Source organism: Saimiri boliviensis, chromosome 14 (genome assembly GCF_048565385.1).
Source record: "Saimiri boliviensis isolate mSaiBol1 chromosome 14, mSaiBol1.pri, whole genome shotgun sequence".
NCBI classification, from domain to species: Eukaryota; Metazoa; Chordata; class Mammalia; order Primates; family Cebidae; genus Saimiri; species Saimiri boliviensis.
This window is the reverse complement of record NC_133462.1, coordinates 20,778,873-20,883,388: the sequence shown is the minus strand read 5'-3', so window position 1 is coordinate 20,883,388 and position 104,516 is coordinate 20,778,873. Positions and strand designations below refer to the sequence as shown.

At 52.9% G+C, this 104,516-nt stretch overlaps 4 protein-coding genes and 2 long non-coding RNA genes across 14 annotated transcripts; 4 read left to right on the top strand and 2 right to left on the bottom strand.

Annotated features, from left to right (window-relative positions):
• Positions 1-974: 974 nt before the first annotated feature.
• On the bottom strand, positions 975-12,960 carry LOC141581288 (uncharacterized). The gene is made up of 2 exons (XR_012513874.1): positions 12,273-12,960; positions 975-1,802 (listed from the first exon to the last, which is right to left on the bottom strand). It is a non-coding gene; the product is annotated as an uncharacterized LOC141581288 (long non-coding RNA).
• On the top strand, positions 12,851-54,399 carry GRAMD1A (GRAM domain containing 1A). 5 transcript variants are annotated; one of them, XM_074386559.1, is made up of 20 exons: positions 12,851-12,975; positions 22,067-22,364; positions 36,247-36,457; positions 36,554-36,574; positions 37,020-37,104; positions 37,225-37,328; positions 37,417-37,512; positions 38,899-38,979; positions 40,596-40,708; positions 40,881-41,031; positions 41,544-41,751; positions 43,062-43,205; positions 46,324-46,442; positions 46,525-46,667; positions 49,183-49,286; positions 49,372-49,545; positions 49,632-49,719; positions 50,936-51,043; positions 51,133-51,249; positions 53,980-54,069. In XM_074386559.1, exons 2-20 carry the CDS (start codon positions 22,096-22,098, stop codon positions 53,981-53,983), a joined length of 2,340 nt encoding a protein of 779 aa, XP_074242660.1. In that variant the 5' UTR covers positions 12,851-12,975; positions 22,067-22,095; the 3' UTR covers positions 53,984-54,069. The 5 variants fall into 5 exon arrangements, with proteins under 5 accessions (XP_074242660.1, XP_074242658.1, XP_074242659.1 ...); XM_074386557.1 differs by having other exon boundaries at positions 12,855-12,975; positions 51,129-51,249; positions 53,980-54,399; XM_074386558.1 differs by having other exon boundaries at positions 12,857-12,975; positions 41,544-41,742; positions 51,129-51,249; positions 53,980-54,399.
• LOC141581287 (uncharacterized) lies at positions 22,066-25,675 on the bottom strand. Its single transcript, XR_012513873.1, has 3 exons — positions 25,428-25,675; positions 24,188-24,319; positions 22,066-22,371 (listed from the first exon to the last, which is right to left on the bottom strand). It is a non-coding gene; the product is annotated as an uncharacterized LOC141581287 (long non-coding RNA).
• A 4,011-nt stretch (positions 54,400-58,410) lies between the features above and the next one.
• On the top strand, positions 58,411-68,893 carry SCN1B (sodium voltage-gated channel beta subunit 1). Of its 2 annotated transcripts, none has more exons than XM_039466168.2 (6): positions 58,411-58,833; positions 60,471-60,637; positions 61,434-61,674; positions 67,635-67,776; positions 68,078-68,149; positions 68,239-68,893. In XM_039466168.2, the coding sequence occupies exons 1-5, from the start codon at positions 58,794-58,796 to the stop codon at positions 68,142-68,144; spliced, it is 657 nt and encodes a 218-aa protein (XP_039322102.1). In that variant the 5' UTR covers positions 58,411-58,793; the 3' UTR covers positions 68,145-68,149; positions 68,239-68,893. The 2 variants fall into 2 exon arrangements, with proteins under 2 accessions (XP_039322102.1, XP_039322103.1); XM_039466169.2 differs by lacking the exon at positions 58,411-58,833 and adding an exon at positions 59,186-59,269.
• Positions 68,894-69,910: 1,017 nt separating this feature from the next.
• On the top strand, positions 69,911-91,765 carry HPN (hepsin). 4 transcript variants are annotated; one of them, XM_010347897.3, is made up of 13 exons: positions 69,919-70,329; positions 70,904-70,973; positions 78,312-78,413; positions 78,497-78,538; positions 88,031-88,160; positions 88,232-88,354; positions 88,485-88,525; positions 88,702-88,867; positions 88,981-89,171; positions 90,444-90,539; positions 90,728-90,870; positions 91,060-91,224; positions 91,441-91,765. In XM_010347897.3, the coding sequence occupies exons 2-13, from the start codon at positions 70,958-70,960 to the stop codon at positions 91,477-91,479; spliced, it is 1,254 nt and encodes a 417-aa protein (XP_010346199.1). In that variant the 5' UTR covers positions 69,919-70,329; positions 70,904-70,957; the 3' UTR covers positions 91,480-91,765. The 4 variants fall into 4 exon arrangements, with proteins under 4 accessions (XP_010346196.2, XP_010346198.1, XP_010346199.1 ...); XM_010347895.3 differs by having other exon boundaries at positions 70,759-70,973; XM_010347894.3 differs by lacking the exon at positions 91,441-91,765 and having other exon boundaries at positions 69,911-70,329; positions 70,759-70,973; positions 91,060-91,425.
• Positions 91,766-99,230: 7,465 nt separating this feature from the next.
• LOC141581150 (zonadhesin-like) lies at positions 99,231-104,219 on the top strand. The gene is made up of 2 exons (XM_074385689.1): positions 99,231-99,759; positions 103,346-104,219. The coding sequence occupies exons 1-2, from the start codon at positions 99,231-99,233 to the stop codon at positions 103,444-103,446; spliced, it is 630 nt and encodes a 209-aa protein (XP_074241790.1). The 3' UTR covers positions 103,447-104,219.
• Positions 104,220-104,516: the final 297 nt, after the last annotated feature.

Genomic DNA, 104,516 nt, shown 5'->3' with positions numbered 1-104,516 from the left:
CCTGCCTCAGCCTCCTGAGTAGCTGGGATTACAGGCACGCACCACCATGCCCAGCTATTTTTTTTTTGTATTTTTTAGTAGAGACGGGGTTTCACCATGTTGATCAAGATGGTCTCGATCTCTTGACCTTGTGATCCACCCGCCTCGGCCTCCCAAAGTGCTGGGATTACAGGCTTGAGCCACCGCGCCCGGCCGAGATGGGACTTTTAAGAGGAGATTTGATCATTAAGAGAGACTGATGCTATTCTCTTGAGATGGGGTTAATTCCAGAGGCAGTGAGTTCTCACTCTTTTGGGACTGGCTTGGTTATTGCAAGAGCAGGCTGCTATAAAGTGAGGCTTCCTTACGTTTTCTCCCTTGACACATACCTGTTTCTCTTCTGCTTCTCCATCATGTTAGGATGCAGCACTAGCCCCTCACCAGAAGCCAACCAGTTGCCACCCCCTCGACATTGGACTTCCCAGCATCCAGAACCATGAGCCGAATAAATTTCTGTTCACTACAAATTACCCAGTCTGTAGTATTTCATTACAGTAACAAAAAATGGACTAAAGCAATCACTGTCCATTTAGATTTACCCACACAGTTATTATTTTCATTGCCTGTTATCTTGCAGTTCCTATTTTCCCTCTGGTATTGCTTTTCTTTCTTCCGATCTAACTTTTTTTTTTTTTGAGATGGAGTTTTGCTCTTGTTACCCAGGCTGGAGTGTAACGGCACGGTCTCAGCTCACTGCAACCTCCGCCTCCTGGGTTCAAGCAATTCTCCTGCCTCAGCCTCCTGAGTAGCTGGGATTACAGGCACGCACCACCATGCCAAGCTAATTTTTTGTATTTTCAGTAGAGATGGGGTTTCACCATGTTGACAAGGATGGTCTTGATCTCTTGACCTCGTGATCCACCCGCCTCGGCCTCCCAAACTCCCAAAGTGCTGGGATTACAGGGGTGAGCCACTGCGCCCGGCCCTGGTATTGCTTTTCTTTCTTCTGATCTTTTTTTTTTTTTTTTTTGAGATGGAGTTTTGCTCTTGTTACCCAGGCTGGAGTGTAATGGCATGGTCTCAGTTCACTGCAACCTCCACCTACTGGGTTCAGGCAATTCTCCTGCCTCAGCCTCCTGAGTAGCTGGGATTACAGGCACACGCCACCATGCCCAGCTAATTTTTTGTATTTTTAGTAGAGACGGGGTTTCACCATGTTGACCAGGATGGTCTCGATCTCTTGACCTCGTGATCCACCTGCCTCAGCCTCCCAAGGTGCTGGGATTACAGGCGTGAGCCACCGCGACCAGCCTCTTCTGATCTAACTTTTTTTTTTTTTTTTTTTTTTTGAGACAGAGTTTCACTCTTGTTACCCAGGCTGGAGTGCAATGGCATGATCTCGGCTCACCACAACCTCCGCCTCCTGGGTTCAGGCAATTCTCCTGCCTCAGCCTCCTGAGTAGCTGTGATTACAGGCACGCGCCACCATGCCCAGCTAATGTTCTGTATTTTTAGTAGAGACGGGGTTTCACCATGTTGATCAGGATGGTCTCGATCTCTTGACCTCGTGATCCACCCGCCTCGGCCTCCCAAAGTGCTGGGATTACAGGCGTGAGCCACTGCACCCAGCCTCTTCTGATTTAACTTTTTAAGAATTTCCTTTAGGGGGATATGTTTGTAACAATATTTCAGTTTTTCTCTGAAGGTGTACTTAGTTCATCTTCATCCTTGAAAGACTGTTGGGACTGCAGCTGTGGATTTGTGTTCATTTTCTCCCAGCACATCAAAGGTATTCTTCCATCATCTTCTTGTTCCCGTGTTTGCTATCGAGAAATCAGTGAAAGTCTAATATTGTTTTCATATGTGTCATCCATTCTTTATTTCCCATCACTTGCTTTTTTTTTTTTTTTTTTTTTTTGAGATGGAGTTTCGCTCTGTTGCTCAGGCTGGAGCGCAGTGGCATGATCTCGGTTGACTGCAACCTCCGCTTCCCAGGTTCAAGCAATTCTCCTGTCTCAGCCTCCTGAATAGCTGGGACTACAGGTGAGCACCACCACACCTGCCTAGTTTTTGTATTTTTTTTTTTTTTTGAGACGGAGTTTTCGTTCTTGTTACCCAGCCTGGAGTGCAATGGCGTGATCTCGGCTCACCGCAACCTCTGCCTCCTGGGTTCAAGCAATTCTCCTGCCTCAGCCTCCTGAGTAGCTGGGATTACAGGCACGTGCCACCATGCCCAGCTAATTTCTTGTATTTTTTGTAGAGACGGGGTTTCACCATGTTGACCGGGATGGTCTCGATCTCTCGACCTCGTGATCCACCCACCTCGGCCTCCCAAAGTGCTGGGATTACAGGCTTGAGCCACCGCGCCCAGCCTTAGTTTTTGTATTTTTAGTAGAGACGGGGTTTCACCGTATTGGTCAGGCTGGTCTTGAACTCCTAACCTGATGACTCGCCCTCCTCAGCCTCCCAAAGTGCTGGGATTACAGGCATGAGCCACTGTGCCCAGCCCTATTTCCAGCCACTTTTAAGATTATCTCATTGTCTTTGGTATTCTGTGGTTTTTCGACATGCTTTTTAAATCATTCTTTTAAAAAGTGAATTGAGGCCAGGCACAGTGGCTCATGCCTGTAATCCCAGCACTTTGGGAGGCTGAGGCAGGCAGATCACAAGGTCAAGAGATCGAGACCATCCCGGCCTACATGGTGAAACCCCATCTATACTGAAAATACAAAAATTAGCTGGGTGTGGTGGTGTGCACCTGTAGTCCCAGCTACTCAGGAGGCTGAGGCTGGAGAATTGCTTGAACCTGGGAAGCAGAAGTTGCAGTGAGCCGAGATCGCACCACTGTACTCCAGCCTGGTGCCTGGTGACAGAGCAAGACTCTATCTAAAAAAAAAAAAAAAAAAAAAAGTGAATTGAATTAATGTTTAATTTTATTTATTTTGTTCTTTTTTAAATCTATTTTATTCTATTTATTTATCTTTGGATTCGTTGGGCTTCCTAGCCTACCAGCATTTTTCAGTGGCATATTCTTCATCAGATTTTTTTTTTTTGAGACAGAGTCTTGCTCTGTCACCCTGGCTGGAGTGCAGTGACCTTGGCTCACTGCAACCTCTACCTCCTGGATTCAAGAGCTTATTGTGCCTCAGCATCATGAGTAGCTTGGATTACAGGCATGCACCACCAAACCTGGCTAATTTTTGTATTTTTAGTAGAGATGGGGTTACACCATGTTGGCCAGGCTGGTCTCGAACTCCTGGTCTGCCTGCCTTGGCCTCCCAAAGTGCTGGGATTACAGGTGTGAGCCACTTTGCCTGGCCTCTGAATTTTTTAAAATGTTGCTTTTATCCTTTTTTCTTTTGATAAATTTGTTCAATTTCTTTGTATATCCTTTCCTCTATCTTTTTAGCGAAACTTTCAAACAGAAAAGTCAAAAGAATTATACACAAATATCTGTATACATACTACCTATGCCTTTAACATTTTACTGTATTCGCTCTATATGACTTTTTTTTTTCTTTTTTTGAGACGGAGTTTCGCTCTTGTTACCCAGGCTGGAGTGCAATGGCGCAATCTCGGCTCACTACAACCTCTGCCTCCTGGGTTCAGGCAATTCTCCTGCCTCAGCCTCCTGAGTAGCTGGGATTACAGGAGCACGCCACCATGCCCAGCTAATTTTTTGTATTTTTAGTAGAGACGGGGTTTCACTATGTTGACCAGGATGGTCTCGATCTCTTGACCTCGTGATCCACCCACCTCGGCCTCCCAAAGTGCTGGGATTACAGGCGTGAGCCACCGCGCCCGGCTTCTATATGACTTTTTTATGTGTCTAAAGTAAGTTGCAGACATCAGCGGTTCCTACCCCTAAATCTACCAGTTACACATTTCTCTTTTAGCTACCTTTGACCTGCAAATGTGAGAACTCTTCCTGTCCCAATGAGGAAGGAGACCCAGGCATCTGGGATTCCCTCCCCCTCTGTCATCCACTGTGCAGCTCAATAGAAGAGAGAGCAGGCCAGCTGGCACCTCCTGAATCTCCTTCCCGAAAATAACACACTGGGTCTTGGGAAAACTCTCTGGAAGACACTATTTTTACTTAAAACAAGATCAAACCAGAAACCTTTTCACATGTGAGTCCTAAAACTGTAAACCAGAACCCTTTCATATGTGATTCCTGAAGCTGTAAACAGAGACCTTTTCACATGTGAGTCCTGAAACTGTAAACCGGAACCCTTTCATATGTGATTCCTAAAGCTATAAACCTAAGATTCTTCCACATGTAACATCTAAAGTGTAAGCCTATATAAAGGCAGAACCTTCCTTTGTTAAATGAGCTGGGCTTTTGACAAATTACCACCTGGTCTCCCGGTCGAATAAACTCTTCCCTCCTTTATTTGGTGTTCAAGAGATCCATTTCCTGCGGCTCCTCCTGCTACATTTTTGGTGCGTTGGCCGGGAAGTGAGTCTCAGATAGCAGACGGCAGGAAAAAGTTTCTCTCTCTCTCTCTTTTTTTTTTTTTAAAGACGGGGTTTCACCAGGTTGGTCAGGCTGGTCTTCAACTCCTGACCTCTGGTGATCCACCCGCCTTGGCCTCCAAAGTGCTTGGATTACAGGCATGAGCCACCATGCCCAGCCATGAAAAAGTCTCTTAGGTGGTTTGCCTAGCCCTGTGGAGCATCCCTGCAGGGGGACTCCTGCTCTGGGGTGACGAATCCTGAGAGCGCTCCCGGGCAAGTATTTGCCCAGTGGAAAAGCCTCGCCAGAGTGGAGCAGGGAGGCCCTGCAGTGCAGATCCACCCAGTGGCTGAACACCGAGGAGGAACGAGTATTTGGGGAAGTCCGGACCACTGAATTGCATAAGATTGAACCCGGGAAAGTAGCCCACCCTATTTGGGGTGGAAGCGTGGCCTGATCACCCATGGTGCCAGATCAGCCCTTTTGAAGGTAGCTCTCTCTGTAACTAACCTTGGAAGCTTTTTGCTTATGGTTTTGAATTGGAAGGAGAGAGATTGGATGTGTGTCGGTAGATGTGTCCGACTGGACGCATCTGTTGTGAAAGGTATCGGGCCCATTAGGAAGGGCCTCATGCATCGAGCAGTTTATAAGAATTAGAGACAGCCACATAAGGCTGAGTGAAGAAGCCTCTGGGCATTGTGAAAGGATTGAAGTGAATGTAAATCAGAGTGCTCCGTGCTGCGCTGTGTCTTGCTAGGCAGGAACCAGAACTGCCGTGAGTGAACTAACACTCTCCTAACTGTGGGAATTCTCTGAAGTGTTAATATGGGTCACTCCCATAGCCATTCCACCCCTTTAGAAACCAAGCTGAAAAATTTCAAGAAGGGATTTAGTGGGAATTATAAAGTAACTATGACACCAGAGAAATTAAGGGTTTTATGTAGGTAAGATTGGCCAGCATTTAGGGTAGGTTGGCCCCCAGAGGGGACCCTAGGCAGGTCCCTTGTCTTCAAAGTAAGGCATGAGGTTATATACGGTGAGCTAGAACACCTCGATCAATTTCCACACATAGACTAGTGGTTGCAGTTAGTGTTAAACCCTCCGAAGTGGCTAAGAGAGCAGGCAGCGACTGTTTCAGTAGCCAAGGGATGAACTGCTAGAAACCATCATCCGCCTCGCCACCGAGAGAAGTGGACTCCCAAGGTTTTGGTTGACCGAGAGGCAGAAGAGTTTGTTCCAATAATGCCTCCTCCTCCTCCTCCTCAAGGACTCCCTGCCCCTGGGCCAGAAGCCTCCGAATACCCACTAGAGCTGCACACGCCTAAATCCTCCAGAGCAGATAAAAGAGAGTGTGGAAAAACTCCGCCCATTGCTGCCCCCTTCCTGGAGGGAACTCCCCCTCTGGCAGCACGTCTGCGACCCAAGGCGGGGGTGCAGATGCCTTTAAGAGAGCAGAGGTACCCGGGAATGGACAAGGACAGCCGCATGGTAGAAAGTCATGTTTTCACGTACCTGCCGTTCACCTCGGCTGATCTCATCAATTGGAAAAATAACCCGTCTTATACCAAGAAACCTCAAGCTCTCGTTGATCTACTGCAAACTATTATTCAGACTCAGAACCCCATTTGGGCTGACTGCCATCAGCTACTTATGCATCTTTTTAACACGGACGAAAGGTGGCGAATACTCCAAGCCACTTCCAATTGGCTGGAGGAGCATGTTCCTGCAGATTACCAGAACCCCCAAGAGTATGTCAGGGTCCAGTTACTGGGAACTGACCCCCAGTGGGATCCAAATACCTCAGAGGGCATGCAAAGGCTAATCCGGTACAGAGAAACCTTGCTGGAAGGATTGAGAAAAGGGGCCCAGAGAGTTACAAACATTAATAAAGTCTCTGAGGTTCTTCAAGGAAAAGAGGAAAGCCCTACCCAATTTTATGAAAGACTGTGTGAAGCTTACCGTATGTACACTCTTTTTAGTCCTGAGAGCCCGGAAAATCAGCGTATGATAAATATGGCATTAGTCAATCAGTGTGCAGAAGACATTAGATGAAAATTGCAGGCCGGGCGCGGTGGCTCAAGCCTGTAATCCCAGCACTTTGGGAGGCTGAGGCGGGTGGATCACGAGGTCGAGAGATCGAGACCATCCTGGTCGACATGGTGAAACCCCGTCTCTATTAAAAATACAAAAAATTAGCTGGGCATGGTGGCTCGTGCCTGTAATCCCAGCTACTCAGGAGGCTGAGGCAGGAGAATTGCCTGAACCCAGGAGGCGGAGGTTGCGGTGAGCCGAGATCGCGCCATTGCACTCCAGCCTGGGTAACAAGAGCAAAACTCCATCTCAAAAAAAAAAAAAGAAAGAAAGAAAATTGCAGAAACAGGCAGGATTTGTAGGCATGAATGCTTCACAGTTATTGGAAATAGCTAACTAGGTGTTTGTAAACCGAGAGGCGGTAAGCCAGAGGGAAAATGGTAGGGAAGAGGAACTTCAGGCTCGGTGAAATGGCGTCTTGATAGCTGCCACTATTAAAGGAGCGCCCCCAAGAGGGCAGGAAAAGGGAGGTTCCTGGAAAGCCCCACAGTCTGCCTGCCGGCGCCTGCAATGAAATCAGTGTGCATTTTGTTGAGAAATAGGACACTGGAAGAAAAAATGTCCACAGTTAACTGAGGAACAGGACGATCCTAAGCACGAGGATCCAAATAAGCATGAGGGGCTCTGTTCAATCTAATGGAACAGTCACTGGACTAAAAGAGAGAGGGGCTGGGCTCATATGCCCCCAAAGAGCCCATGGTCCGGACGACAGCCCTGTAACCCCCAATCGAAAAAAACAAAGCCAGTGTTGTTAAATCTGTTAAGGTATTAAGAGAACAGACTTTCTTGTACTTAATAAATTTCCCTGCCCCCCTTCTCTGGCAAAACCTGTTGTGCAAATCAAGGGCCACTATCCCATTCAAAAAAAAAAAAAACAAAAAAAAACAAAAAAAAACTCCCTGAACTCCCTGCAGCTAAAACTGCCTCTGTCAGGGGTTATCCAGGCTCTCATAGTCCCTTGGGAAGGAGGGTGGAGACTTCCTAGCCAAAAGCAGAAGACAGGCATTATGGCCCAGGCCCGTTCAGGGCTTGAGTGGCTTTGCACCCAACTCATACGCGCAGCTGGGATTATTGCCAGCAGAGGATAGTTGGTTCACTTAATTGGACTTAAAGAATACTTCCTTAGCATTGGACTGGCCTTGGAGGGTCAAAAACTATTTCCATTTCAATGGGAGAAACCCAGAAGCAGGTGTAACCACTCAATACACCTTGACCCAGCTTCCCAGGGGCTCAGAAACTCTCTCATCATCGCTGGGGAGGCATCAGCCTGTGACTGCCCCCTAGAAGTTTCTTGCTTGTCTGCTGCCCTCATATGCTGATAACCTTCTATTGGGACACCCCACGGCAGTTGGGTGCGCAAACAAATGCCTTACTTCAGCACCTGGAGGACTGTGGGTATAAAGTGTCTAAAAGGAAAGCCCGGATTTGCCAAAAAGCAAACGCAGTATCTGAGGCTCACCATCCAGAAGGGGGAACACAGCCTAGAAGCAGAGAAAAAGCAGGCCGCTTGCAAAGTAACAGAACCTGAGAGTAAAAGCTGGCGAGAGAGCTCCTGCGAGTGGTGGGTTTTGGAAACTGTGGATTTCCAAACTGCGCAGTACTGGCCGAACCCTTACACAAAGTGACAAAATGGGGAGGGAAGAAGACAAGACATCCTTTGAATGGGGCAGAAGCTAAAAGTGAAACTTCGGTCAGCCCTGGCTTTGGGGCTAGCTGATTTAACACAGCCTTTTCAGGCTGTCGGGGAAAAAAAAAAAAGGCAATTAAAGATTCTAGCCTCAACTCTGGGAATAATTTAAATATCAAAGCAGCCCACACAGCGGTGACTCCAATGAATACCAAGAGACCTCGTTGGTAAGCCTGCCAAATACAGGGCCTGCTACGTGCAAGCCGTACATGAGACCACTCATTTAGGTCAAGAGTCACTTGAAAAGATGCTGGGTGGTACTTTTACACTCACACTTTTCAGCCTTGACTAAAACTGTGGCACAGCGACGCATGCATTACATGATGGCCACACAATGTGAGGCGGGGTCCCAACTATTCTCCCTGGCATTCAAGCTTATGGAGCAGCTCCGTTTAAAGATCTCCAGGTAGACTTTACTGAAATGCCCAAGTGTGGGGGACATAAGTATTTGTTGGTCCTGGTGTGCACATACTCTGGGTGGGGAGAGGCCTCCAAAGGCCCATAAAGTGACCGGTGTGCTGCTTTGAGATCTTATCCCTAGGTTTGGACTGCCACTGCACATCGGATCAGACAAATGACCAGCATTTGTGGCGAATTTAGTCCAGAAAACAGCAACGGCCATGGGTATCACCTGGAAACTGCACGCTGCCTGCTGACCTCAGAGTTCCGGAAAAGTGGAAAGAATGAAACAGACCATCAAAAACAGCTTAGGGAAAGTGTGTCAGGAAACAAGATTAAAGTGGGTGCAGGCACTTCCCTTGGTGTTATTCAAATTTAGAGGCACCCCCTTTAGGAAAAACAGGATATTCCCCTATGAAGTCTTACACCATAGGCCCCCTCCCCTGCCCTGGGCTTGCCTAGAAACTCCTCGGGAGTGGGGGGAGATTGAGTTAGGATGCTAGTTACCAGCCCTAGGGAGAATCGCTTAGGATACTTCTACCTGAGTAAATAACAAATGTCCTGTAAGCCTTTTTCTCTCCAGTTCACCTTTTCTCACTAGGTAATCACATGTGGATAAAAGACAGAGTACAGTCCCTCTAAAGCCACACTGGAAAGGACCTCAGACCTGATCCTGACCAATCCCACAGCTGTGAAGGTAGAGGGAATCCCAGCCCGAATCCACCACAGCCGTGTCAAAACCAGCAACAGCTGGGACTTAGACCAAGGCCAGGACTGCAGAATCACCTTAAAAAGGACAACAAGCCACCAGGCGCGGTGGCTCAACCCTGTAATTCCAGCACTTTGGGAGGCTGAGGTGGATGGATCACGAGGTCAAAAGATCGAGACCATCCTGGTCAACATGGTGAAACCCCGTTTCTACTAAAAAATTTTTAAAAAATTAGCTGGGCGGCCGGGCGCGGTGGCTCAAGCCTGTAATCCCATCACTTTGGGAGGCCGAGGCGGGTGGATCATGAGGTCGAGAGATCGAGACCATCCTGGTCAACATGGCGAAACCCCGTCTCTACTAAAAATACAAAAAATTAGCTGGGCATGGTGGCGCGTGCCTGTAATCCCAGCTACTCAGGAGGCTGAGGCAGGAGAATTGCCTGATCCCAGGAGGCGGAGGTTGCGGTGAGCTGAGATCGTGCCATTGCACTCCAGCCTGGGTAACAAGAGCGAAACTCCGTCTCAAAAAAAAAAGGCCAGGGGCGGTGGCTCAAGCCTCTAATCCCAGCACTTTGGGAGGCCGAGGCGGGTGGATCATGAGGTCAAGAGATCGAGACCATCCTGGTCAACATGGTGAAACCCCGTCTCTACTAAAAATACAAAACATTAGCTGGGCATGGTGGCACGTGCCTGTAATCCCAGCTACTCAGGAGGCTGAGGCAGGAGAATTGCCTGAACCCAGGAGGCGGAGGTTGCGGTGAGCCGAGATTGCGCCATTGCACTCCAGCCTGGGTAACAAGAGCGAAACTCCGTCTCAAAACAAACAAACAAAAAAAACGGACAACAAGCCTTGCTCCAGCCACATCCTGGAAGCTGGCTGGCCCATGTATGGCTGAAGCATGAGGAGATTCATCGTGGGACTTGTTCTTAATATTTGGACTTGTACAGTAGGAACATTAATTTTAAAGAATGCCCTCAGTATATACAGCAGGTAGGGCGTAAAAGGTACTGCCATTCTTTTGTCCTGCAGTTCTTATAAATGTACAGGGACACAGTAAGGGAACCTGTTTATATAATGGTACTCAATATAAGGTGTGTAATCCATGAGGTGGACAGGTAGCTGTGTCATAGGCATCATTAAGCCCTCTTTCTTCCTATTATCTGTTAAGACAGGTGGGCTGTTAATGTATTCAGTCTACTCCGTGCGAGAGAAAAGAAACCTAAAAATAGAAGATTGGACAAATAATAAGTGGCCACTGGAGAGAATTATTGAGCATTATGGGCCGGCCACATGGGCGGAGGATAGCTCATGGGAACACCAGACCCCTATTTACATGCTCAACTGGATCATCTGGCTGCAAGCTGTTTTAGAAATAGTCACTAATGAAACAGGCAAAGCTCTGTCCCTCTTGGCCCGACAAGAAACTCAAATGAGAAACTTGATTGATCAGAACTGGCTGGCCCTACCTAGATTATTTGCTAGCAGCTGAAGAAGTCTGTGGAAAATTCAATCTAACCAACTGCTCTCTGCACATAGATGACCAGGGGCAAGCAGTGGAGGATATTGTGCGAGACATGACCAAACTGGCACACGTACCTGTACGGGTGTGGCACGGATTTAACGCTGAGTTCTTATTCGGAGGTTGGTTCCCATCCATTGGGAGGATTCAAAACCCTCATTGTAAGTGTTATCATAATAATAGGTGTTTGTTTACTGCTCCCTTGTCTACTCTCCCTGTTCCTTCAGATAATTAAGGGCTTCATCACTACTGTAGTTAGCCAAAAAATGACATCACAAGTATATTATATGAAACATCAGTTTCTTTTTTTTTTTTTTTTTTTTTTTTTGAGATGGAGTTTCGCTCTTGTTACCCAGGCTGGAGTGCAATGGCGTGATCTCGGCTCACCGCAACCGGCGCCTCCTGGGTTCAGGCAATTCTCCTGCCTCAGCCTCCTGAGTAGCTGGGATTACAGGCACCCACCACCATGCCCAGCTATTTTTTTTTTTTTTTTTTTTTTTTTTTGAGACGGAGTTTCGCTCTTGTTACCCAGGCTGGAGTGCAATGGCGCGATCTCGGCTCACCGCAACCTCCGTCTCCTGGGTTCAAGCAATTCTCCTGCCTCAGCCTCCTGAGTAGCTGGGATTACAGGCACGCGCCACCATGCCCAGCTAATTTTTTGTATTTTTAGTAGAGACGGGGTTTCACCATGTTGACCAGGATGGTCTCGATCTCTTGACCTCGTGATCCACCCACCTCGGCCTCCCAAAGTGCTGGGATTACAGGCTTGAGCCACCACGCCCGGCTTATTTTTTTTGTATTTTTAGTAGAGACGGGGTTTCACCATGTTGACCAGGATGGTCTCGATCTCTTGACCTTGTGATCCACCCGCCTCGGCCTCCCAAAGTGCTGGGATTACAGGCTTGAGCCACTGCGCCCGGCCGAAACATCAGTTTCTTGGGAAAATCTGGAAAGTGAGAATCAAAGTGAGACCTCTCACTGATATTATAAAATGCTGAGGGTCTCAAAGGGAGGATGAGGAAGGAGACCCAGGCATCTGGGATTCCCTCCTCCTCTGTCATCCACTGTGCAGCTCAATAAAAGAGAGAGCAGGCCAGCTGGCGCTTCCTGAATCTCCTTCCTGAAAATAACATGCTTGGTCTTGGGGAAACTCTCTGGAAGACACTATTTTTACTTAAAACAAGATCAAACCAGAAACCTTTTCACATGTGAGTCCAAAAACTGTAAACCAGAACCCTTTCATATGTGATTCCTGAAACTGTAAACAGAGACCTTTTCACATGTGAGTCCTGAAACTGTAAACCGGAACCCTTTCATATGTGATTCCTAAAGCTATAAACCTAAGATTCTTCCACGTGTAACTTGTAAAGTATAAGCCTATATAAAGGCAGAACCTTCCTTTGTTAAATGAGCTGGTCTTTCGACAACTTACCGTCTGGTCTCCGGGCTGAATAAGCTCTTCCCTCCTTTATTCGGTGTTCGAGAGAACCCATTTCCCGTGGCCGCTCCTGCTACACCAAGTCATTGAAGACATTTGTGTGGAGCAGGGGGAGGCTTTTGTTTCTGCCTAGCAGGAAGCATCCCTGGTTTCCAGGAACGTTGGTAATTGAGAGGAATATGTGTACGTGCGAATTGCTTAAACTTCCTTTGCCCCAGCTAGCCGAGAACAGCGCAGGAAAGCCACTTAACAGTGCAGCAGCTCAGTCCCGCCTCCTCCCTGGCAGGCAGACAGCTTCCTGTGTGTTGATGCCTCCTCCAGCACGGCCTCCCTGGCCTCAGACATCAAGGCAGCCAGTTCCAAGAAGGCTCCAGTGGCCAGCCTGTATCTCTCACTCTGTAACCCAAACAGGTGACTCCTGGTTTTCCCATCCCAATGAGTCTCTTGTGCCTTGCAGGCTTATTCTAAGAGCAGAACCACGGGCACTCCTTCTTGGCTTCCTCCTGGACTCCCTTGACTTTTCCTGTGTTGGTAGCTCTTCCTCCTTTGACCTTTCAGATACCGCCTAGTTATGCCGGAAGTGCAGAGTGTATTTATGTTTCTGAATCCTCCTTGCCGGTCTGGTGTAATTCCTGAAAGAAAACATACTGCGGTAATTTTACTTGTGATGCTTTTTGCTCCTAGCAAGATCAACCAGGTATTTATTTATTTTTATATTTTATTATTATTATTTTTTGTCTTTTTGTTTTTTTTCCTTTTTGTGGAGAACGGGGTCTCGCTATATTGCCCAGGCAGGTCTTGAACTTCTGGGCTTAAGCTATCCTCTTGCCTCTGCCTCCCTAAGAGCTGAGATTACAGGTGTCAGCCACAGCGCCCGGCTATTTTTATATTTTAGAAAATTATAATATAATTTTAATGTAGTAGGGAGCATGGGGAATATGGAGAAGGGCAGGAAGAGACTTTTGGGGCTGATGTTGGGTAGCTTGATTGCGGTGGTGATTTCATGGATGTATACATAAGTCAATATCAAAGATCAAAATTGTGTAATTTAAATTTGTGCAGTGTATCATACATCAGTTTATACTTCAATAGCCTGTTAAAATAGTTTTAGCAATGATGATATATTGCAACTTGTCATTAAAATTTTATTTTCGCCGGGCGCGGTGGCTCAAGCCTGTAATCCCAGCACTTTGGGAGGCCGAGGCGGGTGGATCACAAGGTCAAGAGATCGAGACCATCCTGGTCAACATGGTGAAACCCCGTCTCTACTAAAAATACAAAAAAAATTAGCTGGGCATGGTGGCGTGTGCCTGTAATCCCAGCTACTCAGGAGGCTGAGGCAGGAGAATTGCCTGAACCCAGGAGGCGGAGGTTGCGGTGAGCCGAGATTGCGCCATTGCACTCCAGCCTGGGTTACAAGAGTGAAACTCCGTCTCAAAAAAAAAAAAAAAAAAAATTTTATTTTCAACTGATTGAGTTTTCTGTACATGAAATTGTACATGTCATTGAGCTTAAAATAAATAACATTAATGACAAGTTAAATTTTATAACATACATGCAGCAAAGTACATAAATCTTAAATGCATAGTATAATTAATATTTTATATAAATGCCATCACCACTCAGATTAAAATATGGAATACTGGCTGGGAGCAAATGGCTCATACCTGTAATCCCAGCATTTTGGGAGGCCAAAGCAGGAGGATCACTTGTGGCCAGGTGTTTGAGACGAGCCTAGGCAACATAGCGAGACCCCCATCTCTACAAAAAATGAAAAGTAAAAATATTAGCCAGTTGTGGTGGCACATACTGTAGTCCCAGCAGCAATTTGATCCAAGATACCAGAAAGACAAAGCGGAAGTTCATGAGCAGCAGAGGCCCCAGCATGACTCAGGTGGCTGGGAGGGACCTGCATGGTTTGCGACATGGACATCTGATTAGCACATAGGAGCACATCAGTTTTACAGAAATGGGGTTCCCTCTAGGCGTAGGGTGCACGTCTGTAATCCTGGCACTTTGGGAGGCTGAGGCGGGTGGATCACTTGAGGTCAGGAGTTCCAGACTAGCCTGGCCAGCATGGTGAAACCTCGTCTCTAACAAAAATACAAAAATCAGCCAGGTGTGGTGGCGCACTCCTATAATCCCAGCTACCTGGGGAGCTGAGACAGGAGAATCGCTTGAACCTCGAGGCAGAAGCTGCAGTGAGCTGAGACTGCTCCACTGCAACAGGTGTGAGCCATAGCACAGAGCCTAGCAACTACCATTCTATTCTGTTTCTATGTATTAGACTTTTTTCAGCCCAAAGGGAGAACCCCCAGGCTGTCAACAAAGCATTGAGGGTAGGACATCAAAGGTTAGGGACTTTCCAGAGTGGAAACTGTGGGAAGGGATTGGGTCAAAACCAGTCATACTTGGGGAAGAAACATTAGTTATTATAGAGAATGTGGGTGAGATTTGATAAGATGTCAAAATGTACCAGACCCAAGTGGGCATGTTTAAGGGCAAACCTGAAGTCGTAGTTCATCAGAAACAGACAGATACCGCCAACAAATCTTCATGTATCTGGGGAGCGCAAAGATCACATTATTCTTTATTGTTTGTCAGAGATACACAAGCTCACACTCTGTTGAGCATCTGCAAAGTAGTGGGAGATGTTAAGGTCTGCACACACCTTATCTGTGCATCAGCTTTTCCCATTGGAAAAATGCTGTAGAAACAGCACAAGATCTGGACCATCCAACTCATCAACCCACACCAGCTGGTACTCCCAGTGGGTGGTCCCCTGATCCTGTTATTTCTCTGAATTTGAGAAAGGCAGAGGCAATAGAATAGGAGGGAGACGGTTTCAATCCACAGGGTTCTTTGGATAAGAAAACATGGAGTTGTTCTTAGGTAGCCCTGGTCTGCTTGAGATTCCATTTCTGGCCAGGCGTGGGGTGCATGTCTATAATCCTGGCACTTTCGGAGGCTGAGGTGGGTGGATCACTTGAGGTCAGGAGTTCCAGACTAGCCTGGCCAGCATGGTGAAACCTCGTCTCTAACAAAAATATAAAAATCAGGCAGGTGTGGTGGCGCACTCCTATAATCCCAGCTACTTGGGGAGCTGAGACAGGAGAATCGCTTGAACCTCGAGGCAGAAGCTGCAGTGAGCTGAGACTGCTCCACTGCAACAGGTGTGAGCCATAGCACAGAGCCTAGCAACCACCATTCTATTCTCTGTTTCTATGTATTAGACTTTTTTCAGGTTCCACATATAAGTGAGATCACGCAGTATTTGTCCTTCTGTGTCTGGCTTAGTTCACTCAGCATAACGTCCTCCAGATTCATCCAAGTGGCAGCGTCTCCTCCTTTTTGAAGCTGCACAGTATTCTGTTGTATTGTATATCAAGTGTCTTTACCCATTCATCGCTGGTGGACACTTAAGCTGTTTCCATGTCTTGGCTATGGTGCATAATGACACAATGAACCTAGTCCAAAATGGGAAGTCCTCAAATATCCACCAATGTTAAATAATTAAATAAATAATGGTATTTAGTCACAATTTATTTCATAGGTAGAATGCTACACAACAGTAAAAATGAACAAAGTTTAGCCATACACAATAAGGTGGATGATTCACAACCATAATGGTAAATCAGAGAAGCTGGGTTGGGCACGGTGGCTCACACCAGTAATCTTTGGGAGACTGAGGTGGGAGGATTGCTTGAGCCCAGGAGTTCAAGGCTAGCCTAGGCAACATAGCAAGGCCAGTCTTCACAACAAAATACAAAAATTACGCAGGTGTAGTGGTGCACACCAGATACTTGACAGGCTGAGGTCGGAGGATTGCTTGAGTCCAGGAGTTCAAGGATGCAGTGAGCTGTGATTGTGCCACTGCACTCCAGTCTGAGCAACAGGGCAAAACCCTGTTTCAAAAAAAAAAAAAAAAAGAGCCTAAACAAAAGAATTCTAAGTGTACTTGTATGATGTTCAGAAACCAGCAAAACTAAAGTGTTTGGGAATATGCTCTCAAATAGTAAAACTCTACAGAAAAGCAAAAGGGCCGGGCGCAGTGGCTCACTCCGGTAATATCAGCACTTTGGGAGGCCGAGGTGGGTGGATCCCTTGAGGCCATGAGTTTGAGACCAGCCTGGTCAACATGGTGTCTACTAAAAATACAACAATTATCCAGGCGTAGTGGCGGGCACCTGTAATCCCAGCTATTTGTAAGGCTGAGGCAAGAGAATGGCTTGAACCTGGAAGGTGGAGGTTGCAGTGAGCCAAGATCATGCCACTGCACTCCAGCCTGGGCAACAGAGCGAGACTCCATAAAAACAAAACAAAAAACCACCTAAATGTTTAATGTTTACACAACAGTGTGAATGTACTATGTACTACTGAACTGCACTATTTAAGTACTACTGAACTTAACCATTTAAGAAAGGTTAAGACGGTAAATTTTGTTATATGCATATTTTACCACAGTTTTTTTGTGTATGTTTTGGTTTCGTTTTGTTTTTTGAGACAGTATCTCATTCTGTCACCCAGGCTGGGGTGCAGTGGTGGGAACACAGCTCACTGCAGCCTTAAGCTCCTGGCCTCAAGCAATCCTCCCACCTCAGCCTCCCAAGTAGCTGGGATCACAGGCATTCGCCACCATGGCCTGCTAATTTTTTAGCATTCTGTAGAGATGAGGTTTCTCCATGTTGCCCAGACTGTTCTTGAACTCCTGGCCTCAAGTGATCCTCCTACCTTGGCCTCCCAAAGTGCTGAGATTACAGGTGTGACCCACCACACCTGGCTATAAGCAATGCCTTACAAAGTTAGGGCTAGACAACAGATCCACAGAACCAACCTGGGCACTCAGAGACAGACCCACACACATGAGGAAGGGGTGGTTGGACTATCAGTGGGCCCCTGACTTACCCAGGAGCATTCATGACCGCTCTGTTCATCATAGCACAGAACCGGAAACAACCCAGTGTCCATGGGCAGGAAAAATGGATAAATGAACTGTGATGTGTTTCCACAGTGGAATATCCTGCACCAGTGATATGGTGAGGCTTTGTGACCCCACCCAAATCTCCTCTTGAATTGTAATCTCTAGGTGCTTAGGGAGAGGCCTGGTGGGAAATGATTAGATTATGGGGGCTGTTCTCATGACAGTGAGTGAATTTTCACGAGACCTGATGGTTTTATAAATGATAGGTAACATGCACTCCCTCTCACCTGCCACCATGTTAAGACATGCCTCCTTCCACTTCCCCTTCCGCCATGACTGTAAGTTTCCTGAGGTCTCCCCAGCCATGGGGAACTGTGAGTTGATTAAATCTCTTTTTTTTTTTTTGAGACGGAGTTTCGCTCGTTACCCAGGCTGGAGTGCAATGGCGTGATCTCGGCTCACCGCAACCTCCGCCTCCTGGGTTCAGGCAATTCTCCTGCCTCAGCCTCCTGAGTAGCTGGGATTACAGGCACACGCCACCATGCCCAGCTGATTTTTTGTATTTTTAGTAGAGTCGGGGTTTCACCATGTCGACCAGGATGGTCTCGAACTCTCGACCTCGTGATCCACCCACCTCGGCCTCCCAAAGTGCTGGGATTACAGGCTTGAGCCACCGCGCCCGGCTTTTTTTTTTTTTTTTTTTTTTGAGACGGAGTTTCACTCTTGTTACCCAGGCTGGAGTGCAATGGCGCGATTTCGGCTCACTGCAACCTCCGCCTCCTGGGTTCACGTGATGCTCCTGCCTCAGCCTCCTGAGTAGCTGGGATTACAGGCACGCACCACCATGCCCAGCTAATTTTTTGTATTTTTAGTAGAGACGAGGTTTCACCATGTTGACCAGGATGATCTCGATCTCTTGACCTCGTGATCCACCCGCCTCAGCCTCCCAAAGTGCTGGGATTACAGGCGTGAGCCACCACGCCCGGCTATTAAATCTCTTAACCTCTTTTTTTGTTTAATAAATTACCCAGTTTCAGGTATGTCTTTATAGCAATGTGCAAACAGACTAATATGAACAGCAAAAATTGATGAATTTTTTTTGAAAAAATTTTCAAATTGGTCTGTTTTCACTAATGTAGTTAGTGAAGTGTAGTTAACCTGCAGCCATATGGATGAATCTCAGGAATAACATGAGTGAGAAAAGCAAGTCATGGAAGATGACATGTGGTAGGATTTTATTTTTAAAAGCTCAAAAGCAAGGAAAGCTAAAAATTATATTGTTTAGAGATGCATACCAGTGTGATAATAACTATTAAAGATGTAAGAGAACGGGCCGGGCATGGTGGCTCATGCCTGTAATCTCAGTATTTTGGGAGGCTGAGGCAGGAGGATCACTTGAGCCCAGGAGTTTAAGATGAGCCTGGGCAATATGGCAAAACCCCATCTCTACAAATAATAATAATAACAATAATAATAATAATAATAATAATAATAATAAAGTAGCCAGGTGTGGTGGTGCATGCCTGTAATCCCAGCGCTTTGGGAGGCTGAGGCAGGAGAATCGTTTGAGCCCAGGAGTTCAAGAGCAGCCTCGGCAACATGGCAAAACCCCACCTCTACAAAATGTTTAAAAAATTAGCCAAGTGTGGTGGTGTGTGCCTGTAATCCCAGCACTTTGGGAAGCTGAAGCAGGAGAATCACTTGCACCTAGGAGTTGGAGACCAGCCTGGGCAAAACAGGAGTCCTGATCTCTACCAAAAATTTAAAAATTTTGCCAAGTGTGGCGGCACACACCTGTAGTCCCACCTACTCAGGAGGTTGAGGCAGGAGGACTGCTTGAGTCCAGGAGTTGGAGGCTGCAATGAGCTATGATTGCAGCCTGGGAGATAGAGTGAGACCCTGTCTCTAATAAATAAATAAATAAATAAAAAATAAAAACGTAAGGGAATGTTAACTGTCAAACAAAGGGCAAGGGAGACTTCTGGAAGGGAGACAAAAGTGGGATAGGTAGGGGCCCAAGATAGTCACAGGGGTACTCCCTGATAATGTGCTGGTTCTCAGACTGAGTTGGTGAATGGAGTTAGGGGGCTGTTTTATTGTTATACACCCCACATCTTATAATATTTTATTGTCATACATTATAACCCACATCTATGATACAGACATCCTTTGCTATGTGTCAATTCTCATATAATAAAACTGGAAAATGGCTAGGCATGGTAGCTCATGTCTGTAATCCCAGCACTTTGGGAGGCCGAGGTTGGTGAATCACTTGAGGTCAGGAGTTTGAGACCAGCCTGGCCAACATGGTGAAACCCCATCTCTACTAAAAAAATACAAAAATTAGTCGAGTGTGGTGGCACGCACCTGTAATCCCAGCTACTTGGGAGGCTGAGGCCAGAGAATCACTTGAACCTGGGTGGCAGAGGTTGCAGTGAGCTGAGATTGCACCATTGCACTCCAGCCTGGGCAACAAAGCAAGACTCCATTTCAAAGGAAAAAAAAAAAAACTGGAAAAATAAGAGAAAAGTGCCCAGACCTCAGCCGTGGGTAATGCCAGCTTTTTTTTTTTTTTTTTTTAAAGACAAGAGTTTCGCTCTTGTTACCCAGGCTGGAGTGCAATGGCGCGATCTCTGCTCACCGCAACCTCCACCTCCTGGGTTCAGGTAATTCTCCTGCCTCAGCCTCCTGAGTAGCTGGGATTACAGGCATGCCCAGCTAATTTTTTGTATTTTTGGTAGAGACGGGGTTTCACCATGTTGACCAGGATGGTCTCGATCTCTTGACCTCGTGATCCACCCGCCTCGGCCTCCCAAAGTGCTGGGATTACAGGCGTGAGCCACCGCGCCCGGCCCGGGTAATGCCAGCTTTTACGGACCAGGGCGAGGAGCGGGAGTCATGCAGGGGGCGAGATGGAGCTGCATGAGGTGGGAGGAGAGGAACCTGTGGCCCAGAAGCCAAGGGAGCCGTCCAGGAAGAAGCAGCATCTCCCAGGGTCAGGGGTTCTAAGGGCAATTGGGGAAGGTGAGGACTGGAATTGGGATTTGCCCATGTGGGGGTGATTTCTGAACTTGGAGGAGCAACGCTTGCAGTGGCTGAGGACTCCAGACCTGCAGAGTCTGTCCCAAGACAGATGTGACCTGGGCGGTGGGACTAGAAAGGGGGCCTCTCTGTCTAGGGACTCGAGCTGCAATGCAGTTGGAGGTGCTACACTGTGGCTGGCCACGGGCCAACGTGATTGATGGACCACAAGAGGCCTTGGGTGGGTAGCCTTTCCTCCCTGTGCGGCCAAGAAGGGAAGGATGAGGGGGGCTCCTTCTGCCTCCTCCTTGGCATGAGCACCCCACCTCCATCCCCACTCTGTCCTTTCTCCCAGGACAGCTGGCCGGAGAGTAACACGACTCCAGCCGGACATGGTCATGGCTATTCCAGCCTGCAAGGTCATGACCCTCTGGCCCAGCTGGGACTCCTAGGGGAAAGGAAGGGCCTGGCTTACCGTCCTTCCCTGCAAGTCTGAACCCTCTGTGGACAGAAGGAGGAGGACCCTATAAGGTAGGGGCATTGGGTGCCTGAGAAGATCCAGGCCTGGCCAGTAGGGGTCAAGATCTTTCCCAAGCCAGGGGAGACCCTCTCTGGTCCCCAAAAGTCCTCCTTCCCTATTCCTTGAGCTGGGTGCCAAGAAGCCCCTGTCATGAGGACAGGGAGACTCTGGTCTGGCCCCCCCAAGACCCAGGCAGCCTCTAGCATCACAGCTGCAGCGCAGAAACTGGCCTGGCTTCCTCCCAGGCCCAGGAGGGCCTAGCCGGCCACCTCCCTTTGTTTGTCTTGGGAGGGGCAGATGCTAAGCAAACAGGGAAGGGGAATCCCGATTCTGCCTCTCTGTCTGTCCGGCCAGCTATTACCCAGGCCCAGGCCTCTGGTGCCCACTGAGTCCTGGCTCCTTCCTGACCCTGTGTGTGGAAGGGACATGGGGCAGGAGTGGGGACCAAGAACGCCCAGAGTTCTCCGAAAAAATAGGCCAGGACCCCCACAGATGAGATAGGAGCTATGTGGTTCAGTAAATCTCAGTTCCAGCCACAGGCAAATGGGATTAACCGGGCACTTACTGTGTTGGGACCCTGGCCTACGGCCTTGCATGTCAGAGCCCTCCAGATACTGCCCAGCCACCGTACCGGGTCCTATCGGGATCTCCAGTTTCCAAAAGAGGAAACAGGCTTGGGGTCATAAGGGAAGGAGGTTAGCAGAGGTGGTACTCCCACCCAGAACTCTCCGGACTCCCAGATCATGCGTTTTGTTGTTGTTCTTTGCTGAGACAAGGTCTCACTCTGTTGCCCAGGTCAGAGTATAATGGCAATCACAGCTCACTGTAGCTTCCAGTTCCTGGGCTCATGCGATCCTACAGTTTCAGCCTCCTGAGTAGCTGGGACTATAGGCGTGTGCCATTATGCCCAGCTAATTTTTGGCTTTTTATAGAGACAGGGTCTCATCCATTGCCCAGGCTGGCGTGCAGTGGAACCATCATAGCTCACTGTAGCTTCAAATTCTGAGATTCTCATGTGATCCTACTGCCTCAGTCTCCTGAGTAGCCGGGACTATAGAGATGTGCCACCATGTCTAGCTAATTTTAAACTTTTTGTAGAGATGGGGTCTTGCTATGCTGCCCAGACTGGTCTCAAACTTTTGGCTTCAAGTGATCCTTCTGCCTCAGCCTCTCAGAGGACTGGGATTACAGTTCTCTGAGCCACTGCACCTGGCCCCCACCTATACTCTTAATCATAGCTCATTTCTCTTAGTGGAGCCACGGGGGAAGGTGGTAAGGGGCTTAAGCAGAAGCTCTACCCCTCACCTCTCTTTTTTTCTCCCCCAGAGACCACGCCGCTGTTCCAGACCCTCCCCATGGATGAGGTCCTGCACCTGACCCCTTGGGAGACCATGGTGGCACAAGGTAGTCCCCAGGGCTCACCTGACCTCCCAGCTGGGCAGTGGAAGCAGCAGCCACAGGGTGACAGGGGCCAGGGCCTGGCCTCTGAGTCCTGGAAGCTCCTGGAGGTGCCCATCATTCACATAACGCCATCCAGTGATGGGGAGTCCCCCACCTGCAGCCCGATCCCCCGACGCCGGCCGCAGCTGAGGACTCCAGATCCGCAGAGTCTGTTCCAGGACAGGTCAGACCTGGACAGTGGGAGGGGAAAGAGAGTCTCTCTGTCTAGGGAGGGTTTTTGTTTTCTCTGTCAAGGGTGGGTTCCTTGCGGCTGCTGGTCGGAGCACAACCTTAGCCCCACAGAGGCCTGACTCAAAGCCACGAAACAGATGCACAAACAAAAGGCAATTGAGGGTGTACATTGAGTGAGCTCAGCTGAGCTCTGCCTAGTAAGAGCAAAGGGGAAGTTGGGCACAGTGGCTCACGCCTATAATCGCAGCACTTTGGGAGGCTGAAGCAGGTGGATCACCTGAGGTCACCAGTTTGAGACCAGCCTGGTCAACATGGTGAAACCCCATCTCAGTTAAAAATACAGAATTAGCAGGCCGGGCGCGGTGGCTCAAGCCTGTAATCCCAGCACTTTGGGAGGCCGAGGCGGGTGAATCACAAGGTCACAAGATCGAGACCATCCTGGTCAACATGGTGAAACCCCGTCTCTACTAAAAATACAAAAAATTAGCTGGGCATAGTGGCGCGTGCCTGTAATCCCAGCTACTCAGGAGGCTGAGGCAGGAGAATTGCCTGAACCCAGGAGGCAGAGGTTGCGGTGAGCCGAGATCGCGCCATTGCACTCCAGCCTGGGTAATGAGCGAAACTCCGTCTCAAAAAAAAAAAAACAAAAAACAGAATTAGCTGGCGATGGTGGCAGGCACCTGTAATCTCAGCTACTTAGTAGGCTAGGGCAGGAGGTTAGCTTGAACCCGGGAGACAGAGGTTGCAGTGAGCTGAGATTGCGCCATTGCACTCCAGCTTGGGAGACAGAGCAAGACTCTGTCTCAAAAAGAAAAAAAAAAAAAACAAAAGACCAGGTACGGTGGCTCACATTTGTAATCCCAGCACTTTGTGAGGCCGAGGCCAGTGAATCACATGAGGTCACGAGTTTGAGACCAGCCTGGCCAAGATGGTGAAACCCTGTCTCTACTAAAAATATAAAAATTAGCCTGGCATGGTGGTGCATGCCTGTAATCCCAGCTACTCAGGAGGCTGAGATGGGAGAATCACTTGAACCCGAGAGGCAGAGGTTGCAGTGAGCCAAGATCACGCCACTGCACTCCAGGCTGGGTGACAGAGCGAGACTCCATATCAAAAAAAAAAAGAGCAGAGGGGTGGAGGGGGACCTACCCAGTGTTTTTCAAACTGTGGGTCAAGATCCATTTAAGGGCCATAAAACTAATATAGTGAATTGCAATCAGCACTTTTTTTTTTTCTTTCTGAGACAGCATCTCTCTCTCTGTCACCCAGGCTGAAGTGCAGTGACATGATCTCGGCTCACTGCAACCTCCATTGCTCCCCCTTCCACCCAGTGGCTGGGACCACAGATGCGCACCACCACGCCTGTCTATGTTTTTTTGTATTTTTGGTAGAGATGAAGTCTGATCCTGTTGCCCAGGCTGGTCTTGAACTCCTGAGCTCAGGTGATGCACCCTCCTCAGCCTCCCAAAGTGCTGGGATTGTGAGCCGTAGTGCCCAGTTACAATCAGCACTTCTTTATCCAAATAAAAATAAAATGAATTGCAAATAACACCATGGGTGAGGCCTAATGAGGGTTAAGTGTGGTTTCTTGCAATTTCCGTGGCATTATGTATATTTTTAAGTGCTTGCTGGAAGCCCATGTGAAAGGTATTTCCTGCTGTAGATTACAGGCAAAAGAAAAAAAAAAAGAAGAAGAAACAAAGACAAAAAGAAAGTTTAAACAAAACTGCAAAGAAACACTACCTCTGGTACAAGGAGACAGGAAATGGGAGGTTCGGGGCCACCACAGGGGAAAGAGGAAAGAACTCTACTGACCTTGAATAGAAGAAGTAGCCACTGTTGTTTCTTCCAACAAGGGACACTCGATAAGAGTTAAAGTTTATGAAGCGGAGCTTTGTGCATGGATGTGGAGAAATTGCAGAAACAATCATGATGGGGGACAGCAAGCTGCAAATGAAACAGAGGGAGGCTAATTGTGTATCTCTTTTAAAAGATACTGGATAATAGGCGATATTGTTGGTAGGTGCCTCCTGATGTAGCAAAAGGATAGAAAAGTGCACAGGGGTCAGGTACACTGGCTCATGCCTGTAATCCCAGCACGTTGGGAGGCCAAGGCAGGTGGATCACCTGAAGTCAGGAGTTCGAGACCAGCCTGGCCAACATAGCGAAATCCCATCTCTATTAAAAATACAAAAATTAGCGGGACATGGTGTCGCATGCCTGTAATCCCAGCTACTTCGGAAGCTGGGGCAGGAGAATTACTTGAACCTAGGAGGCAGAGGCTGCAGTGAGCCAAGATTGAGCCATTGCACTCCAGCCTAGGCAACAGAATGAGACTCCATCTCAAAAAAAGAAAAAAGTAAGATACAGGAGAACACGCACATGGTGACCACAGCCATAAAAGTTGTAAAAGAGCAAAATTAATGTTTATTGTATGTGAAGATGTTTAGGTAGCTGTTCCTGCAGAGGGAATAGCTGGTGCAACGTCGGGGTAGGAGGCAGGAAGGTGCCTGGTGAGTTAGAACAGCGGGAAGGCTGGATGGAGGGTGTGAGCCAGGAGGAGACGAGCTGAAGTCAGGGAGCTGACAGGGGCCTTGGGTGCCAAGGTGAGGACTTTGCTTTTACCTGGAGTGAGGTGCAGCCAGGGCAGGGCTCTGAGCCAGGAGGGTCGTTACCTGACTCAGGTGGGCCCAGGCTCTCTCTGGCTGCAGGTGAGAACAGACTGTGGGGTTAGAGATGGGAGTGGGGAGATCAGGCAGGAGACTGCTGAAATGTCCAGGCAGGAGAGGATGGAGGCTGGGCCAGGGTGTAGGCAGTGGAGGAAGAAGAGTTTAGAATCTGGAGCGATTTGATTTTATACGTGGAGCCCACAGGGTTTGTGACAGATTGGATGTGGGTGTGAAGGAAAGGAGAGGGTCAAGAAAGTTCTGAAGTTCTGGGTCTGCCATTCACCAAAATGGAGAAGTCAGTTGGGGTTCTTTTGCAGGAGGAAGGAAAGGGTTGATGTCAGGGGATGGGAAGGGAGATTTTTTCAAAAGAGGCAGGGACAGCCTACCCTGGAGAGGGCTGGGGAGCCCTGGCCCCGGAGCTGTGAGGTGGGACTCCCATTTCTGTGTGGTTGGGCCGGGAGTCCAGGACACCATCTGAGTCTGACCTCTGGCAGAGTGGGGGATGCAGGTTACCGAGTCAGGGCAGGATAGAATCCAACTCTGCCGCCTACTTGCCGGCTGACCCCAGCAAGTCACTTCCCATCTTAGAGGCCGGGCTTCTCCTTCCGTAAAAGGACTGATTTTGCCCGTTCCTGCGCTGTCCCCGGGGGGAAAGCCCTTACCACCGAGTCAGTGGGACCCCCAGCACTGGGGTGATGAGCCCAAGGTCTCCGCACAGATAACAGCCAGGGAGGCTGGATTCTGACTTCGTACTTGGCCTGGTTAACCGGGACTGGGAAGCCCCTAGAAATGGAGGCACGGGACCTCTTGGGACCAGGAACTCGGGCTCAGAAACTGGGAGGGGAAAGGAGGAGGCGGCCAACCGGCCCCACCACTTCCCGCCAGCTTCGGGTCCCCTCCCCCATACACACACCTAGGTGTCCCAGAATCTCCAGTCCTCCCCACCAGGCTCTCAGGTTCCTCCCTGGGGGGTTCAGGAGCTCCCGGCCTGGGGCATAGTAGTTGCTGGGGACCCTTTTCGGGGTACGAGGGGAGGGGGCTCCCCAGCCTGCAGCTGCCTCCACGGTGTTTGGTTTTAATAAAGTCTCTATGTCTCCTGCTCTGTCTCTCTGCCCCTCTCTTGCCCCTTCTCTGTCCAGCCCCTCTCTCCCCCGCCTCTCCCTCCTTTTAGGCCTCGGCAGCCCCTCCCCGCCTTCTCTCCCGGGCGGGGGGCGGCGCCGTGACGCGGCGGGGCGGGGGCAGGAAGGGGGTGTCGCTGACGCCGCGGCGGCCTCCGGCGGCTCCGGCCTTTTGTGCGGGCGGCTGGGTCTGGTGGGGGCGGCGGCCGCGGAAGGCCAGGCTGGTGCCTTGCGGGGACGCCCCGCGCAGCCCTGCCCTGCCCTGCCCTGCCCTGCCCTGCGCCCGGGGCGCGCCCGCCGCGCCGCATCCATGTTCGAGTAAGGACCGGGCGGCCGGTGCTCGGGAACCAGGGGCGCTGGGGAGGCCGCCGGAGGGAGAGGGCGCCGCGGGCTCGGGAGGTGGGGGAGCGCGGCGGCTGCGGAAGTTGGGGGCCTCTGCACGTGGCCCGGGCCGGGGCGATCGGGGTGGGGGCGGGGCAGGAGGGTCCCCGGGCAAGGGGTGCAGCTCGGGGGTGGGGCGCGGGCGCGGGTCAGGGCCCCAGGTCTGGGTCGCCACTGCCGACCCGCAACGCGCTGGGTTTCGTGGTTTGGCTAGGAGCCCCCGGGCTCATCTGGCAGGGAAGGGCTCCAGGCCTGACACCCCCTTGGCCGGGAGGTGAGGGGTGAGTGAGAGGCCGAACCAGGGCTCGGGCCTGGGATGGAGGGAGGCTCGGGACCAGCCCAGGCCCGCAGGCCGCGGAGCCCTGGGCGCGTCGGGAGTAGCCCCCTCCCGGCTGGACCCCCTCCCACCGTCCGTGGCTGTCTCGGGTCTCGCGGCTGCCGGGGTGGGGGCTTCCTGCATCTCCCCAGACCGCCTGCTTGCCTAATGGGGGACGGGGGCTCCTGTGTTCTCAGAATTGACTTCTTACTCCCCTTCCGGTCCAGGTGGGCGCATGTGAATTGTCTTGCAAGTGTGTGTATGTGTGTCTGGGGCTGCTAGCCTGCAGCAGCTTTGGGCCTCTGACGGGGTTCCCTAACTTACCATTAATTCCGACCGTTGCTCTGTGTGTTACTGTAAGTTACCTGTGTGTTTCTAGGCTCCAAGTCTGTGGCTGTGAGCTGCTGGTTGTGTGGTGTCGTGTGTCTCATTCCATCTGTGGCTCTCTGTGCAAATATAAATTACCCCTGTGTTTCTGAGTGTGACGTTGGAAGTGTGTGTACACGTGTCTGGAGCTATTGTGTGTAGCAACCTCCTTGGGCTGTGTGTGTTTTACCCACTAATTTCATCTGTGGCTCCAAACATCGCCTGTAAGTTACCAGTGTGCATCTCATTGTGACTTAGTGGTGTGTGTACAAGTGTGCCTGGGACTCTATGGGTTCTGCCATGACCCTCTGTGCCTACATATGCCTGTAATTCAGCTCTGAAACGCTTTTTTTTGAGACAAGAGTCTGGCTCTGTCACCCAAGCTGGAGTGCAGTGGTACTGTCTCAACTCACTGCAACCTCTGCCTCCCAGGTTCAAGACATTCTCCCGCCTCAGCCTCCTGAATAGCTGGATTACAGGCACCCATCACCACGCCCGGCTAATTTTTTGTACTTTTAGTAGAGAAAGGGTTTCACCATGTTGTCCAGGCTGATCTTGAACTCCTGACCTCAGATGATCCACCCACCTCAGCCTTCCAAAGTGCTGGGATTACAGGTGTGAGCCACCGTGCCCGGCTTGAAACTCTCATTTAACTCTGTGTCACTGTAAGTTACCTGTGTGTGTCCATTTGTGACATTGTTGTGTGTCTAGGGCTCTATGGGTGTGGCTGTAACTTACATCCGATTCCATCTTTGTGTGAACATTCCTTTGTGTATCCGTTTGTGACAGTGTTGAGTGGTGCCCAGGCTTCTCTTTGTACAGCTCAGTCCTCTGTGGTTTTGTGTGTGTGCGAACAGTGTGAGACCCCTTGTGGCTCTCTGTGGGCCTGGGACCCTCCCTCCGAAGACTCTAGGAGTACCTAGCTTACTCTGGAGGCAAAAATGGTGACTGACGTTGTCCATCTGTTACAGTTAGTAAAGCATGTGCCACACATTATTCCGCTGCCTGGCCAGTGTGCCCTGGAGATCCACGCCCCCCTCGACTGCATTATTCCTAAGTCCTGCTTGGCTGTGTGAGCATCGGGGCTCCCCCCAGCCACAGCTACTGATACCTTCCACCCCTTGCCACTTTATTTTTTATTTATGTTTTTTTTTTTTTTTTTTTTTTTTTAAGAAGCAGTCTTGCTCTGTTGCCCAGGCTGGAGTGCAGTGGTGTGATTTCAGCTCACTGCAACCTCCACCTCCCGTGTTCAAGCAATTCTCCTGCCTCAGCCTCCTAAGTGGCTGGGATTACAGTGTGCGCCACCACACCTGGCTAATTTTTGTATTTTTAGTAGAGATGGCATTTCACCATGTTGGTTAGACTGGTCTTGAACTCCCGACCTCAAGTGATGTGCCCGCCTCGGCCTCCCAGAGTGCTGGGATTACAGGTGTCAGCCACTGCGCCCAGCCCCTTGTTAGGAAGTAGCCTTTGCTCTGCCTTCCCCACCAGATGGTGAGCCCTGTGCGAGCACAGGGACACTGAGTCGGGATGTGTTGGCCGATCATGGGACCTGGTTTACCTGGGACTGTGTATATGTCATCTGGGGTTCTTTGGGACCAGTCTTTCACAGTATGGTTCTCTCTGTGACTGTGAATGTTACTTGTCTTTGGCTGTTTGCTGAGATTTCCTCGTGGCTATGTGTGTGAATATAATTTATCCAGGACTGCCCTGTGTCTGCGTGCACGAATGCGTCTGGCTAACTTTTCTGGGAAATTGCCATGTGACTGTAGCAGACTAGCAATCTGCAGGGGTGTGTGTGTGTGTGTGTGTGTGATTACTCTGTGGCTCTCTGACTGTAGCATTCCTGTGATGCTGTTGCTCTGTGCGTGTGCGTACATATGACAGAGAGGAAAGAGACTCCTTGCAATCGTGGGGAAATGCAGTTTGTCCCTGACCCCTACTGTGTGACTCTCATTGAGTTTCCCTTTTCTGCACACCTGTGGATGCATCTGCCCTTTTCTGCCCAGAGGCAGCTCAGGGCCGTGGGGACCTGGGAAGTTGAAGGTCAGGTGTCTGCAGTAGCAAAACTGCGTCACTTCTGAGTCTCCCCACCCCATAACAGTCCTCCGTGCTCCTCCCTTCACTCTGCCTTCAGCTAGCCTGGTTGGGCAGCCCCAGGGCCCACCCTTGAGCACTTCCTCTTTGCCCAGCCCAGGAACAAAAACTGGGGTGTGGTCCTTGCCCTGTCTGCTGTCTTGAGCCTCTCTCCTCAGGCTTCCTGCCGCCAGGTCCTGCCCCTAGACGTGTGGGTGCTGGGAAAGTAGGGCAGGTCTGTGTTTCAGGCTAGAGGGCTGAGAAGAGCAGGCTTGGGAGGATGTGGTCCCTGTTGCTTACCAGACTCCTGCCTGAGGCCCCCAGGCCTGTGCAGCTCTGCTGCTCCTCAGCCCCACTGGCCACCTCCCTCTTGCTCAGACCTGCCAGACTCAGTCCTGTCCCTGAACTTGACGTTCTGCACCTGGAACCATCTTCTTCAAGCCTTTGCCACATCTGTTCTTTGTCCTCAGGGCTCAAATCGGGGCCGTGTTCAGGGAGGCTTTTGCTTACTCTTTTTTTTTTTTTTTTTTTTTTTTTTTGAGACGGAGTTTCACTCTTGTTACCCAGGCTGGAGTGCAATGGCGCGATCTCGGCTCACTGCAACCTCCGCCTCCTGGGTTCAAGCAATTCTCCTGCCTCAGCCTCCTGAGTAGCTGGGATTACAGGCACGTGCCACCATGCCCAGCTAATTTTTTGTATTTTTAGTAGAGACGGGGTTTCACCATGTTGACCAGGATGGTCTCGATCTCTCGACCTCATGATCTACCCGCCTCAGCCTCCCAAAGTGCTGGGATTACAGGCTTGAGCCACCGCGCCCAGCCCCTTTGCTGACTCTTACTAAAGAAGTTGGCTGGGCACAGTGGCTTATGCCTGTGATCCCAGCACTTTGGGAGGCCGAAGTGGGAGGATCGTTTGAGTTCAGGAGTTTGAGACCAGCCTGGGCAACATAGCAAGACCCCATTTCTACCAAAAAAAAAAAAAAATTAAAAATCAGCTAGGCATGGTGGTGCGAGACTGTAGTCCCAGTTACCTGGGAAGCTAAGGTTGGGGGATCACTTGAGCCCCAGAGTTCGAGCCTGGAGTGACCTGGAGGCTGAGGCTTGAGAATTGCTTGAGCCCAGGGGTTCGGAGCTGCAGTTAGCCATGATTTCACCACTGTACTGCAGCCTGGGCGACAGCCTGAGTGTAACCCTGGCTCTAAAAAGATGTTTAAAAGAAGGAAACCATCTCTGCCCCCCTGGTTGTCCCATCTTTATCTGCGTGGTCCTCAAACGTGAACGTGTATCAGAATCTCTGGCCCCACCCCGGTTCTGACTCAGGTTGGGAGTGGGTCCTGGCATCTGCCTTTCAGACGCCTTCCAAGTCCTGCCTGCTGTTCTCTGGGTCCCACACTGAGCAGCACTGCTTTATGGCATTCACCAGTGTCTGAGGTCGCCATCCCTGCTAACTTGTTTTCTTACTGACGGTCTGTGTTTCCCTGTTACAGCGTCAGGTCCCTGCAGGCAGAGGCTTGTATCGGCTTTGCTCACTTCCTTTTGGCAGGTGCACAGTATTTAGAGGTGAAAGGCTGGAGTTGGAGGTCAGTCATGGAGGCTCCTAACACCAGGTGTAGGTGCTTGCGAGGTCCCCTTCAGGGCCAGCAGAGTGTCGTGGACAGCGGTACACTGGGCTGTACACTCCATTTTAGTCCGCCCATCCCTGTGGGAGGGAAAGCAGTACCGTCAAACCAGGTACCCTCCAGGTCCTGGGCTTTGCGGATCTCACCTCACCTACTCCTTCGTGCAACCCTAAGAGGTGGACACTGTTATTCCCATCATACCCAAGAGGAAACTGAGGCACAGGAGGGTTCAGACACTGGGTCAGGGTCACACGAAAAGGAAGCGGCAGCACTTGCCTGGAAGCTCCTTGGATTGTGGGGCCCACACCCCAGGCTGCTGCCTCCGAGACCTGCTGGTCCAAGGAGCCATGCACCTGCTGGAACCCAAGTTCCATGAGGGGTGGGGGAGAAGGGCCGATCACCCACATCCCCAGTGGCAAGTGCTCATGGAACGCCTCCTGTGTGCCAGGCCCCACTCTGGGTGATAGGGACACCCATCCTGGGGATGGGGGAGAAGGATAAAAACTAGGGGGGAATACTTAAGGTCCCAGGAAGCAGCAGGGAGATGTGCTTCGAAGAAAGAGAATGGGGAGGGGGATCGGGAGGGTGGGGTAGGGGTGTTAAATAGGGAGGTGGCCAAGGTGTCCACTGAGCAGAGACCCAACGGAAGTGGGGGAGCCCTGTGGTTGTGGATGTCTTGGAGAAAGGGCATCTTGAGCAGAGGTACCGGCCAAGGCCGGAGCTGGGAGAGGGATTGCAGGGCTGATGAGGGCAGAGAGGGACCAGCCAGGAGGGTCCTGGCGGGCTCAGGTGATCCCAGGCTCCCTCCAGCTGCAGGTGGGGGCAGGGACAGGAACAGGGAGACCAGAGAGATGGGTGCTGAAATGGCCCAGGGGAAAGGCGGTGGCCTAGGGCACGGGTTATTTAATTATTTTATTCATTTGTTTTATTCCACAAATTTATTTTACAAGTGAATTTACGTGAATGCCTACCCTGCATCCTGCCCTGCACTGTGCTGGGGACAGAGCAGTGACCAAGGGGACCCCCAGGCTTGCCATCAGGGAGTCTGAAGACCCGTGAGGGACTTGGACTTGTCATCAGATGGCGACAGACCAGAGTAGTCTGGGGTGGGCTACCTAGGGAACTGTGGGGTCACGCGTGGGCCGAAGTCCTGAAGGACACACGAGGATTTGCTAGGCAAAGATCTGTGGTCTGGACAGAGGGAATGGTATATGTTAAGGCTTGGAAGTAAGAGAGACAATTTTGAGTTGCCTCAAGTGGTGGAGGGAATACCACCTGTACCCTAGAATAGATCAAGTTCCCCAAGTGGGAATTCTGCCTTGAAATAAACAGGCCCGTGGCCAGGCACAGTGGCTCATGCCTGTAATCTCCTAGCACTTTGGGAGGCTGAGGTAGGTAGATTGCCTGAGCTCAGGAGTTTGAGACTAGCCTGAGCAACATGGTGAAACCCCATCTCTACTAAAATACGAAAAATTAGCCGGGCATGGTGGTGTGCACCTGTAATCCCAGCAACTCGGGAGGCTGAGGCAGGAGAATCGCTTGAACCTGGGAGGTGGAGGTTGCAGTGAACTGAGATCATGCCACTGCACTCCAGTCTGAGTGACAGCATGAGACTTTGTCTCCAGAAAAGAAAGAAAAACGAAATAAACCAGGCCTGTATCCTATGGCAAGTGGGTCACCGCTTTGAGCCAGTTTCCTCCTCTGTGAAGCAGGGATGGTTAATCATATCAAAGGCACCAGCTTGAGAAATAATACAGTTAATCACATGGAGCCTGATACGGAGTCAACAAAGAATGTCCTTTTCAAGTTCCCGACGCCATCTCCACAGTCCTTATTAGAGTTGGTGTTTGCACAGTCAACTTGGGAGTGTCCTGTTTGCTCAGTGCCTGCCTCCCCACCAGAAAGCTCATTTGCCAAGGCCACGGGCCGTGTCCGGTGGGCTCTGCTCATGCCAGCTCCAGCCAGTGGGCAGATTCTTCATTTAGTTCCTGGTGTTTAGTGAGCATTCGCTATGTGCCATGTACAGTTTTGGGCTCTAGGGATCCGGTGGTAACCAAGACCTCCTGAAAGTCACAGTCTGGGCAAACAGACAAGCAGGGCACTTCGGATAGTCTGGGGTGTGGCGATGGAGGTGCCTGCCTCAGGCTGGGTGATAGGGAAGGAGAGCATTTGAGCTGAAGGGGACAGAGCCGGGGATGCTGGGGCTGTGGAAGGACATTCAGGTGGAGGGACTCTAAGTGTAGAGGCCTTAGCCTGGGAATAAGGTTGGACAGCTTAGGGACAAAATGAGGCTGGGATGGCCGGAGTAGAGGGAGGACAGGGAGAAGGAGGACATGAGGTCAGAGAGGTGCCAGGGCCAAATCACCACACCAAGGTGAGGTCTTTCCTTTTACCTGGAGTGAGGTGCAACCAGGGCAGGGCTCGGACCTGACTCAGGTGGTCACAGACCCCTCTGATTGTAGGACACCAGGGAGGAGGCTGCTGGGATGTCCAGGCTGGAGGTGATGAAGGTAATCGAGGCTGAAGCAGGGAGAAATTGGTATAATAAAAATAATGGAAATAGGCTGGGTGCAGTGACTCACTCCTGTAATCCCAGCACTTTGGGAGGCTGAGGCAGGCAGATCACGAGGTCAGGAGTTCAAGACCAGCCTGGCCAACATGGTGAAACCCCATCTCTACTAAAAATATAAGAATTAGCTGGGCATGGTGGTGCGTGCCTGTAATCCCAGCTACTTGGGAGACTGAGGCAGGAGAATCGCTTGAACTGGGACCTGGGAGGCGGAGGTTGCAGTGAGCTGAGATCACGCCACTGCACTCCAGCCTGGGTACAAAATAAACAAACAAATAAATAAATGAAGTAGGGCCGGGAGCAGTGGCTCACACCTGTAATCCCAGTGCTTTGGTAGCGTCTGAGGTGGGAGGATCACTTGAGGCCAGGAATTTGAGAACAGCCTGGGCAATGTAGCTAGACCACATCTCTACAAAAAATATTTTAAAATAAAAAAAAAGTGATGCAATGGTGTCCGCCTGTAGTCCTAGCTACCCAGGAGGCTGAAGCAGGAGGATCACTTGAGCCCAGGAACTCAAGGCTGCAGTGAGCCGTGATTGTACCACTTCACTCCAGCCTGGGTGACAGAGCGAGACCCTGTCTCTAAAAATAAAAATAAACAATGGAGCCGGGCGTGGTGGCTCATGCCTGTAATCCCAGCACTTTGGGAGGCTGAGGCGGGTGGATCACGAGGTCAAGAGATCGAGACCATCCTGGTCAACATGGTGAGACCCCGTCTCTACTAAAAACACAAAAAATTAGCTGGGCATGGTGGCTCACGCCTGTAGTCCCAGCTACTGGGGAGGCTGAGGCAGGAGAATTGCTTGAACCCAGGAAGCGGAGCTTGTGGTGGGCCGAGATCACGCCATTGCACTCCAGCCTGGGTAACAAGAGCGAAACTCTGTCTCAAAATAAATAAATAAATAAATAAATAAATAAATAAACAAACAAACAATGGAAATAGATTTTGAAATGAGAGATGAGGAAAATAAAGAAATTAAGAAAGATGCTCAGGGTTTTAGCTCCAACAACTGAGTGGAAAGTCGCTGTTCAATAAATATTTGTTGTTTGAAATACTAAGTTAATTTTTAAAATAGCAGGTGTAGGCCAGGTGCGGTGACTCACGCCTGTAGTCAGTCCCATCACTTCGGGAGGCCAAGGTGAGCAGATCACTTGAGGTCAGGAGTTTGAGACCAGCCTGGCCAACATGGTAAAACACCATCTAAAGTTAGCTGGGCGTGGTGGTTCAAGCCTGTAGTCCCAGCTACTCTGGAGGCTGAGGCAGGAGAATCACTTGAACCTGGGAGGTGAAGGTTACAGTGAGCTGAGATCACACCACTACACTCCAGCCTGGGCGTCAGAGCAAGACTCCATCTCAAAAAAATAAAAACTTAAATAAAAAGTAGCAGATGGGCCAGGCGCGGTGGCTCAAGCCTGTAATCCCAGCACTTTGGGAGGCCGAGGCGGGTGGATCACGAGGTCAAGAGATCGAGACCATCCTGGTCAACATGGTGAAACCCCGTCTCTACTAAAAATACAAAAAAAATTAGCTGGGCATGGTGGCGCGTGCCTGTAATCCCAGCTACTCAGGAGGCTGAGGCAGGAGAATTGCCTGAACCCAGGAGGCGGAGGTTGCAGTGAGCCGAGATCGCGCCATTGCACTCCAGCCTGGGTAATAAGAGTGAAATTCTGTCTCAAAAAAAAAAAAAAAAAGTAGCAGATGTCATTGAGAGCTGTTAGAATTACTTTACATAGGCTGGGCATGGTGGCTCATGCTTGTAATCCCAGCACTTTGGGAGGCTGAGGCTGGAGGATCGCTTGAGGCCAGGATTTTGAGACCAGCTTGGGCAACTTGGGGAGACCTCACCTCAAAAAAAAATTAAAGTAGGCCTGGCACAGTGGCTCGTGCCTGTAATCCCAGCACTTGGAAAGCCGAGGTGGGCAGATCTCGAGGTCAAGAGTTCGAGACCAGCCTGGCCAACATGGTGAAACCCCAGCTACTAAAAATACAAAAGTTAGCCTAGCATGGTGGCAGGAGCCTGTAGTCCTAGCTACTCAGGAGGGTGAGGCAGGAGAATCAGTTGAACCCAGGAGGTGGAGGTTGCAGTAAGCCGAGATCACGCCACTTCACTCTGGTTTGGGTGACAGAGCAAGACTCCGTTGCAAAAAAACAAGAAAGGTAAAATACGCTGGGCGCGGTGGCTCAAGCCTGTAATCCCAGCACTTTGGGAGGCCGAGGCGGGTGGATCACGAGGTCAAGAGATTGAGACCATCCTGGTCAACATGGTGAAACCCCGTCTCTACTAAAAATACAAAAATTAGCTGGGCATAGTGGCGCGTGCCTGTAATCCCAGCTACTCAGGAGGCTGAGGCAGGAGAATTGCTTGAACCCAGGAGGCGGAGGTTGCGGTGAGCCGAGATCACGCCATTCCACTCCAGCCTGGGTAACAAGAGTGAAACTCCGTCTCAATAAATAAATAAATAAATAAATAAATAAAATAATAATAATAAAGGAAGTGCTTTACATGTCCTGATTTGTGTAAGCCCCAAACAACCAGATGAGGCCATGTATTTATCGTCCCTGGATGACTGATGAAGTAACTGTAGCACGGAGATGTTAAGGAGCGTGTTCTGAGTCTCACTGCTGGGAAGAGGAACAGGATGACTGGGTGGATGCGTGTGTATTCGAGGATCAGCGGGCTGATGAGTGGGCCTCTGAAAATAGGCCTGTCCTGGAACCCCAGCCTGTTTCTCCCAGTAACGCTCCTCTTCCTGCCCCCAGCACCACACCCCACTCTGGCCGGAGCACGCCAAGCAGCTCCCCATCGCTCCGCAAGCGGCTGCAGCTCCTGCCCCCAAGCCGGCCCCCACCTGAGCCAGAACCAGGCACCATGGTGGAGAAGGGGTCAGACAGCTCCTCAGAGAAGGGTGGGGTGCCCGGGACTCCCAGCACCCAGAGCCTAGGCAGCCGGAACTTCATCCGCAACAGCAAGGTTGGTGCAAGCCCAGGTTGGGTGGGGAGAGGGCTGGGCAGGGGGACTGTCGGGTGATCTGGGGGTTCGTCCTGACTTCTCTTCTTTCCCTTGCAGAAGATGCAGAGCTGGTACAGTGTAAGTTTCTGGGCAAAGGGCTTGCTGGCGGGCTGGGAGGACGGGGTGCGGGGCCGGGAGCCCCAGGCTGCAGCAGTCAAGGAGTGTGTGCTGAGACTGAGTGGGTGCAGAGCTAGGGTCACATTCTGTGCCATTAATTATGTGCTGTGTGACCTTGGATGAGTTACTTAACCTCTCTGGGCCTCTCCCTGTCCTTGAGAAACAGCCCCACCTTACAAGTCTGAAGGGAACGTGGAATGAGTCAGTGATGCTGGCGGGTGCTTGGTACAGGGCCTGGCTTGCATAGGAAATCTGTAATTGGCAGCTGCCATTGTGGTTACTCGTGTGTTGCGTGCACTGGAACCCATCAGGGACTTAAGAGACTGAGGGGGTTCTGGGAGCTTTGTGGGGCAGAATTGGGAGTGTGAACCCCCGTTCAGATTCTCACCTCCCAAACTTCTCCCAGATGCTGAGCCCCACTTACAAGCAACGTAACGAGGACTTTCGGAAACTGTTTAGCAAACTCCCCGAAGCAGAACGCCTCATCGTGGGTGAGTCCTGTACCCCTGGTCACAGCTCCTAGCCCGGCCCTACGACTCTCCACCGGCCCTCGGGCGCTGGCACAGCCCCGTGACTCGGGTGTCTTCCTGTCTGTCCCCGGCTACTCTCAGATTACTCCTGCGCCCTGCAGCGTGAGATCCTGCTGCAGGGCCGCCTCTACCTCTCCGAGAACTGGATCTGCTTCTACAGCAACATCTTCCGCTGGGAGACCACGGTGAGCCCACGGCTGCGCAGGGTGCGGGGGCGGAGGCCACCGAGGCCAAGCCCCACCCTGCTCCTACTGACCCTCCTGCTGTCCTCAGATCTCCATCCAGCTGAAGGAAGTGACGTGTCTGAAGAAGGAAAAGACGGCTAAGCTGATCCCCAACGCCATCCAGATCTGCACGGAGAGCGAGAAGGTGACAGAGGAGCCAGTGATGGGACCACACAGTCCCTCATCTCAGCAGGCCACCTCCCCCAACCATGCAGAGCCCGTTTGTTCTGCACCCTGAGTTCCCTCCGAGCTGTCCCCTCTCTCTCTTCTCCTGGCTAGGCTCCCATCACCCCTGACCTGATCCCTGCACCAGCCTCTCTTCTCTTTCCCCGAAACCCATCACCTCACACAGTTGCTCAGGAACAGCAGAAATAGTAAACCTCTTCCATGTATGTGGTGCCTCAGCCGCCCCTCCCCTCCTAAGTGTCCCCTGATGCTGTGTCCTGTCCCTGTCATTGCGGCCTTGTGTCCGTTGGTTGCAAGATGGCTTTCTCACCTGCAGTGCAACAAGGAGGGGCAGGCATGGGGATGCTTCCCTGCAGACTTCCCTTTGTGTTGTGTTGGTTGAAAGTGGATCTGGCCAGGTGCAGTGGCTCATGCCTGTAATCCCAGCAGTTTGGGGAGGCTGAGGTGGGATTCCTTGAGCCCAGGAGGTTGAGGCCAGCCTAGACAACATAGTGAGACTCCGTCTCAACAACAACGACAACAAAATTGCCGGGCGGGGTGGCTCACACCTGTAATCCCAGCACTTTGGGAGGCCGAGGTGGGCAGATCACGAGGTCAGGACATAGAGACTAGCCCTGGCTAAAACGGTGAAACCCCATCTCTAATAAAAATACAAAAATTAGCCGGGTGTGGTGGCACATGCCTGTAGTCCCAGTTACTCAGGAGGCTGAGGCAGGAGAATCGCTTGAACCTGGGAGGTGGAGGTTGCAGTGAGCCGAGATCACTCCACTGCATTCCAGCCTGGGTGACAGAGTGAAACTCCATCTTAAAATAAATAAATAAATAAAAATAAATAACCAGGGGTGGTGGCACGCACCTGTAGTCCCAGCTACTCACTCAGGCTGAGATGGAAGATGGCTTGAGCCCAGAAGGTTGAGGCTGCAGTGCACTGTGATCACGTCACTGCATTCCAGCCTGGGTGACAAAGCCAGACCCTGTCTCAGAAAAAAAAGAAAAAAAAAAAAAAATCAACTGACTATTCTTAGTGGCAAAGGAGGCTGGGCAAGTTCCCTGGGCTTCCGCATCATAGCCCAGCCCCTCTGGGCTGACCCTGTCTGGAGATGCGTCAGTCTCCTCCCTGGACTAGGAGCTCTGAGTACAGGTCCAGGTGCTGTCTCTTCATCCCTGTGATTCTGGCATTGTCCAGCACAGGGCTGGGCGCAGGACAGGTGTTTTGTGGGATAATGCAGGGGTGAATTAATGGATTCCCGGGGACAAAGATGTGGCGTCAGTGCAGATGAGGGTGGTGCCTCCCACCACTGTCCTGGCCTCTCCCGCACCTGCTCACACCTCTCTTCCCTCACAGCATTTCTTCACTTCCTTCGGGGCCCGTGATCGATGCTTCCTCCTCATCTTCCGCCTCTGGCAGAATGCACTGCTTGAAAAGGTGGGCCTGGGTGAGGCCTGGGTGGGGACGGGGGGCTGCCAGGGGGACCGTGGAGCCAGGGGCTCCAGAACTTGCGGAGCTAAAGGCAGCCTTGGCTCTTCTCCATGGGCACCAGGCCCAGTGCACCTGCAGCTCCTCCCTGGGCCCCACCTGACCCTGAAGCTGAGTTTCTGGCAAAGGGACATGGATTTGTGTAAACCGTCGTAATCCTTCCCTGGGGCTGAGACTGATTTTCACCCTGAACAAAATCCAGGTTCTGCTGGCAGTGGGGGAGCATGGATAGATTGTGTGTGGTTGTCACAGGGATATGGGCTATGGCCGGCCCCACACACCTTAGAAAGCCTCGGCCCTGTCCTCAGTCTGAGCGGCACTCACAGGCTGCCTTCTCAGATGCTCCGATCTTCCTGGGGCTGGCAGGAGCACTCAGGGTCCCATTCCGCAGCCTGAGAGAGGAACAGCGCACTCAGGCCCTAAGGAGGACAGAACAGAGCCCTGGGGTTCCAGCCCCATCCCCTGGGGCAAGTGATTGAACCCCATCTGCCAAATTGGGGCCACCCCCACTTCAAAGTACCCAGAATTGGGCCCAGAATAAAGAGTCATGTCAGCTCTCATGAGCAGAGTGATTCGCTCCCTGGCCACGGACCCCCGCTCCCGGCTATAGAACAAGCTCCCTTAGGGTCACATCTCAGCACTGCCACGTCCTGGCTGGATCTTGGCATGTCACCTTGCACTTCTCAGCACCATTGTTTTGAAGACACAGTGAGTTAGCATATCTGTAAAGTGGTTAGGAGAATGCACCTGGCGGACAAGGCAGCAAATGTCTGCTGCTGTGATCACTCACTGTTGTCTGGCATCACAGCCACTCTGGCCAAGGGTGGCTGAAAGCCTAAGAGGACACCTGGGAAAAGATTTGGGTGTGGGGGTCCAGGATGGCTTAGGGGTGGGAGCCTCAGCCCTGGAGTCTGGCAGGGCTTGACCAAGTCACTTGAACCTTGAATGCATGACTTTCCCTACATGACTTCCCTTCCCTGGGCCTCCGTATTCTCTGTAAAAATGGGAACATTCATGGCTGGGCACAGTGGCTCAGGCCTGTAATCCTAGCACTTTGGGAGGCCGAGGTGGGTGGATCATGGTGTCCACAAGGTCAGGAGTTCGAGACTAGCATGGCCAACATGGCGAAACCCTGACTCTACTAAAAATGTAAAAATTAGCTAGGTGTGGTGACATGCACCTGTAATCCCAGGGACTTGGGAAGCTGAGGTAGGAGAATCGCTTGAACCCCAGAGGCAGAGGTTGCAGTGAGCTGAGGTCACACTGTACTCCAGCCTTGGTGACAGAGCCAAACTTCATCTAAAAAAAAAGTTATTAAAAAAAAGTGGGAACATTCTCTGGCCAGACTATTGTGGGAGGCAGGAGGCATAGTGCTGGCTGCAGGGCCTGGAGGGGCTGTAGCAGGGGGTTTTCCACATGTTGGGGCCAGGTCTGGTGCGGGAGCTCGTGGCTGCCTCCTTGTGGAAGCCAGGGGAACTGCAGAGGCCAAGGGCTGGTGAGGAATCTGGCGGGCCGGGCTCTGGCTGGGGTGAGATGGAGGCCAACCCCAGATCCCACTTACCCAGACGCTGAGTCCCCGAGAACTCTGGCACCTGGTGCATCAGTGCTACGGCTCAGAGCTGGGCCTCACCAGTGAGGATGAGGACTACGTCTGCCCCTTGCAGCTAAACGGTCTAGGGTGAGTTGGAGGTCAGGAGAGGTTGCAGGGTTCTGGGGAGAACAGGACGGGCCGTGTGCAGAATGCCTGGAGTGCTGGGGGGCCTGAGGTGGTTGTACGAAGTCTGTGGGATCCAGGAGGGTGTGCAGGGTCTCAAGGACACAGCAGTCCCGCTTCCTTCCCTTCCCCACAGGACCCCCAAGGAAGTGGGAGATGTGATCGCCCTGAGCGACATTACCTCCTCAGGGGCAGCTGACCGCAGCCAGGAGGCGAGCCCGGTGGGTTCACGCCGTGGCCGTGTCACCCCCAACCTTTCCCGAGCCAGCAGCGACGCAGACCACGGGGTGAGCAGTGGGGTGGAAAGGGGCGGGATACTGATAGGAAGAGACAGAGGAGGGCTGGGGGTGCAGGGGGAGGACAGCCTGACAGATTTGGAGGGGAATGGACAGAAGGGGCAGGGAAGGGGTGGATGGAGGAACAGGACACGGGTGGGAAGACGGGCATGGGACAGATAGGGAAAGAGAGACAGGGAAGAGAGGGGACAGACAGAAAGGGTGAGAGACAGAAGGAGAGGGACATGGGTGGATGGATGAAGCAGGAGACAGACAGACGGACAGGACAGGCAAGAAAACTTACGGCCCAGCCATCCGAGACAGCCTGGCAGGGGCTGAGAGGGGCCCCATGTGGGTGGCCCCAGGCTGATCACAGCTCCGCCGCGAGCCTTCGGTGCATACACCACCCAAGGTGGATACGTACGGTGCGTACACCACCCTGGAGTCCTTGTGGCCAGTGTGGACCTGGCGGCCCTGGGGCGGGGATGGAGGTGGCCCAGGCTACGTCAGGCCTTTCTCTGCAGGCAGAGGAGGACAAGGAGGAGCAGGTAGACAGCCAGCCAGACGCCTCCTCCAGCCAGACAGTGACCCCCGTGGCTGAACCCCCGAGCACAGAGCCAACCCCACCTAACGGGCCTGCCACCCTGGGTCCCTTGGATCTGCTGCCCAGCGAGGAGCTGTTGACGGACACGAGTAACTCGTCTTCATCCACTGGAGAGGAAGGTGAGGCAGGTGGGCACGATTCGTTTGCCTCCGGTACTTGCAAGCCTCGCTCAGGCTTAAGTAAGAGGGGATGGATTAGCTCACGGCTCTGAGAGTCCAGGTGCAGGCGGGATGGTGTTCAGGCGCTGTTTCTAGAAATCTGTCTTTAGCTCTACTTTGAAGGCAGCATGGCAAGGTGAACTCAAGCATAGACTGAAGGCAGCTTGCTGGGGTTCAGATCCTGGCCACACTGCTTCCGTACTATGTCACGTGGGCAGATTGTGTAACTTCTCTGAGCTTTGCTTTCCTTCTCTGAAAATGGGGCTAACAATGATAATACCCACTTCATAGGGTTTTGTTAAGAGAATGACGTGAGGCTGGGCACGGTGGCTCACTCCTGTAGTCCCAGCACTTTGGGAGGCCGAGGTGGGAGGATTGCTAGGTGTGGTGGTGCACAGCTGTAGTCCCAGCTATTTGGCAGACCAAGGCAAGAGGATCCCGTGAGGCCAAGAGTTTGAGACAAGCCTGGGCAACATAGTGAGACCCCTGTCTTTACAAAAGATTAAAAAAAAAATTAGCCAGGCATGGTGTCATGCACCCTGTGTAGTTTCAGCTTCTAGGGAGGCTGAGGCAGCAGGAATGCTTGAGCTCAGGAGCTAGAGGCTGCAGTGAGCTATGATTGCACCACTGCACTCCAGCCTGGGCAACAGAGCAAGATCCTGTCTCTAAAATGAACAAAGGGAGAGAGAATGAAGTGATTTCATGACTTTTAGCATTTCCATTATCATTATTTATTTTCTCTCTCCACTGATTCTCATATAGTCTCTACTCTTGTCTCTGACAGGGCAGAGATGACTGCCCCAGACCAGCCCAATGAGAGAGAGCAACCTATTTTTTCCATTGGCTACAGCTGACACCCTAGGGTTGGCTCTGATTGCTCCGCCTTGAGAGCGTGCCTGCACCTGAACCAATCACTGTGGTTGAGCAGCTGGGCCTGGGTTGCACACTCACCCCTGAACCAACCGCTGTGCTCCTAGGCTGATGCTCCCAGGAGCACGTGCTCACCCCATAACGAACCCCTGTGGTTTCAGGCAGAGGGCCTAGGTGTGTTCTCCACCCAGAACCCAGCACGGTGGCTCTGACGGGCTGGGCCTGGGGCAGATGCCCACCCTCAGCCCATCCCTGAGTCAGGAGGGCTCTGTGTCAGTGTCCCGCTCTGACCCAGGAGGTTGGGTCTGCCCGTACACCCTGCAAGGCCTGGAAGTGGAGAGGCGTGGCCTGCGGTAGGAGGGAGGGAGGAGTAGGGACGGTCATCACCCTGAACCCTCCTCTGTCTGCAGCGGACCTGGCCGCCCTGCTTCCCGACCTCTCCGGCCGCCTCCTCATCAACTCCGTCTTCCATGTGGGCGCTGAGCGGCTCCAGCAGATGCTCTTCTCAGACTCGCCCTTCCTCCAGGGCTTCCTGCAGCAGTGCAAGTTCACAGGTCAGCGGAGGTGCATGAAGGAGAGGCCGAGGTGACGCAGGTGCAGGGGAGGGGTGAGGAAGGGTAGCCCAGGACACGGGAAGGCACTGCTAGCCGGTGGGCCCGGGTGGGTGGTGAAAAGCAACGTCTGTGAGACCAGAAGCAGTTCTGCCTCTTACTAGCTGGGTAGGCTTGGGTGGGATTCTGAGACTCCCTGTGCCTCAGTTTCTCCTTTTGCATATTGGGGTATGGTAATAGTACCTGGCTTATTGGTTCTCATGAGAACTAAATGAGTTTATACTAGAAAAGTGCCTAGAGCAATACCATATGGAAAGCATTTAATAAATACAAATTAAGAGGCTGAGGCAGGGTTTATGCCCATAATCCCATCACTTTGGGAAGCTGAGGTGGGCGGATCACTTGAGGCTGGGAGGGCGAGACCGGCCTGGGCAACATGGTGAAATCTCGTCTCTACTGAAAATACAAAAATTAGCTGGGTGTGGTGGCGCATGCCTACAGTCCCAGCTACTTGGGAGGCAGGAGCAGGAGAATTGCTTGAACCTTGGAGGTGGAGGTTCCAGTGAGCTGAGATTTCAACACTGCACTCCAGGCCAGGTGACAGAGCGAAACTCTGTCTCAAAAAAAGGGGTGGGGGCAGCTGGGCAGGGTGGCTTATGCCTGTAATCCCAGCACTTTGGGAGGCCAAGGTGGTGGATCACCTGAGGTCAGGAGTTCGAGACCAGCCTGGCCAACATGGTGAAACCCCATCTCTACTAAAAATACAAAAAAATTAGCTGGGTGTGGTGGTGAGCACCTGTCATCCCAGCTACTGGAGAGGCTGAGGCAGGAGAATCGCTTGAACTCGGGAGATGAAGGTTGCAGTGAGCCAAGATTGTGCCATTGCTCTCCAGCCTGGGCAACAAGAGCAAGACTCTGTCTCAGAAAAAAAAAAAAAAAGGAAAAAAAGGATGGGGGGTGCTGAGGCAGTAAGATCATGTCAGCCCAGAAGTTTGAGACCAGCCTGGGCAACATAGTGAGACCCAGTCTTTACAAAAATAAAAAAAGTAGTTGAGCATGTAACCTGTAATCCCTGCTACTCTGGAGGCTGAGGTGGGAGAATTGCTTGAACCTGGGAGGCGGTGGTTACAGTAAGCCGAGATCATGGATTGCACTCCAGCCTGGGCGACAGAGCCAGACTCCATCTCAAAAACAAACAAACAAACAAAATAAAATTTAAAAAGCTCCTGAGGCCTCCCCAGAAGGCAGATGCTGACATCATGCTTCCTGTACAGCTTGTGGAACCGTGAACCCATTAAACCTCTTTATAATTTACCGAGCCTCAGGTATTTATAGTATTGTAAGAACAGCCTAATGCAGAGCTCCTCAGCCTCACACGCCACCCCGTTTAGGACATAAGCATAGTTTTGGGGTCCTTGTAGCCCCCCCAACACAAGGCACAGTCTTCATGATTCTGCAGGGGATACATGTCTCATCAATATAGAAAAAGAAATAAAGAGAAACTCGCATCTCATGCACTCCGGCCCCGCCTGAATCTCTTTTGTAGCCTCCCAAGTTCCTTGGCTGGCCCTGTGCCAACCTTTCAGCCTCACTCAGCTCTGTGGCTGCCCCTTTCCATATCTGGCTGCCCTGTCCCAGCCTCAGGGGACTCCCAGTGTCGGCCTCCCAGGCTCCTCCGCCCCCACCCCCTTCCTTCCTTCCTTAGTTCCTCCTTCAGGTCTTGGTTTTGATTTCGAATCCTCCTGGCAGCCTTCCCTGCCCCTCCTCAGATGGCAGATACCCCCAGACACTCAGCCTCTGCCCTTAACTCACAGCACGCTGGTAGTGTGTGGTCTTCATTTAGATATTCCTGTTGTTCCCAAGAGATTCTGGGTCTCAGGACAGGAGTTCATCTATCCTGGTCTCCCACTGGCCTCCAAGCCCTGCAGAGGCCTGACAGGGTAGCCATTAAGTGTGTGATCATTAGCATGTATTTTTTTTTACTCGGGGTCTCGCTGTTGCCCCGGCTGGAGTGCATTGGTGCAATCTTGGGTCACTGTAGCCTCTGCCTCCCGGGTTCAAGCGATTCTCCTGCCTCAGCCTGAAGTGGCTGGGATAGGCACCCGCCACCATGCCAGGGTAATATTTGTATTTTTAGTAGAGACGGGGTTTCACCAGGTTGGCCGGCCTGGTCTCGATCTCTTGCCTTTCGTGATCCGCGCCCCGTTGGCCTCCAGAAGTGCTGGGATTAGAGGTGTCAGCCACCATGCCTGGCTGCCTCAGGGAGCTTTTGATCATAATGGAAGGCAAAGGGGGAGCATGTGAGAGAGCGTGGAGGGGAGGTGCCACACACGTAAATGATCAGATCTCAGAAGAACTCACCATCATGAAGACAGCACCAAACCATGAGGAATCCGCCCCCATGATCTAAACACCTCCCACCAGGCTCCACCTCCAGCACTGGGGATTACAATTCAACATGAGATTTGGGCAGGGACAAATCACCAAACTATAACAAACTCAGACTCTGTCCTCGGGGTACTGGGGAGTTGTGGTGTGTTCTAGGAAGAGAAGGGATAGACTCAGGCTTGGCTTTAACAAGATGCCCCTGGACCAGATGAGGAGACTGAGGTCAGACACTCAAGGGAAGACTGGGCAGGCAAAAATGGGCTGAACGAGGAGTGAAGCTTGGGAGTTTTGGTGAACATAGTGGAGGTAACAAACTAGGGGTCTGACTACGGGGTGTCCAGGCAAGGCCTAGCACTCCAGTGGGAGCCTGGAGCGCCCCTGAGTGGGGACCTGGGAGATGCAGCAGGTTTGGAGAGATGTTAAGGCCATGTGGGGCTCTGTGGGTTCCAGGGGTCCGGGGACCTTCCAGGGGAAAGTGTTGAGAAGATTGCAGGTCCAATATTCAGGGCAGAAGCCAGGACAGGTGCAGAGGGGGAAACAGCGGCTGCAGCAGTGGGTGACATGGTCCTACCCCAACAACTAACGTTTTAGGCTGCTGGAAGAAAGGTGGAGACACAGAGGAAGGGTGGGGATTGGGCCAAGTCCCCAGAGAGCTATCCCAGAAGTCTGAGTCTCCTGTGGCCTGTGGGCAGAGGACTGGGGTGTGGTCTCATGCTGCTCCTCCCTCCGCCAGACGTGACCCTGAGCCCCTGGAGTGGGGACAGCAAGTGCCACCAGCGCCGGGTGCTGACGTACACCATCCCCATCAGCAACCCGCTGGGCCCCAAGAGCGCCTCCGTGGTGGAGACACAGGTGGGCCAGGTGGGGCGGCCGGGTGGGTGGGGCAGCTGGATGGGGTGGGGTGGCCCTGACTCCCCTGGCCCTGTCCCTGCAGACGCTCTTCCGGCGTGGCCCCCAGGCTGGCGGGTGTGTGGTGGACTCTGAGGTGCTGACGCAGGGCATCCCCTACCAGGACTACTTCTACACTGCCCACCGCTACTGCATCCTGGGTCTGGCCCGGAACAAGGCGAGGCTCCGGTGAGTGGTGGCTGGCCCCTGCATCCCATGCCTTGGTGGCCCCAGGGCTCCTATCCACTCCTCAAGTCAGCAGCAGAGCGTTGGTTCCCACCCTGGTGGAGGAACAGAAGCGTAGGGTTCCTGAGGCCCTTGTGCTCTGAATAGTGGAGGGTGGGAGAAGAGTGGCCCTGGGATGGCTCCTCCCATCTCAGAGAGAGTTTGAGTCTCAAGATCCTGAGGACACAGCAGCAAAGCCAGGCAATGTCACCTCTCTCAGGGAGCTCATACTCAAGTGAGGAATTGGACAATAGAGAAATAGGAAAATCTGGCCGGGTGCGGTGGCTGACGCCTATAATCCCAGCACTTTGGAAGGGTGAGGTGGGCGGATCACTTGAGGTCGGGAGTTCGAGACCAGCCTGGCCAACACAGCAAAAACCCATTTTTATTAAAAATAGAAAAGTTAACCAAATGTGTTGGTGAGCATCTGTAGACCCAATTACTCAGGAGGCTGAGGCAGGAGAATTCCTTGAACCTGGGAGGTGGAGGCTACAGTAAGCTGAGATCGCACCACTGCACTCCAGCCTGGGCGACAGATAAGACTTCATCTCAAAAAGGGCCGGGCGCGGTGGCTCAAGCCTGTAATCCCAGCACTTTGGGAGGCCGAGGCGGGTGGATCACAAGGTCAAGAGATCGAGACCATCTTGGTCAACAAGGTGAAACCCCGTCTCTACTAAAAATACAAAAAATTAGCTGGGCATGGTGGCTCGTGCCTGTAATCCCAGCTACTCAGGAGGCTGAGGCAGGAGAATTGCCTGAACCCAGGAGGTGGAGGTTGCGGTGAGCCGAGATCGCGCCATTGCACTCCAGCCTGGGTAACAAGAGCAAAACTCCGTCTCAAAAAAAAAAAAAAAAAAGAGAGAGAGAGAGAGATAATTAGGAAAATCTGCTACAGAACATCCACTGGCAATTAGGGCTACGGAGAAAAACGAAGAAAACATGGCAGGTTATAGAAGCAGGGACGTGGAAGCTTTTATACCTGATACGCTGATCAGGGAGGGGCCCGCTGGGAAAGAAATTTTTCACCAAGAATCTGAAGGAGCTGAGAGCAACTCATTTGGGACAGCAGGTGCAAAGGCCCTGATGCAGCGGTGTGGGCAGTGGCTGGGTGGAGTAAGATGAGGTGAGTAGGAGGTGAGATTCAAGTGGCCAACCAGGACCTGACGCAGTGGCTCACACCTGTAATCCCAGCGCTTTGGGAGGCTGAGGCAGGAGGATCGCTTGGGCCCAGGAGTTCGAGAGCAGTCTGGGTAACATAGTGAGGCCCTGTTTCTACAAAAAAAAAAATTTTTTTTTTAATTAGCCAGGGCTGGGTGCTGTGGCTTACACCTGTAATCCCAGCACTTTGGGAGGCCAAGGCAGGTGGATCACTGGAGGTCAGGAGTTCGAGACCAGCCTGGCCAATCAACATGGTGAAACCCTGTCTCTACTAAAAGTACAAACATTAGCCGGGCATGGTGGCGTACATCTGTAATCGCCCACTACTTGGGAGGCTGAGGCATGAGAATCACTTGAACCTGGGAGGCAGAGGTTGCAGTGAGCTGAGATTGTGCCACTGCACTCCAGCCTGGGTGACAGAGTGAGACTTTGTCTCAAAACAAAATAAAACAAAAAAATTAACCAGACATGGTGGAGGTTGCAGTGAGCCACGATCATGCCATTGCACTTCAGCCTGGGTGACAAAGCAAGACCCTGTTTCAAAAAAAAAAAAAAAGAACCAGATGTGCCTCACGGTGAAGACTTTACCTGGAGCTACAACTAGGGCTGGGCTCTGAGCCAGGAGGGTGCTGACCTGACTCAGGTGGTCCCAGGCTCCCTCTGATCTGGTGGACAGGGACAGGAGCAGGAGGCCAGGGAGGAGGCTGCTGGGACATCCAGGTTGGAGGGGACAGAGGCTGTTGGACCAGGCTGGGACAGTGGAGGGGGAAGAGTTTAGATTCTGGAGAGATTTTGTAGGTTTAGCTGACAGGATTTGAGAGATTGGATGTGGGGGTAAGGGCAAGAAGAGAGCTCAAGGAATACCCCGAGGCGTTTGGCCTGAGTCACTATAACCAACGATGGAGTTGCTGGTGACCGGGATGGAGGCGGCAGGGAGGAATGGGTCCGGGGAAAGATCAGGTCAGTTTAGGACTGAGCTGTCTCTGCTGAGCTGAGCCCATGTGGAGTTGGGGTGCAGCAGCCAAATGGAAGAGGTTCAGGGGCGAGGTCTGGCTAAGAGGTGGTCTGTGAGTGGACAGGGCTTGGGCTGCTGGGAGTATTGCCCAGGTAGTGGGCATGGGTGGAGTTGGCTGGCATTTGGGCTGAGTGGGGTGGTGTATGGGAGATCCAGGGAAGCCATGGGGGGTAGGGAACCCATCTGTTTTGTCTGAGTGACAAGAGGCCCTCTGAATTACGAGAAAGAAAGAATCTATCTTGGGGGACGAGGCAGCCAGGGCTGGAGTCAGACCCAGACCTCCTTGCCCTGATCTCCCAACTTCAGAGTGTCTTCTGAGATCCGCTACCGAAAGCAGCCGTGGAGCCTGGTGAAGTCGCTCATTGAGAAGAACTCGTGGAGCGGCATTGAAGAGTATTTCCACCATCTGGGTAGGGGCAGAAGGCCGGTCGGGGCGCAGGCTGGGGGTTGGCTTGGCCAGGTGTGGACATCCAGAAATCCCTTTCTTTTACACAGAGCGAGAGCTTGCCAAGGCTGAGAAGTTGTCACTGGAGGAAGGCGGGAAGGATGCCCGGGGCTTGCTATCGGGTCTGCGGCGGCGGAAGCGGCCCCTGAGCTGGCGGGCTCACGGGGACGGGCCGCAGCACCCAGACCCCGACCCCTGCGCCCGGGCCGGCATGCACACCTCGGGTGCGTTCCACTGGGGCCCGGTCCAGATGGGCGGAGGAACCGGGGTCCTGGACCGGGCCGTCTGACTCCAAGCCGCTCTCCTGCAGGCTCCCTCAGCTCCCGCTTCTCCGAGCCGTCTGTAGACCAGGGCCCCGGAGCAGGCATCCCCAGTGCCCTGGTCCTCATCAGCATTGTGTGAGTAAGAGACAGGAGCAGTGGCCACACAGGCCTGAATCTGCCTCCTGGCTGTGTGACCCGGTGCAAGTGCTTGGGCTCTCTGGGCTCCCTTAGCTTAAGTGGGTGCGCGTGTTTGGTTACAGCAAGGATTAGACGAGGCGATGTTTGGGATGTGTTGGTTTGCCATGGAGAAGCCTTCCCTGCTAGAAGAGCAGAGCCCCGGTGGGGGTGGGGGGAGATCAGAGAGCGCTGACCTTATCCAAGGGTCAAGGGGAGCTTTGTGGAGGAGCAGGCACACAGCGATTCTGGAATTAGGTACACAGGGAGAGGCGTGCATGACAAGTGAGGTTGTTGATGCACGTTACTCACATCTTCTGTGCCCACCCCTAAGCTGGGCAATGCTGAGGACACAGCAGTGACCTTGAGGGGAAGATAGACCTGACACCAGACCAGAGTGATCGGGCCGGGATGGGGGAGGCATGGGCACAGGGGTCTGAGCCAGGAGTGGGGAAGCCCTGGGAGGCCACTGGCGGCTTCCTCCCAGGCCACAGGGGGCAGTCAGGATGGGCATCCTGGGAGAGTGGAGACCGCCTAGGCTGAGAAGGGCATTGGCAGGGAGAACCCACACGCCCGCCAGCCCAGAGGCCTGCAGGAGGGGGCGGGCAGGACACTGGGAGGATACAGAAGCAGGATCCCAGGGTTGAGCAGACCCTGGGAGGTGAGGGTCAGGTCGGCCATGTGCTCAGCCTCTGAGCCTCAGCTCTCAGCGCTCATCCAGTGAGAGGATGTGGTGTGCTTGGCCCAGAGCTGCCCAGAGCGAGGAGGGCTGGGGGTGGCGGGGGCAGGCCGGGTGGCACTCATCTTTCTGTCTCCCCTCACTGCTGCTGCTGCTGCAGGATCTGTGTGAGGTAGGGTCCTGAGTCCTCCCCCTGCCCTCCCCTACCTGTACCCTACCCCTGCTGCAGCCTCTTCTCCCCACTCTGTGCCCCCAGCTCCCCCAGGGAGGTAGCCTGGTGTAGGGGTCAAGGACGTGGGCATCAGACAGGCCTGGATTTGAACCCTGGCTTTTCTGCTATGGGCTGTGCATCCCTAGGCGCGTCTTTCATCCTCTCTGAGCCTTATCCTCCTGTGCAATGAGGGATAGAGGTGTCCCTACAAGGTGTAGTTGTATTGGGGGTGGCAGTTTCAGAGCATCCAGACCCTAGGACTCCTGACCTCTGACCCCTGTCACCAGCCTTATCATCCTCATTGCCCTCAACGTCCTGCTCTTCTACCGCCTCTGGTCCCTGGAGAGGACGGCCCACACCTTTGAGTCCTGGCATAGCCTGGCCCTGGCCAAGGGGTGAGTGGGTAGCCTGGGGAAATGGGGGGGGGCTTGGGCACATCAGGGGAGGCCAAGGCCCCGCTCAGGCCTGGCATCCCCACAGCAAGATCCCCCAGACGGCCACAGAGTGGGCGGAGATCCTGGCGCTGCAGAAGCAGTTCCACAGCGTGGAGGTGCACAAGTGGAGGCAGATCCTGCGGGCCTCCGTGGAGCTCCTGGACGAGGTGGGAGGCGCCGCTCGGGCAGGGCCTGGGGCTGCGGGGCTGCTGGGTCCTGTGCTGAAATCCCACCATGCGGCAGGCACGTCCCTCTCCAGGTCTCAGTGTCCTCCACTGTAAAATGAGGAGGCCACTGAGAGTCCCCACCCCACAGCACTGCAGGGGAAAGCAGGGAAGCATGGATGGAAGAAAGCACTGACTGGCTCACGTCCTAGACAGAAGTCCAGAGGCGTCTCACGTTAGGCACGGCCGGTTTCGGTCACTCGATAACAGTAAGAGTCGGTCTCTCGCACCAACTATGCCCTGCGCCCATCTCCAGGGTTGGCATCATTGGGGGACACGCTTTTCCCCAAGGGGACCACGGAGCTCACTCTCATTGGCTGCTGGGCTCCCGGGTCCACCCCTGACCCATCTCAGCAGCCAGGGCAGGTCAGGCATGCTCCCTCTACCCACTTCCCCCTTCTGGGGTAACTAAGGGGTCACATGGTCTGAAGGTGAGAGACTCTCCAAAGGCCCTGAGGTCTCATCTCCAAAACGGGGTGGGCCCAGACACCCAGTGTAGTTCAGGGGCAGTGTCTACTCAGGCAATCAGGTTCCACTTCTGATGTGTGATCTCATGCAAGTGACTTCGCCATGGTGGCTGTGGCTTCCTTTGTGCATGGGATGATGCTGATGCTGCCTCAAAGACTGTTGTGAGGATGAGACAGGCTGACATTGGGAGTGGTGCCAGGCCCGCAGGAAACACTGATGTGTACTGGCTGTCCTGAGTGTGAGCCTAGCGCCAGAGACAAAGCAGATGCCCAATAAATGTGATGTCATCACACGGCCATGCCCTCAGGCCCCAGTAGACTGAGGCTGCAGTTGTGGTAGGTCGGAGCAAGTGTTGGGTACTGGGGAAGGTGTCTAAGGGGGAAAGCAGACGGGAAACAAGAGTCTGGAATTGGCTCTATTTCCAAGGCCATCAGAGCTGAAGTTGTGGGTGATGGTGAAAATCTCGTCTGGTCAGACCCTTCCATATGAGGAGGCTCATTCTTAGGGGTATCATTGCCCCTGAAATCAAGTTCCCAGGGAGAGGCTTGCACTGGAAAGTGCTGGGCAGCACGGGATGGGGCGGGGATGAAGGCTTAGCCCAACACTCATGGAGAAGGGTGGGCACGGCCCCCCCATCCTGTGTTATTTTCTTTTTTTCTTTTTTTTTTTTTTTTTGAGACGGAGTTTCTGTCCCCAGGCTGGAGTGCAGTGGTGTGATCTCGGCTCACTGCAACCCCTGCCCCCTGGGTTCACATGATTCTCCTGCCTTAGCCTCCCCAGTAGCTGGGATTACAGGTGCCCACCACCACATCTGGCTAATTTTTTTGTATTTTTTTTAGTAGAGACGGGGTTTCACTATGTTGGCCAGACTGGTCTTGAACTACTGACCTCATGATCCACTCTCCTTGGCCTCCCGAAGTGTTGGATTACAGGCATAAGCCACCATGTCAGACCCTTTTATTTTATTCTTTTGAGACAGGATCTCACTCTGTTGCCCAGGCTGGTGTGCAGTGGCATGGTCATGGTTCAGTGCAGCCTCGAACTCCTGGCTCAAGCAATCCTCCTGTGTCAGCCTCCTAAGTAGCTGGGACTGTAGGCATGCACCGCCACGCCTGGACTATTTTTACTTTTTTTTTTTATAGAGACTGGAGCCTTACCATGTTGGCCAGGCTGATCTCAAACTCCTGGCCTCAGACAAAGTGCTAGGATTGCAGGTGTGAGCCATTGCGCCTGGCCCTGAGTTAAATTCTTATCATTTTCCTCTCTCAAATTGCCAAGGGTGCAGAGTGGGCATCACAGATTGGTGCTCACAGATGGTGCAGATTGAGCACTTACCTGCGGCTGGGCTATTCTAAGCGTTAAGCATGACTGCCTTATCCCCACTGCCAGCCTTTGAGGAAGACTCTCTTGCTAGCCCAGTCTTTTTGAGACAGACTCTTGATCTGTTGCCCAGGCTGATGTGCACTGGCCTAATCTTGGCTCACTGCAACCTCTGCCTCCCAGGTTCAAGCGATTCTTGTGCCTCAGCCTCCCGAGTAGCTGGGATTACAGGTACCCGCCACTACACCGGGCTAATTTTTGTATTTTTAGTAAAGACAGGATTTCACCATGTTGGCCAGGCTGGTCTCAATCTCCTGACCTCAAGTGATCCACCTCAGCCTCCCAAAGTGCTGAGATTATAGGCGTGAGCCACCACGCCCAGCTGTTAATCCAGGTTTTATACGTAGGCAGGCAGTATGAGGCATCCAGAGGTGCGAGGAGCTCAGGAACTTGCCTGAGGTCACAGGAGGGTAGTGACAGCTAACACGTGCTGAGTACTTAGTGTGCACCGGGTTCTCGGTGCTCTTCAGGACCCTGAAACAATCCTATGGAGCAGATGTGATACAGACCCGTATTTCAGATGAAGGGATTTGGCTCAGGGTGGTTACAGGACTTGCCTGAGGTTACCCGAGGTAAGAAGCAGAGCCAGGATTTGAACCCAGGCCATCGGGGTCCCAGGCGCACACAAAGCCCCTTCCTCTGCTGCCTCTGAGAAGTTAAAGTGGGTGCAGCGTGGCTGCGCTCTTCTCACAGAGGGACCCTGGGGTGGGGCGGTAGGGCCTCTGGACCGTCTTCAGTTTCTCAACGGCAGGATGGGAGTGGGTGACATCACCCCCAACTACCCTCCAGCGTTCACCCCCAACCCTGCTCACCTCCTCCCCACAGATGAAGTTCTCGCTGGAAAAGCTTCACCAAGGCATCACAGTCTCAGACCCTCCGTTGGATGCCCAGCCCCGGCCCGATGACAGCTTCTCCTGAGGATCCAGGTCACGCAGCTCTTCCCCCACGTGGACAGATGGACACACAGAGCCTTGGCGGCCACTGCTGGCACGGTGTGAGCGCCAGGCATCTCCCGCCCACCCCTCCTGACGGCCTGACAGGGGCCACGCAGACGTGGGGGCCATGGAACTGAGATGCACTTTATCCCAGGGAGCTGGCCTGGCCTCGGGCAGGGCCCCCACTAACTTATTTTGCCCGGCTGAGATTGTGGGGGGCGCCTCCTAGGGTGCACGATTCCCTCAGCTCTGGGTTTAATGTATTATATTTATTTGGGGCCAACAGTTCCCCAATAAAGGGTCAGAAGTGGCTGTGGCTGTGCCTGTGGGGCCCTGGGGGTGGGTGGGAGCCTCCTGTGGCACTCAGATCCTGCCGTGGTGGGGAGGGGACCTCTGTCTGTTTCCTGGGGCCATAGTCACTGAAACGATCTGGAATTCCCCCAGCATCTTACACAAGCTTTACATCATGTGAGGTCAGCGCAGGAACTCAGAGGACAGTCTGGTGGCCAGAGTTCAAATCCCGCTTCCGAGCAGTCGTGTCACTGCAGCGGGTCAACCCTCCGGAGCTTCAGTGTTCTTTCCTGTACAATGGGTGGAATTACAGCACCCGTCTCAGGGTTGTTAGAAGGGAGTGGTTCTCAGTCTTGAGCTGCATTCGAATCTGCTGGAGGGCTTGGTGCAAAACAGACTGTGGGGCTCCTCCCTCCAAATTTCTGGTTCAGTATGCCTGGGGCAGGGCTGGGATTCTGCCTTTATAACAAGTTTCCAGGAGACGCTTATGGTGCCATCTCAGACCACACTTTGTTTTTGGTTTATTTTTGAGATGGAGTTTCGCTCTTGTTGCCCAGGTTGGAGTGCAGTGGTGCGATCTCGGCTCACTGCAACCTTCATATCCTGGGTTCAAGCAATTCTCCTACCTCAGCCTCCCCAGTAGCTGGGATTACAGGCATGTTCCACCACATCTAGCTAATTTTGTATTTTTAGTAGAGATGGGGTTTCTCCATGTTGGTCGGGCTGGTCTTGAACTCCTGATCTCAGGTGGTCCACCTACCTCAGCCTCCCAAAGTACTGGGATTACAGGTGTAAGCCAATGTCCCTGGCCCTGTTTGTGTTAAGTTAGGGTTTCTCTTTCACCCAGGCTGCAGTGCAGTGGCACAAACATAGCTCACAGCAGCCTCAACCTCCTGTGCTCAAGCCATCCTCTCACCTCAGCCTTCTGAGTAGCTGGGACTACAGGTGTAAGCCACCATGCCTGGCTAATTTTTAATTTCTTTTTAGGGATGGGATCTTCACTATGTTGCCCAGGCAGGTCTCGAACTCTTGGCCTCAAGCGATCCTCCCACCTCAGCTTCCCACAGTGTTGGTATTACAGGCATGAGCCACCGCACCCAGCCCCAGACCACACTTTGAGAACCGCTATTATAAATTCGAGGAGTTCATAAATGTGGCTACTTAGAACAGGGCCTGGCACAGATGGAATGGAGTAAGTTTTCAATAAATGTTATGCTTATTGCATAAAAATAGAGGGAAAAAGTAACTCGTGTAGTGAGTACCAAGTAATGTACGTCCTAGCTCTTTGCCAAGATCTGATGTTCATTTTATTCTCACAGTGACTCCACGAGGTAGAGACAAAAGATGTACATGCTGAGGCTACCCAACAGGGAGGCGGACTCCAGGCCTGGCCCCCGGAGTCTCCACATTTAGATTCAAGGTCCTAACCCCCCCAGGACCCCACCACAGCCCATTCAGGCTGAGATGGGTTGGATCCCTGTTTTACAGATGAGGAAATGAATGAGCTTGGAGGCAAAGTCCCTGGTCCAGGTAGAACCCAGGTCCACCTCGCTCAAACCTTGTCCTGGTTCCAGAGTGTGTGTGGGGTAAAGAGACACCTTTGACATGTCACACCACTAGCTATAAGAATCATCCTAACTGACGGCTTGGGGCAGGGGACTGGAGGGGGATTGGAGAGTGGAGGAGTGGCATAGGAGGTAGAGCCAGCAACTCCCACTCTCTAGCTGTGTGATCATGGCAAGGTACCCACGCCGAGCCTCAGTTTTCTATATCTGTAACATGGGTATAATAATAATGTCACCTATAGGAAAAATTAAATGAGCTAATGTTAGTAAAGTGCTTCGAATGCTTAGAAGCACCAAGCCCATACATAGTAGGTGCTCGCTGAAGAGCTGAATGTCAGTTTGTAAGGCTGCGAGGTGCTTCCTGTCCAATACTGAGGCCTGTCCTCACTGTGCCTTCGCCTACCATCCCCCACCAGAGGAAGGGCCCGGAACAGCAAGAGGATTATTTTCTGCCGGGGAATTTCACAACTCAGGAGGTGCTGGCATAAAGGTCTAGACCACAGAGGTGTCTGGTGTCCCTGGCTCCCTGCCCCTCTGCCATGGTCCTGCCTCACACCCTGGCTCGTCTTGCCTGGCAGGGCTGGGCCAGGGGGACTCTGGGACTGTACCCCACCCAGAATTGGGGGCTAGGACCTGGGTAGTGACCCTTCAGCCAAGAGTCTCACTCCCAGCCTGGTCCTGACAGCCCAGAACTCCCACCTCCATTCTCTCCATTTGGCAGAACCCACTGGTAGGACAGGCCACTCTCCCCTGCTGGAGCAGGATTCCAGATCCATCCTAGCCCAGCTACATGACTCTGGGCAAGGGAGTGGCCCTCTCCCAGGCTCAGTTTTTTCATCTGTAAAATGGGGATAATAGAACTTGCTGAAGGTTTGAGGCAGTACAAGTGGATTCAGTGAATCCCAAGGGCTTAGTAAACATTGGCATTCATTCGTTCATTTGACAAATACGGATTGAATACCAGCAATGTGCCAGGAACAGTTCAAGGTGCAAGAGACATGGTGGTGTACAGGACAGTGTCCTTACCTTGAGGAATCTCTCTCTCTCTCTCTTTTTTTTTTTTTTTTTTTTGAGACAGAACCTCCACCTCCCGGGTTCAAGCTATTCTCCTTCCTCAGCCTCCTGAGTTTGGGATTACAGGTGCACGACACCACTCCCAGCTAATTCTTTTGTATTTTTAGTAGAGATCGGGTTTCACCAAGTTGGCTAGACTGGTCTGGAACTCCTGACCTCAGGTGATCCACGTGCCTCTGTGTCCCAAAGTGCTGGGATTACAGTCATGAGCCACTACACCTGGCCCACCCCCCTTGTATTCTTAGGCTGGAGGGACAGGGGATAAACTAATGCCATAAAGGAAAAACATGGCCAAGCGTGGTGGCTCACACCTGTAATCCTAGCACTTTGGAAGGCCGAGGCAGGAGGATCACTTGAGGCCAGGTGTTGAGGCCAACATGGTGAAACCCCGCCTCTACTAAAAAATAAAAATAAAAATTAGCCAGGTGTGGTGGTGCATGCCTGTACTCCCAGCTACTAGGGAGACTGAGGTGGGAGAATCGCTTTAACCCGGGAGGCGGAGGTTGCAGTGAGCCAAGATCCTGCCACTGCACTCCAGCCTGGGTGACAGAGTGAGACTCCCATCTCAAAAAAATAAACAGGAAGAACATAATGTCAGGTAGTGAGGGTGCTGTGAAAAACACTCAACAAGAGTAAAGGAGGTCAAATTAGGAGCTTGGGAGGCAGTTTACCCTGAAGGGACACGGAAAACCTGACGAAGGTGACATTGGATCCATGGAGGCAGAGGGAAAGTGGCGGGCCGAGGGGAGAGAAGCGGCCAAGGCCCGAGGCAGTAATGAGTCTTCTGTGTTGGGAACAGCAGGAGGGCCTGGACAGGCAGAGTGGAGTGGGAGGAGAGACGGGTAGGTGATATCAGGGACATAAAAGGGTGCAGGGGATCATGAAGGGATCCTCCTCCTGAAATGGCACTTCCAGATCCCCCCCGCTGCTTCTCTCCAGGGTGCCCTGCCTGCTTGGGTGAGGTCTGGATTGTATCTGCAGTCCTAGCCGGACAGTCCCCCACCCTCCTCTAATGCCTACTTGGAGTCCCTGCGCAGTGACTCCCGGGCCTGGATATCAGGAGAGGAGAGATCACTTGGTTTCCTCCCTTCAACTCCTGAGGATGACCTCCATCATTTGAAGTCGGAAACCCGGCCCCCAAACTGCGCTCCAAGTCCTCCTGTGACTCAGGGGGTGACCTTTCCCAGACTCCCTGGGAAGGTGGGGGTGGTCCCCAGAGCCCAGCGGGGTCGGAGACACCCGGACCACCTGTCCCGTTCCCAGAAGTCGCGGTCGCTACGCCACCCGGAGAGGCCGGTGCAGCGGGCGCCTCCCGGGCCGCTGCGGCAAAGGCTGGGCGGCCGCGCCCTCCCCCCGCGGTGATTCATCCCGCCCCCTCCCTCTCCTCCCTCCTCCCTCCCTAGGCCGCGGCCGCTGCCGCTGCAGTGCGCAGGAGACCGCGGTCCGCGCCCGAGCGCGCCGGAGCCGGAGCGGGACCGGGGTCGGTGCACCTGGCGGATGCGCCCGGCTGCGCGCGCCAGCGCAGCAGCCCGAGCAGCGACCGCCGCCCGCGCGGCGGGGATGCCCGGACGCCGGGCCCCGGGGCTGGGCCCCCGGCGGTAACCGGAGCGGGGGGGCCGCGCCCCCCCTCCTCCCCCTTCGCCGGTCCCAGAGCCGCAGCTGCTGCGCCCGCGCGCTCCCGGGGACATTCTAACCGCCGCTGGGTCCCACCGCCTCTCGCCCCGCTATTAATACCGGCGGCCCGGGAGGGGGGCACAGCGCGCGCCGCGCAGCCATGGGAAGGCTGCTGGCCTTCGTGGTCGGCGCGGCACTGGGTGAGTGCGCGGGGGGCGCCTGCGGCCGGGGGCACCGCGGGGGAGGTGGCGGGAGGCGGGAGTGACGCTCGGGACACCGGGCGGTCGCTGCAGGGCCGCCCCGGCCCATCCCCGGGCCCCGCCAAGTCCGATTCAGAAGTTGTGCGCGCGGGAGCGGGGCTTGGGGAGGGCGGTGGAGGTGCGGGTGGGCTCCAGCGGGCGGGGGCCGAGCTGGCACAGCCTCTCGGCTGCAGGCGCTCAGCCGGGGGCGAGGAAACGCGGAGTCAGCTGCTCCCGGAGCCCCGCAGGCTGCAATGTGACACCCACAGCCGCGGGAGGGGGGTGGGGGGAAGGCGGCGCCCGGAGACTGGGACGGGAGAGACGGAGGGACAGGGAGAGATGGAGACGGGAGGGAGGGGGCGCGAGACAGAGGAGGACTCGGAGTGCACCTGAGGAGGTCCGCTGGGAGGCTGGGGACATGGGGGTCAAGGGGAACACGGAGACTGAAAGAGGGGTATTGGAGAAAGAGAGAGAGTTGAGACTGAGCGGATGGAGAACGGGAAACTTGAGAGAGGCAGAAGGAGATGGAGAGAAGGAGGGAGATGGAGGTGCCCTGAACAGCGAGAGAGAATCTGGCATGGAGTTTGCAAAGGGAGAGACGTGGAAAGGTGGAAAGAGACCAGGAGAGGTCTCTTTCTGAGCCCAGAGAGTGGACACAAAGTGGAGGGACCTTCAGAGAGACCCCTGAGAGGGACAAAGATGGGAGGGACTGAGACAGAGGCCCTCGGGGAGTCTGAAAGGGCAGAGGAGGGGGGTGGATGAGAATTCCTGAGAATCGGGAGACAAGGACAGCATGGGGCTGGAGCAGAAGAGACAGCGTTAGCCACAGAGTGCTGGGAGGCAGGAAGGAGGCGCCAGGGAAGAGTGTGAAGGGGAAATTCAAACACTGGAATTCAGTGGGGGCACAAAGGCCCTGGTGCAGGAGAGAGATCAGGAAAGAGCTTTGAAGAGTGGATGGGGTTGGGGGTGGGAAGAGCTCTAGAAGCGGGGAGCCTGGGGAAGAGGGGTGACAGAGGCAGGAGAGGCTGGGGAGGGGATGGCTTACACAGGGGCTTGTGGGGCTGGGGAGTGGAGCTGAGAGTGGGTCAGCGGGGTTCCAGTGCCCACCTCCCCACACTCCCCCAGACCTTTTCTCCCAACCCATTTCTCCTGGGGCTAGCTGGCTTTGAATTTAGTGGTGGAAATGACTGCCACCTTGAACTTCTAACTTAGCTGGAATTTTACCACCTAGATGCTTGGGTACCTCCAGCAAGGGACCTTCTGAGGGAGGGGCACTCGGGGAGCAAAAAGTCTGAGTTACTAGCAATGTTGACAGTCTCACTTATGGGGTCTCTCAAGGGCCAGGCCCTACCTAATGTATGAAAATGGGCCCAGCCACTGCTAGAAGCAAAGAGGACCATTTCTTTCAACAAGAGAGGGAAACTGAGACTCAGAGATGAATGACTGGCTGAGGTCACGTGGTGAGTAACAGGGCTCAGCCTGGCATCCAGTCCTGTCTGCTTGTCATCACTGAGGGGAGAAGAGATAGTTTCTGAGGGGTCTGGCATTGTTTAGGGAAATGGGTGCCTCTACCTGACCTGAGCCTGCTGTCCTCACAGTGTCCTCAGCCTGGGGGGGCTGCGTGGAGGTGGACTCAGAGACCGAGGCCGTGTACGGGATGACCTTCAAAATTCTGTGCATCTCCTGCAAGCGCCGCAGCGAGACCACCGCTGAAACCTTCACCGAGTGGACTTTCCGCCAGAAGGGCACTGAGGAGTTTGTCAAGGTGTGTGGGGGACGGGCGTGGGCATGGGAGGGCAGGGGTCCATGGGTGGGAGGTGGTGGGGCTGGATATCGGGGAGGGGGCTTGCTTGTTTGTTTTAATAATATGTTGTGGTTGATGACCTGGATCCAGATTCTGGCTCTACCAGTGGCCAGCTGGTGACCTTGGCCAAGCCAGTGAGCCTCTCTGAAAGTCAGTTTCCTCCTCTCTAAAGACGGGGTGGCGGTGGTCTCTAGCCGATAGGTTTGTATGGGAATTGAATGCATTAACGCACCTGGCCCATGGTTGGCACGAAACAAATGCCAATGGACTTATTTGGCACCAGCAAATAGTAATAGTCATTACAGAGGAAGGCAGAACTTTTTTTTTTAACCTCCTTTAAATTACATGTATATTTTGCATTTTGGAGGGAAGAAACCGTAAACTTAGGATGTGCTAGAGAGTTGGGGTCTGAAGCCGCTGGGATCAGGCTGCCTGTCCCTGCTGGAGGAGTGTGTCCGGTGGCTGAGAGAGAACTACGAAGAATGATGGCCCAGAGGCCAGATGGGGCTTGGGAGGATGACTGAGGAATGTGCGTGCGCCTGTGCCTCTCAGGGCTAGAGGCAAAATCAGGGTCTGGCTGGCTCCCGGCGTGATTCTCGCCCCCTGCCCCTGTGTCCTCCCTGCCTGAGGTCAAGGCATCTGAGCCCATGTGTGTGCCATCTGTGTCTATGGGTGTCAGGGCAGGAGACAGAGTCAGGGTCAGGTGAGGGAAGAGAGGCCCAGGCAGTGACACCTCCCACTCCCTGGCTGCCCCCAGATCCTGCGCTATGAGAACGAGGTGTTGCAGCTGGAGGAGGACGAGCGCTTTGAGGGCCGCGTGGTGTGGAACGGCAGCCGGGGCACCAAGGACCTCCAGGACCTGTCCATCTTCATCACCAATGTCACCTACAACCATTCGGGCGACTACGAGTGCCACGTCTACCGCCTGCTCTTCTTTGAGAATTACGAGCACAACACCAGCGTCGTCAAGAAGATCCACATTGAGGTAGTGGACAAAGGTGAGTCCTTTGTCCTGCCTGTCCCTTCACTGTCACCCACCGGCAAGCCAGATGGAGGGACAGATGGCAGGTAGTGGACAGGACAGGCTGGCTCTGTGCCTGACCAGCCAACCACCCACAGCAGTGGGCTGGAGGGGGAGGGGAGAAGCCCCTGCCGCCCGCTGCAGCTCTGGCCTCTGTTTCCCTCCAGCCCACGGAGAGGTCAAAGCACACCTCTCCCCACAGACGCTCCGGGTGCAGAACACAGCTCTGTCACCTGTGCCAGAGTGATCTCTGGCAGGTGCCTTTTGTCTCTGAGCCAAAGGGTTGTCCCAGGCCCCCCCAGGATAATAATCCCATGTGCTTCTTGGGGTGTGGTTTGAGTCATTCTTCCATCATGGGGGTCATGAGGATTGAGCAGCTGCAGTCACATGATCGGCTTCCAGCAGAGCCTGGCACATGGTGACGAGGGTGGCAGTTCTTACAGTTTGAGTAGCTCAGCCCTGCTGCCCTCTGTCATGATGAGGCAAGAAGGCAAGAAAGCGTGCCACCTTGAGCAGAGCCGCCCACCCACCTCTGCTCTCCTGCCACTGGGGAGTCGCACTAGCCTGCAGAGTTTCACTCAGCGTCTCTGGAGCAGGCCCGGGGGCCCTTTATAAAGCTCTCAGGTGAGGCGGTGCAGGGCCACAGGTGTGGGGCCCACGCTCTGAGCAGCAAGGGTCTACACAACATTTTTGAACATCTCATCATTTTGCCTCGGCCACCCTGAACCCCTTCTTTGAGGGAGGTCCGCCCCTTCTCTGAACCATCTCCTGCTCGGCATCAGTTACGATTGTCCAGGGCCCTGTGGCCTCTGGCTGAGAGTCGGGGAGAAAGCCTTGGCTTTGAACCAGCTACAAGCTGTGGCAGAAAGGTCTCTTGGGGTCACAGCACACGAATCCTCACGGGCAACACGCACTGTCCATCCTTTTCATGACACAGGTGCAGGCCTCAGTGCCTTACACGGAGTCCCTTAGTGAATCCTCCCCTGATCCTGTAGGGTAGGGGCTCTTCCTATCTCCATTTTACAGATGAGAAAACTGAGGCTCAGGGAGGGAAAGTTCTGTGGCCAAGATCACATGATCGGGAGCTGGACATGAACCCAGGGAAGCTTGGGTGACTGCGTCTCTGTTCGTGGCCATGATTCACTGTATGGTTATCAGCCAGAGCCTGTGGGTCTCTTTTTATAATTAGCATTTTAATGTTTATTGTCAAAGTGGTGTAGCAGAACGCAATTCAGCAGGCATGTCTGAGCCACTCTGGCGTTCATCACGATGCTGGGCGGGGGAGTGGGGGTCAGCTGCGGACATGGATGATGGCACCCCGCTCGCAGAGTTGCTGTGACAAAGACGCCCCCGGTACTGGGGCTTAACAAAACCTGTGTTATTGCTCTTGCTGATCTGCAGAGGTGAGACAGAGAGAGGGTGGGAGGCTTCAGGGCGCTGTTCAGCCACCCGGGTTCGTTCCATCTTGTTGCTTGGCACTCGGCCAGGGTGCTGTGTCCTCTGGACACTGTGACCCAGTAGTGCCTCTCTATTTTTTATTTTAACTTTTATTTTTTGAGATGGAGTCTGGCTCTTGTTGCCCAGGCTGGAGTGCAATGGTGTGATCTTGGCTCACACCATTGTGTGAGCCAAGTTGCAGTGTGATCACTTGCAACCTCTGCCTCCTGGGTTCAGGTGATTCTCCTGCCTCAGCCTCCCGAGTAGCTGGGATTACAGATGCCAGCCACCACGCCCAGCTAATTTTCGTATTTTTAGTAGAGACAGGGTTTCAGCACACTGGCCAGGCTGGTCTTGAACTCCTGTTCTCAGGTGATGATCCACCTCCCTCGGCCTGTCAAAGTGCTGGGATTACAGGTGTGAGCCACCGTGCCTGACCTGAGCCTCTCTTTTTTAGGATTGTCCACTGTATCACGCCACCTCCCAGAGCCCGTGTTTTCACCAGCGTTTACCATCGTATGCAGTTACTTATGTTGGGCCCTGCAGAGTTTGCGTTTTCTGCACTAGTCACCCAATTCTAGTGTTTTTTTTATCTGCCATATGGTAGTACTGCCTTTTAAACATTACCTGCTATAGTATATTATTTTATATTACCCACTATAGTATATTTTATAATATACTATTGTAATATCATCAAACATACAACAGGTTTTTTGTTTTTTGTTAAAGAGAGACAGAATCTCACTCTGTTACCCAGGCTGAAATACTGTGGCATGATCATAGTCCATGGTAGCTTCCAACTCCCGAAATCCAGCGATCCTCCTGTTTGAGCCTCCCAAGTAGCTGGGATTACAGGTGTGAGCCACCATGCCCGGCTAATTATTTTTTTTCTTTTGTAGAGACTGGATCTTGCTATGTTGCCCAGGATGGTCTCGAACTCCTGGCCTCAAACAGTCTTCCCACCTTCGCTGTCCTAAGTGCTGGGATTACAGGCGTGAGCCTCCGCACATGGTCTACAGTACTTTTATCGTAATCCATCATACTAGAGTATTTTTAACATTCCCCACCATGGTGGGTATTTTTATTACCCAACATTCTATGCTATATTATTTTAAAAATTAATCCTATTGCAGCATTTGAAAATATTCCATCTATACTATACTATATTCTTCATTACCCTGATACTACAGTATTTTTTTTTTTTTTTTGAGACAGAGTCTCACTCAGTCACCCAGGCTAGAGTGCAATGGCGGTCCTCTGCTTGTTACAACCTCTGCCTCCTGGGTTCAAGTGATTCTCCTGCCTCAGCCTCCTGAGTAGTTGGGATTATAGGTGCGTGCACCACAGCTGGCTAATTTTTGTATTTTTAGTAGATACATGGTTTCACTATGATGACCAGGCTGATCTTGAACTCCTGACCTCATAATCCACCTGCCTCGGCCTCCCAAAGTGCTGGGATTACCGGCATGAGCCACCATGCCTGGCCCGATACTATAGTATTTTTAACGTGACTCACTGCGCTACAGTATTTTTTATTACCTACAATATATATTATTGTATTTGTCAGCACTGCCTGCCATTCCTTATTTATTTATTTTGAGATGGAGTCTTGCTCTGTTGCCCAGGCAGGCTGGAGTGCAGTGGTACAATCTCGACTCACTGCACCTCCCAGATTCAAGTGATTCTCCTGTCTCAGCTTCCCAGGTAGCTGGGATTACAGGTGCATGCCACCGTGCCCAGCTAGTTTTTGTATTTTTAGTAGAGACAGGGTTTTACCACATTGGCCGGGCTGGTCTTGAACTCCTGACCTCAGGTTATCTACCTGCCTTGGCCTCCCAAAGTGCTGGGATTACAGGCATGAGCTACCACGCCCAGCCTATTATTATTATTTTGAGTCAGGGTCTCACTCTGTCACCCAGGCTGGAGTGCAGTGGCATGATCTTGACTCACTATAGCCTCCGCCTCCCGGGTTCAAGTGGTACTTCTGTCTCAGCCTCCAAAGTAGCTGGGATTACAGGCATGTACCACCATGCCCAGCTAATTCTTTTGTACTTTTAGTAGAGACGGGGTTTCGCGATGTAGACCAGGTCTCGAAATCCTGGCCTCCAGTGGTCCACCCACCTCAGCCTCCCCAAGTGCTGGGATGACACATATGAGCCACCACACCAAACTTTTTATTATTTTCATCTGCAGTCTTGCTGCAATTTCAGTATTGGCAATCAACCTATATTGCCTCCTGGTAATGACCCCTGAGGAATTTGCCATTTCATTTCCATAGGAGGAGGGGACGGGCTTTGATGGTGAGAACCTCACTGACCTGGGAGAGGTGGCAAAGCTACTGGGAAGCTGCTGGGGGTGGCTCACCTATGGTAGGAGCTGGCAGACAGGGACCCACGGGGACAGTAATCCTATTTTGGACACACACAACCTGAGTGGAAAATGCCTTGAGGCACAGCAGCGTCTGAGGCGGGTGAGAAATCCGGCCTGCAGAGTCGTGGCTGGCCTTCAGATCTGCAGGCTGCCTGTGGCATGCCGTGTTACCTAAATCTGTTTGGGCACTGAGTTCCAGGAGCAGGGGCAAGAATTCCAATAACGGGGCTTTATCCAGTGTGTATCCAGCTCAGAGTGGTTTCTGAGGCCAGCTGCTGTGGGCAGCCAGGATGCATTTGTCCTTGAGGTTTTCCGGGGCATCAAGGCGATGTTTGGATAAAGAATTTAGCACAGCAGGCGCCTACTACATGAGACACACTAACAATGTCTGTGGAGGCCGGGCACAGTGTTATCCTGTTATCCCAGCACTTTGGGAGGCCAAGATGGGAAGACTGCTTGAGACCAGGAGTTCAAGACCAGCCTGGGCAACACAGCGAGACCTCATCTCCACCAAAAAAAAAAAAAAAAGAAAAAAGAAAAAAGTAGAAAATTCACTGGGCCTGGTGGTGCATACTTGTGGTCCCAGCTAGTCAGGAGGCTGAGGCAGGAGGATTGCTTGAGCTCGGGAGTTTCCGGCTGCAGTGAGCTATGATTGCACCACTGCACTCCAGCCTGAGCAATAGAGCAAGACCCTGTCTCTTGAAAAAAATAAAGAAGTCTGTTGAAAATAATGAAGGAAGGAAGGAAGGAATGAGAAGGGAACCCTGTCCTGGCTCCTTCTGTAGGGAAGCTGGGGCAGGGCAGGCGGGGGGAGCATCCAGTCCCACTCCCTCCCTCACTCTGGCCCAGAAAGCACTGGTGCCATCTGTATAGGGAGGAGCCACAGAAAGTGCCCCACTCACAGCAGAGGGAGGCCATGTGAGGACAGCAGGGAAAATGGGATCTCAGCCATCCGGGAGCGGGCCAGAGAAGTGGGATGGACACTTAGGAAATCCAGCCGAGGACGACGCAGTGGCTTCTGACTCTGGTCCCCTGGCTGAGCGCGTTCCCTTTACAGTTTAAATTTAGGCTCAAGGAGAAGTTGGCAATTGGCAGGGCCATGCGGTAGAGAGGATGTAGGGTTTCCAGAAAATTGCCAACACTTGGGCAGTGCTGGCTGTGTGCTCATCCAAGCATGTTACGGACTTTAACTCATTTCCTCTCCCAGCAACTCCCTGAGAGGGTCTGAGTATTCCCATCTCCATTTTACAGAGGCTCAGAGAGGTGCCATCATTTGCCTGAGGCCACGCAGCTAGTAAGAAGCAGAGTCAGGATTTGAACCCTGGCAGTCTTGTCCCAGAGCCCAGGCTTTTGACCATTAGCTATACTGCCCCAGTTATAACAACAATAATAATATTAATAAAAATGAACCTTTATTGAGTGCTATTTATAGATCAAGCTCTCTTCTAAGGATTTTTTTTTTTTTTTTGAGACGGAGTTTCGCTCTTGTTACCCAGGCTGGAGTGCAATGGCGCGATCTCGGCTCACTGCAACCTCCACCTCCTCGGTTCAGGCAATTCTCCTGCCGCCTCAGCCTCCTAAGTAGCTGGGATTACAGGCATGTGCCACCATGCCCAGCTATTTTTTTTGTATTTTTAGTAGAGACGGGGTTTCACCATGTTGACCAGGATAGTCTCGATCTCTTGACCTTGTGATCCACCCGCCTCGGCCTCCCAAAGTGCTAGGATTACAGGCTTGCGCCACCGCGCCCAGCCTTCTTCTAAGGATTTTTAAAGCATATTTCATTCTCACAGCACTCTGATGAAGGAGGCATTTTAAGTATCAACATTTTACAGTTGAAGAAACAGAGGCCCAGAGACATTGAGCCACTTGTCTAAGATCACACAGCTGACTAGTGGCAGAGCCAGCCTTTGAACCTCAGCCTTTTGGTTGCAGAGCTTCGGCTTTTAGGCCGTGAATGATGCAGATGTGCCCTCGAGTTACACAGGGAGGCAGGTCGAGGGTGACCCCCACCAGGCCTACCCAAGGCTGGGTATTCATAATCACAGTGCACACACCAGGCCCAGGGAGGCCGAGCTACTTGCCCAAGCTCACACAGCAAGCTTACCCCACACCCGGGCTGTCCTGCAGCCAACAGAGACATGGCGTCCATCGTGTCTGAGATCATGATGTATGTGCTCATCGTCGTGCTGACCATATGGCTCGTGGCAGAGATGGTTTACTGCTACAAGAAGATCGCTGCCGCCACGGAGACTGCTGCACAAGAGAACGCGTGAGTGGGGTGACTGGGAGGCAGGAGGGCACCCAGGGCACCGTCACACCTACAGGCTGAGGGGTGGGGAGCGACCCAGGGGGCCATCTCTCAGTACTCGAGGAGGGGAGTGCTTTCTGTCAAACATGGGATAGGGGGTGTTGGGCCCAGCCCCTTCCTCAAACTCAAGAGCCCACCATAGCCCCCTCCACTCTCGAAGGAGCCCTGTGTACCCGGGGCAGAGACCGCTACCCTCCCTGTCCCCTGGGGGTTGGGTCAGTCTGATGATGGGGTCACTGTACACCTGGCCTTTCCCCCACAGCTCGGAATACCTGGCCATCACCTCCGAAAGCAAAGAGAACTGCACGGGTGTCCAGGTGGCCGAATAGCCCTGGTAAGGCAGATGAGTGGGCAGGGGACCCGGGATTGGGAGGGGCGGAAGTCCCCCAGGTCCCTAATTCCCGGTCTCTTGCACCCCTTCAGGCCCTGGGCCCTCCTCAAGGAAGAGCCAGCCCTAATGGGGACTCTCTAGACACCGCCTGCCCCCATTTGGGGTGGGGTGGCCGCTTCTGGGCCCCGGAAAGCCTCAGAGTCCTGCCGACAGAGCCGCCGGGGAGGGAGCGGGCAGGGGGCTTGGCTCGCACCCCCACCTTCGCCTCCTCCAGCTCCTGCCCCCCGGCCGCGCACCGCCATGCATGATGGGTAAAGCAATACTGCCGCTGCCCCCACCCTGCTTCTGCTGCCTGTTTGGGGAGGGGGGCGGTGAGGTGGGGGCAGCGGCCCCGCACCCCTCCTCCTTGCTAATTTGCACACATTGGCCGCTTCAGACACGCACTTCTGGGGCCAGCCCCTCCCCGCCTCCTCCCTGCCCGGGGGCAGGGGTCGCGAGGGTGGGCTGGAGCCGTTTGGGGCAACGGGTTCTGGGGCCCACTCCGACTCTCCCTCCCCAGCATCATTTCCCCTCCCGCTTCCTCCGGCTGGACCTGGGGTCCCTGTCCCCGTGATGCACTCCTGCCCCGGCCCAACCTCGCTCTCTCTCACCAGCCTTGAACTGTGGCCACCTAGAAAGGGGCCCATTCAGCCTCGTCTCTCTTTACAGAAGTAGTTTTGTTCATGAAATAAAGACTCTTGGACTTGATGCAGAGTTTTGATTATGAGCCCCGTCCGGCACCTTCCCACGTTCCCATCCCCAAATCCTAGGGCCGGCTTCCTAGGGCCCCTGCCTGTGGGCCACAGGTGAAGCCACTTTAGTGCCTGGTCTGTGTCGGGCTCGGGTTAGGGGAGCCATTCTCTCAGCGGGGACCAAGAGTGGTGAGGGAGAGTGGGATGGAGCCAGGAAGGGAGGGGGTGCCGTGGAGGGAAGAGAGGGGAGGCTCAAGCTGGCGCGCAGGGCTTTCACGGGGTGTGCGGTGTGCCCAGCAGTGTGGGTCTCGAGACGTGGGCGCCGGGGAGGAGAGGGAAGGACAGCGGGGTACGGATGGAGAGGCAGAGGAAGCCAGGCCAAGGCAGCGTGTCCCAGTGAGGGCCCCGGCTGAGTGGAGGAGATGGAAGCGGTGAGGGTGGGTTTGGCTGGGCACAGCGGGCACCTGTGGGTGAGCGGGTGGGGCCGGTGGTGCAGGCGGCCTATCTGGGGCAAGCCGCCGAGGCCGACTGTGTCCGGCGTGTGGCGGAGGGGGCAGGTGTCTGACGGTGACCCTGTGCGTCTGGTGTTTGCCTGGCCCTGGGTCTGACGTGGACCGTGCCTGGCTGCTGGCGGGACAGTGTGTTATCTGCCCGCGGACGCTTCCGGCCACTCGGCCTGGGCCTCTGCCCTCAGCGCTGTGTTTTCCGGGCCAAGCCCCCCCATCCCCCTATCTAGTGCTAGGACTTTCTGGCTCCAGAGGTCACCGCGGCCGGGCGGAGGCTGCCAAAGCAAACCAGCCCCGTGACTTGTAGGAAGGCCGCGGGGGAGGGGCCGGGGGAGGATGAGCAGGGCAGGCGGGAGGGGCCGGGGCTGGGGTCGGGGCCCGGGAATTGGGCAGGGGATCGGGCAGGGGTGTAGGAAGTGGCGGGCTCAGCCCGGACCCTGGGCTGGAGGGCGCAGGCAGGGCGCGGGGAGGGGTCGCCGGGCGGGCGTGGAGTGGGCTTAGGGCAACTGGGGCCCTCCGTGGGATTTCCTAGGGTCAGACCCCCGCCCTTGAGCCCGGTAGGCGCCCCCAGCCTGCACTTTCTCCCTAACCCCCCAGCCTCCAGCCAGGGGACTGTTCCCACGTCTCCGCAGGCAGCCACACCTGGGTCCCTCTGGAGCCCCGTCGCTGAGCCCGCCTGGTCCAGCCCCTGTAAGCCCGGCCCCATCAGCCAGGTGGCCTCCAGCGCTGCCAATCGAATGGTCCGGCCCCTCCCCGCCCCTTCGCCCGCCCCTCGCCCAGCCCCCTCCCCCTCAGGTGAGGCAGCCTGGCCTAGCAGGTCCCACGCCACCGCCTCTGCCTCCGGGCCGCCCGCTGTTGCGGGGCCACCATGCTCCTGCCCAGGCCTGGAGACTGACCCGACCCCCGCAGCACCTCGAGGCTCCGCCCCCACCTGCCGGACCCCAGGGTAAGGACCAGGGCCCCCAGACTCACAGTTCCAGCCCTGAGGACAAGGGGTTCCCTCGCTCCCCTACCCAGCCTAACCTCCTAATAGAGGGGTTTCCCGGGACCTGAAGAGGGGCTCTGTGACATCCCCCCCAGCACCTAGGTGTCCTGGCCTGCTCTTCCTTGAGACTCAGAAGTTGGACCTCCGTCCTTTCCTCCCTAGACCCAGGAGTTCCAGCCCTCAGGCCCCTCCTCCCTCATACTAATGAGTCCTGGTCCCCAAATTCCTCCGTTCCCAGGACTCCTGATTTCAGGTCCTCAGCCATCTCCTCCCTCAAATCCAGATCCTCAGTCCCCTGCTCCACCAGGCTTAGGCATGGGGGTCCCCAGCCCTGCAAATCCAGGTGTCCCCCGGCTGCTGGTCAGACACTGACCCCATCCTTGAACCCAGCCCAACCTGCATCCGTGATCACGGCGTGCTCTGGCCAAGGCCCAGTCCCTACAGCCTGCCTGGATGGACGCCTGGGACTGGGGGCGCCAGGACTGGGCTGGGCTGGGCTCCCCCAGGCCCTGCTTCCCCGTCCATCTCCTCACAGGTCCCACCCTGGCCCAGGAGGTCAGCCAGGGAATCGTTAACAAGAGGCTGTGACATGGCGCAGAAGGAGGGTGAGTCCTCTTCCCTGAGCCCCAGCTTTGGCTCTGCCTGGCGCCCCGCCTTCTGTGCTCTCTTCTCTACCCTCCACCCCTTCGGAGCCCCCTCTCTCTGGCCACCCCTCCCAGATGCATCCCCACCCCTCTTAGTCCTCCTCCACCTGATTAACTATTAACCACATTTTCTGTGCAGCTGTGCCACCACCAGCCTCCCTGCTACCCTATATGACCTTCCTGGCACCCTGCCTCAGTTTCCCCTCATCCCCCATTGATTTCTCAGCTAACCCTGGACTTGTCCTCTCCTGGGGCTGAGGCGGGGAGGCTGTAGCTGTCATGGTTAAGGACGCAGGTTTGGAGTCAGACACAAGCTTGCATTGGAATTTGCTCCTGCCACCTTTTTCTGCTGTGTGATCTTGTGCAAGCGACACTATCTCAGGGCTTTGGTCTCCCCCTGGGTCAAGTATGGATCTCAGTCCTCCCTCTGTGAGGTTGCTGAGTGCATGAGACACACCAGGCACTGGCTTGGGGCTCCGCACGTGGGACGCATGCCATCAACTAGGGCTGTGGTGACAGAGGCTGGCAGGCTCTGAGTCCCAGAGACCCGGGACCCCCACTGGTTCCAGACATTCCTCCACCTCCTGGCTCTGTGGGCAAAAGAGCAGAGGAAGGACTTTGGACTCGACCTGGATGGATGGAGAGGGGAGAGACGGCAGAGAAACCACCATAGGGATGACAGCGAGAGGCTGCCTGATGGGGTTGCTGGCCCATGGGGAGCTCCGGGCAGCCCTCGGCTAGCCCGGCTTTCTTTCTACCTCACGAGGGACCCAGCTGGAGGGGCGCGTGGAGGGGCGGCCTGCTCTTTCTGTCTTCCCCTAGCTGGGGCTGACTCCTTCTCTTCTTGCTGCAACCAGGCTGGCTGGCTCAGTCCCAGGCAGTAGCACTTTCTAGCTGTGTGGCCCTGGGTAGGCGGTGTGTCCTCGATGGGCCTCCATTCCCTCACCTGTGAAATGGAAAGGGTGACGGTTGCATGCTTGACAGTGTGGGGTGAGGCCTGAAATGCCAGGATGGGCAGCAGGCACTGAGTGTCTTGGCTGGAATAATTAGTTTGGATCTCTGGCCTCTTCAGGTCCTGGCACAGCTGGCAATTGAAACCCCAAACCATTCAGCTGTGGTCCAGAGGGAACCCAGGCTCCTAGTTATCCAGAAGGCATTGCATCCTAGCCGAGCAGGAATATGACAGAGTCCAGCTCCAGGTGGACGACCTCTTTCCTGGAGCTGCCGGAAGGACAGCACCAGGGCTTGGGCCTATGGGTGAATGAACTAGGGAAGAAAAGCAGAGGCTGGGCGCAGTGGCTCACACCTGTAATCCCAGCACTTTGGGAGGCCAAGGAGGGTGGATCACAAGGTCAGGAGTTCAAGACCAGCCTGACCAATATGGTGAAACTCTGTCTCTACTAAAAACACAAAAATTAGCTGGGCGTGGTGGTGTGCACCTGTAGTCGCAGCTACTTGGGAGCCTGAGGCAGGAGAATCGCTTGAACCTGGGAGACAGGTTGCAGTGAGCCGAGATTGCACCACTGCACTCCAGCCTGGGCAACAGAGCGAGACACCATCTCAGAAAGAGAAAGAAAGAAGAACAGAAAATACCTGGATGGACAGAGATGGCCTGGGTTCAAAGAGAAACAGACACAAAGTGGGCTCTGGGTGTCTTCCTAGCAGCTCCGGGCTGGTCTCGAGGGCTGGGGGCATGGGGGTCGAACCTGGACACAGATGCTGAAAGGTTCTGATGCTGCACTTACTTGCTGGGTGACCAGGGGTTGGTGGCTGCCAGACTTTGGGCCTCTCTTTCTCATCTGTAAACTGGGGGTGGCGGCAATGGCGCCTTCCTGGTGAACGGCTGCAAAGATTTAAGGATGCTGTGCAGAACTGGACGGGGTTAGGGCAGGGCGGTGCATCTGTGTGTTTCTGAGAGCCACTGTGGGTGCAGCGGCTGCTGGTGGTGGTGGTACTGTTGTTGCTGCTGGCTTCTGGGAAGCTAGGGAACTTGGAATTGGAGGAGGTGATATCAGAGTTGCCATTCAAGGATGCCAGGCAGAGGGAAGAGCAAGGCTCTTGCTCTTCCCTGGGAAGCTGGGAGGTGACACAGTGCTGGCATGCACATAGCCAGTTGTATTTCTGGAAGTGCAGTTGGAAGTGGGGCTGGGTGGGAGATGAGGTGTGCAAGCTGGACCAGGCTGCCATGAGGCTGTTTTGGGGACGGGTGGGCCAATTCCTCACAGTGCTGGGTCTCTCCACAAGGTGGCGCCAGTGGTTAGCCCCTGCTTCTCCTGTCTAACTTGTATTTTACAAGTTCTACTATTTGAGTTGCTTTTTGGACGCTCTCTTGGTGCCTGATAATGACCCACATGGTTGTCTGGGAATTGGGGGAAATATCTGTTCAACTCCCAAATCTCTGAAAGCCATGCTTATATCCTAGTGGGGCTGGAAATGCCAGGCTGAGGGTCTTAGGCTGTCCTGGGGGTACTAGGGAGTCACAGAGGATACTATAGGTAAAGAAGGGGGTAGGTTGGATTTGGTGTCTAAGTAGATTCCCCAAGCCTCCGTGTGGAGGGCAGGCTAGAAGGGAAGACTGAGTCTAGTGGTTGGATGGGGCTGGAGCAAGGTGGAGCTGGAGGGAGAGAAGGAACGGGGAGGAGAGTCACTCAGGAGGATTGGCAGGCTGTTGGGGGAGGGGAATGTTCTGCAGACAAGGACGGTCCTAGGAGTGAGGGTCTCTGAGATAGGACCTGGGAGGAAGAATATATTTGGGGAGCCATTGAGGCCATTCTGGGACCTAGTGGGGGCAAAGGGACTAGGAGGTCCCAGGGAAAGGTATTTAAGGGACTGCAGGAGCCCTGACCTGGGACATAGAAGAGATTCTAAGGCTGAGGACAGAGGGGCAACTGAGGCCACTGAGGTGGGTGAGACAGACTTAGGGACAGGGAGGAGTGGGGTGAGGCCACAGCCAGCCCTACAAACTCCGCCTTTTATGCAGTAGGTAGAGGCTGGGTGGAGAAAGCAGTCTCAGAGACGAAGGAAAATCAGGTGCGTGTGATGCCCCAGAAGTCCAGAGGAGAGCATTTATTCCGGAAGCTGCAGGCACGCAAGAAGAGGACTGAGACGCGGAGCTACCAGTTAGTTGAGTGGATTTTCAGAGCCAGAGAGCCAAAGCTGTCACTGTGAGGGTCTTCACAGCCACACGGTGGAGGCAGAAGAACTGTCCTGTGGCAGCTGGAGGGCCTGGAGAGGCAGGGCAGAGAGTCTCAGGGAGAAGTGGCAGCGGGCAGTCTGGCTTACCGAGGGAAGCTGCTGCTGGGATCAAAGGGTTGACGATGCCTTGCCGCCTGTGCCAGTAGAGATTAGGCAGGGAGGATGAGGATGCGTCCCACACCCGGGCCCAGATGAGGGTGCCGCCTGTGCCATAGAGACATGCAGGGAGGATGGCTCTCATACGGGGGAAACCTCAGGATGCAGATGCTTCCTGTCCTACTGGAGGCGCTGAAGTCCTCTGAACCAGACCGAATGGAAGGAGGTTCTTCCTCTCACCCTAGGAGACGCATACATGGTGGCATTGCTTCCTGTCCCACCAGATGTGCCAGGGCCTCCAGGCTGCATTCTGCATGGCAGGCACAGCTGGAAACAAAGGAAGCAAGAGTGGCCCACTGCCCGCTGGAACCTGGAGAGTGGTCCTGGGCAGAGCTGAGGGCAGGCCTGAGAGCTCTCCCAGGACAGGCAGGGGTCAGCCAGCAGTAGCTGGTATGGTCTGGCCCACTGGGGCCTCTTTTGGGGAATAGAGTGTTCCCTCATGCCTTGATGGGAGCCACTTAGCTCTCAAATTTTTTTTTTTTTTTTTTTGTTTTGAGACGGAGTTTCGCTCTTGTTACCCAGGCTGGAGTGCAATGGCGCGATCTCGGCTCACCGCAACCTCCGCCTCCTGGGTTCAAGCAATTCTCCTGCCTCAGCCTCCCTAGTAGCTGGGACTACAGGCACGTGCCAGCATGCCCAGCTCATTCTTTGTATTTTTAGTAGAGACGGGGTTTCACCATGTTGACCAGGACGGTCTCGATCTCTTGACCTCGTGATCCACCCGCCTCGGCCTCCCAAAGTGCTGGGATTACAGGCTTGAGCCACCGCGCCCGGCCAATTTTTTTTTTTTTTTTGAGACACAGTCTCGCTCTGTTGGCAGACCAGAGTGCAGTGGCTCAACCTTGGCTGACTGCAGCCTCCGCCTCCCAGGTCCAAGCAATTCTCCTGCCTCAGCTTCCCAAGTAGCTGGGACTATAGGCACCCACCACCACACCCAGCTAAGTTTTGTATTTTTAGTAGAGATGGGGTTTCACCATGTTGATGAGGTGGTCTTGAACTCCTGACCTCCAGTGATCCACCTGCCTCTGCCTCCCAAAGTGCTAGGCTTACAGACATGAGCCACTGTGCCCAGCCTGAGCTCTCAAGTTCTTAAGACACCCAGATAATAGCCACCCCAGTGAGGTTCTGGACCTCTCCCTGCTCTGTTCCAGGCGCTGGCCTGGTGCCGAGCTCACCAGCCATACCACCATGGATGCAGATGGGAGAGCTGGGAGCTCCTGTTGCCCTGGGGGTGGTCTGCAGCTGCCAAGGACAGTTGAGCCCAAGCCAGGCCCAGCTGAAGGATTTCAGCAGCCTTTACTCTTCAGTTCTCTTATAATCCCCAGTAAAGGGGTTGGCTTTGAATCTCTAGGACCTCTGCACTGGGAATAAAATCCCTTTTCCTGTGCCACCAGGCCTCCCCAGCTGGCCCCAGCCTTGGTTCCCACTACCTTCCCCAAGCTCCGGCCATCTGGCTGCCTCGATGGCCTCTCTAGCCTCTGACATAACAAAGCATGCTTATTCTTGCCTCAAGGCCTTTGCCTATGCTGTTCCCTCTGCCCACAGTGCCCTTCCTTGTGGTCTGTGCATGGCTGGCACCTCACCTTTCAGATCTTAGCTCAGAAGTCTCTTCTAGGGCAGGCACTCTAATCTCTGATCCCCCTGCAGAAGGCACTCTGATCCCTGATCCCCCTGCAGAAGCGCATCTGCCACCCCCAGCCTGCATAGTTTTCCTCACAGCCTCTGCCACAATCTGGAAATGACCACGTTCATTTACTTGTTTCCTTGTTAACGTCCCCCACTCCCTGCCTGCATGCCATGAGGACGTGAGCCCTGAGAGCCGTAACCTTATCTTTCTTCTTTGGGTTATGTTCCTGGAAACTAGAAAGGTGCCAGGCACACAGCAGCTGCTCAGTAGGACGGTAAACGGATAATGCTCCATTAGACTGAAGGAAAAACTGAGGGTCAGGGGTGGTGGCTCACTCCTGCAATCCCAACACTTTTTTGGGAGGTGGAGGTGGGCAGATGGCTTGAGACCAGGAGTTGACAACCAGCCTGGCCAACATGGCAAACCCTATCTCTACAAAAAATACAAAAATTAGCCAGGTGTGGTAGTATGCATTTGTAGTCCCAGCTACTCAGGAGGCTGAGAGGTGAGAGAATTACCTGAGCCTGAGAGTTTGAGACTGCAGGGAGCCATGATCACACCACTGCACTCCAGCCTGGGCAGCACAGTGAGATCCTGTCTCAAAAAAAAAAAAAAAAAAAAAAAAAAAAAAAAAAAAAAAAGAAAGAAAGAAAATAAAAGAAAGAAAAGCTGGGCATGGTGGCTCACACCTGTAATCCCAGCACTTTGGGAGGCCAAGGGAGGTGGATCTCCTGAGGTCAGTAATTTGAGACCAGCCTGACCAACATGGAGAAACTCCCGTCTCTACTAAAAATACAAAATTAGCTGGGCATGGTGGTGCATGCCTGTAATCCCAGCTACTCCGGAGGCTGAGGCAAGAGAATCGCTTGAACCTGGGAGGCGGAGATTGCAGTGGGCCTAGATCACGGCATTGCACTCCGGCCTGGGCAACAAGAGTGAACTCCATCTCAAAAAAAAAAAAAAAAAAAAAAAGAAAAGAAAAAAGGAAAAAGTCTCAGAGAGGGGAAGGGAGTTGCTCAGGACCACACAGCTCTAATGATTTAAAAGCATTTATAGAGAACTTGCTATGTGCCAGGCATTTTTGCACAGTGAGAGAGACAGGATGGCTTTGTGGCTGGACACAGGGGACCTGGCACCCAACGTGCCCAGAGTTTAGGACTCAGCTCTGCCTCTTCCAGGCTGTCACTATGGGCATGTGACCCCACTTCTCTGAGCTTTCTGAAAAACAGAAATCATAGTTGTGGGACTGAAATAAGGACTAATGAGTTGATGCATTTGGAGCAGAGCTTAGCACCTAGGAGGCATCAATACAAGTTGGACTATTCTTCTTGTTGAAAAGAACTTTAAAGTATTAGTTTTAGAAATGAGTGCTCAGTGGATGCCCATTGAGAAAGTTGAGGCTCAAAGATATGACGGCACCTGCCTTAGGTCCCAGCTAAGAAGGGGTAGGGCCAATATTTTTAAATGAGGCCAGCCAGGCACAATGGCTCACTCCTGTAATCCCAGCACTTTGGGAAGCCAAGGAGGGAAGATCACCTCAGGCCAGGAGTTTGAGACCTGGGTAACATGAGGAAACCCTGTCTCTACTAAAAAATATGAATATGAAAATTAGCTGGGCATGGTGGTGGGCACCTGTAATCCTGGCTGTTTGGGAGGCTGAGGCAGGAGAATTGCTTGAACCTGGGAGGCAGAGGTTGCCGTGAGACGGGATTGCGCCACTGCGCTCCAGCCTAGGCAACAGAGCAAGGCTCCGTCTCAAAAATAAAAAATAAAAATAAATAAAATAAATGAGGCTGGCAGATTTTCAAGTGGAGGGGCAAATTTAATCTTGCAACTGGGTGCCATAATAGAGGTCTGATTTCGGGGACACGTAGGGGCACAGGGTCTATAACAGCAGAAACAACTGAGGCAGCCAGAAAAGGCCAGCGGCAGGGAAGAGAGCTACCAAGAGGGCAAAGGTCGGGGGTCACAGTCCCCAAGAAGAGACGGCCCAAAGCAAAGAAATATAAAGCCACAGTGTCCCCGGGGAGGAGAAATTCCCTAAGTGCCAGGAAAGTGCAGGGTGGAGGTGGGGAGCGTGGCAGGTGGCCCGGCCATGCCCCCTTCCCCGCTGGAACCCTGGGGGAGCTAGACACCTGGTTGTTCACGTGGCAGGAGGGGACAGCCCTGTCAGCTGCCAGCCCTGGGGAAACTGGGCCTGGGGAGGGCATGCTTGGGCATAATAAGTTAGCCCTGGGGGCAGGGCAGAGCTGGCCTCGTGCCCAGACCCTGCTGTGATGAGGACAGGGCTGGCTGTGGCCCCAGCATGGTTTCTGTTGCAGGTGGCCGGACTGTGCCATGCTGCTCCGGACCCAAGGTGGCAGCTCTCACTGCGGGAACCCTGCTGCTTCTGACGGCCATCGGGGCGGCGTCCTGGGCCATTGGTGAGAGCAGTCCCTCTGCCTCCCACCTCCCCTAGCCCCTGCAGCCTCCAGCTTGCCCGCCCTCACCTCTTCCTTCTCTGCAGTGGTCGTTCTCCTCAGGAGTGACCAGGAGCCGCTGTACCCAGGTGAGTGGAGCAGGCTGGGACCCTGCGGGGAGGCGGGGGGCCTGGAGGACACCTGTGTCTGGCGGGAGCTCAACAAATGTATTGGTTGGATAAATGTACAAATGCATACAGAAATACTAATCATAATAGTGCATTTGTATCGAGCGCCTGCTATGTACCAGGCACTATTCTAAGCACCCCACATGTCTAACCCAGACTTTTTCAGACACCAGTGTGTTACTCATGAGTGCATCATGAAATTAAATTAGTGAGTTGGAAAACCTTGTTTTTTTTAAAAAGTATGAAATAGATTATAGACTATCACAGTGCATCTCTAAGTAAGGAAAGGGTACGCCAATTTTTGTTTTGCTTTTTTTTTTTTGCATCCATATGCATGCAATTCCACTGCATCCCCACACTGTGAGGGTGGGACTGTTATCCTCCCCATTTTACAGATGGGGAAACTGTGGCTTCGAGCAATGTGGTAGTTTGCCCCAGACCACAGAGCTATGGGCTACATCAGGATGTAAAAATATGTTTCTTACTGTGAGGCATGACCGTTAGGGAGGCATGGTATGAATACAGTGGGCCCTTGTAACTCTCCTAGAAGATAGTTGCTGTTTTCCTTTACATGAAGTCTTGCTCTGTCGCCCAGGCTGGGGTGCAATGGCACAGTCTTGGCTCACTGCAAACTCTGCCTCCTGGGTTCAAGCGATTTTCCTGCCTCAGCCTCCCAAGTAGCTGGGATTACAGGCATGTGCCACCAGCCCCGGTTAATTTTTGTATTTTCAGTAGAGTCAGGGTTTTTCCATGTTGGTCAGGCTGGTCTTGAACTCCTGACCTCAGGTGATCCACCCACCTTGGCCTCCCAAAGTGCTGGAATTACAGGTGTGAGTCACCACACTTAAGCTAATGTTTTTCATTTTTAGTAGAGATAGGATCTCGCCATGTTGCCCAGTCTGGTCTTGAACTCCTGAGCTCAAAGCAGCCCTCTCATCTCGGCTTCCCAAAGTGCCGGGATAACAGGTGGGCAACACCACAATCCATTTTCCTGTGGGGACGCCAAGGCACAGAAAGGCTGAGTGACTTGTCCCAGGTCACGGAGCTAGTCCATGTCAGGGCTGGGATTTGAACCCCGGCAGCCTGGATAGTAGCTGTATATAATGTTCACACTTGACTGTTTGTTAAAAACAAACAAACAAACAAAGAAAAAACAGGTGAATTTGTTGCCACAGTGAAGACTAACATATGCCAGGGCCTGGCTGCAGCCTTTACCAACTAGGCCTATGCAGCTGGGCTGTTATCATCCCAACATTTTGCATTTGGGGGAAACTGAGTCCCAGTGAAGCAAACCAACTTGCCCAAGACCACACATCAGATAAGAGACAGGGCGAAGGGATCATGCCCCTGCCAAAAGCCCCTCAGTGGCAACACGTGGCATGGACATAGAATCCCAACCCATCACAGGCTGCAAGGCTCCTAGGGTGGGGCCCCCTCTACCCCCAACTCACACTGGCTTCAAGCACCCTCCAGGCCCAGTCCCTCACTCAAATGACCTCCTCATACAAGTCTCTACTCACCTACCTCCTTCTAGCTCACACCTAGAGGTGGGTTTCAGTCCTGTACTGTCCCTTCTGAGCTGCCAGGCCTCCCACCAGTCCCCACCCTCTCCCAGCCTCAGTTTCCTCATCTGTGAGAATGAGAATCAGTTCAGAATTAGAGGAGATTAAAAATCTGTGCAGTACTTGGGCTGGGCACAGTGGCTCACGCCTGTAATCCCAACACTTTGGGAGGCTGAGGGGGGGGTGGATAACCTGACGTCAGGAGTTCGAGACCAGCCTTGCCAACATGGTGAAAACTCATCTCTACTAAAAACACAAAAATTAACTGGGGGTGATGGCATGCACCTTAGTCCCAGCTACTCAGGAGGCTGAGGCAGGAGAATTGTTCGAATCCAGAGATGCAGGTGGCAGTGAGTGACCTGGGCAACAGAGTAAGACTCTGTCTCAAAAAAAAAAAAAAAAAAAAAAAAAAACACACATACACACACAGACACAAAATCCATGCAGCACTTGGCTCTTAGCCAGCACAGTAGACATTGGCTTTTGCTTCTCACTCTTGAAATTCTTTCTTGAAATTTCTTGAGCAAGACCTTCCCGGACTTCCAGACTCTGTGGCCTATGGCTACGTCCCTGCCGCCCCAGTAAAACCCTCCTCACTCACTTTGAATGATTTACTTCTGGCAAACTCCAGGAGGGCAGGGACCTTTTGTTGATTGGCCAGACAGGGCCTGGCACATAGTAGGTGCTCAGGAAATCCTTGGGTTATGAATGCACCCAGAGCCAAAACGCTGAAATGAACTAGGGAGTCGTGGGCCTCCAGCTGGCAAGGAGCTAGGCCACCACTCACACCAGGCGCTGGCCAGTGCCATGTCCCTGCCCTGCAGTGGTACTTGGGTTTTTCTTTTCTTTTTTCTTTTTTTTTTTTTTTGAGACGGAGTTTCGCTCTTGTTACCCAGGCTGGAGTGCAATGGCGCGATCTCGGCTCACCGCAACCTCCGCCTCCTGGGTTCAGGCAATTCTCCTGCCTCAGCCTCCTGAGTAGCTGGGATTACAGGCACGCGCCACCATGCCCAGCTAATTTTTTGTATTTTTAGTAGAGACGGGGTTTCACCATGTTGACCAGGTTGGTCTCGATCTCTCGACCTTGTGATCCACCCGCCTCGGCCTCCCAAAGTGCTGGGATTACAGGCTTGCGCCACCGCGCCCGGCCTTCTTTTTTCTTTTTGAGATGGAGTCTTGCTCTGTTGCTCAGGCTGGAGCGCAATGGTGCCATCTCAGCTCACTGCAACCTCCACCTCCCAGGTTCAAGCGGTTCTCTGTCTCAGCCTCCCAAACAGCTGTGCTTACAGGTGTGCACCACCACACCCAGCTAATTTTTGTATTTTTAGTAGAAATGGGTTTTCACCAAGTTGGCCAGGCTGGTCTTGAACTCCTGACCTTGTGATCCGTCCGCCTCGGCCTCCCAAAGTGCTGGGATTACAGGCCTGAGCCACCACGCCTGGCCGGTACTTTGGTTTTTCAGCAACTCAGGGAAATGATGAAACAAACAAACAAAAACAAGCCCAAGATTGTATCCCCACCTCGGGTTTTTTTCACACTTCTAAATATACCCAACAACTTGGCAGGCACACCAGGTGACCCAGAACTTCCTTTTTGTGTTGCTTGAAATGACAGGAACAAGAATAAAGAATTTAAAAGTGAGAAACAGCAGCAGAGTGTGGCTTTAAAAATAGCCTGAGGGGACATTTGATGTTCTCTCCCCACTCCCGTCTCCCCCAACACACATCCATAAAGTGATTCTTTCCCCCCTAAAACCTCACACTTTCTGGAAATCACAGTCCAGAGCAGTGAACAGTCATTTTAAAATAAGAATCCACCCATCTCCCTGCCCCAGCTGGTATTTCCAACTCCAAGCCTTGGCTTTGGAATTCATGGGGTGATGAGGACCCCCCAGCTAGAGAAGCCAGGCGTTCCCTGCCCTAACCCCAGAGCAGGAGGTCATAATTAAGGCAGGCCAGGTGTGCAGTGACATTCTGTAATCCCAGCACTATGGGAGACCCAGATGGGCAGATTGCTTGAGGTCAGGAGACCAGCCTGGCCAACATGGCAAAACCCCATCTCTACTAAAAATACAAAAGTTAGCCAGGTGTGGTGTTGGGCGCTTGTAATCTCAGCTACTTGAGAGGCTGAGGCACGAGAATCGCTTGAACCTAGGAGGCAGAGGTTGCAGTAAGCTGAGATTGCGCTACTGCACTCCAGCCTGGGAGACAGAGCAAGACTCCAACTCAAAACAAACTTAAAATAAAATAAAGATAAAATAAGAATCCACCCCCCTCCCCGCCCCAGTTGGTGTTTCAAACCCCAAGCCTTGGCCCTGGAATTCATGGGGTGATGAGGACGCCCCAGCCAGAGGTGCCAGGCGTTCCCTGCCCCAACCCCAGAGCAGGAGGTTAAGGCAGGCCAGCCAGGGCCTTTTTTGGTCCTGGCCATAGATGAGTACATTCAGCACGGAGGAGGGAAAGGGTTTGTATGAGGCCCACAGAGGGAACTGGGAATGTGCAGATCTGGGTTCAAGTCCTAGTTTTGCTGGATAGCCATGTGCCCCTGGGCAAGTTTATTCCTCTGAGGCTGTTTTCCCATCTGTAAGATTGGCATAGAAGTGGTCACTATCAACCAGACATGGTTACTCACGCCTATAATCCCAGCACTTAGGGAGGCCGAGACAGGTGGGTCACCTGAGGCCAGGAGTTTGAAACCAGCCTGGCCAACATGGTGAAACCCCATCTCTACTAAGAACACAAAAATTAGCTGGGCCTGTGGTGGGTGCCTGTAGTCCCAGCTCCTTGGGAGGCTGAGGCAGGAGGATCACTTGAACCCAGAAGGCAGAGGTTGCAGTGAGCTGAGATCGTGCAACTGCACTCCAGCCTGGGCAAGATAGTGAGATTACGTCTCAAAAGAAAAGAAGTGGTCACTATCTCCCAGGATGGTGGTGGGATTCAAAGAGCCACTTGGATAGGACACATAGCATGGGGCCAGCCCGCTGACATCCCCCAGTCAGTGTGGCCCATGCTATTATCACTGTGCTGTTGTTTAACACTTTGGAGGGGATGTCTCTTGGGAGGCTGCCCAAGGCAGTGTTAACAGCTTGGAGTTTGAAGTCACTCAGGCCTGATTTCCAATCCTCTCCCCCTGCTTCTCAGGCACTTGGTGACATTGGGGAAGCTGCCCTCTCTGAGCTTCAGCTTCCCTGTCTGGAAATTGGGGATGATTTTGGGGCTCCTGGGGGGTGTGATGAGGCCTTGGTCAATGGTGGGGTAAAGGTAGCCTAGCGCCGGGCACACAGTAGGTCCTCAGCTGGGGAGAGTTCTCCTTGGAAGTCCTGCCTCTCCTTGTCCCAACCTGCAGTGCTGTGGGAAGACTGCTTAGCTGAGGTGTGGTCTCACCAGGTTCCTTCTAAGAGCATGCAAAAGCAAGGTTTCATTTGACTCAGTTTCCCAGAATGTGCTCTCAGAGCCCAGGCCAGGCAGGAGGTGCCTGAGAAAAGGACTCATACCTGTGATCCCAGTACTCTGGGAGCCCAAGGTGGGAGGATTGCTTGAGGCCAGGAGTTTGAGATCAGCCTGGGCAACATAGCAAGACTCTGTATCTACAGAAAAAATAAATTCAAAAGGCTTTTTTTTTTTTTTTTTTTTAAGCTCAGGGTTTGCTGGATTCTAACCTGGCTATTGTCACTCAGCTCTGTCCTACAAAAGATTAAAAAAAAAATTAGTGGAGTGTGGTGGTATGCACCTGTACTCCTAGCTACTTGGGAGGCTGAGGTGGGAGGATCGTTTGAGCCCAGGAAGTTGAGGTTGCAATGAGTTATGATTATGCCACTGCACTCCAGCCTGGGTGATGGAGTGAGACCCTGTCTCAAAAAGGAAAAAAAAGGGGGCCGGGCGCTGTGGCTCACGCCTGTAATCGCAGCACTTTAGGAGGCTTAGGCAGGCAACTCACCTAAGGTGGGGAGTTTGAGACCAGCCTAACCAACATGGAGAAACCCGACTGTACTGAAAAGTAAAAAGAAAGTATTAGCCGGGCACGGTGGTGCATGCCTGTAATCCCAGCTACTTGGGAGGCTGAGGCAGGAGAATCACTTGAACCTGGGATGTGGAGGGTGCAGTGAGCCAAGATCATGCCATTGCACTGCAGCCTAGGCAATAAGAGCCAAAATAAATAAATGAATAAAAGTGGGGGGTTGGGGGGAAGGAGGAAAGGAAAGAGGACAAAGAGGGTCACAGCTGATCTGCTCCCTCCCCGCTGTCCCATCTCTGCTATCGTCAGCCCCATCTTTTCAGGCTCAGGCCAAACCCCTCAGTGACCCCCCCCAGTTCCTCCACAGTCACCCGTGAATCAGATCTCGCAGGAAGCCCTGTCACCTCCACCTACAGAACCTCTCCAGAATCTGAACTCTTCACCCACACTGCCCCCACCCTGCTCCAGCCCCTTTCCCTTCTCATCTGGACACCCTCGAGCCTCCTCCCTGGCCTCCCTGCTCCCATCCCTGCCCCCACAATCATATCCCACAAAGGGGATTTGACTCACTCACTTAACCAGCAATTCTGGAGGGTCTTGAAACCTGGCTGTGGCAGGGGATTTAAAGGATAGGGACAGCATGGTGGCTCATGCTGGTTCCCCACCTGCAGCCAAAGGGAGCTGGTGAGTCAGATCAGGGCCCTGGTCAGGCTGCACCTCACTCCAGGCACCAGCAAAGCCCTGATTTTTTTTTTTTTTTTTTTTTCTTGAGATGGAGTCTCACTCCTGTTGCCCAGGCTGGAGCACAACAGGAGTGAGACTCAGGTTCAAGCGATTTTCCTGCCTCAGCCTCCTGAGTAGCTGGGATTACAGGTGTGCACCACCACGCCCGGCCTTGGGGGTTTCTCCACGTTGGTCAGGTTGGCTTGAACTCTTGACCTCAGGTGATCCCGCCCACCTCAGCCTCCCAAAATGCTGGGATTAGAGGCATAAGCCACCAAGCCAGACCAGATGTTGCTCTATTCCTGGCTCCCACCTCATCTCCCCCTCCCTGGCTCACTCTGCTCGGGCTCCTGCTGTTCCTAAAGCACTTCCCATCCCCCCGCACCAGCCTTGGGATCTTTGCATCTGCAAGTCCCTCTGCCGCCCTGCCCATCTCTCACACACCTCCTGACACTGTCTCACCTCCTGCAGGTCTCTGAACCACCTTCCCAGGGACGCTTTCCTGGTACCAACTGAAAAATGCAACCTCACCCGCCCCCCTCGCCGGCACTCCCCTCCTTTGGTGGCATTTTATTTTCTCCGTGGCCCTTTCCTATCTTGTGACACAAAAATATATCCCACTTATTTGTCCCATTCATGATCTGTCTCACCTACTGGGCTTTGAGCTCCACAGGGGTCGGGGTTTTTGTCTGATTCGTTCATTGCAGTGGTGATTTGGTCATTGCCTAAAATAGACCCTGGCAGGTACAAAGTGTTCATTAAATAGAAATCAATACCCCGAGGGGCTGTGACCTGACTTAGATGCTAACAGGTTCCTCTGAGGCGTGTGGGGAGCAGACTGAGGTTCTCACCGCAAACCGCCCCCGATCAGCCCCAGACATGAACGGTCTCCTGGAGCTCCCTCTAGCCTTCCCTTGTATCCCAGCCCCGCCTCATGTCACAGTTTGTAATGATGTGTTTGGCTGGGTGACATTTTTCTGGCCATCTGTCTCCCTATCCCCCATAATGTGGTTTGCTGAAAGCAAAGCCCAGGGCTGTCTCGGTCATCTCTGTGTCTCCAGCATCATCCCTCACTGGGCATGGAGTATACATCCAGTTAAGGCTTGTTGAGTGAATGAATGAATACTCCATCCTCTGCTTGGAGAATTATGCACTTTAGCATATTCAGGGCTCTGACAAGTCCTGAAGAAAAGATCATTTTCCTTCCCTCCCTCTCTCCCTCCCTCCCTCCCTTCCTTCCTGCCTTCTCCTTCCTTCCTGCCTTTCTCTTTCTTTTTTCCTTTCTTTCTCTCCTTCCTTCCTTCTTCCTTCCCCTCTCCTCCTCCTTATCCTTCTTGCTTTCTTGCTCTCTCTTTCCTTCTCTCCCTCCTTTCCTTCCTTCCTTCCTTCCCTCCCTCCCTCCCTCCTTTCCTCCTTTCTGACTATAGGATATCAATTAGCAATCTGGCAGTAGTCAAGATTGGCAATCTGGTGTATTAGGCAAGGATCTTCAGTCTACAAAAGCCAAAAGGAAAAAACAAACTGCCTAAAACCAAAAGGGGACATGATGAACTCACTTAACTCACAATCACAGAGGTACTTCAAGCCTGGCTGCATCAAGGGGCTTTAAAATGTTACCAGATGGGGGCCAGGTGAGGTGGCTCACACCTGTAATCCCAGAAATTTGGGAGACTGAGGCGGGTGGATCACCTGAGGTCAGGAGTTCGAGACCAGCCTGATTAACATGGAGAAACCCGTCTCTACTAAAAATACAAAAAATTAGCCAGGCATGGTGGCGAATGCCTGTAATCCCAGCTACTTGGGAGGCTGTGGCAGGAGAATCGCTTCAACCTGGGATGCGGAGGTTGCAGTGAGCCAAGATCGAGCCATTGCACTCCAGCCTGGACAGCAGAGTGAGACTCTGTCTCAAAAATAAATAAATAAATAAATAAATAAATAAATAAATACATGTTTTAAAAAATAGAAATCACTCCGGAAGGAGAGTTAATCTGTTTGCTATAATAGTAATAATATTCCATATAGCTATGGTAAAGTTCACATGAAGAAACCAGGCTATGATCTACAGACTGGCAATACCTGCGTTCTTCTATTTTTCATGCACTGTCTGTGTGCGCATAAAGGGAGAGGTCTTTTTGTATGAGTTAAGAGTGTGGCCAAAGACAGATGGAAAAAGACAGAATGACAGAAGTGCTAATAAACAGCTTCAGAAAATAAACAGCTCCACAAAAAATCAAATGATGAAATGTTATCAGGAATCTCTTGGCTATCCTCCGTATTAGCTTACTTTTTCCCTCGAGAAGGTGAGGATGACCCTTGAGAGTTCCACCTTCATGTGCTGGATTGGTTAAACATTTTTTTTTTCCTTCCCAAATGTCCAAGTCACCTTCCAGACTGCAGCTCCTGCGCAGCTGGCTGGGTTCCTAGTGGAGAGCGAAGGTCCCCTGGTTGCCTGAGGGTCCGGCCACTGCTCCAGGGCTGCTGTTCACTGGTCCAACCTGAGTCCTTGAGGCTGGCAGAGTGCCATGGCACACGCCTGTAATCCCAGCATTTTAGGAGGCTGAGGCGGGAGGATCGCTTGAGCCCAGGTGTTCGAGACCAGCCTGGGACACATGGCAAGACCCATCTCTACAAACAAAAACAAAAACAAAAACAAAAATTAGCCAGGTGTGGTGGTGCAAGCCTGTGGTCCCAGCACTGCACTCCAGCCTGGGCAACAGAGTGAGACCCTGTTTTTAAAAAAATAAAATAAAAGGCCAGGCGTGGTGGCTTACACCTGTAATCTCAGCATTTTGAGAGGTCGAGGCAGGTGGATCATGACGTCAGGAGTTCAAGACCAGCCTGGCCAACATGGTGAAACCCCGTCTCTACTAAAGATACAGAAATTAGCCGGGTGTGGTGGCATGCACCTGTAATCCCAGCTACTCAGGAGGCTGAGGCAGGAGAAACGCTTGAACCTGGGAGCGAAAGGTTGCAGTGAGCCAAGATCGCGCCATTGCACTCCAGCCTGGGCGACAGGGTGAGACTATGTCTCAAAAAAGAAAAAAAAAAGTCCTGGAGTCATGATTTCAGGTGCAGTCACAGATGTGGGGGTTGCAGCCCTCTGACAGGCTGGGATTCAGGTCTAAACCATGGCCGCAGCACTGGCTAGGAGGGGAGAGGCTTTCGGGGAGCCTGGCTGTGGGACCCAGGCGTTTTGGGCCCTGTCACCCTGCAGTGCAGGTTAGCCCAGCGGACGCTCGGCTCACGGTCTTTGACAAGACAGAAGGGACGTGGCGGCTGCTGTGCTCCTCGCGCTCCAATGCCAGGGTGGCCGGGCTCAGCTGCGAGGAGATGGGCTTCCTCAGGTACTGGGGGCCCTCGAAGGGGTGGGAGCCGGGAGGGGCGGGGGAGCAGGCCTGACCCCTGCCCCGCCCAGGGCACTGGCCCACTCCGAGCTGGACGTGCGAACGGCGGGCGCTAATGGCACCTCGGGCTTCTTCTGCGTGGACGAGGGGAGGCTGCCCCACACCCAGAGGCTGCTGGAGGTCATCTCCGTGTGGTGAGGGGGGCAGCGGGCAGGTGGGGCAACACCCCGGGCCCCCAAGGCACTCCCTCCCCCCGTTTTCCTTCCCTCTGTCTTAATTGGTCTATTTCCTTTCTTTCTGTGTCTCCATCTCTGTTTCTCCCAGTGACTGTCCCAGGGGCCGTTTCTTGACCACCATCTGCCAAGGTGAGACCCCAAAACTCAGAACCCTCTCCTTTAGACCCTTGGGGAGGCCACATCCCCTCAGCTGCCCCAGGGTGGAGCCGTGTCCTTTCAGACCCCCTAGGTCAGGGCCAAGCCTGGGTTCTGGGGGCCTGGACTTCAGTCCCCTGTTGCCGCCCCGGCTGCCCCCCATCCCACAGACTGTGGCCGCAGGAAGCTGCCCGTGGACCGCATCGTGGGAGGCCGGGACACCAGCCTGGGCCGGTGGCCGTGGCAAGTCAGTCTTCGCTATGATGGAGCACACCTCTGTGGGGGGTCCCTGCTCTCCGGGGACTGGGTGCTGACAGCTGCCCACTGCTTCCCAGAGTGAGTGCTCCCCACTGCGCTGATGAAGGAGAGGCAGAGGAGTGGAGAGGCAGTGGGGAGGGGGGTGGATGGTGCCCAGGCAGGCCGCCACCCTCGACCCCTTTCCCTGGTAGGCGGAACCGGGTCCTGTCCCGATGGCGAGTGTTTGCCGGTGCTGTGGCCCAGGCCTCTCCCCACGGCCTGCAGCTGGGGGTGCAGGCTGTGATCTACCACGGGGGCTATCTTCCCTTTCGGGACCCCAACAGTGAGGAGAACAGCAACGACATTGCCCTGGTCCACCTCTCCAGTCCCCTGCCCCTCACGGGTAAGTCTGAGGGCTGAGCCTTGGGCTTGGAGACTCGAGGCCAGGAGGACAGAGGAGGGGACCAGGGCACAGGGGAATCAACTTATGGTTCAGGCATCCCTGGCAATCGTGGGGAATGATCTCGAGGGAGCAACAGTGGACCTTAACTATCAATGATCACTGCAGCCAGTCAGGAAAACTGGCCGGCATTTCCCCAAGAAGCAAACATCAGGTTACCGATGGACCCAACACTTCCACTCCTAGGGTAGGAGGTAACGTACCCCAGACAGATGAAAAGTGTATCCGCACCAAAGCTCGTACGACAGTGTTCATAGCAGCATTATTCATAAGAGCCCAAAGATGGAAGCAGCCCAAGTGTGTTCCATCGGACAAACGGATAAAGAAAATGTGGGATATTGGCTGGGCGTGGCGGCTCATGCCTGTAATCCAAGCACTTTGGGAGACTGAGGCTGGGGGTCCTCTTACGGCCATGGTTAAGAACACAGCCGGGCACAGTGGCTCACACCTGTAATACCAGTGCTTTGGGAGGCTGAGGCAGGAGGATTGCTTGAGCCTAGGAGGTCGAGGCTGCAGTGAACCATGTTCCTGCCACTGCACTCTGGCCTGGGCAACACTGCAGGCTTGGAAAGGGAAACAAGCTGTATTAAACAGACTTGTTATTGAAACTTTGGGCGTGTGACTTGACCTCTTTTTCCCCCTCTGTAAAATGGGATAATATAGACCTTACCTCTCTGGGCTGATGGAATATTAAAGAAAATGATGCAGGGAAGCGCCTAGCATGCAGTGAGCTCTTGGCAGATGGAGACTTCTGCTGTGGTGTTTTGGTGTTTTGGTGTTGTTGGTGGTTTGTTTGTTTGTTTGTTTGTTTTTAGACAGTCTCACTCTGTTGCCCAGACTGGAATGCAATTGCACGATCTCAGCTCACTGTAACCTCCACCTGTTGGGTTCAAGCAATTCTGCCTCAGCCTCCCAAGTAGCTGGGATTATAGGTGCATGCCACTGTGCCCAGCTAAATTTTGTAATTTTGGTAGAGACAGGGTTTCACCATACTGGCCAGGCTGGTCTCGAACTCCTGACCTCAAGTGATCCTCCCGCCTCAGCCTCCTGTAATCCTGCTGGGATTACAGGCGTGAGCCACCGTGCATGGCCTGTGGTGGTTGTTTTAAAAGGACAGAGGACGGGGTGTGTTGGGGCTGTGGCGGCAGCTGGATAGAGGTTGGTACACGGTGGGGCAGGCCAGCGGGGGCTGGACCAGCATGGTCTCTCTCACAGAATACATCCAGCCTGTGTGCCTCCCAGCTGCTGGCCAGGCCCTGGTGGATGGCAAGATCTGCACCGTGACAGGCTGGGGCAACACGCAGTACTACGGTGAGTCCTGTCCTCTGCCTCTGATGCCGCCGTTTGGGAGACTGAACTGGGCCGGGGACAGGCAGTCTGGCTGGTTGGATAGTCTTGACCATGAGGAGTAGGGATGCTGAGGGGCATGGGGGGGCACCAGGAGGGAAGGGGGTGTACACACACCCCAGTTCTGGCCAGCCTTGCCCGCACGCCCCCAGGCCAACAGGCCGGGGTACTCCAGGAGGCTCGAGTCCCCATCATCAGCAATGATGTCTGCAACGGTGCTGACTTCTATGGAAACCAGATCAAGCCCAAGATGTTCTGTGCCGGCTACCCCGAGGGTGGCATTGATGCCTGCCAGGTGAGGGATTGTGTGGGGGCAGCCCCCCCCCCCGCCACTGCCACCCCAGGGATGGAGATGCAGGGGAGTGTGTGAGCGGGCTCCCTATCTAAAAGCCTGAGGGCCCTGGGGCCACCACCCACGGTCATCCCAGGGGGCCTCCTGGCCGGCCACCTTGGCCTCCAGCCAGGCTTCCCCGTCCCCTCCCAGGGCGACAGTGGTGGTCCCTTTGTGTGTGAGGACAGCATCTCTCGGACGCCACGTTGGCGGCTGTGTGGCATCGTGAGCTGGGGCACTGGCTGCGCCCTGGCCCAGAAGCCAGGCGTCTACACCAAAGTCAGTGACTTCCGGGAGTGGATCTTCCAGGCCATAAAGGTGAAAGTCGGGCCCAGATGGGAGCCAGGGTGGGGATGTTTGGGCCTCTAACTGGGGAAGGGAGGCAGAGATCTGTTTTAGGAGACCTATGCTCAGGCCTAGAAGAGGGGCCCCTTGGGGAGCAGATGGACTTCAAAGGGCTCCTGGGGAGGGGAGGCCAGTGGTGGGACGTGGAAGCCTCTCAGACCTCGGGAGCCCCCAGCTGTCTTTCCGCAGACTCACTCCGAAGCCGGCGGCATGGTGACCCAGCTCTGACTGGCGGCTTCTCGCTGCGCAGCCTCCAGGGACCGAGGTGATCTCAGTGGTGGGATCCACACCGGGCCTAGGATGGGACGTTTTTCTTCTTGGGCCCTGTTCCCAGGTCCAAGGACACCCTCCCTCCAGGGTCCTTGCTTCCACAGTGGCGGGCCCACTCAGCCCCGAGACCACCCGACCTCACCCTCCTGACCCCCATGTAAATATGGTTCTGCTGGCTGGGACTCCTGTCTAGGTGCCCCCGATGACAGAATGCTCTTTAAATAATAAAGATGGTTTTGATTAATGCGGCCTCCGAGCTTACAAATGTACACAGCAATCTGGACATTTTGCGGGGAGGGAGGGGAAGAATGAGGACCTGGGATGAATGAGGACCTGGAGCAAATCGGGCAGAGTGTGTGGGTCCCTCGGTTCCCACTGACTTTAGAAATCCGATTTTGGCCAGGCGCGGTGGCTCATGGCTGTAATCACAGCACTTTGGGAGGCAGAGGTGGGCAGATCATGAGGTCAAAAGATCGAGACCAGCCTGGTCAACATGGTGAAACCCCATCTCTACCAAATATACAAAAATTAGTTGTGCATGGTGGCGCTTGCCTGTAGTCCCAGCTACTCGGGAGGCTGGGGCAGAAGAATCGCTTGAACCAGGTAAGCGGAGGTTGCAGTGAGCTGAGATGGTGCCATTGCACTCCAGTCTGGTGACAGAGCGAGACTCCGTCTCAAAAAAAAAAAAAAAAAAAGTAAGATTTTAATTGATTCACTGAACTGGAATTTCCCTGGAGCACACTGGCTTCAGGTACTGCTGGATTCAGCTGCTGTGCATTACTCTGTGTTAGCTTCGTTTCCAAGGAAAGGGAAACAAGCTGTGTAAAACAGTTTCTCCTACGACTAGACACAGGGATGTCCCTTTCCACACAAGCTCTTTCCCAATCACTTCTGCAGAAAAAGTCCCAGGCAACAACAAAATTCCAGGCCCAGTTCCCATTATTGATTTGGGTCACACGTGCTCATCGCTTGGCAAATCACTGGCACCAATGCATGGGATATGGGCAGATGGGGTGGAGTGGGAGGAGCTAGGTCTTCAAGAACCACGTGTCCTGAGTGTGGTAGTCCCAAAGGAAATAGGGTGCTAGTTCCAGAAGTGGAAATAGATGCTCAGTGAGCAAAAAAGACATCTACCTTAGAGCAACATGGAAAATGGGGTCCTGTAAGATGGAGACAGGCGCGCCAGACCCTGGGAACAAAACCTGAGACACCGCCCCCCCGCCACACCCCTTTCTCCATCTGGTAGCTTCTTGGGGCGGAAAGCCCTTTTCTAGAGCCTCTGCAGAGCCTCACGCAGCCCCAGTGGCCACCAGGGGGCACTGCTGCCCCAACATTGTGAGACACGAGATTTCCTGCTTGGAATCGGCCACGTGCTGCTGAAAACCTGCTGTTCCACTGAAGAAAGGCTCACCTGGGGCCTGTTTTATCAGACAGGTCTTTATCACCTGTATCTTGTGCCGACCTCCAGTCTCATCCTCTGACTTGGAAAGCCTCAACTAACTGGGAATGCGGCCCAGCTGGTCTCAGTCTTATTTTACCCAGGCCCTATTCAAGGGGGAGTCGCTCTGGTTCAAACACCTCTGACAGCCATTCTGAGCTCCATCTGCATTATTGCGTTCTTGGAGGAGTGGAGGGGCTGGGGAAAGGTCTTTTACGCTGACTGACAGCGCCAGGGACGCCATGGTAACCCCTGTGACCTGCACGGATACTCCAGATGAGTTCCTGGAAAACCTGAAGTAACTGGAAGACCACAGAAAGGGGAAGAATGCTCAACTCCAGCAGCGCCTAATTAACTTGCCACGTTGTTCTATTGTTCCTTATTCCCACCTCAGTTGATAAGGCAATTGGACTTTGTAACCGACCTCCTGACTCCAGACCCTACAACCTGCTCCTAGCTTGCAAAACCCACCCTAAACTATAACTTCTGTAACTTTCCACTGCCTACTCCAAACCTATAAACCCAATTCCTATCCCACCACCCTCCGCTGACTCTTTTTGGACTCAGCCTACCCAAACCTGGGTGAATAAACAGCCATGTTGCTCACACAAAGCCTATTTGGGGGGGGGGGTCTCTTCATTCAGAGCACACGTTTTAACACACTCAACAGCCATTCACTAGTTACCCTTGTATGCCAGGGGTCCGTGAGCAGGACTTTCTTCTCCTGCTCCCAGCAACCTTGCCACTCACCCCAAGGAGCCAGGAAGATATTAGAAAAAATAATAATAACAGTCACAAGGTTGCTTTGAGGTCCTGCCAGATCTTGGTCTTCAGAAAAGCTGAATATGGAAATTACTTCCATGTCATTGTGGTGCCACTCAGAGTCAGAAATATTTGACCCGTCTTATGGAATGAGTGCAACTACACCAGGAACCCATGCCAAGTTTTACATTCCTATTTAGCATTTATATCTACATATTCCCTTTCAAATACAGAAAAGCTTTCTGGATGTCACTTGGAACCAATAGCTCTGTATGTGGTTATACGTTGGCATTCTCCCAGTCGGGTTGAAGGAGAAATGTACAGCTACTCTGCCACAACAGTTATTTCATACATAAAATCATGGCCATGATTAGCAATGATGGTGAAGGTCATTCATTTTGTATTTGGAAATAATTATTGCAAATATTCAGATAGCAGCATAAGTAGGGAGATGGACTTTAGTTTCTGCATAAAAAGTAACACTGTTTCAATCCTGCCGTTATGAAGCCAGGAGCTGTTTTGGCTCTTGCTGCATGACAAACCACCCAAAGCTAGTGGGTACAGTAAATGCTCACGGGTTCTGTGACTCAGAAAGTTGGACAGGGAACAGTAGGGACAGCTTGTCTCTGCTCCATGATGACCAGGTCCTTAGCTAGAAAGCCTAAAGGAACAGGGACTGGGAGGCTTCATTTGTTTGTTTTGAAACAGGGTACCACTCTGTTGCCCAGGCTGGAGTGCAGTGGTGTGATCATGGCTCACTGCAACCTCTACCATTTGGGCTCAAACAATCCTCCCAACTCAGCCTCCCGTAGCTGGGACTACAGGTATTCACCACCATATCCAACTGATTTTTTTTTTTTTTTTTTTTTGGTACAGATGGGGTTTCACCATGTTGCCCAGGCTGGTCTTTAACTCCTGGCTTGAGTGATCCTCCTGCCTCGGTCTCCCAAAGGGAGGCTCTTTACTCACAAGTCTAGTACCTGGGCTGGGATGACTTAAAGGCTGGGCTCAGCTGGTAACTGAACTCATTGTCTGGCTGACTTGGGCTTCCTTCCAATATGGCTACCACAAGACATCTGAACTTCTCACTTGATAGATCAGGGCTCCAGAGTGAGCATTCCAGGAGACACTGCCCTTTACACCTCAGTCTCATTTCTGCTCTACTCTGTCGGCTGAAGCAATCACAAACCTGCCCAGATTCTAGAGGAGGAGATGGAGACCCCACCCTTTGGTGGTGGAAGGCAGGTCAAAAAATGTGGGGCCACATCTTAAAACTGCCCTAGGAACTTATGGACTATAGGAGCAAATTAACAGCTGACAAAGCAGATAAATGATCCCTCAGTAAGGTGTTCAACCTGAAACATTTTCCTGCTAAAATTGTGGATAATAGAATTATGATGGTAATAACTTTTTTTTTTTTTGAGACGGAGTTTCGCTCTTGCCACTCAGGCTGGAGTGCAATGGTGAAATCTCAGCTCACTGCAACCTCCGCCTCCCAGGTTCAAGGAATTCTCCAGCCTCAGCCTCCCGAGTAGCTGGGACTACAGGCGCCTGCCACCATGTCCAGCTAATTTTTTTGTATTTTTAGTAGAGACTGGGTTTCACTGTATTAACCAAGATGGTCTTGATCTCCTGGCCTCATGATTCGCCTGCCACAGACTCCCAAAGTGCTGGGATTATAGGCGTGAGCCACCACGCCCAGCCAGTAGTAATAACTATTTAAAACACTTTCAGATTTGTTCTTAAATTACAGAAATTCATTCTAAGAAGGTGATATTCAGCTTTGGGCAAATCTTTTAACACTTTGCGAGTTAGCATTTGGCCACAATGCCTGTTTCACTTCTAAATAATAATAATGTATATTAATAAACATATCCATGCACGTTTTTGAGTACTTCCTGTGTGCCACGTACTGTACTGAGAGTTTTATACATGTTACTTCAGTATTGCCCCAAATTCATACATTTGAAAGTGGCAGTCTTAATTTTTGCTATTCGTTTATTCAACTAATATTATTAAGCACCTATTATGTGCCAGGCATTGTTCTAGGTACTAGAGAAATACAGGGGACAGAACAAATCAACATCCCTGCCCTTATGGAGCTTGGGGCAAACAATGAACAAATCTCATGGGTGCTACTTGTGTTATTTTATTCAAATTATCTCTTCTCCTTTCTTTTCGTCTTTCTCTTTTTTCAACTTAGCCTTGACTTTATTTATTATTATTATTATTATTATTTTGAGATAGTCTTACTCTGTTGGCCAGGCTGGAGTGCAGTAATAAGATCTTGGTTCCCTGCAACCTCCATCTCCTGGGCTCAAGCAATTCTCCTACCTCAGCCTCCTGAGCAGCTGGGATTACAGGGGTGTACCAACATGCCTGGCTAATTGTTGTATTTTTAGTAGAAATGGGGTTTCACCATGTTGGCCAGACCGATCTTGAACACCTGACCTCAGGTGATCCACCTGCCTCGGCCTCTCAAAGTGCTAGGATTACGGGCGTGAGCCACCGCGTCAGGTCCTGATTCACAGCCTGTGGCTCTGTTCATACCCGAGGCATTTCCCCAGCAGATTGGCCAGGCCTTTTCGCCCTGTTCTGGGCCAATGGGTCCTGTGCCACTGCACTCTAGCCTGGGTGACAGAACAAGTCTTTGTTTCAAAAAAATTAAAAAGCATAGGTCAGATCTCCTCAGATTCCTGATTAAAAGCATCCCTAGGTCTCCCTTGCCTCTGGAATGAAAGTTGACCTCCAGGCCTCCTCCTAAGAGGCCCCCATGGCTGCCTCTCCCGGCTCACCCTGCCTCCTCCTACCCTGGCTTTATCTAGCTCACTCCACACTGAGGGTCAGCCACCCTAGCCTCTGCTGTCCCTGGACCACGCCAGATGCCTTCACACCACTGGGCCTTTGCACCTATTTCCCCGGCCTGGAACGCTCTTTCCCCGCCGCACACATGGCTGGCTCCTTCCATCATGCAGGCCTGGGCTCCCACATCACCTCTGCAGAGAGGCCCGCCCTGGCCACTGTCTTCAAATCAGCCACTGGGCTCAGCCACTTTGTGCTATGTAAAGCTGGGTAGCACAGATCTGACCCAGTTTCTCCATGTGAAATGATCTTTTATTTATTGCTAGTTTGTCGTCCATCCCCCACTCTGGAATAGGTCAGCATTTTTATGGTAAAAGGCCAGATAATAAATATTTTAGGCTTCCTGGGCCATAGGCTGCCACAGCTACTCAAAGCTCCTGTTGTAACACAAGAACACCGCAGGCGATACACGGACCAGCGAGCCGCTTTCATGAAGACGTTATTTATAGACATCGGAGTTTGAATTTTACATGATTTTCACGCCTCACAAAATAGTCCTCTTTTGATTTCTTTTTCTTTTAAACATTTAAACATGTCAAGACTATTCTTAGACCATAGGCTGTGCCAAAGCAGGTGGAGGGCCAGATTTGGCCCCAGGGGTGCGGCTTGTCAACGTCTGCACTGGAACACCTGCTTCACCAGGTCAGGGATCTCCGTCTTGGTCATCGCTGTGTCCCCAGGTCCTAGGATGTGGGGCCGAGACCCCATAAGTGCCAAGGCAGGAGTCAGGAGCTTCAGCCTATTCCCATATAAATAATGAAGAAGAAAATATACTAGAGATATAACCATTGTAGTTATTCATAGGTGATCTTAGTTATTCAGAGGTGATGGTAGTTCTTTTACTAATGCCTCTCAGGTCTCGAAGTGTGAACCTGGGGTGACATTGTGAAAGGAATGACCCTAACGAAAGACAATCTAAGCCAGGTGTCCCCAAACTTTTTACACAGGGGGCCAGTTCATTGTCCCTCAGACCATTGGAGGGCCGCCACATACTGTGCTCCTCTCACTGACCACCAATGAAAGAGGTGCCCCTTCCTCAAGTGCGGCGGGGGGCCGGATAAATGGCCTCAGGGGCCATAGTTTGGGGACGCCTGATCTAAGCCCTCTGTCACACCTGTCTAAGGGCTGCTGGAGGGCACCTTGGCTATGCGGCAGTGCCAGCATTGGGAAAGGGCCTGCAGTTTAGCAAGCTGCAGGAGTTGTCAGAGATGTCTCCTTCCCCAGAGGAGTTAGGAGAAAACTCTGCTCCTCCAAGCTCTTGTGTAGGCCTAACGGCTGTCAGGGATACCTGCAGACATCCGGGGGCTTAACTGTCTCTATGCGATGCTGTGCTTCAGCGGTCACGTTCCATGTCCACTCTCATGTTCTGCTTCTGCACTTGGTTCCTTTGTTCTTAGAAGAGATAATCAGTAAAAGTAATATAAATCTTAATGTCTTTGTTCTTTTTTTTTTTTTTTTTTTGAGACGGAGTTTCGCTCTTGTTACCCAGGTTGGAGTGCAATGGCGCGATCTTGGCTCACTGCAACCTCCGCCTCCTGGGTTCAGGCAATTCTCCTGCCTCAGCCTCCTGAGTAGCTGGGATTACAGGCACGCGCCACCATGCCCAGCTAATTTTTTGTATTTTTAGTAGACAGGGTTTCACCATGTTGACCAGGATGGTCTCGATCTCTTGACCTCGTGATCCACCCGCCTCGGCCTCCCAAAGTGCTGGGATTACAGGCCTGAGCCACCGCGCCTGGCCGTCTTTGTTCTTTTTTTTTTGACAAGTATGGAAAAGTGCTGACGTATTATGCTCCTCACCTCATCTCGGCTACTAGAAAGCCTTGGGCCCCTACCTAGATGACATGTGATGTACTTGACCCTATCACTGACCACCAATGCCTCGCCCCACCTGCCCTGCCCCCAGCTTTGTACTCAATAAGTCAGAGCGTCCAGGCAGTCGGGGCCACTGCCGGATTCTGTGCTTTGGTTGGCAGTGGACCCCTGGGCCCAAACTCTGTTTTCTCTTTCTTGGTGTCTTGTGTCTTTTATTTCCACGGTTTCTCGTCTCCACACCTGCAGAGAGGGGCTCACAGGACCCTGTAGGGTTGCACCCTGCATTAGGATGTTCCTAGGATGTGATTTTTTTTTTTTTTTTTTTTTTTTTTTGAGACGAAGTTTCGCTCTTGTTGCCCAGGCTGGAGTGCAATGGCGCGATCTCGGCTCACCGCAACCTCCGCCTCCTGGGTTCAGGCAATTCTCCTGCCTCAGCCTCCTGAGTAGCTGGGATTACAGGCACGTGCCACCATGCCCAGCTAATTTTTTGTATTTTTAGTAGAGACGGGGTTTTACCATGTTGACCAGGATGGTCTGGATGTGATTTTTTTTGAGACAGGGTCTTGCTCTGTCACCTAGGCTGGAGTGCAGTGGCACCATCTCGACTCACTGCGGCCTCCAGCTCCCGGGTTCAAGTGATCTCCCGCCTCAGCCTCCTGCTGGCATGTAGTGGATGCTAAAGTGGAACACATGCGTGCTATAGAGAAGGCTTCGACATGTTCATTCATTCTTCCAACAGGTATCCGTGGAGGTTTGCCACGAGCTGGGCTCCGGGGAGATAACAGGGAACGTCACTTGAACTTGGAGCAGTGAGTTGACATCCTTGCACTGAATGACTTGTGTTCCTCCAGAGCTGACCTGTCCCCCGCACAGCCACTATGAGCTCTGGGGCTCCTCCTGTCCCAGCTCCTGCACTGAGCCTGCCCTGCTGAACAGCGGCCCGACACTGTGCCAGCATGGCTGCCAGTGTGACCCAGGCTTTGCGCTCAGTGGCACAGACTGTGTGCCCCCCATCCAGTATGGCTGCTCCATGGGGGGCAGCTACCACCCGGCAGGGAAGGTCTTCTGGGCTGGGGAGCACTATGAGCAATTCTGCCACTGCCAAGCTTCCACCCATGCCATGTACTGCTCCCCCTCCTCCTGTGAGCCAGGGCAGAGATGTGGGACCCTCAGCGGCATCTCCGGGTGCCACCCGCTCTTCCCTGGCACCTGCCAGGCAGCCGGGTACTCACATATCATCACTTCTGATGGGAAAAGTGTTGAGTTCTCGGGTACCTGTGTGTCCGTCTTTGCCGAATCCTGTGGCTCCACCAGCTTATTGCCGTTCTTCAGGGTACAGCTGGGAAAAGAGCACAGACCCAGCAGCCCACTCATGGCCATCTCGGAGGTGTCTGTCCAGGTTAATGGGACCCAGGTCCACCTGCGGAGGGACAGCCCAGGCATGGCTCAGGGAAGCACCAGCTTTGGGGACCTGTGGGTTCTAGGAACCCTAACCCTTCACCCAAACCCACAGCCCCAAGGGAAAAACGTATTCTGCCTCCGTTATTTCCACATTTTACCTCTGTTCTCTGATTACACACCCATTTTTGTCTATATCCATCAGAGGCATTCAGTTAAAATAACAGAAACACTCTCAGATCTCCCTAGGAAAAAAGAAGAATTATTGGTTTACACAATAGTTATTGGGCAAATGTGGCCTGCAGGTCCTGTTTCCTTACCCGCGCCTTTTCTACTCCCGGCTCAGCCGCCACGTGGCGAAGCACAGCCGCTCCCTGCAATGCGTGGACCCGCGCTGGGCGCGGCTCTGCCGCATCCGCCCCACGGGCGCCCTGCCTGCTCCGAGGGCTACGCCTGTGATAATGCGCACCTGTGCGCAGGGGCCAGGTGCGTGCACTCGCCTGTAGTCCCAACTACTCGGGAGGCTGAGGCAGAAGAATTGCTTGAACCTGGGAGGCGAAGGTTGCAGTGAGCTGAGATCGTCCCACTGCACTCCAGCCTGGGCGACAGAGTAAGACTCTGTCTCAAACAAACAATAAAATAAAACACGGCCCGGCGCAGTGGCTCACGCCTGTAATCCCAGCACTTTGGGAGGCCGAGGTGAGCGGAGAATCGGCCTGGCCAACGTGGTGAAACCCCGTATCTCCTAAGAATACAAAAATTAGTGGGCACGGGCGCTTGTAATCCCAGCTACTCATGAGGCTTAGGCAGGAGAATCGCTTGAACCCAGGAGGCAGAGGTTACCATGAGCCGAGATCATGCCACTGCACTCCAGCCTGGGCAACATAGCAAGACTCTGTCTCAAAAAAAAAAAAAAAAAAAAAAATTTGGGTCGGGCACGGTGGCTCACGCATATAATCCCAGCACTTTGGGAGGCCGAGGCGGGTGGATCACGAGGTCAAGAGATCGAGACCATCCTGGTCAACATGGTGAAACCCCGTCTCTACTAAAAATACAAAAAAATTAGCTGGGCATGGTGGCGCGCGCCTGTAGTCCCAGCTACTCGGGAGGCTGAGGCAGGAGAATTGCTTGAACCCAGGAGGCGGAGGTTGCAGTGAGCCGAGATCGCGCCATTGCACTCCAGCCTGGGTTACAAGAGCGAAACTCCGTCTCAAAAAAAAAAAAAAAAAAAAAAAAAAAAAAAAAAAAAATTAATGACTCTCATGTTGAGTGACTGTATGAAAATCACTTGTTATTATGGGGTTGAGGTTTTTTAACGTGTCTAAAACTGTACCAGAAGCTGTCAGCAGCTGGGAGGGAGAGCCTGACCGGGTAGAGAAGGAGGACTGGCTGGGGGGAGGCCAGGCGGGAGGCCTGGCAGGAGGGAGGAGGAGGAGGAGGAGGAGGAGGCGGCGTGGCTTGTGCGTAGTGGTGCTGAGTTCTGTGATCCCCCAGCTGCCGGCAGGACCCTGGGGGCACTGCCTCAGCCTCCTCCAAAGCCTGTGATTGTTGAACCTCTTTCTGCTTTTCTCTTTCATCTGTCTCCAAGCCCAACCTGCAAATCCTGTAAGTCTGAGCTTCCTTCCTCAGGTGAGGGTGGTTCTGGGAGGGTTTTGGTTGAGGCAGGGAAGGGAGCCATCAGAAGGGAAGTTGCGTAGATGGACCAGACAGGGTCGCCGCCTGCAGGTATCACAGGACAATTCCCTAGGAAGCTGGGGCAATGCCGTAGATGAAACATGCCAAACCTGGCTGGGTGCGGTGGCTCACGCCTGTAATTCCAGCACTTTCGGAGGCCGAGGTGGGCAGATCACAAGGTCAGGAGTTGGACCAGCCTGGCCAATATAATGAAACCCCATGTCTACTAAAAATACAAAAATTAGCCAGGCATGGTGGCAAAAATTAGCCGGGTGTGGTGGCGGGCAACTGTAATCCCAGCTACCTGGGAGGCTGAGGCAGGAGAATTGTTTGAACCTGGGAGGTGGAGGTTGCAGTGACCTGAGATCATGCCATTGCCCTCCAGCCTGGGCAACAGAGTGAGACTCCATCTCAATAAGTAAATAAATAAATAAAATGTAAAAGTAGCTGGGCATGGTGGCGCACACCACTAGCACTACCATTATCACCACCAGCATCGTTTTAATACAACCACAACCATCACCACCAGCATTACCATCATCACCATCACCACCATCATCGTTACCACAGCCACAACCATCATCACCACCACCATCACCACCATCACCATCATCACTATCACCACCATCACCACCATCACCACCATCACTATCATCACTATCACCACCATCATCACCACCATCACCACCATCACCATCATCACTATCATCACCATTATCACCACCATCATTATCACTGTTACCACAACCACACCTGCATCACCACTGCCATCATCACCATCACCACCACTGTCACTATCACCATCACCATCATCACCATCATCACAACCATCACCACCATTACCACCGTTAACATCATTATCATCATCACCACCATCACCACCAGCATCACCATCACTGCTATAATCACCATTGCCATTATCACTACCACCACCATCACCATCACCATCATCACTATCATCACCATCATCACCACCACCATCACCACCATCAGCACCATCACCATCGTCACTATTATCACCATGATCACCACCATCATTATCACTGTAACCACAACCACACCTTCATCACCACTGCCAATGTCACCATCACCACCAATGTCACTATCACCATCACCATCATCACCACCACCACCACCATTACCACCATTAACATCATCATCAGCAGCAGCACCACCATCACCACCAGCATCGCCATCACTGCTGTAATCACCATTGCCATTATCACTACTACCACCATCACCATTGTTACCACAACCACAACCATCATCACCACCACCACCATCACCACCACCATCATTACCATCATTACCATCACCATCAACACCATCACATCACCACCATCACCATCACCAGCACTATCAGCACAATTACTCTCACCACCATTATCACCATCATAATCACACAGCCATCATTATGCTACCTCCTGCTGATGCCTCCACCTCCCCCCGCTTTGCCTTTATGACTTACCCTTGGCCCCCGAAACCCTCTTTCTGCTCCCTTGGTCCTCTGCTGGTTGGAAATGCTCCAGAATAGTAATGTTTGCCCAATTATTTATCCCTCACCTATTTTCTTCCAGAGCTGGTCTGTCCTCCCTACAGCCATTACGAGCTCTGCGGCTCCTCCTGTCCCAGCTCTTGTGCCGGGCCTGACCGGCCCGACAGCTGCTCGACTCCATGCCAGGATGGCTGCCAGTGTGACCCAGGCTTTGTGTTCAGTGGCGCTGACTGCGTGCCCCCCATTGAGTGCAGCCACTCCATGGGGAGCAGCTTGCACATTGCCTCCTCTGATGGGAAGAGTGTTGAGTTTCCAGGCACTTCCACTTCTGTTTTTACCAAGTCCTGTGGCCCCTTTTCAAGCTGGAACTTGGGAAGGAGAACAAGTCCAGCAGCCCCAGTGTTTTCATTTCAAAGATGTCTATCAAGGTTCATGGGACCCAGGTTTGTCTGCAGAGAGAGCCCTGACTTGGCCGAGGTAAGCACTAATTGATATCTAGAGACTCAAACTGATTGAAGCTAAAAGAAATACATTGGCTCAAACTGAGTAAAAATCATCTGACATAGCCCAGTGAAAGTGTAGAGATTCTGGGTCCACAGAAGTTCTCTACCCTTTGGTTGTTTTGGTTACACGTAACAGAAAGCCTTGGCCAGACATGGTGGCTCATGCCTGTAATCCTAGCACTTTGGGAGGCTGAGGCAGGTGGATCATGAGGTCCAGAGATCAAGACCATCCTGGCTAACATGGTGAAACACGGATCTACTAAAAATATAAAAAATTAGCCGGGCTTGATGGTGGCCACCTGCAATCCCAGCTCCTCAGCTACTTGAGAGGCTGAGGCAGTAGAATTGCTTGAACCCAGGAGGTGGAGATTGCAGTGAGCCAAGATCGTGCCACTGCATCTCAGCCTGGGCAACAGAGTAAGACTCTGTCTCAAAAATCAAAAAATCAAGTAACAGAAAGCCTCATAAAAACTAACTCAAACCAGTCACAGATTGTGTTTTGTGATTTTTAGATTAATTACATAACTGAACATTCCAGGGGGAGATCGGGCATTGTTTGATCAGGGTGCTAACCCAGTTTCTCAGCATTTCTCTTGGTCTGTGGTTCTCTATAGCAATAGGTTTGTCCTCAGGATGGCTTTTCTTGTGGTGGCATAATAACGGCCAAGTTTCCAGTCCTTACATGTGTATTCCCCATTGTCCAAAACTCAAATCTTTTCTTTCCCCGAGTACTCAACAAAAATTCCGAAGTGGCCAGGCGTGGTGGCTCAAGCCTGTAATCCCAGCACTTTGGGAGGCCGAGGCGGGTGGATCACGAGGTCGAGAGATCGAGACCATCCTGGTCAACATGGTGAAACCCGTCTCTACTAAAAATACAAAAAATTAGCTGGGCATGGTGGCACGTGCCTGTAATCCCAGCTACTCAGGAGGCTGAGGCAGGAGAATTGCCTGAACCCAGGAGGCGGAGGTTGGGTGAGCCAAGATCGTGCCATTGCACTCCAGCCTGGGTAACAAGAGCGAAACTCCGTCTCAAAAAAAAAAAAAAAAA

Coding starts and splice junctions, on each gene's coding strand:
- GRAMD1A (XM_074386557.1), top strand. CDS start 22,096: ATGGATGAGGTCCTGCACCTGACCCCTTGGGAGACCATGGTGGCACAA. Junction 36,575..37,019: donor AGATGCAGAGCTGGTACAGT/GTAAGTTTCTGG, acceptor AACTTCTCCCAG/ATGCTGAGCCCCACTTACAA. Junction 38,980..40,595: donor AGAATGCACTGCTTGAAAAG/GTGGGCCTGGGT, acceptor CCACTTACCCAG/ACGCTGAGTCCCCGAGAACT.
- SCN1B (XM_039466168.2), top strand. CDS start 58,794: ATGGGAAGGCTGCTGGCCTTCGTGGTCGGCGCGGCACTGG. Junction 58,834..60,470: donor CGTGGTCGGCGCGGCACTGG/GTGAGTGCGCGG, acceptor CTGTCCTCACAG/TGTCCTCAGCCTGGGGGGGC. Junction 60,638..61,433: donor GCACTGAGGAGTTTGTCAAG/GTGTGTGGGGGA, acceptor GGCTGCCCCCAG/ATCCTGCGCTATGAGAACGA.
- HPN (XM_010347894.3), top strand. CDS start 70,121: ATGGTCCGGCCCCTCCCCGCCCCTTCGCCCGCCCCTCGCCCAGCCCCC. Junction 88,161..88,231: donor GAGGAGATGGGCTTCCTCAG/GTACTGGGGGCC, acceptor TGCCCCGCCCAG/GGCACTGGCCCACTCCGAGC. Junction 88,355..88,484: donor CTGGAGGTCATCTCCGTGTG/GTGAGGGGGGCA, acceptor TGTTTCTCCCAG/TGACTGTCCCAGGGGCCGTT.
- LOC141581150 (XM_074385689.1), top strand. CDS start 99,231: ATGACTTGTGTTCCTCCAGAGCTGACCTGTCCCCCGCACAGCCACTAT. Junction 99,760..103,345: donor GGGAAAAGAGCACAGACCCA/GCAGCCCACTCA, acceptor CTTGGGAAGGAG/AACAAGTCCAGCAGCCCCAG.